We start from the raw sequence: 144179 nt of genomic DNA, 5'->3' as shown, positions 1-144179 counted from the left end.
GCATAGCTAACTCCAGCCCATTGCATCCACAGTTTCAGTTATATATGGAGGCAATAGGTTGCATTCGGGAAAGAAGCCCTTCTCGGTAAGGATGCCACTGAATTGGCGCTTCCACCCTTTGGTCTTTTTAAGTAACGTGGCAGTCACCTTGCGTTTGTCCGCCTCATGCGCTTTGGCTTCTCGAGCAAGTTCCTTTAATTCATTTTCCAATTTCTTTTGGAGAGCAGACTTCCTTCGCCCCTGTCGGGCAGGCTTGTACCTCTCCAATCCCTTTTCCAATACTATCGACCCCGAGCAGCTCTCAGCGTCGCACCCTCAGGACCAGATGCAAATTGCTCTTCTTCATCCTCCAAAATTAATTTTCTTTTTCTCATCACTCCCTTCCCTTTTACCGTCCCTTCATCCGCTCAGATTTGCGAGGTTGCGATGCGTCCGGGCCAACTTCCCTTTCCCTCTCTTCTTCTTCTCCAATTCAGCTTCAAGCATCATCGCATAATGCTCCGCTTCATCAATTTCAAGTGATGCGTCGGTTGGGTCGGGACGCATCTTTTGTTCCTCTTCGATTTGTCCTTGATTCAAGCTTACCAAAATTGCTCCAAAAATTTCTTGCTCTTCTCTTCGAGCTAACTCCACAAGCTCTGCGCTATTTTACTCTAACGCAGGACTATCAGATGGCGTATGCGGCGACCCAGAAGATGAGATGATCATAGGTGAGGGTGATTGAAGGGATTGGTTGGCTTCTTCTACTTCAATGGGGAATATTGTGGCTAAGGTTTGGATGGATAGAGGGGCAAGGGGACGCACGACGAGCGATGGTGTGGTGTGGAGATGGGTTGGAATAGGGTCATACGTCGCACCCACTAGTGTAATATTCGGAATAAATGGTGGTAGAGCAGGCTGTTTGTAGAGCTTTTTGGCAGCTGCGGAGCTAGAAGGGCGTTGTCGCCTTGGTTTGGTGGGGGTTTTGAGCTTAGGTTTGGCAGAAGTTTTGGGTGTTTGGGGGGTTTTAGAGGGTTTAGGTTTTGTGGTGGTTTCGTGGGATTTCGACCAAGATGGTCGCTGGGAGATAAAGGAAGATCCGTCGTGCGAAGGCTTGGTCGGAAAGGGTCTTTTTGAGGTTCAGCGAGGGGATGAGGGGGGCGACATTGAAGCGAAAGAAGAAAAAAAGCTGACCGACGAGCCGCCTCCATAGCTTTGTGATTGGTTTTGGCTGTTGGAAGCTGAAGACATTGCTGCTGAAGGGTTGACTGAAATATCGACTTTGTTCGAAGGGACGACGAGGGTTTGGGAGCTAGAACTTCGCGAGGTAGGTTGAAGGAGATGAAAGAACAGAGAAAGTCGAGAGGGAGCCTTTTATAGACCTGTTAGAGAGGGCGAGGTGACGTCAGGCGGCGCCTGACATCATTATTTATTATGCAGACGAAAGGACGTGCCTAGGGTTTCTAGGCAATCGAGTGCTTTGCATTTTTTAGGTGCGTCCTTCGGTTTGGGCCATGCGTTGGCTTAAGTCCAACGCATTAGTCTTATTACCATCCTAAGCTTCTTCTGGTTGTACACATACTTTTTTTTTAATTAATTAAATTTCTTAAATAAGAAAAGCAATAACAATCATCAATCACTTAAAACGTAACTCAAAGACAAGATAACAATCAGAGTAAACACAAACGCAGACATAAAATACATAATGCAAAAAAAAAAAAAAAAAGGTAGAAGAAGCGTCCCTAGAGTATGTGTCGATTTGAACGCAGGGAGGCTTCGACGCAAGCCTCAGTTGGCTTCACATAATACGAGGGATGACTTCTGTCGTTCTACACCATCTTCAAAGTAGGGCTTCACTCTTTGCCCATTTACCTTCAATGTATTTGTGTCATCTTCTCGCGTCAACTCTACTGCTCCAGGAGGAAAGTTTGTTTTGAAAATGAATGATCCTGACCATCTTGACTTTAATTTTCCTGGGAACAAATGCAATCGTGAATTAATAATAAAACTTTTTGCCCAAAAACAAACTCTTTCTTACTGATGCATTGGCCGTACCAACGTTTGGTCTTCTCTTTGTAGAGTTTGCTATTCTCGTATGCGTTCAACCGCCATTCCTCAAGCTCATTAAGTTGAAGCTTGTGTTGATATCCCGCAGCTTCCAAGTTTAAATTCAGCTTCTTCACTGCTTAGAAAGCTTTGTACTCCAACTTCAGGGGTAAGTGACAGGCTTTTCCGAATACCAAGGAGTATGGAGACATACCTATGGGAGCCTTGTAGGCAATTCTGAAGGCCTAAAATGCTTCATCCAACCTCTGCGCCCAATCTTTCCGTGATGCGTTGACGACTTTTTCCAATATTGATTTTATTTTCGATTAGATACCTTAGCTTGACCGTTGGTTTTGCGAGTGGTATGCGGTAGCGATTTTGTGCCTGACATTGTATTTGGCAAGCAATTTTAAAATGATGCGATTAATGAAATGCGTACCTTCGTCACTCACTAGTGCTCTTGGTGTTCCAAAGCGTGTGAAAATTTTCTTGGTGAGAAACTTAGAAATAGTCGCCGCATCATTTTTGGCACAAGCCACAACTTCCACCCACTTTGATACGTAATGTACTGCCAGCAGGATATATTGTCGATCGTAGGACAGGGGAAAAGGCCCATAAAATCGATGCCCCATACGTCAAATAATTCGACTTCAAGAATATTGTTCAGAGGCATTCCATCCCTTGATGATATATTTCCTGTGCGTTGGCAAGGGTCACACTTGAGAGCATAATCCTTTGCGTCCTTAAAGAGGGTAGGCTAGAAATATCCACTTTGAAGAACCTTTACAGCGGTTCTTTGCCCTCTAAAATACCCTCCATAAGGAGTCATGACACTCAACAATGATGCATTTTTTTTCCTGGAACGCACCGACGCATGATGGAGGCAAGACCTTGTTTGTAAAGAAACGGTTCATCCTAAAAATAGAATTTGCTATCATGAACTAGTCGTTTCTTTTGTTGAGAGTTGAATTGTTCAGGGAATTGTTTGGTAGTTAAGTAGTTAACAATGTCTGTGTACCAAGGTTCCCTGCCTTCAACTCTGAATAAGCCTTCATCAGGAAATACATCTCTCATTCCATCTTTTTTGTCTTATATTTCCTGATTCTCTAATCTGGACAGGTGATCAGCCACCTGATTTTCAGTCCCCTTTCTGTCCTTAATATCAATGTGGAATTCCTGCAATAGCAGCACCCATCTAATTAATCTTGGTTTCGCATCCTTCTTACTCATCAGGAATTTAATGGTTGTGTGGTTCATATAGATGGTTTCTGAAGCACCAATTAAATAAGATCTAAACTTTTGATGTCGAACACTACAATCAGCATTTCTTTCTCCGTAGTTGTGTGATGTTCCTGAGAGTCATTCAGAGTCTTCGATGCATAAGAGATGAGGTGTATCAAATTCCCCTTTTTCTGCCCCAACATCGTTCCTACTGTACATCACTTGCGTCGCACATTAAAATGAAACATTACGTCCAATCTGGTGCTATTACTACCGAAGTTGTAGTCAACGCATGCTTCAGTGTTTCAAATGCATCGCGGCAGTTGTCATTGAATTCGTAGGGCCGGTTCGCTTCTAATATTGCACTCAGAGGTCGTGCAATTTGAGAGAATCCTTTTACAAACCTTCGGTAGAAGCCTGTGTGTCCTAGAAAACTTCGTAGAGCTTTTACATTTGATGGCGGAAGAAGTTTAGCTATGACATCTACTTTGGCCTCATCAACTTCCAACCCGGCTTTAGATGCCTTGTGGCCCAAAACAATACCTTCAGTCACCATGAAGTGACATTTTTTCCAATTTAATACAAGATTTGATTCCTCGCATCGAGCGAGGACGACCTCCAGGTTATCTAAGCACAATTGAAATAAGTCTCCAAAAACTAAAAAATCATCCATAAAAACTTCAACGGTCTGTTCCAAGAAGTCAGATAAAATTGCCATCATGCATCTTTGGAATGTTCTAGGTGCGTTGCATAGTTCAAAAGGCATGCGTCTGAACACGAACATTACAAAAGGGCAATTGAGTGTCATCTTTTCGATTAAAATTTAGTTATAGCCAGAGTATCCATCTAGAAAACAATAAAATTCTTTTCCAGCCAATCAGTCAAGCATCTGGTCAATGAAGGGAAGTGGGAAGTGGTCCTTCTTGGTTGCGGCATTGAGTTTCCTATAGTCCATACAGATGTGCCAACCCGTGACAGTCCTTGAAGGAATGAGCTCATTATTACTATTGACTATCACTGTTATTCCTCCTTTTTTAGGGACGCATTGAACTGGGCTTACCCAGCTGCTATCGGATATAGGGTAAATTCCTCCTTCGTTGAGGCTCAATTGATCCGGTCTTCCCCTCTTCTAGCCTAATTTTGTGCATGCAGTAAGATGGGTTGATGCCACGGATGTCAGCCAGCGTCCATCCTATTGCCCACATGTGTTTTTGCAACATCTGCAAAAGAGAATATTTGTTAGGCTCGAAAAGCATATTTAAGGTGGTTAGGTAAAGGTAAGGTGTTGTTTGTTCCAAGAAAAGCATATTTAAGGTGGTTAGGTAAAGGTTTCAGTTCTAGTTCTGGTGGTTCTTCCAATGATGGACGCGTTGGATTCGTCTACCGCTCACTCAGACTTGGCGACTCGAGTTTCTTCATGCTTTCTTCCAACACAAGGACCTCACAAACTTGGATCCTTCTTCTTCAGGCAACTCTATTTTGTTAAGTTGACATTCTTCATTGTCCAGGAACTTTAATGCATTTAACACATTAAATTTCACTTCCTGATTGTCTACGCGCATGGTCAGTTCTCCCTTGTGCACGTCTATTAATACTTTCCCAATGGCGAGAAAGGGTCGTCCAAGAATGATTGGTACATCCTTGTCTGCTTCATAATCAAGGATGATGAACTCCGCTGGGAATATGAATTTGTCAACTTTCACCAAAACATCCTCAATCTTTCCTTCAGAGTATGTGATCATTCTATCAGCGAGTTGAAGCGTTACAGAAGTGGGTTGTGCTTCACCAATTCCCAATTTTTTGAAGATTGGGAGTGGCATGATGTAGATGCTTGCTCCCAGATCACACAATGCAAGCCCTACGTCCAGTCCTCTGATTGAGCACGGGATTGTGAAGCTTTATGGGTCCTTTTGTTTCTTTGGTAATCTGTTGTTGACTAACGCATTGCACTCCTGCGTTAGCGCAATTACTTCTGTCTCGCTGATTCTCCTCTTCTTTTTCAGAATATCCTTCAAGAATTTGACGTACTTCGGCATTTTTTCTAAGGCTTCTACAAGTGGAATATTAATGTGCAATTGCCTCGGGAGATCAAGAAAATGCTTAAATTGCTACTCATCATTCTTATTCATCAAGCGTCTTGGAAATGATGTGTTCAGCTGCACCACAGGTTCTCTGGCGTTAGACGTGCTTGGCTTCGAATGGTTTGTGGATTTAGGCGTCCGTTCTTCTTGATCTTCCAATGCCGTTGGGCGTGTGTTGAGCTCTTTTGAAGAATTGTTGGTTCTTGGGTTCATGGTTCTTTCTACAAGAGGTTTGCCACTTCACAATGTCACCACATGACATTGCTCTTTTCCGTTGTTATTTCCTGGGGCTTCTGTATTCCTGGGCAAGACTCCTTATTGTCGATTCTTCAACTCACTGGCAATCTGCCCCACTTGTATCTCCAGATTTCTGATGGATAACGCTTGGCTTTTTAACAATGTGTCATTTTGGGCAATATATTCCCTTAAGAGGTTTTCAAGCGGAGACGCTGAATTCGATGCATGAATTCCTCTATTAAAGGATTGTTGATGCGACTGCTGCGATAGCTGGAATCCAGGCGGCGGTCATTGTCTTTACTGCTGATTTGCCCATGGTTGGTGTTACTCCTATTGATGACCTGCCCAAGAGAAACTTGGATGGTTCCTCCATCTGGGATTATATGTGTTTGAAAATAGGTTATTCTTAATAAAGCATACCAGTTGCGAATTTTGTGGGCAATCAATGTAGGAATGAGGGTCTCCAAAGCCCACACAGCTGACCATGGGCTGTACGAATGTTTCCACCTGATTTACCTTTTGCGAATGTGATGCGTTCCCTAGTGACATATTTTGCAAAACATTTTTCATAGTAACCACTTGTGCAGAGAGCATGGCTATTGCGTTAGAGTCAATAGAAATCACATTTTGAGATCGCCTCTTCCTATCTGCTCTTGCGTTGTAAGTGTCATCTACCCATTCCATATTATGCTTAGCTATACGATCCAGTATTTCCTTAGCTTCATTATAAGATTTGTCCATGATACCGTCGGCTGCCATTTGAGATGCTCTGTTTAATCCACCATAAAAGGTCTCCATCTGGATGGTTAACAGTAATCCGTGATTGGGGCAATTCTTAACTAGTCCTTTAAAGCGCTCCCATGCGGCACTCAAGGTTTCGAATTCTTCTTGCTCGAAGTTCATTATCTCTCTCCGCCTCCTTGCGTTTGTGGTGGGTGGGAAATATTTCTGCATGAATTTGTCCACCAACTTTTCCCAGGTTGTGATCTCTCCAGACTCCAAAGTACTTACCTATTGCTTTGCGTCGTCGCGCAAAGAATATGGGAATAAAGATAGTCTGATAGCTTCTGAAGTGATCCCAAAAATCACAAACAAGTTGTACATCTCCAGGAAACGTTTCATATGGGCGTGAGGGTCTTCTCCCCGAGCACCCCAAAATTGTCTAGCTGTTTGAAGCATTTGTAACATCATAGATTTCATCTCAAATCTTGTTCTATCTGGCGTTGGATATATGATCCCTGGTGAGAAATCATACAACACAAGAGAAGCATACTCCTGCATGGGACGCGTACTACTGTTTGCCATTATGATAAGATTTTGTGCAGCGTGGGCTAGCTGTTAAGCTAAGTTATGATTTGCTTGCTCGTCCGCCATTTGTTGTTGCCTGGTTTGCTGCCTGAGTAGTTGTTGCCTTAACCTACGACGACGATTAGATCGATTTCTTCGTCAAAAGGTCTTTTTAACTTTGGGATCGTATACGAGTTCAGAAGTGCTTTCCTTACTCATAAACGTTTACAAGCTTCGGCTTAGCTCGTAATACTCCCTCAGCTGTAGTTTTCCTACAACAGATACAAGAAAAATTTCTAGTTATTTTGTTGCTGAATCCCCGGCAACGATACCAAAAACTTGTTCGTTGAATTCATGATGCGAGCTTAGAAGTGTATTGTGTAAAGTAATTGGAAAAATAAGTGCAAATGTGAATGATGCGTTGATGCGTTTGTGATGCGTTAGTGATGTGCAACGGGATGACAAAAATGATAAGTCAGATGAAATGAAAGGAGTCAAGCCGCAGAGTACAATTTCTTGTCCTCTTTGGCTTAATTCTAATTCGTGTACAACCACTTGTAGAAGAAATGGAAGAAAGTTCTCTCTTGAGCTCAGCTTTCTCCACTTCTTGATCGACGGTGGTGGTGGTTCTCTTCCCTCTCGTGTTCTTCTCGTTAACACAACACAACTCTAAAGTCTCAAAATTTTAGAATTATACAATGAGCTAAAGATCTCTTCATCTGGTGGGATTTCTTCTTTTTATAGGTGTCAGTCTTCTCCAACTTGATGATGGGACAGCATTAAATTCCATACCCTGGTTAGTTGTCTATCACTCAGATGCTTTTCAGACGCCGCTAGCTGCAGATGCCCATGCTTGCAAGTGGTGATTTGACACAAACAGCCTGAATCAATGAATCTTCCTTGCGTTGAATCCCTCCAACGCATGCCCATGCGTTTGATATTGCCTGCGACACTTAGAATCAGTTGAAATCCTGCAATATCATGCGTTAGCGCCGTAGTATTTTAGAATAAACATTCTTTTGCATGAGTTTGATAGTGTTTGAGTAATTCCATGCGTTTTCTCTAAAAATGATGAGATTTTATTATTAAAGACCCTAATTGTTCCAACTTTTGAGTCACAATAACTTGTATTTCTACAAGTTATCAATATGGAAACTAAATTATCATACGTTTAATGTTGTATTTAGATGTGATTGAGTTGAGAACAATAGTGGTATCAAAATTGATGAGCACGATTTTGTCTTAGTTGATTTAAATAGAATAGGTCACAAGTTTGATTCTTTTATACTAGCAACCCAAGCAAGACGAGTATTTTATGTTGGGGATCCAAGTGATGTTAGATGGTCAATTGTGCTTACCCCACCACAAAAGAACTTTGAAGATAGATATAATGACGACGAACTGGGAGATACAATATTACACTGTCAAGGAATACCCAATGATAGGTCGAATGTTGATGTACATAATGACTTGGATAAGAACATGTCAACATATGTACGATCAAATTGTGAAAGCACATTGATACCCACATAACATTTTATTGGTAGGTTATATATTGTGTAATATGATAATTGTTTTTTTTTTAATTTATAATTTTTATCGAAAATATTTGATTTTTTGTTTGCTTAATATGTATACAATGCTAATTGTTTCTTAAATTTGATTGCAGTTTTTTATTTATGTACCAGATGGATCATAGTACAGTGGGTGACGAAGATTTAGAGTTCGGTGACAAAGAAATAGTAATTGTTAGGTCAAATGAAACCACCAATCAAAAAAAGAGAGAACGGAGAGCTACTATTATGTTTGATGTAACACGTATTAGGAGTGCGGGAGAAAAGAAGTTTTTGGAATACAATGAAGATGACGTACCCATTGGTGAAAATGGAGCTAAATTAAAGTCTTTCATTGGGTCCTCTACACATTATCATGTACCTATTATATATACATCTTGGAAACATGTGCCTATTGAGTTGAAAGATAAGATATATAGTACAGTTGAAGTATATATATTCAACTTTTTATCTTGATAATATTGTAGATGTATATGTAATGTTTTCACTAACTTTTCAATGTTTAGGCCGCCTTTGTAATTGATACAAGATCTAGGAAGAACATATGAAAACTGCAGGCATAGCTTTTTGTCAATTTAAGAATTGGTTAACAACAAAATACATTATGTCATTTAAAGATGAACCTCAACTTCTAATAAATCCACCAGAAAAGTAATTATTTATCGATCAAAGTCATTGGGAAGAGTTTGTAAGATCGAGATTGTGTGTAAAGTTTCCGATAAATTATTAATTTAATTTTTAGATATTTGTTATGCCATTCCCTACTAATAATCATTACATTTGTATAGTAAAAAAGACGTTTGCAACTAAAACATCGATCTAAGAATAAGTACAATCATCAAATTTCAAGGAAAGGTTATGCTAACCTTGTTAAGGAGATGCTTTGAATTTAGTATATATTCTAACGATTTCTAAATTTATCACAATATCTAATTTTTTTTGTTCATTTGAATGTAGAAGAAAATATCTTCAAATGAAAGTGAATTCAATCAAGCTAACCTTTGGAAGAAGGCTCGAGTTAGTAAAAAAGGAGAATACGACTATTAAGATATTCAAGAAGTCGTCAATCGAATAGTAAGACAAGTATTAAATTTACCTGAAGTATATGATATATAGCTTAATTATATTAAATTTCATTTCTTTTTAGGATGTGATCTCAAAGAATAATATAGATCTATTGTGCCACAAACATCACTCTCCCAATGATATCTTAACACAAACTTTGGGTACTCAAGAAAAGCACAGACGTGTGCGTGGGGTTGGTGGTTTTGTTACTCCAACGACTTACTTTCATACAGTGAAACAAAAGTCAAAACATGGGAATGATGAAAACAAGGAAATTATAGGTGAGAATGAAGCACTTCGTCAACGTGTTAGAGAATTAGAAGCTCGTCTTCAAATGTCATATTCTATAGCATTTTCTGGACATAGAAGTTGCTCAAAGCAATTTTTAGCAGATGAGATCGAATCTCAAGATAAACAAAAAGACAAGATGAAGACTGCATATGAAAAGAAGCTGAAAGAGAAGATTAAGATGGAGACTAAGACCCCATGGAGACGAAGAGATAAGATAAAAGTAAATGTAAATTGCAACACAGAAGATTTGAAAATCTTTAAGGTATGTGACATTAATAAAATCAATTAAGTTCATCAAATGTCTAATTTTTCTGCTCTATATACTTTTGTTGCTATGATTTTGCTGCATTAGGAGAAATAATCTTCAATGGAAATGACTAGAAAAAAGAAATTAGTGACTCAACATCGGTTCTTCCGGTATCTTTGAAATTCATGCTTACATTAAGTAGACATCTAGTGATGGCCCAAGAGTCTAGTATTTCTTTAAACTTCAAGTTGGACTTTTTGGCATCAGTCAAAAGAGTTGTGTCTTGCTAGAGGACATAATTAATTTTTGTAACATGGATGAAGTCAAGACAATGACTTTGGTGGCTTACATGACGTAAATAATGTTATTACTTTTGTAGACTTCAGTTCTGATATTTCTTTTCAATTTTGGCTGTCTATATTTATGTTATAAATCTTTTGTAAGTACTTGCACTCATCCTTTATTGATTCAAAGGAAAGTTCAAAATACACTTTTGTAAATCCATCTCTCATTTCCTCTGGACATAACTCTCAGAAAGTTAAAACTTGAAATCGGTATAGTAGACTGATGGTCTCATAAGCAAACCAATTAGTTCTTGCTCCTTTTAATCCTGGGTGAGTTGAAACACGTTTTGTTTTTATCAATTTTCATTTGCAATAAAAATACTAATTATATTTTATTAACTAGTGGTCATTGGGCACTACTTGCTGTAAATGCATACGATGATACTGTGTACTACCTAGACTCAATAAGGACAACATCACGGGTAAATATATGATATAACTGACACGTAAGTTAACCTTTTTCATTTGTAGTGTTTGTTTTAAAGTGTACTTTATTTTAGAATAATTTTTGTTATTTCTTGACAAATAGGGCAATTGCAATGTTTCAATTTCAAAAAAATATTAAAAAAAGCCGAAAGCAAACCTTATGGAGAACAGTAAAGGCAAGTATAAACTAACAATGACTACCATTAATCATATTAAGTAGACATCTAGTGCGTAAGGATTACTTCATTCTTATTTACTGGTTTTTTCTTTGTAGTGTCCTCTACAAGTTGGGAGCACCGAATGTAGATACTACGTCACGAGGTATATGAGGGATATTATGACCAAAAGAAGCATTGTCATCTCTGATTTGGTATGTTATCGTTATTTTGACATTTCAAATAGCATAGAGAAAATTAGAATCTATTATAATATATGACTTTTATGTTTATAGATTGATACAAGAAAATCGTACTCACAAATCAAGTTAGATGAGGTGCAGATAGAGTTGGCTGAATTTTTAGGTTGCTATATGTGATCGTGGTTGGTCATTTTGGATGTGTTTGTTCTGGCTGATCAATTTATGAATTTACTTCATATCCATATAGGTGTAAATATCTTTTGGTATTGTTTAAAATGTACCGGGGGGAAGGGGGCATAGCTTTGGGTTGGTACATGTGTGGATAGATGGATGGTTTTGTTGATAGAAGTTTTGAAAATGTATTTTTTGAAACTATTCATTTTGGGTTGACTGTTAAAATTATGTTCCTTATATTGTTTTGGAAGTGTCCATATGAGTTGACTGTTAGAATTATGTTCCTTAGGTTGTATATATTGATAATGTTAAAGAAATTAAGTTTTTATAAAGAGATATATTGGTGATTTTTTTGTTGATATATAAGTTTGTCAATGCGTGTAGATTGTTTATATGATTGATGAATATATGTCATATATATACCAAATGTGGTAGTTGGATCAAAATACATGAGCAATTATAGGTAAAAATGTCAACATTGTAGATTTTTCTAAAAAAATCACAAGTAAATTTCTTGACGTTTTTTAAAAATCAAGTTCACAAAATTTCTTGACTTTTTTCCTTATCAAGAATGCCCATATTCTTGATATTTTAAAAATGTCAAGTGTATGTGTTTCTTGACGTTTTTTAAATGTTAAGTTCACAAAATTTCTTGACGTTTTTTTCCTTGTCAAGAATGTCCATATTCTTCACATTTCAAACATGTCAAGTGTCTGTGTTCCTTTACGTTTTTTAAATGTCAAGTGTCACTTTTCTTGACATTTTTAAAACGTTAAGAAAATCAACATTCTTGACAATGGCTTCCTTGATGTTTTTAAAAACGTCAAGAAAAGTCATTCTTGATATTTAAAAAAGTCAAGAAACATTGTTTTTGTAGTCGTGCCTAATTGAACTAGTATATAAAGAGATCTTAGGCTATGGTCCCTAATATACCAAAATAATAAGCACTCAGTCTTTCTTGAATCCCATCTAAAAAGAGATCCTACTAAAGACATTCGGAGTTTTGGTTGAGGAAGTCCATAGTTATCTATCATCATCTTGAAGTTATCATTAGTTTCTCAATGGAATCTGGTATGCTATTATTCTTGATAATTTGGCATGAATGATCTTAGGGTTTATCTATTCAATATAGTTTTAAAGTTTTATGCTAACAAGTGGTATCAGAACAAGATTTTCATGTTAGATTATTGGTTTATATTCGGTTACTATTGATTTTGATCCCATTTTTCGTAAAGAAGTTTAAAGAATTTAAGGTTTTTCAAAACAAAGAAGGGTGTAGTGCTTCTCAACCTTCGCCAATGATACTCATGTGAATATTGAATCCTATGGTGGTTTTATGGGTTTTTTTAGGGGTCTAATGTTCTTGTCGATTAAGAGATGAGCACTTTAGAATTCTTGTGTAAACATGTGGCTTATCTTAGTTTTAATACCATGTCTTCGAATAATTGTTTTTCGTTGACTAACAATTAAATTGTTCGTGGCTAGTACTAAACAAGGGATTTAAGGGAATAAATCAATCCGTTTGATATTGTCAGTGTTTCTCGATTGATCTTGTTGATTATTCTTGGTTATTTATTGATAAGATTGAGAATTTGAATCTAAAGTTTGATTGATAATTCAAGTTTTAATTAAATTTATTATATTGTGAATCCGATTTAATTTGATTAATCATGTTGTGGATTCAAAATTAATTGATCATGTTGTGGTAGATTCAAATTCAAATTTGATTGATTGTTTAGTGAATTTAAATTTAAATTTGATTAATGATATTTGGTGATAGTCACATATTTATGTTGCTTTAATTTTATTATGTGTATGCAATTATTAAGTGAAAATTAGTAAAGACTATTTGGTGTTCTTCCACCTTTATTTTTGTATAATAATATTGTTATATTATTTTGTCTTATATTTTAGATTGGATTGGTTAATATAATATGTTACCAAAGTAGCCTCTGTTATCAAGATTAATTTAATTCTAAAATATAAGATGTACATATTCATGAATTAATGTGGATAATTATCGGCACAAAAAATATAATTATTTGGCCAAATTGTAGGTATGCATGTGGTAATTAGTATGTAGCAATTATAAGGATTGCTCGTGTGAAAAATAGTCGGTCCAAAGAAATATTATTTTTTGACAGAGTTAATTGTCAATACTATGATTACTACATTGAGAGTACCATTTACAGTTGTGTTTTTGCTAAAGGTTGGACATCCATGTTGTGCTATGTATCTTGTTAAAGGGGCCCACCACATATGTGAAATTATTTTGTTATATTTTAATTGGGAGCATATGTTTTGTTGTTTATTGTTTCAGTTGGTCTTACTCAAATATCAGTTCAATTCCTAAATTGAATGGATCAAATTTCAAAATTTGGAAGGAAAGCCTAGAGATATTTCTCGGGTGGGATTTGGACCTTGCATTAAGGACCGATAAACATATTTCCCAAATACGACTAATAAAGAGAAGTGGGAACAGTCAAATCGCATGTGTTTGACGGAGTCTTTTCAGGGCTCTATCATGGAAAGTGAAAATGTCATTAAGTTCCTTGCTCAAATTGAGAAATATTTTGCTAAAAATGAAAAAAGGAAAGCAGGTAGTCTTTTTTATTTCTTTTAACTTCTAAGAGGTATAAGGGCAATGGAACTGTAAAGGAGTACATTATGGAAATGTCCAATCTCACAGGTAAATTAAAGGCACTTGATATCAAGATAGATGAAAATTTACTCGTGTATCTGGTACTTATCTCTCTTCCTGCAAAATTCACTCAATTTAAGATAAGTTATAATACTCATAAGGATAAATAGATTATTAATGAGCTTATCTCACAATGTGTGCAAAAAAAAATAAGATTAAGAGAGAAAGGACAGGAAGTGCTCATTTGGCAACAGGCTCTTGTGATAAGAAGAAAAGAAAATTTGTGGATTCTACAAAGGGGACATCTCAATAGAATAAAAACAAGAAAAAAACTACTAAAAATTCTTGTTTTTTTCTACAAAAAGAAAGGTCACTTCAAGAAATATTGTCCCAAGTACGCCAAGTGGCGTGTAAAAAAGGGTAAACTTCTTACTTCGGATTATTCTAAAGTTAATTTAGCTTCTATACCTACAGATAGATACTTTGTGGTTAGATTCTGGTGCTACTACTCACATAAGTATATCAATGCAGGGTTGCCTGTGGAGCCCGCCGCCAAGTGATGTTGAAAGATTTATTTATGTGGGTGATGGCAAAGCAGTTCCAGTTGAAGCTATTGGGAATTTTACATTACTTTTAAAAACTGGTTGTTATTTGGATCTAAATGAAACTTTTGTTGTACCTTCACTTAGATAAAATTTAGTTTCTATTTCTAGTTTGGACAAAATTGGTTTTTCTTGTTCTTTTGGAAATAATAAAGTTAGTCTTTTTCAAGATTATAAGCTTATTGGTACCAGTTCTTTAATTGATAGTCTATATATGCTTGATTCTTTTGTTTCATTTAACAAGATCCTTTTATCTAATTCATGTGGTACAAAGCGCAAATTAAATGAGAATTATGCTATGCTACGGCACGAGTGTTTAGGCCACATCCCTAAACAGAGAATTCAGAGACTTGTGTCAAATGGAATTCTTGAATCCCTTGATTTAAGTAACTTCAACGTTTGTGTGGAATATATTAAGGGAAAACAAACAAACATAAGAAAATTAGGTGCCAATAGATGCTCAGACGTCTTAGAACTAATACATATAGACATTTGTGGTCCATTCCCTACGGCCTTTTGGAATGGACAACAATATTTTATTACGTTCATAAACGACTATTCAAGATATGGGTACCTATATTTAATTCATGAGAAGTCTCAATCTTTGGACATTTTCAATTCTTTCAAAGTTGAAGTTGAACTTCAACTTTGAAACAAAATTAAGGTGGTCAAATCTGATCGTGGTAGTGAATACTATGGTAGATACCATGGATCAAGTGAACAACGTCCAGGGTCCTTAGCCAAATACCTAAAGGTATGTGGAATTGTCCCGCAATACCATATGTCGGAAAAACCCAGCATGAATGGTGTAGCAGAAAGGTGAAATAGAACATTTAAGGATATGGTAAGAAGTATGATTAGTCATTCTTCTCTACCAAAATCCCTCTGGGTGAGGCACTAAAGACTGCAGTATATATCCTAAATAGGGTACCTAGTAAAGCAGTAACTAAAACCCCTTATGAGCTGTGGACAGGAAAGAAGCCTAGTATTGGGCATCTTTACATCAAGGGTTGTCCAGCTGAGGATAAGCCTTACAGGCCTAATGAAAGAAAATTGGACTCAAGAACTATTAGCTGCTATTTTTTTGGGTATTATGAGCGCTCTCGAGATTTCAAGTTTTATGATCCCACTTCTAAATCATTGTTTGAGACAGGAAATACTAGATTCCTTAAGGATGTTGAGTTTGGTGAGGAAGATAACATAAGGAAAGTTATTTTTTAAGATGAATTAGTTTCTTTTCCTCACGTGGCTATAAATGATGTTCAGGCTCTAATTCCTGACTTCACTATTGAACCAATTATAGAACAAGATAACATTGAAGTCCCCGTTGTTGAACCTGAAGTTTAAACTCAACAACCTCAAAAAGTGCCACTAAGAAGATTTACTAGAGAGAGAATAAGTGCAATTCCAGATGATTATATTGTGTTTCTTCAAGATCAGGATGATGTGGGTATAATAGAAGATCCAATCAACTTCCAACAAGCTTTACAAAATTCTAACTCTCAAAAGTGGATAAGTGCTATAGAAGATGAAATAAAATCCATGAAAGATAATGACGCTTGGGAACTTGTCGAACTGTTAGGAGTGTAACCCATAGGTTGTAAATGAATATTTAAAACCAAAAGAAATTCCCATGGCAATATCAAAAGATATAAGACTTGTCTTGTTGCAATGAGTTTTACTCAAAAGGAAGGTATTGATTACAAAGACACTTTCTCTCCAATTTCATCAAAAGACTCTTTTATGGTAATCATGGCAGTGGTAGCTCACTTTGATTTAGAGCTACACTAGATGGATGTAAAAACTGTGCTTCTCAATGGGAACATTGATGAGACAATTTATATGGTATAACCAGAAAACTTTGTATCTGGTAATTTAAAGTCTATGGTGTGCAAATTGAAGAAATCCATCTACGATCTCAAGCAAGCTTCTCGTCAATGGTATCACAAATTCCATGAAGTGATAACCTCCTTTGGTTTTGAAGTGTATATAGTGGAAGATTGTGTATATCATAAGTTCAGTGGGAGTAGATCAATCTTTCTGGTATTATATGTCAATGACATACTCATAGCTAGTAATGATGTAGGTTTATTGCATGACACTAAGAGAGTTCTCAAAAGAAATTTTGAGATGAAGGATCTTGGTGATGCTTCTTTTGTATTAGGAATTGAAATACAACAAGATCGTTCTCCAGATATTTTGAGATTGTCACAAAAGAACTACATTGAAAAGATTTTGAGTAAATTTGGCATGAAAGATTGTGTAACAAGAGATATCTGATCGATAAAAGTGATAAATTTAATTTAGGTCAATGCCCCAAGACCACACTCGAGACTAAGGAGATGCAAAAGGTTCCCTATGCATCAGCTGTTGGAAGTCTAATGTACGCTTAAGTATGTACGTGTCCAGATATTACGTTCATAGTTGGAGTGTTAGGCAGATATTTGAGTAACTCGGGAATGGATCATTGGAAAGTAGCCAAATGGGTTATGAGATATTTACAGAGAACAAAAGATTATATGTTCACTTATCGGAGATCAAAAGTTTTAGAGATCATTGGGTATTTCATTCTGATTATACTAGATGTCAAGACACTTTGCAATCCACTTCAGGTTATATCTTCATGTTGGCTGAAGAAGCTATATCCTGGAAAAGTGTTAAACACTTATGACTTTTTCTACCATGGTTGCGGAGTTTTAAGCATGTTATGAGGCATCCAATCATGGAATACGGTTGTGAAATTCTATCACCGGGCTGCGGATAGCGGTTGACATAAAAAAACTACTAAAATTATTTTGTGACAATAAGTCAGCAATGATATATTCTAAAAACAACAGAAGCGATACGAAGTCAAAGCATGTACATGTGAAGTTTCTGGTTGTTAAAGAAAGAGTTTAGAATGGTCAAATTTCGTTAGAACATATAAGAACAAACTCTACGGTGGCAAATCTATTGACTAAAGGTTTACCACCTAAAGTTTTTCATGAGCATGTTGCTCACATAGGTGTTAGTCACTTTTTTGATTTCATGGTTTAGTGGAAGTTTGTTATTGAAGATGTTCTTTGACCTTATTTGGTTTATTTTCTATATAGAATAAAGTTGATGGTTTATGTTTTATTATTTGAATTTGTTTATCATGCATGCAGTTTAGCTTAAAATTTTAAGAATGATCTCATTAAGGAATTTAGATCGGTTGGAAACAGGCATGATCTAGATCACTTTGTATGTAGTTTCCATGCTATCCATCCATACTTGATCTATGTCATTGAATGTATTAGAGTTGGTGATCAAGGAAGGTATAGTTACAAGAGTGGTGACGAAAGCTGCCTTGATTCTGTGCTAATACAGAAAGATGGACCATATTGTGAACTAAAGGAAAATTCTATTGTTGAAATAATTTGTTTATGCGTATTTAAGGTTTATGTGATTTAATTATATCAAGTACACACAAACATAGCCCAAGTGGGAGATTGTTAGACATATTTAAATAATAATATGTTTAATTAAAGTATGAGTTATGTATGTGGATTAGTAATTTATCACATTGGGTTATTTTATTAGATTGGGCCCTATTATGTGATATAATTAATTAAGGCTCTAGATTTCTAATTAAGTATGGACTTAATGGATAGAAGCTCATTCCTAGTTAATTAGGGTTTAACGGGAACCTTAATTGAACTAATATATAAGTGACCTTAGGCTATGATCCTTAATATACCAAAACAATAAGCATTCAATCTTTTTTTAATCTCATCAAGAGAGAGATCCCACTAAAGGCATTCGGAGTTTTTGTTGAGGAATACCATAGTCATCTATCATCATCTTGAAGCTATCATTAGTTTCTCATGAAATCTGGTATGTTATTATTCTTGACAATTTGGCATGAATGATCCTAGGGTTTATCTATTCAATATAGATTTAAAGTATATATGTTAACAGGAGGGAGAGGCGACACACGATTTTAAGAATTTGGGGGAGGAATTTTGACAAAAAAATGTGGGAAGTGAGAAAGGAATTTTTTTATGTTTAAAATTTTAGAACTTTCAACGCTTTAATTCCACAATACGCCAACGATGGGTAATACGCCATCGGCCTTGGTCCACTTATGCCGACGACAATAATAAGCCGTTAGCAGAAGCTCTTCTATTTCGATGATAAAAAATAAGTTGTCTGCAAAGGCCCTTCTATACCAATGCTTGGATTTGTACCGTCGGCGGAGACATTTATTGCCGACAAGGTTACGACCCATCAAAAAATACCATTTTTACCGACAAATTTTAATAGTGTCGATGTGTTTGTCGTCGACCAAGGCAAAATTTATTGTAGTGTAAGGCTTCGTTTGGTAATTATTTAGTTTTTTGTTTTTGAAAATTAAGTCTATTTTCTCTCAATCTCTTATTATAGTTTTCATCTTGCTTGAGTAAAATAGTTGAATTTTTAACCAGATTTTAAAATAAAAACATTTTTTTATGAACTATGTTTCTTTTAGTTTTCAATTTTTTGTTTGATTTTTAAAATATTTGTAGAAAATATATAACAGAACAATAAATTTAGAGGCACAAGACATGTTTATAGACTTAATTTTCAGAAACTAAAAACAAAAATCAAATGGTTACCAAATAGTTATGGCTCACGTGATTGATATATTGTGATCTTTAAAAATATGCCTGATGTGTTTGCATATGTATGTATGAAAGTAATGCATGGTTGATAAAATGTCTAATGAGTAGATATTAGGTGGTAGAATAATTTCAATGACCAATATAGTTATTGTTTCTTAAAGTATTTTACCTTTTTTTTTTTTTTAGGTGGTACAATAATTCAAAGAGCCAATATAGTTATTGTTTTTTAAAGTATTTTACCTGGTTAATTCTAAAAAGTGTTGGGATATGTAGAGTTATCTTCGTAGGAGTTCAATACCAATATGGCATTTTCAATGTATTACCTTCATACAAAACTGTTGATAAAATTGTTTATACATATTTTAATACACAAATACAGTCATCTATGCCAAGATTGGTCCAAGTAAAATCTATGGTAAGATTGAAAACAATTATCGACAAAATTTTATTGTGAACATGAACAAATTACACATGGTAGAAAATAAATAAATAATATATTTATATTTGAAGACTTAATTTGGTGACAATTTATTTATATTTGGATCATATGTTTTGTTGCCTATATCTCATAAGTGTATTCAAAATAAAAGCTAAATTTTGAAAACAAATGTCTCATTTTGATAACCATTTAGTTTTTTAAAATTTAGCTTATTTCCTCTCAACTTTCTTACAATGATTTATATATATTTTTTTTAGTAAAATAGTTGAATTCTTAACCAAATTCCAAAAACAAAAACAGGTTTTTAACAGCTATTCTTTTTAATTTAAAAAAATTGGCTTAGTTTTTTAAAACAATGGTAATGGATGGATAACAAATTAAGAAATTTAGGGGTTTGAAGGAGCATTCATAGGCTTAATTTTTAAAAACATAAAACTTAAAACCAAATGATTATCAAATGAAACCCTAATTTTCAAAATTTAGCTTTGATTTTGAAAGCATTCCTAAAACGTAAACAACATAACGTAGAAAGCAATAGATGAAAATGATGTCTATAAATATAATTTTCAAAAACTAAAAACTAAAAATCAAGTAGTTAACGAAGATAATCTAAAAAATTAGTTTTCAAAAACTAGTTTTTGTTTTTAGAAATTGGTTATAGAGTCAAAATTGTATGTATGAAATTTGAAATTACTATGAGTATGAAATTGTAAGAAAACAAATCTAATTTTCAAAAAATAAAAATCAAATGGTCACCCAACCGAACTTAAATAAATCTAAGAAAAAATTTGAGCATATTTATCTTTTGTATAGTCTCACCCAATAACAATGTGGCACGTGGTAATTTTTTAAAAAGAAAATAAATTATTTTTATTTTATTTTTAGTATATAAAAAAGAACATGAGATCAAGTACAATCTCTGCTAAATCTAATTACAAATGTAGAAATTAAAGTATATGTAAATATTAAGTGACCTAAAAGATCAGTGGAAAGTTGAGAGTTTGAGAGAGAAAAAGTTGCCGACAAAGAGCAGGTAGGAAGCTTTTAATATATCATATCAAGAGTCGATCTAACATGCTCACCTAACCAATCAATCTAGCCTTTAATTTGTATATGCACTGACATTAACTCAGTCGTTTTTCAGTCTATATAACTTTTGTTTTATTATTCATATTTATAAGCTAGATATTATGGTTCAATAGCTGAATTAACTGTTTAAAAAATATATCCGACTATTTAAGAGTATAATATAATCGCGATTATTGGAAATTAGATGGATATTAAAATGAGAGAAAAATCGAGGATGCAATAGATGATGATGATGATGATGATGATATTATTATTATTATTATTATTATTATATCTAAGTTTACATTTTTAAATGCAACTTACATGGTATTTGAAATTGATTTTGAATGATTAAAACCATTTTTGAAAGATTTTTTAAAAGGATGAGAGTGATTTTAGTAGTTCCATAATCACTTTTGAACATGTCATAAAGAACTATAATAAGATTCTTCATTTTTTTTAAAATACAATAAAGTAGCAAATCATGTTGCTAAAAATATCAGATCATGTGGACTAAATGTTGATTGGGTTTCTACATCCCTTGAGTAGATTGTAAACAAAATAGGCTTGTCATAAAATTGCCCTCGTGGCATCAAAAAAAAAAATAAAAAAAATTCAAATTCGAAAGTTTTAGTCGAGGACATAGATCTTACCTAATTGAACTAGATCATGTTGACATATGATGTTCTATTATTCAACTTGTTATATTGAAAGTACGTGATAATATTTTCAAAATTCTCTAAACAAATATTTTTTAGAAGTTAGAAAAAAAAAATGAAACATTAGTAGATATCGTAAGAGGATGTTTGGGGGTCCGTAATATAATGAGCTTAGGTTGTAATGTAATAAAAAAACTAATGTTTGGATTGAACATTTTGACCCGATTTATAATATTAAACTCATTTTGTTCTTATAGTTTTTAACCCAACCATTTTTCTTCCCTTTTTACTTTTCGCACTCTTATTTTCATTTCGCTCTCTATTATTCGTGTATTTCAATACTTCTATTTCCAATAAATTCTGATCAAAAAAATATTTTAGGAAAAAAGAGAGGATTTTTTTTTGTCCGTTGTTTAAGTGGGCCTTATTAATTATAAAATATACTAAAAGAAGGCCATGGTTAACCAAAATTAATCAAGCCATAATCTACCTTAATTATCATTACATCTCGAACCCGGAGGAAGCAATAATGGCGGAGATGAGTTCCCAGGTTGGACCCAAATGGCGAAGGAATCTAAATACCAACCAAACATTCACTAATTTCTTCCCACTCTATACTGCCTTTAATTCTCTCTCTCTCTCTATATCTGTCATTTCTCTCTTTTTCCCTCTGCAGTGACATGCCCACTAATGGTAATTATTACCTCACAAACCACTAATCTACTTGCAGGCCTCCATTGTCGTTCCGCCTTCTTCCCGCCGTAGATCATTCGCTACAATTCACTTTCTGCAAAATTCTCACAGACGCTTGTACAGTTTTATCCTTCTTCTTCTGCATTGATTCGTTTTTGCTGGTTTCCTTGAGCTCTGTTAATGGAGTCAAGCAATAAGCTGCAGAAGAAGAAGAAATGGTTTATTCCTTTGGTGTTTTCTTTGCTTCTGACCACTTTGGTTGTTTTTATCTCAATTTTCACTTCACCCCATTTCTCCTCTTCCCAAATTAATCGCACCCATTTGAAAAATCGGATTCCCTATTTCGTCGAGTCGAAGCTTACGGTCTCGAAAACTTCATCTGACCCAGTTCCTCGTTTGGCCTACTTGATCTCGGGCTCCACCGGCGACGGAAAGAGCTTGAAGAGAGCTCTTAAGGCTCTGTACCATCCAAGGAATCAGTACGTGGTGCATTTGGACTTGGAAGCTCCGGCGGTTGAGCGGCTGGAATTGGCTGATTTTGTGAATAATGAGCCGATTTTTAATAGTGTGGGTAATGTGAGGATGATTTTGCGAGCGAATTTGGTTACTTACAGAGGGCCAACAATGGTCACTAATACACTTCACGCGGCGGCGATTCTGTTGAAGGACGGTGGAGACTGGGACTGGTTTATTAATCTCAGTGCTTCTGATTACCCTTTGGTCACTCAAGATGGTATTTGTCAACTATTTAGTCTAATTTCAAAATTCTAGGATTCATTTCTAGCAATTTGGTTCGTTTTATATGTTATTTCATACTGCCTCTTCTTTATTGTTGATATCACGATCTTCTCTTCATATTCTTATTTTGTTGGTTCTGGTGGCTGGAATTTTTTTTTTCCCTCTAAAGGAATTGGAATTTGGATATTTGACATGTACTGTTTTTGGTTTGGTTACTTTTCCACCTCTTTCTTTCTGGTTCTGTTGTTCATATTCTAAGTTTTCAGCTGATTTGACCATTTTGATCAATCTATAGTTATGGAATATACTAGTTTTGCTGAAGGTCCTTGGGAATGTTTTGGTTATGGTTTTAATAAGCATGAGATTGGGAGGTTTGGATTTGTGTCATCTGTGTTTGGTTATGAGATTGGGAAACTGGTACTGTATAACATTTTGATTTGTTTATAGGATTTGTAAGAGTTTATGTAATATTGAAGGTTTGTTTGAATTTATAAATATGGATCAATATAGGCTCAAGTTGACTTTGACTTGTACAACCCTAATCCATGAGCCATTGGTATTTGCTTTTTTAAGGTTGAAAATTATGCAATTGAATAAACTAGACTAAACACACTTTTATTTTCTTCAACGTATTAACTGTCTTTCTTTTTTTGATATCTGCCTTTCTCCTTGTTGTGTGGAAGTTTATAATAACAGTTGGTCTTGGTCATTTCTATTTGTGGAACTGTATTGATTTGTAGATGTGAAATCTTTTTAGATCCTTCATGGGGATTGTTAATTATACACATGAACACTTCGCAAAAGATTCCTCTGGAAACAAACTATAAGCAACTATAAGCTTGAAAATTTAAGAGCCTTTAAAAGATAGTTCAAGGACAGAAATGAAAATGATCCTTAAATATTAGATGATATAATATTAAATTTATCTTCTCCCATAGCTTTAGCTTTTGAGTCAATCAGTGGTTTAAGATGGTATCATAGTAGGTGGTCTAGGGAGGTCCCGTGTTTAAACTGTTGCATTATTATTTCCTCCCCAAGCAATATTGATTTACACTTGTTGAGAATTTCAAGCCCATAAGTGAGGGGAAGTGTTAGATGATATAATATTAAATTTAACTTCACTCATCAGCTTAAATTTTTGGATCAATTGGTGATTTAAGATTAAAAACAAAGATGGACATATTTGCTTCTTCCTGTCTTTTCTCCTTGTTTTCATCAGTTCAAACTTCGAAGGAGGGTGGAGGTGGACTAGGTTCTTGAATGACTTTTTTTCCATTTTTTTAGCAACTTGGACGGGCCCTACTTCTTGCATTATGTTCATGGCCCGCCCTAACTATTCTCGGGAGGCTTTGCCCACCCAGGATCCGAGAGACAACAAGGTTATAAGTTACTGAGCGTATCTCCAAATATCCCAAACTTTTGCCACTGTGACATTCCTTGGGGTCTTCGTTGGCTATTTAGAGCCCCAGTGAGCATAAAAGTTTGTAATAATCTACAATAATTGGTTGCCACATTATTTCCAAATTTGCTTGCAATCTAAGATATCTGTCCAATGTTTGTTGGGTCTGATTGAGACGTTTAATCTAAGATATTGGTATAGCTTGAAGAAAGGGAAGTTTATGATTAGTTTTCTGATGCAAATTTTTGTGTATTCTTCTTTTATACCACAGATCTGCTTCATACACTGATACCCATTCCAAGAAATCTCAACTTCATTGAGCATACCAGTGACATTGGATGGAAGGAGTATGCACTTTTTCTTTGACGTAGATTTTAAGGGTTTTTTCTTTCTTTCTTTCTTTCTTTCTTTCTTTCTTCCCAATTGAGTAGTTTGAGTTCTCATTTTATAAAAATTTGTTTTCCCTTAAATAATTTTCTATGTTTGAAAAGTCTGATTGTTGACAAATAGCTTGTTTATTTTGTTTTCTACTTTTTCAATTACACTTTTGAAATGTTAATCTGATTTTAAAACAGAAAACAAAATTTTCTCAAGTATCAAAATTTTAGGGTGATTTTCCAAAATAGAAAAATTAAGGAAAACTATTTATACAAAATAGCAAAATTTAATCTTCTTCGATAGAAGTTGATAGAAATCTATCAGTGTCTATTAGTGATAGAAACTGATAGAAGTCTATCATTGATTCCATGTGATAGGCAATTTCCTAAAATTTTATTTGTTGGTTGGAAAAACCATACATTTTAAAGATAAGAGATTGGAAACATAATTATTATCAAATGAACCTCAAGGTTTTGTAAGTTTTTATATTGATCTACACATAAATGTAAATGTCAAATCTTTTGATCTCAGGTACCAAAGAGCCAAACCAGTTATAATTGATCCGGGTTTGTACAGCCTCCATAAATCAGACGTTTATTGGGTTTCGGAAAAACGGAGCATCCCATCAGCATATAAATTGTTCACAGGTAAGTGACCCCCCCCCCCCCCCCCCAAAAAAAAAAAAAAATGTAACATCTCTTCTTTTTCTCTCAAACTTGTTTTTTTGTTCTGTTTGGAAACCTTTTCTGTTGAAACTCAATGATTATATACAACAATCAAATTAAAGGAGACTTCAATGAATGATGCTGGCGAAACAGGTACTTTGCAGCTCTAAACTACAAAAAGATTTAATGAAAGTATATTTAAGCCATTTTATTCTTTAAACTTCCATGATCATGCTCATTCCTTGTTTAGAATAAACCCCACGCGTTGTTCATTTACCTTGTAAACACACCTGTTATTCATTTACCTCGTCAACTAGTCTGTAATAGACAAATGTTTGAAGCTACCTGAAATAAGTAGGAATTGGATTTTTAACCTGGACAGTAAAATAATGAAGCTTTTAGGAGAAAGTAAAAAAAAAATAATAATAATAAGGGGTTGTGTTTATCAACTCTGAGCTGATATGGCATTTTTTCTTAAAAGGAAATATAACTTTTCATTGATAAAGTGAAAAGAGATTAATGCTCAAAGATACAATAAGCTTCAAAAGGATAGAGAGAGCTAATATGGTATTGATTTGAATTTTGTGGATAGTAATTTGTTTCTGGCACTGACTGACTGAGAGTCAAATTTCCTTTAGGTTCTGCATGGATGATGCTCTCTCGCCCTTTCGTAGAATACTGTTTGTGGGGATGGGACAATCTCCCTAGAGTAGTCCTCATGTATTATGCCAACTTCCTCTCGTCCCCTGAAGGCTATTTCCACACTGTCATTTGCAACGCCAACGAGTTTCGCAACACCACGGTCAACCACGACCTTCATTTCATCTCGTGGGACAATCCCCCAAAGCAACATCCTCATTTTCTCAACCTTTATGATTTCCAACGAATGGCAGATAGCAATGCACCTTTTGCTCGGAAGTTTGGCCGTGATGACCCAGTCCTCAACAAGATTGACTCCGATTTGCTGGGTTGCAATTCTGATGGATACTTTCCTGGCAACTGGTTTGACTTGTTTGGAAATAGCAGTACTTCAAGTATACACGACATAACAAACACCACCAGTCTAAGGCCAGGACCCGGTGCCAAAAGGCTTAAGCATCTAATTGATGGTTTGTTAACAGCACCTGATTTTCACACTTCACATTGTGTGTAGCACAGTAAGCTCTGAGATTGGTGCCCGGGCGGGAGAGTGTACAGTTAACGGCAGAGATCTGATAGCAAAGCTACTATAAGGAAGGGAAAGTCTCACAGCTTTTCTGGAAAACATGCTTTGGCTTAGATTCTTATATAGAGGTACAATAATTTTGTAGTTCAATAGCAGCAGCAGATCTGCTTTTCTTCTAATAAAAGTAGTTTTTATGATTAATCATATAGAGATGCCATTATATTAAGACTTGATGAATGCAATGTGCTTGGCAATTGGCTGAGTGATTAGATTTCCTTTACATGTATCATTCAGAGCAAAGTTAGAACTAGTTTGACAGACGGAACCTTAAATCTGAATTAGAGTATTCAACATTGTATTAACTATCAAGGATCTTATTCTTCCACTTTAAGGGAGGTATTGTAAAGGTCAGAGCTAGCTCCTGGAAAATAAACAATGGATAATCTTTTAAACAATTGCATTTTTTTTTACCTATATTCAAATATATAACCTTGGTGGGATTGGATACTGAAATTTCCAAATGTATTATATCCTTCTTAAAAAGTATGTGAACTATATTCTTGTGTTTACATGAATATTTTGAATTTCTTAATAGTATACACGGTGGTTACTTTATATTACATCAATTTGAAATAAATGTTTTAATTTCTCCCCTATGTTATACTTAAAAAAAAAAATCATTCTCACCTTTGTCTATAAAATTATACAACTAAAATGAGCATATCTCAACTTACTAAAGGTTATATTATCGATTTCAATGTCGAAAGTTCGATTTATCCATTCCATATATTGTCAAAGTATAGATATATAGTACACACATGACAATTATCTATCTACTACATAAACGGATGGAATTTACTACTTAGTTGAATACATATTGAAAATGAAATTGCGTTCTTATTAAATGTGACTCACAGGTTTGTGTACAATACCCTAAATTTTACATTGATTTTGTTATTTTTTCAATAAATTGATAAAGGAAATGCAGTGAAACACGATCCTAACATTGAAATTGTAACAATTATCTGAAGATAAAAATTATAACGCAAATTGATTTAATGTGACCATCATACCATATTGTAGCTATGCCTCTAGTATATTTGTTTTATGATTTTATTATGAGTAAAATTATACTGTTCTCTTGACTTATTTGACTTCAAATCTTGTTCGTGTTAATATGCTAACACACATATTTGAAGTTGGATCATTATTTTTTTAAACTCAAAATAAAAGCAAATATATATCGGTTTGCGAGCTAGATCGTCGTCAACTCTATTTTGTGAATGGTCAAATTCAAAGTAATTGAGCTTTTGCACATTCATCGCTTTGCTAAACACGATATTGCTGTGCAACCTATTTACCCCAATCAATTTTGTCCACCTCCTTATTATTGAAAAGTTCATCGACTACAATGGATATTTAAAAGTAGTAGATACCAAAATAGTTAATGTATTGAAGTTAAATTATTAGATATTGACACTCAAGAAGAATTCAACTAAAAGAAACATCTTCAAAGTTTATAGACAAACACGTGATTGACACATGTCACATCATATTTCACTTTAGTGATAATTAACTTAGACATCCTTCTTTGAGATCCACGGTTCAACCTTCCATTCCACGAATTCACAATTGTTGTACTAAAAAAAAAATTCCTATTTTGTTATTTTGGAAAGGATGGATGGATAATAGTTCTATGCATCATGATCAGCTCAAAACAGGCCAATGTTTCTCTACCACCCCAATTATAAGCAAAAACAACTATCTTTATTTCGATAAAATAACGTAAGTGAAAAACCCATAAAGAAAAGAAAACAAATTTTCTTATTCTCTTTATTAAAAATAATGTGATTTAAAAAAACAAAACCCCATTTTCCACCGTCGTTTGGTTCCCTATTGGTTTTTTCTTTCTTTCCTTTTTGTTTTTCTTTTACATTTTTATTTTGACGATTTAATTATGTACTTCTAAAACATCATTTTAAAAATAAGAGATTCAATAGAAAAGAAATATATACTTAGGCCACGTTTACTCTAATTTAAAGGTAATAAATCAATTGTAATGTGAAAAGGGGTCCATTTAGTTATTAGTGTTGTTTACTTGTGTTCTTATCACATGGGGTCCATTTCCAAATATGTAATAAAAAACGTAAACTGATTGACAGGCGTAGCGTGTTCAATTCAATTGTATATGGAAATTATGTCATATCGTTATTGTTACTATTGTAGAGAAAAAATCAAGAATCTTGACACATTTGCTGTTACTGATATCGTTACCGTTATGATTTTAATGCAATCAAATTTTGGGAAAATCTTGGAGCTAAAAAATCTGAAATCTTTATTGAATGAATAAGAGACAACCTTTAAATAGACCCAAAGATGAAGGGTGTGTTCACACCTAACTAACTTAACTTTAACCTAACTAAACCTAACTCTGAACTCTTTAAATAGAACTAAAGAGGAAGAGTTTGTTCACACCTAAACTAAAAATGTTTTACAAAAATATAAAGAGAATAAAAATACAAGAATTACTAAAGTACCCTTATATCAATTCCACCCCATACAAAAATAAAACTCGAAATTTACATAGACAGAGAAAATTCATTTTATGCACAGTAAGGAAAAATGTTAGCTACATTACATGTGGAGTTAATATTTATAGAGGATGGAAGTTCCACTTTGAAGCATTGTCTTCAAATTTTTCCAAAATAGGAAAGGGACCGAATTTCTTGTCAGATAATTTGCAATATGAACCAGTTGGTAGTCAAGTCTTTTTTATGTGAACCATGACCAAATCTCTAGGAGCAAATTCAACTATTCGACGGTGGGTTTCTGCCTGTGCTTTGTACTTTGAATTTGCAATTGTTAGTTGTTGGATCACTTCAATATGAACTTTTTGGACTCGGTCTATCATCTCCTCAACGTCTAAACTAAAATCATCAGTATAAGGTAGATTAATAAGGTCGAAAGCCAATCGTGGAGGATGACAATAAACGACTTCAAAGGAGCACTTCCCTGTTGACCTATTATGCATGTTGTTTAATGCAAACTCAGATTGTGAGAGAGCAAGATCCCATTTTTTTGGTTGATCTCATCTGAGGCATTGAAGAAGGTTTCCCAAAGAAAAATTTATAACGTATGTTTGGCCATCCGTTTGAGGATGACTGGCCGAACTAAATTTAAGCTTTGTACCTAGCTTTTTCCACAAATTTTTCCAAAAGAAATTCATAAATTTAACATCTCTATCGGATATTATGCTTTTAGGAATGCCATGTAGTCGAACTATTTATTTGAAAAGTAGATTATCAATGTTTAAGGTGTATGATGTTTTCCTACAAGCAATGAAATGGGTCATTTTTTTGAATCTATCAACAACAACAAAGATTGAGTCATGACCTCGTTGTGTACAAGGGAGGCCAAGGATAAAATCCATTGACAAATCCTCCCAAATATTGGATGGGATGAGAAGGGACGTATATAAGCCATTATTTTGCGAATGACCTTTTTTTTTACAAGTAAAGCATCTATTGACAAAATTATTTATGTCCTTACTTAATTGAGGCCAAAAGAATCTCTCTGACATAGCAAGGTAAGTTTTGTCTTGACCAAAATGGCTTGTTAGGCTATTGGAATGAGTTTTAGCTAATAGGGCCTCTCTAAGAGAGCCTTGTGGTATACACGAAAGGTTGCTTTTGAGTAGAAATTTATCCAATAAATGATAGTCTTTGATCGATGAATTCGTTTGACACTGTTGCCAAATATCTCCAAAATTCGATAAGATTCGTAGCAATTTGGGAGAAGATCAAATTTTGTGATCGTGGAGTATAGTAAAGTCAATAATGAGGATTTACAGCTTAAAGCATTTGCCACTTTGTTGGTTGTGTCAGATGTATGCTTTATTATAAAGTCAAATTTTTTAATAAATGAGATCCAACGAGCGTGTATTCGACTTTTATTTTTTTAGGAATGTAGGAACTTAAAGGAGCAGTGATCGGTGAATAAGATACTATTTTCCAATCAAATAATGTTCCTAGTAATGAAGGGCATGAGTCAAAGCGTACAATTCTTGCTCATAAGTCATCCATTTTTTACGAGAAACACTCAATTTTTCGCTGAAATATTCAATAGGATGAGACTCTTGGGATAAGACAGCTCCTATGCCGAATCCACGAGCATCCATGGCAAATTGAAAATGTTTGCTATAGTTTGGAAAAGCTAAGACAGGTGATGAGGCTAACTTTTCTTCGAAGGCCAAAAAACTATTCATAGCTTATGAGGACCAAGAAAATTTGCCTTTCTCTAGAAAAATCGTGAGTGGTGCAGCGATGGATCTAGAGTTTTTAATAAACTTTTGGTAAAAGATGTAAGGCCTAAAAAGGACTGAACTTCCTTCAAAGTATTCAGAGGGGGCCAATTTTGGATGGCTGCAACTTTGAGATGGTCAGCTTGGATGCTAGTTGAAGTAATCACAAAACTCAAAAATGATATTTTAAGGGTGAGGAATACACGCTTCTTATGATTGATATACAATTGATTTGTAGAAAGGATGGAAAAAACTTCCTCTAGATTATGTAAATATATCTTTATTGTCTTGCTATAGATGAGGATGTCATCATAATAGATGACCACAAATTCATTTATGAATGGGGAAAAAAGGTAGTTCACAAGCCTCATAAACATGTTGGGTGCATTGGATAAACCAAATGGCATGACCAGCCATTCGAATAAGCCTTCATTTGTCTTGAAGGTTGTTTTCCATATCCCTCTTTTGTATTCTTATTTAGTAGTACCCATTATGTAGGTCAAGCTTAGAAAGAAAAAAAAAACTTGAGCATCAGATAATTAGTCTAAAAGATCACTAATCCCAGGAATAGGAAATCTATATTTAATCGTAATTTTATCAGTGGCTCTATTGTCAATACATAAATGCCAACTCCCATCTTTTTAAGAGCTAATAGGGTCAGGACCGCGCAGAGCCAAGGCTTGGTTGGATATGTGGTTTGCGCAAAAGATCTTAGATAATATCATGAATAGCTTTATATTCTGAGGGGCTTGTTTTATAGCGAGGGAGGTGGGGTAAGGAAGTGCCCGGAATTAGGTCAATATTATGTTCTATTTCCCGACTTGAGGGTAGTCTATCATGAACTTTATAAAGGTTGGGAAATTTGGCCAATAGATCTGCAACCCTACTGTCTATAGTGGTTGTAAAGATTGTATTGTCCATTTGAAACAATGAGGTCAATGTAAATGTTGAAGCTTGTTAAAGGGCCCTTTTATGAGTAAGTATAGAAAACAAATGTCCTTTGGCCGTTGAGCTCCCATGGTCTAAATCCTTAAGTTTTATTTTGGAGTGGAAGGAGAACAACTTTCTTCCCCATCCAATTAAACTCACGTGTATTTGCAAAGTCTTTGTGGACTGTTTGGTTGTCAAACTGGCATGGACGACCAAGGAGGACATGACAAGCATCCATTTAGATAACATCACATATTATTTGATCCTTTTCGTGGCTCCCAATAGATAAGGGTACGGTGCAAGTTTCATTGATCAAGGTCTCTCCCTCATTTTTTGATACAGACCACTCTATAGGGGTGTGGATGAGGGTTTGTTTCCAGTTTTAAAACCTGAACCAACTTTTTTTAGACCATATTTTCACTACTTCCATTGTTGATAATGACCAAGCACACTTTCCCATTAATAGTACACTTGGTACGGAAAAAGAGAATGTCTCTGTGGTTGTGAATCGGATGATGGAGTTAATAAGATCCTTTGGATCACGCATGAGAGTTCATCCCCCACATCTGGTGTTACCTCAAGCTCATTAGTATCCTCTTGCTCAAATTCACTTTCATCCTCACGCTCATGAATTGTTCAATTCCTCCTTTGAGGGCAGTCATTTTAGAGATGTCTAGCTTGACCACATCTAAAACATTTGTCAATATTAGGTCTATCATACGGGTTAGAAGTTTTATTAGACAAAGTTTGGGTACTGCCCTTTTGTTCACCATCAATTCTTAGCCCGAAATCCTTTGGTTTAGATGAGGAGAAGTTTGCCATTGATTTTTGTCCTTCACCAGAGGACTTTTTGGATTGTAAAGGTTGCTGGTTGGTCTGTCTTTCCCAATTAGATCTCATTCCGACCCATCTTCGTTGCTTCTGATTATCATCTTCTTCAACTGTAGTGGCAATAGCTACAACTTTTGAAAGGCAAGACGTAGGATAAAGATGAAAATTTTCTTTAATATCTTGTCACAAATGATCCACAGCCGAGCTATTTGCTGGTTTCCATTTTCGGCCAAGTTGTTATGTGCACTTAACTTTTGAAATTCTTCAGTATGATCCTCAATATTTCTATTGCCTTGTTTATAGTGTTAAAACTGGTTGTAAAAAAGTATTTCATGATGAATTGATATAAACCTCTTCTTCATCAGACGTAGCATCTGATGGAACATTAAAAACATATGTACAGTGGAAGAAATGAAATCGACAACATTCTAATTGCAATAAAAACAAGAATAAGCATGCAAGATAGAAAATACAACATTTGAAGACTCCACTGCAAACTTCCTCTCTCGTGCACGAATGACACCACTAGCGGTAAATTCCATTATTCTCCGGTTGAAGAACACGGTTGTGGACCCGTTTTGTTAGTGAAAATAAGGAGATTTCACTATAGAAAAAAGAAGAGTAAAGATAAACGAGGTGGAAGGTTATAGGTCAAAAGTTGAGGAAACATTAGTCTTGCAATTTTAAAAAACAAAGCCTTTTGTAGAGAAAACACATGTAAAATCCCATTTTGCATGTCTTCCACCTCAAACTTCACTTACATGTAATCTTTAGGTGTCAAACTTGGGAAATGTCACTTCAAAGTCCACTTAGTTTGTGGGAAAATCAAACAATTGAATTTTTCTATTAACTAATTTTTTTATTAAAAAAATGAAATATAATTTTCAAATTTTGAAAATTATTCAATAAAAAAATCAATTAAATAAAATAAACAAATTTAATATCATATATTAAGTTGTTTAAGACATCTAGCTTTGATTAATCATATTAATCAAGTTTAAAAAATACTTTCATGCTAATGATAAAGTATACTCTAAAAATTAATTAATTTTTTAATTGTAAATTATATCTCATATAAAATACAATGTTTCATAAAACCCGAATTTAAACATTTCAAATTCTTACTTCACTTAGTTCTTCAAATTTGTCCGTATTGAGCTAGCAAGGAGACCCGATGGACCTACAAATCATGAGCTTCAACGATCTGAGACTAACTGGTCAAACTCTTTAACCTAGTTAATCAACATTCGCTAACTAACATGATTATCCACTATAACCTGTAGTTGCACTCCCTTCACCATAGGTATATCATGTGTCCATTTGATATAACCGTCATCAATAAGTTGATCATTCACAGGTTGTTCGTAACCTCAGCTAGGTCAAATACCAAAACACCCCTGAGTTAAATATTTTCTCCTTAAATACAACTATTCCTCTAATGAATAATTGATTTGGGATCATAATCACTAAATTATTCCCTCTCAGGCCAATGAGGGGATGAAGCCCCTTGTTAAAGTCCCGGGATCAACCCTTAAGGGAACGACCTTTCTACTATCTCTAAAATGGATAGGAGTGAATTTCGTATTGCAAATTCTATGTCCCTAGACATCTACCTGGTCTTATCCCTGAAATTGGAGGCATATTGAACAATTACGTTGGGCTTACCCTCACCTATGCAAATCAAGGGATAATCGTGAATAAACAGGAGTTCACAGGACAACTTAGGATTCAGATCAAGTGATCTAGGTCGTCAATAAGTGAAATTAATCAGTGTTTACAGTAAACGGTGTTAATATGTAACAATGATTATTTTGTGGTCTATCTTACACAATCTCATCGTGTAAAACACCCCCCGCTCACATGCCTCTACATGAACAAACTGATCACATCGTTCATGACACTTTACAACATTTGTAACAATCATAAAGTGGGCCATATTCGATAGTATCTCCAAAAATAGGTACCCAACCTAATATGAGTACTATAGACAATTTAGGCTATTTTACTTGAACTTGATCTAGTTTATGTCTCCACATAAAGTCAAAGTATTCATAATAATAGTCAAGAGTTCGTAGTTTATTGGATTTAGAGTTATTAAATAATCAACAATACTTGTCTGAATAAACTTCATATATGTTTACTGTTTACAGAACTACGAGTTTTAGGACATACAATCCAACAACATCTTGGGCCAACTTTGATTTTGTCATTTTATGAAGATTCTTCTGTTGTTTTGGACTTGATCCCACCATGCGGATGCTCTCTTTTTCAACTTTAAGGAAACTAGTTTAATTTTTTTGTCTTCCGAAGTTCCCATATATGCAAAGAAATGTTTAACATCTTTTACCCAATCAAGGAAAATTCGATATTCATTCTTCCATTTTGGGTTGTCAATCTTCATTTTACAGTCTGGTTCTTGTCTCTAATAGGGCCCTTTTCCTTGCTGGCTTCCTTCGTGCCAATTATGGACAGGGGGAAATTTATCCCCTTGAAATTCATGAAATCTTGGTTGCCTTTCTTGGAAGGGAATGTGGTATCGTAGGCGTTGTTCTCGATATGGTGGTTGGAATCATGTATCCCCCAAGTATTCTAATCAATCAACTTCATCAGATGAATCAGAATCATAATCTAAAAGGTTATAAGGAATCAGTCTGTCCAAATGATTTTAAGGAACCGGCCTTTGTTGCCACAAATTTTCACTTTGGGAATCCTCTCTTGGAGAGAATCTTGACCTTTCTTGATTTTTTGTCTTCATAAAAGTTTTTTTTTTTCTTGTTTTCCAACAGCCAGGAATGATGATCTTTTGACTTATTAGTTTTCTTGTTATTCATTCAAGCTTTCTTGCATGGGTTCTTTACATATATTCATCCTACTGAATTCTTGAGTCAATTGTTCAATGGCCAGCTTCGTGTCATTTACTGTAGATTGAACATTATGCAGTCCTTCATTGAGATTTCCCACACAATCTTCTACTTGCTGCAACTGAATATTAAGGGATCTTGGAGATGAAAAAGCTTCCGCTTCATTAGGGAAAGGATGGGGATTTTTGGGATTCTTCCCCGACATCAGGCCACCGTTCACGTGGGTGCTCTGATACCAAAACTAATGCAATCAAATCTTGGAGCCAAAAAAATATGAAATCTTTATTGAATGAATAAGAGATAACAAGGCCACATTTAAATAGACCCAAAGGTGAAGGGTGTGTTCACACTTAAAACTAACTTAACTTTAACCTAAATAAACCTAGCTCTAGCCTCTTTAAATAGATCCAGAGAGGAAGGGCTTGTTCATACCTAAACTACAAATACTTTACAAAAGTATAAGGAGAATAAAAATACAAGAATTATTAAAATACCCTTACATCGGATTTGACCCTAAGAGATAACGGTAACAGTAATGGTAAATGTGACAAAATCTATAATTTTAAATAAAATAATGAAAATAAATCAAATTACATTTACGATTCAGACTCATTACAATTGACCTATCAATAAAATTATTTTATGATTTGGTATACGTGATCTTAATATTTTCAAACGTGTGTTTGATAGAAAATTTCAGATATTAAATCTCAATTAAATAAATTATCAAAATATATTTGATATTATTTATACCCTAAAATTAAGGGTTGTTTTTAAATATAGAAAAATGAATAAAAGATGATAAACACAAATAATTGCCTATTACGATTTATCACATATTTTATTATTATTTGTAAATATTTTTAATAATTTTATCATTTAAAATAATTTTCCTAAAAGTAATGGCAAGCTAAAACTCTAGCTTACTCTAAACCATGAACTTGGAACTATAACATATTAATTCCAGTCAGTAGGCAAAATGCCCTCTAAATCTATCCATATTTCTCTCTCTCTTTTTTGTGCAATTTATTATTTTTAATATTATTTACAAAACTACTCCAAATTTAAAAATTTATTTATTTAATTTTTTTTTTGATAGATCGAACTTCTAATCCGTGCGAATTTCTAATCTCGAAATTGAAAGTATAAATGAGGGGAATTGAAATTTATTTTGAAAAGTGCATTATTCTGCTTTTGTTTCATACGCCTTCTTGCGCAAAACCCCACTGGGCATAACAACTAGGGCTTATGAGCAGGGTTTATCGAACAGTTTTGCGTCCGTAAATCGCCCTGCATTTTCCCGCCCTCCAGCTTCCAAACTCCTTCTCCTTCCCATTTCTGCGGCAGCTTCCGAGTTCTACTTACAGTGCGCCCCACATGATGTCCTCCAAGCAGAACCTCCACATTATTGAGTCGGCCCTTTTTGGTCCTTCCCCTCCGTCGCCGGCTCAGAGGGTCGAGCTCTTACACGCCATTCACAATTCTATACCTGCTTTCCGGTCGCTGCTTCAATTTCCTGTACGTATGGCTTTGTTTTTCGTCATTGGCTGAACTGGGTCTATGACATTTTTTGTGATTTATTAGCTTGTCTTTGTTTGTTGGTGTTCTGATTTTATTGAATTTTGGGTTGTAGCCTCCGAAAGCTTCAGACCGTGCACAAGTTCAATCTAAAGAAGTCAGGCGACCAGATTCTTCAACAATAACGCTCGATGACCAGGACGTCGAAATTGTAAATTCTTCCTCCATCTGTTTTTGTTTTTCCAGGTTGTCAATCAGATTACGAGTCTATGATGTGGGTTGTCATAGAATTTAGGTTCGGGTGCTTACTTTTTACTCGGCCACAGTAGAAAAATACTAGTTTAAGTAGTTAACCTTCTTCATCTCCTTCTTCTACTTCGGTTTGGTGGAAGGCATGTCAATGAAGTTTCATTATCTATAAACGAGGGATAACTTGGTTCAATTCCGGCAATTTTTGTTGAGGATGCCATGTTGAAAAGATGAAAAGATGTTACAATTTTTTAAAAATATATATATATTTAATGAGAATCAGCTTCATTAATTAAATGAAATTATCCAAAGATACAAAAGGAGACCCAATTGGCTTTGAGATCCAATAGACCTTACCATCTTTAAAAGATACAAACTACACCGATCACAACCAATTGACTTTGAGATGAATCCCATGTTTATCTAATATAGTATAAGAGCCCATGAAATCCAAACGGGTATTCAGTCAAAGAAAAAAAAAATGGGATCCGACTCAAGAATGGTGAACCCAAAAAAGATATGGTCTTGAGGGGTATGTTGAGGATTTCACATTCAAAAGATGAGGAGACCTTACAATCCTTAAAAGATACACGAACTACTCATTTTATTGCTAATTGATTTTAAGATGGAACCCCATGCTTATCTAATAATATTCCAAGTATAATTATGCCTACTCTCCAAACAAATCCTGGATGTAAAAGAAATGATTGCTTCAAAACTCTTTGGAACTAGAAAATGCATTTAATTAAACTGGTCCAAAACCTCGTCTAACTGCATTGTGATGTTAGGTCTCATTTGAGGTTAGTTAACTAGGCCAGAATCAAGAAGTCGTCAACCCCTTTTCCTTCTTACATATGTCTTGGCATTATGGTTATTATTGTTCTATTCTGATAAGAAATCATGCTTTTATTGAGAACTATGAAAGAATATACAAAGATATAGAAAAAAACAGCTAACAAAAGTAGTTCAAAGGACTATAAAAAAGGCTTCAAATCCATAAGCATAAGAGGTAGTTGGCAATTACAAAAGATATTAGCTGCCAAGGCCCAAATCGAGGTATTTAATGATTAATCTCATCACATCACATGACTCATCCACATACCTCTCGCTCCTAAAATTATGCAGTCTGCTCAAGCCAAACCCCCCAAATAATTGCAATAAAACAAGTCTACCACAAAAATCAGCTTTTCTCCTTATAGGCCAAGATTGAATCCTTCCATCATTGCTCAATAGTCCCTGCTCCTTGAAAAGAGTCTCCAACCAAAAGCGGGACAAAAACAAATGAGAAAATTGGCTACTTCAAGGGATATGGTCAATATATACTGCTGTTACTTCTCTACAAAGGGAATGCCATGGAGGCCCCAAAAATTAAGGGGAGTGTTTTTGGTCATGGCTCATAGTATTAACACACCGGTGTACAACTTGCTTGACATAGGAATTAACCTTTTTGAGAATCTTTACCCTCTAGAGCAAGAAAAAGAGGTGAACGCATGGGGGACGAGGGGTGGAGGGGCACAAAGAATATGGAAGAGAAAGCTAGAAGAGCACCTCTGAGAAGGACTTAGGGTTTAAATACAATAATCCTTCCTCTCAAAGGAAAAGCAAGGATTACACCTCCAATGACTTCCTATTCATAAAAGAATGACCAATTGAAAGTAGAAGACGCCTCCAAAAAAGTCAAAACAAAAGCCACTAAATGCAACCTTTTATCTAAAAGATGGTACAGGTGGGGGAAAGAATTGCAAAGAGTTTTTTTCACCCACCCACAAACCTTCAAAGAAAAAGGATATTTGAGCGATCCCCAATAGAACATTTCAAAAACTAGGAGAATGAAGGAAAAATTGACGAAATAGCTTTTTGGGGGGTTTTTAGAGGATTAAGCATAATTCTAGAAACCCACCCAAAAGTTTGATAACCATACGTCTGGAAACAAGGTGGAACCCAAATGAACATACCCATGCTCATGTTGAAATTTTTATTTGTGAAAGCATTTCACGCATTTTGTTCTTGGGCCCATTTTGCGTTAAAGGCCCAGTTGGGCTAGATCTTCTTTTATGGAAGTGAAGAAATATATGTTGAATATTTTTGGTTGGTTGTTCCAAGCTATCAAGTTGTGGTTCTTGGAAGTCGATAGCTTTTGTTAGGCTAGTTAAGGGTCCATTTTTAGTGCGAGTTCAGCAGTCTTTTGTGATCTCCATTGTAATAGAATCTGTTGTTGCAGAAGACTGGACATAATTCCAAGTTTAGGAGGAACCAAGATATTATTTTGGTGTCATTTTATTCTATTTAATTGTGACTTAATTATCTTGTCTGGCTTAACCAGTGAAGGAGAGATCCATTGTTATAGCATTTTAATATTCTGCAATTTTAATAGTGTTCAACCATGATCTTATGCCACATTAACAAGGTCTTCTTTTGCAATCTTAGGTTGCCAACACCCAATCCATTCACAGATTGGGAAAGCACTCTCAATTGATTAAGCGTGACCTACTCCTGCCCATAAAAAATCCTCATGATTGTAGTTTATTTTGTTCATTTATTATTTTTTTCAAAATTTAAATAGACTTTTCGTCATTGACGCAAGGATCCTAGAGAGTAGGGGTGTGCATCGTTACCGACAGATCAATGGTATTTGGTTTTGGAGGGTTGGTAGCGCCGATCAATCGACCATAGTGGTGGTTGGTCCGTTTTAGTCGGTTTATGAGAAAAAGAGAGAGAGAAGGAAGAAAAAAAAGAAAGATTTTGCGTTCTTCGTTTGGAGGTGTGAAGAAGAAAGAAGAAAGAAGAGGGAGTAAGAAAACACAAAGAGAGAGGAAGAGTGAGCAACGAAGAAGATTGGAATTAGTATTTTAGTTTTACTGGTCTTTTGGGGCTGGCGTTTTCCTAGAGGTTTTATTCAAAGAAGATTCTTTTGATGCCAATTGGCATTTAACATCTAAGAGATTGAATGAGTTATTCAAGCATTGGCCTCAGCTTGATCACTTTGAAATTGTCGGAGTTGAAGCTTCTTTTTAGAATTCTCTTTCCAATCAATGTGCAGAATATTCTAAGGCTTATGCTTAGACCTCGAATGTAATTATTTCTTCAATTTAATTATCTTGTATTGTCCTACGTGTTTCTCTAAGTATACTTGGCAAATTCTTGTTTTGTTTCGTTTCCTTGTATTTTGAGCATTTGCTTTTTCTCATTTATTCAATGAAAAATCTTGAAGAAGAAAATGAGGGAGGGAAAAATAATGGAAGAAAGAAGAAAAGAAACTCACCTAGGGTGGTGGTGACCTCTGGGAGGGAGGGAGAAAAGTGAGATTAGAGGAAAGGGGGAAGAAGAAGCGGAAGAGGAAAGAAAAGAGGGGAAAGGAGAGAGGAAAGAAAAGAGGGGAAAGGAGAGAGAGAAGGGAAAATGAGGAGTAGGGAGTCATAGGGAGAGGAGAGAGTAGGGAAAAAAAATAAAAAATATTAATTTAAAAGCCAGTGATAGAAAGTTTTAAAACTTCATACCTATAAGTTTAACCACCTCGGTTTATAAGATTATTACAAAAGTGCTTGCTGGGAGAATGAAGAAAGTCTTGCCAAGTTTAGTCTCTCCCTCAAAGTACTTTCATTGAAGGAAGACAAAATTTGGATCCCTTCCTTATTGCTGATGAAGTGTTTGAAGGTTATCGTGCAAAGAAGAAAATGGGATGGATTATAAAACTTGACTTGGAAAAACCTTTTGATAGAGTTGATTGGGATTTCATTGAAGATGTCTTGTTTCTGAAGGGCTTCAACAGTAAATGGATTACTTGGATCAAAGGTTGCATTAGTAGTCCCAAATTTGGGGATTTTGTGAATGGAAGACCTAGTGGAAGAATCCAAACTTCAAGGGAAATTAGACAAGGAGACCCAAATTCTCCCTTCTTATTTCTTTTGGTAAGTGAAGTACTTAGTGCCTTTGTTGATTTTTTTTTTTTTTTTGGGTGGAGAAAGGACTCTTTGAAGTCTTCAAAGTGGGGAAGGATAAGATCCATGTTCCCATTTTTCAGTCCGCTGATGATGCTTTAATATTTTGTAAATACAATGATGATATGCTTGCTGCCCTTTCAAAGATAATTGATCTTTCTGAATGGTGTTCTAGTCAGAAAGTTAATTGGTACAAGTCAGCTTTATGTGGGATTAATGTGGAGGAGGATTTAATTCTTTCAAAGGCAGACACCTTGAAATGCAAAGTGGAACATCTGCCCTTTCTTTATCTTGATCTCCCACTGGGGGGATACCCTAAACAACTTGCTCTTTGGTCGCCTGTGATTGAAAAATTTCAAAAGAAGCTTGATAGGTGGAAGAGATTCAACTTATCGCGAGGTGGAAAAATCACATTATGTAGATCGACATTGGAAATTTGCCAATTTACTATATGTCAATATTTTTAATATCGGCTAAATTTGTATCCATGTTAGAAAGAATCATGAAATCTTTCGTTTGGGAAGGTAACAAAGGCAACAAGATAAACCACTTGGTGAATGGGAATTGACTTCTAAATCCCAAAAAGCAGGTGGTCTCAGGCTTGGAGGTTTGAAACAGAAAAAATTGGCCCTTCTTGCTAAATGGGGATGGAGGCTAATGCATTAATCTGATTCATTATGGAGAAAAATTATTCATAGCTTACATGGCAAGGAGAAGTTCTCTTGACATATGGCTGGTGGGGAGAATCTAGTCTTAGAGCCCTTGGATAAGTATTTCAAGAATTTGGCTTCAAGTTGAATCATTTGCTACTTTTAAGATTAGATTTGGTAATCGAATCTCCTTTTGGAATGACAATTGGTTGGCTAATTCGGTCCTTAGCTTGAGATTTCCCAGACTATTTAGAATTGCACGCTTGCCAAACGGTTCAATTGCTGATCACTGGGATGGTAATACATTGGCATGGGCAGTCTTTTTTTAAAAGATTGCTTAAGAATGGTGAAACTCAGGAATTCCAGCAACTTCTTGTAGATATATCAAATAAATCTTTTGGGATTTTGCTTGGCTCAAGTTGCTAGTCTTTGGAGCCTTCTGGCAAATTCTCGGTTAAATCCCTTTTAGAAGCTTGGTTGCTGAAGACAATATGGATAAAGCTGATTATAAAATTCTTTGGAAGTCAAATTGTCCAAAAAGAATCAACGTTCTTATTTGGATCTTTTTTTTGAAGAACATAGTCATTGTAGGTGCACAACAAACCGTAAAAATTTGCTTCCCAAGTTATCATTTTGTTTGTACATAACATATATGTTGAAAAGACCAGAGAAAATAGGAAGAATTTGGAAAACCAATGGGATGAGAATTGAATGGATATTATTGAATATTGACTAGTAATTGTTTACAATCTCTCAGAGAAAATTTAGATGACACTGATCGCTACAAGTAATGGAGATCATTTTTGAAGCTTTGTACCAATGGATATATTATTCGAGGCAGATCAACTCTTATATACACCATAGGGCTTTGCATTTTGGACAATCCAAGGGTGTTCGAGAACTTTGTGTAGTGGCTACCATTGAGAACAATCCTTGACAAGCATTTGACTGATAAGATCCTTTGCAGTTGAAGAAATTATTGGTCTCTGAGGAAACATCAAATCTACTTGCACAATTCTCTTGTATGTGTCAGAGTGTTCTGTAGCCTCAAACGGAGGTACCCATAGACAAACTCATAGCATAATACACCAAGGTTCCAGATATCCACACTTGCATTGTGTTCCACTCTCTCCACCATTTCAGGAGGCAAATAATCCAGTGTTCCACACATAGCCCGCCTATGGTTGAACGTGTGCACTAATCATCCAAAGTCAGCTATCTTGAGTTCACCCTATGCACCGATTAGAAGATTTTCTGGTTTGATGTCTATGTGGATCACATGTTTTCCATGACGGTATATGAGTGCCCGAGCCAATGACGCGACGTTAGTAGCAGCACGTCTCTCACTGAAGTTTGCACTTCTATTGTCTTGTAAAGCTCTCCTTAGGGTGCATATTCCAATACCAAATAAATCCATTTTTCATCGTAGAAATATCCATAAAGGCGTAGAATGTTGGAATGCCTAAGATGACTCTATATTTCAACTTCACGATGAAGTTGGTGCTCAACCTGCGACTGTTGTAGCTGGCTCTTGAATAGAACTTTTAGTGCCACAATGTGATTACTACTCTTTTCTCTAGCCAGATAGACGTGACCAAACTTCCCTCTTCAAAGAGGCTTCCCAATGTCAAAGTCGTTAAGTGTCCATCTTCTTTTTTCGACAACAAAGGCCTCCGTAGTGGTAATCTTCTCCTAGGGCTGGTTCTTGGCAACGATCGCCTTGTCAAAGAGATGGAGGGAGAGAAGAGAGAAGAGAGAAGCAGACTGAATGGCGAGAAGAGATAGAAAGAAAGATTTGTCCTTATTTGGATCTCGCTGCATGGTTCCTTAAATTGTTCTTTAACTCTTCAAAGAAAACTGCCAGACCACTTATCTCCATCTATTTGCCCCTTGTGCAACGTTGAGTGCGAAGATCTGCAGCACCTACTCTTTGGTTGCAGCTACTCTTTGGCTTGCTAGAAAAAACTTGTCTATTTTTCATTTAAATTGGGTCTTCTGCGATTCTATCAAACTTAATGTCTAGCAGGTTCTTTTTGGAGTTTCTTTGAAGAAGATGTCCCAACAACTTTGGATTAATGCAGTCAAAGCTCTTCTTGCTGAATTATGGTTCGAAAGAAATCAGATAGTTTTTCATGAAAAGTATCTTCAATGCTTTGACCGTTTTGAAGTAGCAAGGCTTAAGGCTTCTGCTTGGTGTTCTTTATCCAAATCTTTTGCAAATTTTTCCATTCAAGACATTTGTTTGAACTGGGGATCTTTTATTTCTTTACAATGAACTATGTCTTAGCATCATTTTGTTCCATACTTTTGTGCTGCTGCTCTTGTTTATATTTTTATTTTTCACTTCTTATTTGCTTTGTTTCATTGTATTTTTGAGCATTAGACTATTTTCATTATATCAATGAAAAATTCTGTTTCCTTCCAAAAAAAGAGAGTTTTAAAATATGATTATTATTATTATTATTTCCAATAAAATTATGTTGGGAAAGGAAAACATCACGGATGGTCTTGGTGATCTTCCAAGGTTTGCAGCTCTTACTCCATTGCAACACAACAATAACATTAACCACTTGTTTTTATTTATTTATTAATTATTTTTTTAAAAAAATTCTTTGGTCTTTCTTGAGCTCGCCAACTGGCAAGTCGGTTTTGTATTTTATAAAACCAACTCCAACCGAAAAATCGAATAAAAGACTGGCTTACCGAAGTCAGTTTCAGTTGATCGGCCTAGTTTTTTGGTCTCTTTTGATCACTCCTACTAAAGAGGGAAAGGTTGTAGACAGATATTCTTATAAAGATTTCTTGGATCAGGGCAAAAGATTTATGTCACAACCCAACAAGAGAGTTTCAATGGATCACATTTAACACCCATAAATCAACTTTTACTAAAAACGTCCACCACTGAAATGAAACATGGCTCTATTTTTATGTATTGCATTATTTGTCCAAGTTATATGAACGTTGAGCAAGATAAGTTTTTCCTATTTTTCGTTATAACACCATGATTTTTATATTATTGGCATTATCTAATTTCAATTTAACGTTTGTTTCTAGACTTTAAAATTGAGCGATGACCTCCATCTCAATGAAATAGATTGTGTGCATCTACTTGTTGCTGCACATCAAGAGGTATACCTCTCTCTCTTATCCATTAACTTGTTATCATATTTCATGTGAGCTTTGCTTGTCTCCCTTTCTATTACTTATTTTTCTTGTTCTTCATAGTGGGATTTAACGGAGCGAGATCCTTTAGAGATTTTCCGTCTTGCAGCAGGGCTTTGGTATACAGAGAGAAGAGATCTAATAATGTCACTCCATACACTACTGAGGGTATCTATGTTATCAATTTTTTTACCCTAATTTTGGGTCATGCAATTGCGTTTTCCCTTGCTTACTGTAGACTGTATTCTTTCATTTTCAGGCTGTTGTACTGGATCCGGGATATGAAACTGGCCTTATATCTGACATCCAAAGACACCTGGAAGATCTTGTTAATAATGGGCTAAGACAGCGATTGATTACTTTGATAAAGGTTGGTTCTTCATAGCTCTTTTAGGCTATGTCACATGTGTAAACCTTCCGCTGAAGCTTGGAATCACGTTACTACTTACTATTACTATTATGCTATTAACATTGGAAGGCACCTAGAAGCTTGGAACCGTCTTTAGCCCTTGGTGGCCTCAATATTAATAATATGATTTTGAAACAACTTTACTTGAACAGGATCTGTTCTATAGGTTGTACATTTGTGTTGTTGAGTTCTAAGGAAACACCTGTTTTGTTTTTAACTTGCAGGAATATGCCAATATTTATCATCTGTTCCTTAATTGAAAAATTTCCAGAATATGATTTCAGTCGTTTACTGTACATGAAATGTACTATGTTCATTTGGTCCTTAGCCCTTGGTGGACTCAACACAAATGGTATGATAGAAAAATGGAATTCTAATTGGTGCTCCTTGTGTTGAAGTAACCAAGAGGACACTGTAATCTAGTCTGTTTCTTCCCAGCAGTGGGTTTTCTGGAATCCAAGCTTTTCGAGGCCTTCAATCTTAGTTGGACTTTTCTCAAGTTAGATGGTAATAGGGTGGTTCTGACAATGAAAGAGCAAAGACTCAATACTCATGGAAAGGTTTAATTTTTTAATTTCTAATTTTTGATTAGGAACAATTTTATTGATGTATGAAATTACCAAAAGAGGAGAGAGACCCAAATGCAATGTAGTTATAAGAAACTTCTCCAATTGCGCAAAACTGTAGATTAACTTTAAAGATTGAGTACATGGGGATTATGAGAAGGTTTCGTTAATCCATGCTTTTGATGCTCTTCTGTAAAATGTTGGTTGGAACACAGTTGAAGAATCTATTTGGAAAGTATTATTTTGTTTTCAAATCCAATAACTTTTGTGATCAGGTATTAATATTTTCCACGACCATTTTCAGTAAAAAGGTTCCATCTTTCTTATTTCAGGAACTTAATCGAGAAGAACCAGCTGGTTTGGGTGGACCTAGCTGTGAGCGCTACCTTCTTGATTCTAAAGGTGCTCTTGTTGAGCGTCGGGGTGTGGTTAGTCGGGAAAGACTAATACTTGGACATTGTCTTGTCCTTTCTATTCTTGTTGTTCGAATAGGTAAACTGTGGCCTTTTTTGAATTGTTTGACTCAGTTGGTCGCACGTTGAAGGTTAACTATGAATGTTGCTAAGACTCACCTCTTGCCCTCATGTGGTTCTTGCTAGTAACATTTGATTGTTCAAGATGCGTGTCTTCCTTCGTAGACACAGTCACTGTGATAGGGTACCTGCTTTATGTTAGATGAAGAGCTTTGGGTAAAATGATTCGATAGTGCAGTCTGTATTTTTTGTGATGAACTTAGTAAAAATTGTGTGAAATGATAATATCGCTTTTCGCTTTAATTTTTTTTTCCTCCTAATAGATAACGACACCAATTACCATCTTCAAGTCAATGGTATCCACATCTTGTAATTGTTGAACTCAAAAAAATTGTTTAATCGTAAGAAACACAAGTTAATTAATGCAAAATATGTGGATAAGTAATATGTCAAGAAACCCTACTTAATAAAGAAGATAGCTCAGTTAAAAATCTACAAGAAAGCATTTGGCCTTTTCAGACAATTAAGGATATGATTTCCCTTTTATCAGGTCCAAAGGATGCGAAGGATCTCTTTTCTGTTTTAAAAGACTGCGCTGGTGAGCTTAATGAGACCAAAGCTCCCATAAAGCTCCAGGCACGTTAATAATTTTTCTTTCATGTTTTAGGTACCCTTCAAATTTTTATTAATGTAGAAACTAAAAAAAAGACCCACTAGATACAGTTTCTTCTTCTGTTTTTCATTACTTTGCTTTCTTATAGGGCATGTATTTTCTTTTTGCAGATTGTATTTAGTCTCCTTTTCTCTATCATTATTGCCTTCGTGTCAGATGCTTTGAGTGCAGTTCCAAATAAAGCGTCCGTGTTGTCCAGTGATGCTTCTTTTAGAAATGAATTTCAGGATAATGTGAGTTTATCAAGATAGTACCGTCACTTCCCTGTTTGATACTTACATGCATCATGTTAACATTTCCTGTGAGCTTGTAATCTTGGTTTAGGTGATGGCTTCGGGAAATGATCCAACAGTGGAAGGATTTGTTGATGCCGTAAGGTTTGCTTGGACTGTTCATTTGCTGTTAATACATGACATGATTGATGCAAGAGAAGCCATTCCCAGTGCTTCGCCTAAAGATTTGGATCACTTACAATCGTGCTTGGACATAATTTTTTCCCATAATGCTTTCCAGTTTTTACTTCAAGAAGTGATACAGACTGCAGCTTACCAGGTTGGTATTTTTTATGTTAAGCGTATTTTGCAAGAATAGAGTTCTTATTGTTCTCATACAAATGTATAACCCTAGTCCCTAGATATAAAGGAAGAGAGGAGCTAAAAATGGTAATGGCCTAACAGTAACAGAGAGAAAGGGAATAAAAGTGAGAATTCAATTCTTATCAATGGTTGATAGAGAGGTAGAATTTGTGTATTAAGATGGCTTAGACACGAGACTCTCTCTCACTGCTCCTTTTCTTGATTGCCGTGGATGTTATAAGTAGGATAATTTTAAAAGGAGTGGGTCTAATGTTCTTGAAGGCTTTGTGGTTGGCAACGACAACATTCCTCTTTCTCAACTTCAATTTGACGATGATACCCTTTGTCAATATGAATATTTTGCATTTTTTGAAATGATATTTGGTTTGAGGATTAATAAGGGTAAGTATCATCTTTTGGGTCTGAATTATGGGCCAGATAACCAAATTGAACAATTTAGTTCCTAAAAAAAAAAATGCTCTCCCCTCTCTCCTCCTTTTCTCCCTTCCCCCGCCTCCCCCCTTCCGACCACCCCACCGGAGCTCACCATGCCCTCCCTAGCCTTCCTTCCCTCTGACTGCCTCTCCCACCCCTCTCCCTTTGCCCCCTTCCCTCTGCCCCCCTTCCGGCTCTTTCACTTCCCTCGATCTCTTTTCTTGCCCTGTTTCCAGCCTTGTCTTTTAACCCTTGCTGCTTCGAGTAAAAGGGAACATTTTGTGTAAAGACCTTTCGACTCCTTGATAAGAGTGCTTTCCGGTCATGGAGATTAAAAGTTGCAACATATTGGGTCATTTCTTTTGTATGTGGCAAGAGGGTCCAGGATTCATAGTGGAAGATTTGAAAAAAGGACCGTCCTTGTTCCTTTCTTTAGCAGCAACCAATTGGCTAAAAGAAAGCTTCAGAAGACTTTTGTTTGCTTCAACGGTCGAGTTCTTTTTGTTAAAAGAAAGAGTAGATGAGAGTTTCATACGTCTAGCCAAATTTAGAGTCAAAGACAATTAGTTTGTAGAATGTGCAGTGTGGCCTACCATAGGGGGAAGAAAGAATATTCATGTTCCTTATGGGGTTGGATGTTCAGGCTGGCAAGAGTTCAAGGAAATGATTGATGCCAACATCCATATCTTCAAAGATAATCCTGCTCAGCAAGCCCCTCAAGTGAAGAGTTTCTCAGAAGTGGTGAAAGGTAGGTTCTATCAACCATATCTAAAGCCTTCAAAGTTTAAGTCTATTGCAGTTCAAAAATCCTGTAGTCAAGGTCAATTAAATCAAGGAAAGGGTTCTTATTGGATTAAAAAAGATCACGAAGTTCTCAAAGAAGATTTCAGTAGTTTATGGCTCATCTCAAGGCTTTTAGTCTTCAATGATTGGAAGGATATCTCGAAGGTATTGAGTGAGGCCTTTAAAACCAGTGTCACTATCAATCCTCTGTTTGCAGATAAAGCTTTAATCAAAGTCAGTATTGGAAAAGAAGAGAAGAAAAAAAACATAGATTTACGTGGAAACCCTAGATCAGGGAGAAAAACCACGATAGGAGAATTTTTATTCTTTTAATTTTTCTGATACACAGTACTCAATACAGGACAGGTATAAATAACCAAACAGAGAGAAACCCTAGACAGTAGATACTGAGAAAAAGACTAAAACACCCTTAGGGCTAAAACACCATTTCAACACCCCCCTCAAGTTGGGGCATAAATATCAATGAGGCCCAACTTGCTGATACAAGTGTCAAACATCTGTCTAGGTAAACCCTTAGTCAGAACATCTGCAATTTGTTGATTGGATGGAACATAGGGAACACAAATACTCCCATTGTCAAGTTTCTCTTTTATGAAATGTCGGTCAATCTCAACATGTTTGGTTCTGTCATGCTGAACAGAGTTATTGGCAATATTAATAGCAGCCTTGTTGTCACAGTAGAGTCTCATCGGGTCATGACTCTCTTGATGAAGATCTACTAATACCTTCAACCAAATTTCCTCACAGATACCCAAGCACATAGCTCTGTTTTAGCTTCGGCACTACTTCTAGCCACGATACCCTGTTTCTTACTCTTCCATGTAACGAGGTTTCCCCATACTAAAGTACAATACCCCGAGGTTGACTTCCGGTCTGTAGCAGAACCGGCTCAGTCCGAGTCAGTGTAGGCTTCTATACATCTTCTATCATTTTTCCTAACATCAAGCCCTTCCTAGGTGTTGACTTTAGATATCTCAGAATCCGGTTAACAACTTCCATATGTCTCTCATACGGGACTTGCATAAACTGGCTTACCAAACTCACCACATATGAAATATCAGGTCTGGTATGCGAGAGATATATCTTCCCTACAAGACATTGATATCTCTCCTTGTTCACTGGTACGTCGTCTACTGAGTTTACCAGACTTTTGTTGACCTCAACTGGAGTATCTGCAGGTTTACATCCAGTCATCCCAGTCTCTTGTAGAAGGTCTAACGTATATTTTCTCTGAGACACTGAGATCCCTTCCTTTGACCTTGCCATGCCTAGGAAGTACCTCAAGGAACCAAGATCTTTAATTTCACTCCTTTGCCATTTTCTGTTTCAGCTTGTCAATTTCTACAGAATCATTCCCTGACAGAATAATATCATTAACGTATACGATTAACACTGCTACTTTTCCTAATGCCGACTTCTTAGTGAACAGGGTGTGATCTGAGTGACCTTGAATGTACCCCTGGGTTTTGACAAAGGTAGTAAACCTATCGAACCAGGCTCTAGGGGACTGTTTCAGACCATACAAAGACTTCTTTAGCTTGCACACCTGACTCCCAAACTGTGCTTCAAACCCTGGAGGAGGGGTCATATAAACCTCTTCTTCCAACTCACCATTTAGAAATGCATTCTTTACATCCAACTGATATAGAGGCCAGTCTAGGTTTACAGCAACAGAGAGAAGAACCCGAATAGTGTTGAGTTTTGCCACTGGCGAGAAAGTTTCTGAGTAGTCCACCCCATATGTTTGAGTGAACCCTTTCGTGACTAATCTGGCCTTATATCTGTCGAGAGTCCCATCAGATTTGTACTTAATTGTGAACACCCATTTGCACCCGACGGTTTTGTGACCTCTAGGAAGAACTAGATCCCATGTTTTGTTGGTTTTGAGTGCCCGCATTTCTTCCATGATTGCAGCTCGCTATTCAGGAATTTCCAGAGCCTTGTACACATTTCCCGGGATAGTCACAGTGTCCAGGCTAGTGGTAAAAGCCTTGAATCTTGTTGACAAGCTACTGTAAGATAAAAAGCTTTTCATAGAGTACTTGGTGCAGGACCTTGTTCCCTTTCGCAGGGCAATTGGTAAGTCTAGGGTGACATCAATTTCACTGGTCTTGTCACCTTTTTCCTCTGTATTCATCTGCTACACATTTTCAGTCTCCTGAACATCATCTGGAGGAAATTCATTGTTCTCATCCTCCCTAATTTTGTCAAGAGTCGCTGCATCGTCAGTGTTCACTGTACTACTTTCAACTGAGTTATTATTATCAAGAATATGGTTACCTTGAGTTGTCTCTGGTTCTGACTCTTGAACACTTTCCGGTGGAGCAGTAGGGGAAACTATTTCCTTTCGTAGATTCTTCCGATAGTAGATTATCCAAGAAACTTGTTTTGTAGGAAGAACGGGATTGTCCGGAATGGGAGGGCCAGGATTAGTGTCAGGAGGGCCAGGAGGATTAGTGTCAGGAATTGGTTCAAGAAACAAGTCTACAGGAATGGAATAGGTGGATGACGTGTTAGTCTCTTCACTCGAAGTCTCCCCCTGAAGAGGACTAACAGGAAAAAAAGGTTTGTTTTCTTGAAAGGTAGCATCCATGGTGACAAAGTACTTCCGAGAAGATGGCTGATAACATTTGTAGCCCCGTTGATGGAGCAGATACCCAACAAAGACACATTTTTTAGCCCTAGGAGTGAATTTACTGTGGGAACCATGATTATGAACAAACACCGTACATCCAAACACCCCAAGAGGAACATCTGAGAAAAGCCGGGTAGAAGAGAAGAATTTTTTGAAATAGGCTACGGGAGTCTGGAACTTGAGGACACGGGAAGGCATTCGATTAATGAGATGGGCTGCAATGAGTACAGCATCGCCCCATAGGTACGAAGGTATGGATGCAAGAATCATGAGAGCCCGAGCAACCTCAATAAGGTGACGGTTTTTCCGTTCGGCCACCCTATTTTGTTGCGGGGTATAGGCACAAGAGTTCTGGTGGATGATACCTTTAGAACTTGAAAACTCACGGAGGGACTGATTAACAAACTCACGGCCATTGTCACTCCGAAGGATAACAATTTTGGTATTGAACTGGGTTTCGACCGTGGTGTAGAATTGCTGAAAGACTGTAGTCACTTCAGATTTATCCGTAAGAAGGAACACCCATGTAAGACGAGTGTGATCATCTATGAAGGTGACAAACCACCGTTTACTCGACACAGTTGTGATATTTGATGGGCCCCACACATCGCTATGTATCAGGTGGAAAGGTTGGGATGGTTTATAAGGTTGGGAAGTAAAAGACACCTGAGGTTGTTTTGCACGAATACAAACATCGCAAGATAAAGATGAAATATTAACATTACGAAATAAATGGGAAAATAAATACTTCATATAATGAAAATTCGGATGTCCAAGACGAAAATGCCATAACAGGAAATCAGTTTCAGAAATAGTAAGGGAAGAGAGTAAACAAGTGCTAGATAAACTCCTAGATGAAGCATCCTCTGAGAGGAAGTAGAGCCCCTTACTGTGTCGGGCAGTGCCAATCGTCTTCCCCGAGCTCAGGTCCTGAAACAAAACATTATTCGGTGAGAAAACGACATTACAATTCAGGTCTCTGGTTATTTTACTGACAGATAGCAGATTATAAGATATCTTCGGCACATGCAGGACATTCTGTAAAATCAACCCTTGAATAGGAGATAAGTGACAAGCTAAGGACCCATCTGCAATTCGTATTCTCTCGTTTCCTGCACTTGGATCATACGAGAGGAATTGATCAGATGATCCAGTTAGGTGGTCTGATGCTCTTGAGTCAAGGATCCACCATTCATCCCCTTCGACCAAGAAGCTAAAGGACTGAGAAGTACCTGATTGAGCAACATTGCTGGTTCCAACCATGCTGGACTCTACCTGGTTGGTGGCTGATGATGCACCATCCCCTGTTTCACTGACAAGGGCCCGACCGGTTTTTGATTTATCATTCGCAGACTGTCGCTTGTCATTTGGTGGGCGACCGTGTAACTTCTAGCATTGATCTTTGGTGTGCCATGGTTTTTTACAGTGCTCACAGATGGGTGGGGATTTTCCATTTTGTTTGTCGCTCTCTAGTTCCGAAGATTTGGCTCCAAACGCAGCAAAATCTAAGTGGTTGTTGCTAGAGCCATTCATAGCTCTAGTTCTGTCCTCTTCTAATCTGACCTCTGAGCATACTTCCATTAGAGACGATATTGGTCTCTGTCCCAAAATCTGACTTCGGACACCATCAAATTTAGGGTTTAAGCCAGCTAGAAAATCATACACCCGGTCCGCCTCGCCAATCTTTGAGTACTGAACTCCGTCAATAGGACAATTTCACACGATCTCGCAGCACAAGTCCATTTCTTGCCATAACAGAGACAATCTATTGAAATAAGACGTTACGTCAAAAGTCCCTTGTTTGCACTCATGAATATGTTTCCTCAAGGTATAAAGACGTGAAGCATTTTGCCTCTATGAATAGAGCTTCTGGACAGCTTCCCAAATATCCCGAGCGGAGGCTGAGTACAGAAGTGGCTTTCCGATCTGGGGTTCCATGCTGTTTATCAGAATTGAGCGAAGGAGAGAGTCCTCTCCTTTCCATATACGTTTCTAGGGATCACCGGGGTTTAGATACCCAAACTTGTGACGTCCCTCAAGGACCATTCGTACCGATTGGGACCAAGAAAAGTAATTCTCACCGTTAAGTTTCTCCCCAATAAACATTCCTGCAGAGTTCCCCACAGAACTAGACATAATATTTGCAACAGGTAAGTTAGAGTAAGCATTTACCGGTGTTTCTGAGCATAAAGAGAAGTCTGAATGTGGATGAAAACCAGTTGTAGGATTTGTCGTGGATCTAAGGGCCGATATTTGCTGCTGTAAGTTGGCCAACTGCTGTTCAAAACCAACGGTTCCACTAGAATATGCCATAGGTTGGTTTTGCCCATAAATCCCTGGAAAAGTAGCTTCATTTTGGCTCGAGGACGGACCAAAAGAAGGGCTGGGAACTGACTGACGATACTGGTTCGGCTGGACCCGGTTCGGTTGAATCGGGTTTGGTTGAACCGGTTTGTTCGACTGGACCGGCTAGACCGACTGAGTAACGTGGGTCATCCACGGGTGATCTGGAACATACGCTAGGGCTGGCTGCTGACCTGAAAACAGAGGCTGGAGATCGCCTGTATACCGCCAGTCACGGATGGTGGTGTTGGCCTGAGCAAAATATCCCGAGGGTGAAGGGTTTTCGTGCATCAGGGGGTTCTGAGGTAGGATCTGGTGGGTGCCGATCGAGTCTGTGGAGTTTTGTTGGAGGTTGGATCAGGTCTGAGGCAGATGGGTGCCGATCGGGTCTGAGGTAGCAGGGTTTGAAGCAGAAAATCCACAAGGTTGTCGAATTCCAGATGGGTCACTCGGATCTGAGGCAGAAAATCCAGATGAGCTCGGATCTGTGTGCCGATCTGGTCTGAGAGTTCCAGTGGTCGGGTCTGCAATGGTAGTCCACTGGTTATAAATTGGAGGATTAGGTCGGGTCTGGCTAGAGGTTGGATCAGACATAGATTTTAGGAGTTGAGGCATAGCGGCGTGAAAATAATGCTCAATGGCTTTTCTTATGGCTGCAGCAACTTCAACGTTCATGGATCCCTTTGTTCCAATCGAGGTTTCTGTTGGAGTCTCTGGTTTCTTCTCATCAATGACGGCCAGGGCTTCGTCGCCATGCTCTGATACCATATTGGAAAAGAAGAGAAGAAAAAAAATACAGATTTAGTGGAAACCCTAGATCAGGGAGAAAAACCACGATAGGAGAATTTTTATTCTTTTAATTTTTCTGATACACAGTACTCAATACAGGACAGGTATAAATAACCAAACAGAGAGAAACCCTAGACAGTAGATACTGAGAAAAAGACTAAAACGCCCTTAGGGCTAAAACATCATTTCAACAGTTAGCAATGGTGATTTGGCCACTTTAATGTCAAATCCGGGCAAATGGCAGTCGTTTGGTCCTTTTCACTTGCTGTTCGAAAAGTGGAATCCCAAAATGCATGGAAGAGCCTCTGTGATGAAAGGTTTTGGTGGTTGGATTTCAATCAAGAATCTTCCACTGGATTTCTGGGGAAGAAAGATCTTTGAAGCCATAGGTGCTTACTTTGGGGGTTTGGAATCAATTGCCTCAGAAACTCTTAACCTAACTAATTGTTGAAGCCAAAATTCAAGTTAGAAGAAACTTATGTGGATTTATGCCAGCCACAATCGAAATAAAGGATGCAATTCGTGGGAATTTTTTTCTAAATTTTGGAGATGTCGAATGTTTAGAAGTTCCTTCTAATGTAGGGGGAAATTTATTATTTAAGGACTTCTCTAATCCTATTGACCTTGTTAGGTTAAATGATGTAATTAAAGATGAAGGAGTTAATTTCAAATTGGATATTTTGGAATGGAATTTCCTTGTCTCTTCACATTCCAAACCCATCTTTTCAAGGAACCCGAATCCGATCCAAGAACCCCTGCAAAGAGCTGAAATTTACACAGAGGAAGTCGAAAAGTCTCATTCTCCCCTTGTAAGGAGTTTATTTACAAAGAATCCAACCACCCCTGCCTCCTTTACTGCCGAGGAAGTTGTCCAGCCCCTGCAAGTGAAGAGTTTAGTGTGAAAGAAGTCAAAGAGTCACTGCATTCTAATGAAAAAGTTGAAAAGGTGCCTAAAGCCTTTAAGAAGAGAGAGAAGGGAGCCTTTAATGGGGTATCCAACCCCTTGGCTAAGGAATCTGAACAGTCACCTATTCAAAAAAATGAAAAGTCAATGGGAATTAAAGTTAATTTTATTTCGAAGCAATCAACAGTGATTTTCTCAAGCAACAAATTTGCCCCTTCGTCTTCCAAGGCTGCTGCTCTGCTCCCCTGTTCTAGTCCGGGTAAGTCTCCCTCCCCTGTTTTCACTAAAAATCCGGCTCCTCTGCTTCAGCCGGCCTCTAAGCTAGCCCCAAAAGTCTCTGCCCCCTCCTCGGCACTCCTCCTCCCTCCTTGCAGTAAACAAGCGCCAAAGGCAAGCAAAACATGGGCTAAACGTCAGCACAAATTCAAGCATCCCCCCGCCTTTTTAAATCATTCCCTAATCATTTCATCCCCCCGCCTTTTTAAATTATCCAAGAAACCAAGCTTTAAAGCCAAGTCAGTGGCAATTCACAACCTGGATTTATTAGAAGCCTAATGTACCCAAATTCAAGGACAGCCTCAATGCTCCAGGTCAGGCTCCCCTTCTCCTCTCCCTACTCTCTTTGAACACTCTGTTTTTTCATTACCTAATATAGAGCATACATTCTTGAGAGGTTCCACAACTCATCCGGGGGAATTCCCAACAAATAAAGGGGAGGTCCTCATTGATTCTCCTTTCAATGTGAGTAGTGAAGAAGAGGTTTGGGCAAGATCAGTTGGTTTTTCAGAAGAAAAAAGTAAAGAGGACCCTATAGTTCAAGATTTGAACCCCCTGTTTCAGATAGAGGATGACACTTTTTCAGAGGCTATTGGTTCAATTTTTCCAGCCATTCTTTGTGATCTTCCAACTCATTTAACCTTAATTGTCAAGGATTGTCATCTCATCCTTGATTAATGTTTAAAAGTTGAGACTACAATCCTTCCTTTAAGTTTGAATCATGAGAATTGTGTCGTGGAATACTAGAGGCCTGAAAGATGTTAATAAAAGGTTAGCTCTCATGTGTTTTCTAAAGAAAATTAATCCTACAGTACTTATAATTCAAGAGTAAAAAAAAGACAGCTTTTTCCACCGACTTTTTTCCTTTCCTCTTCTCGCCAACTTCTGCCGTTTTCAGTGTTCGATTTCTCTTCTTTCCCTCACCTTGGTGCTTCTCCGGCCCTGTCTTCATTGGTAATACTTTTTCCTTCTTTTCCTCTTGGCTTTTCGATTGATTCTTCCTCTCTTATTTGTTACTTCTGCCTCCTTTGTTCGGTGCTTCCACTTCCATTAAATCCTTCTATCCGACCATCTCACCCTTTGATGTCGTCGATGGATATGAACGATCAGGTTTCTCTTCTTCTCCGATTTCCTCCTCTCCATGTCCTCATTCTTTTTCTCTTTTTCTATCTCTGGTGTCGATTTCCTCTCAATGGAGCTTGCTAGAATAGACACCATCCCTTCAACCTCGATACCTTTCAACATTTGTAAAGATCCTTCCACAGGCTTACTGGAAGTTTCAGATTCTGCTCCTGTCATCGGCCCTTTTTGTTTTCCTTCCCTTGGAGCTACTAGGTCTCAAATTTCTTGCGATAATTTTCATATGTTTTGTCTTGCTTAATTTGTAAAAGTCGGGAGAGAAGAGTACCTTCTGTGTAGGACGGAATCATTCAAACATCCGTTGCTTCAACTCGCCCCACGCTTGAATCGGACTCCGGCTGTGTGACTAGCAAAATCAATCTACTGCATCAGGTGTGAATATTCTAACTGAAACCTTGCTCTTCTCTTCATCTGGTAGTTCATGAATTTCGAAAAAATGTTCCGCTTGATAGATCTAGGAATTTGGATGGTCGCCTGAAAAAACCGGCATCTCTAATTGTTTGTATTTACTTCGAGCAATTCCCCCTTCGTTTGTCCGATATCGAGAGTTCTCTCTTTCATCGCTCTCCTTATCCTTCGATGATCTTGCGGATCCGGTTACGATCGCCAATCCTTCCTTTTCCTTCTTGTTTGTAAGCATCTGCATTGTTTTGTCCATCCATTCGATGGTCTTTGCCATATCAAACAAGCATTCCCTCAGTTCCAGGATATTTATCAAATTGATCTCGATCTTATTCTCCATTTCTCTCTTGGTTTCACTGTGCATTCTTCCCAAGATGATTACGACTCTAATACCAATTTGTTAGGATACCCACTTAACAAGGACACTCAAGAACCCAAAGAACAAACAAAAAACACTAAAAGATAGAATTGCAATATCTATAAAGAAATTACAATACACCTTAGCGCATTCTAGAGGGTTGAGAATCCTCTCCCAAATTCCCCAAAGGAAATCCCACAAAATTCTTCATACCTTCATCTCAACCCATTCCCTCTATTTATAACTAAAAAGTCCTAACAAGCCTAATAGCTAATTACTAATATGCCCTCCGAATAACTATATTAATATTTTATTAATAATCCTAATATTACCATAACTAGGGTCCTTACATACTTATGTAATTTACTTCATCTTTGAATGCAAACAGTTTCAAACTTGGTGTGCTGGAACCATTTCAAATGTTTTTTTTTTGCTTATTCTTTTTGTTTACTTTATTACTTACATGTTGTGTAATGAAGTATGTGCAGCTTTCATGCATACCGTCTTAACAATTTGTGTTTGGCTGTTTGCCTATGGAAGAGAAAGTTATTAGGTGCTAATACTTCTTACGTATTTTTATTTCAAGGTGTACCAGTGGTAAGGGCTTGAGATATTTGGAGATATCCTATAAGTTTGAGGGGAGTTCTAGCTCCCCAAGTTGAAAACTTACGAATAATTTAAAGCTGTTGTCTCTTGGAATAAAAATGTCGTGTTAATATTTTTTGATAGCGCCATCTTTTGTTATATTGTGTTTTAGCTGCTAATGACATCTGTTTGTTATGTTGGCAGAACGATGATGAGGATATGATCTATATGTACAATGCTTATCTGCACAAGCTGGTTACTTGTTTTTTGTCTCATCCTTTGGCCAGGGATAAGGTCAGTTAGGAGATTTCCTCCATGAGTTTCATAGATTTCTAGTTTGATTTTGGTATTGCTGCATTCCTTTGTTAAATTAGCTTTTGATTATTTTCCATTAAAGCTATATAGGATAGAATTAAAATAATCTGTTATCTAACAAGTGAATGAGTCTGTGTCTAGTTTGTTTGCTTTACTTATTTGTAGTTGGACCTAATTGACCGTACAAATTAATATTTTTGAGCGTGTGAATTAGAGCCATAAAATCAAAATTTTGGAGACGTGTTGTATTTTTGTTTTTGAAAAGGAAACACACTTTTCATTGAATTAATGAAAAGAGATAAAGCCTCAAAGTACAAATCTAGCGGATCAGGAGGTGCACTTAGGCATCTCAACTAGGTTAACATCCGCTTAGCACCCTCATCATATCAAAAAATGAGAATACAAGCAATATATTACTTCCAAAATAGCCAATATCCGAAGTTCTCTAGCTATTACAAAAAGAGGATCAAGACCAAAACTAAAAAGAATAAGCCAAAATACAAAGTACAAAGTACAAAATACAAAAAATCAGCCAACAAGAGGGAGCAGCTTCTAAGATGGGAGAAAGATGAACGCCTGCCAATTCAGATTAAGCTCCTGGATAGAGTAATCTTCAAGGACTCTTGAGAGTGTGCACCAAGAAGAAGCGTTTAATCGAGCAAACTCAAAACGATCTAACCATGGGGAAGTTTATTATGGAAGACTCGTTGGTTTCTTTCAAACCATAACCACAAGTAAGATGTTTATCGCATTGCTCCAAAGCAATTTAGGTCTCTTCTTGAGGGCTGGCCCAACCAAAATTTGCAAGACATTGCTCCAAAAGTCACATCCAAATACCCAACAAAGGTTAAAAGATAGGAGCAAACAATTCCAACACTTTCTAGCATAAACACAGTAAAAAAGTAGATGCTGTAAATCTTCCTGGTTGTTCAAACACAATGGCCAAATGTGAGGTGAGAGGCAGTGAGAGGGAAGCTTCCTTCACAATTTAAGTTCCCAAATAGCATAATCCATACAGTGATATTCACTCTCCTTGGATGTTTAGATTTCCAACGACCCTTTTCCAACATATTGTCTATGGGGGAGGCCAAAGATAGATGATTGACAAGATATTTAATAGAGAAGACTCCACTTGCTTCCAATGACCAAATTCTTTTATCTGGAATACTCGAGGTTCTTTTTTATCTGTGAGCATGCAAAATAAGATCTGGAAATCACTAATTTCTTTCTCTTTCAGCACTCTTAAAAAACAGGAGGAATCCCAATGGTTAGAGATGGAACCTTTTGGTTTAAGTGCAATCTTAAACAGTCGTGGAAATATGTTTTTAAAGGAAATTTGTCCAGCCAGGGATCAGACTGAAAAGCTGTTCTACTCCCGTTCTCAATTTTTTTTTTTTTTTAATTTTATTGAAACTACTTTCATTGAGAAAAAATGAAAGAATACAGGGGCATTAAAAAAACAAGCCCACCAAAACACCCCATCTAAAGGAAGGGGTTTCCGTCCCCAACCTCAAACACTGCCAAATCTTCAATCTTTTGCCACTGTCCTGAAATACTAATCCATGGGCTTCTAAAGGAAGGGGTTCCCATTCCCAACCTCAAACACCGCCAAATCTTCAATCTTTTGCCACTGTCTTGAAATACTAATCCATGGGCTTCTAAGACCGGAGAACTCCTTACCATTAGTGTGCCAATTAACGGGGCTGTTCCCATGAATGCTTCTTATGACTTGGCACCATAAGGAATCTGCTTCATACATGGATCGCTAGCCCCATTTGGAGAGTAAAGCAAAGTTCTCGAGTTTCAAACTTTCCAAGCCGAGACCCCATCCTTTTGGACTCTGGTTAACATTCTCCCATTTCATAGCTTGCTTTATGCCCTTCCCCAAAAAATTTCCTCATGGATCTTTCTACGGTTGCAACTACCTTTTCCGACATTAAAAAGGTGGACATGTAATATGTGGGAAGATTGGACAACACTTTTTTACAAAGAGTGATTCTACCTCCCCAAGAAAGGTTATATCTCTTCCACTTATCTAATTTACCTTGAACTTTATCAATGATTGGTTGCCAAAATGATGATTTCTTTGGGTAACCACCCAAAGGTAAGACTAGATACATTATAGGGAGATGCTTTACAATTCAACAGGGAGGCAATTGAGCATACCTTGTTTTCGTCTATATTGATCCCACAAAAGGTTGATTTTTCCCAATTTACTTTTTACCCTGAGCACCACTTAAAGAGCTCTAATGTCCTTCGAAGATTCTCTAGCATCTCATCATCGAATTTGCAAAAGTTTATAGTACCGTCAGCAAATTGAAGAAGAGGGACACGTATTTTATCTTTCCCCACCATAAACTCTTCATACAACTTTTTCTTTTGGATTCTTAAAATAAGGCTACTTAAAACTTCACTTACGGGGAGGAAAAGGAAGGGTGATAGGGATCCCCTTGCCTTAAACCAGTGTTTTAAAAAGCCCTCTCAGGCGCGCGCCTAGGCCCAAGGTGTAGGTCTGGCGCCTCGCCTTGGAAAAGCGAAGCTCACAAAATAAGGCACGCCTTAGGCGCGCACTTTTTGTGAAGCCCCAAGGATCAAAGCCTTGTGCCTTGGGGCTTTTCATTTATTTTTAAAAAATAGTAATAATTAAGGATTTTTCTTCTTTATTAACTAAAAGGATCAACTTTACCAAACCTAAATGCAAAATTTCTTGTATTTTGGGTCCCTTTTTTCCATATTTCCACTTCAATTATACTCTCTTTTTAATGTAATATTTTTATATATAGTGCGCCTCACAAAAAAAAAGCCCGCGCTTTTTTGTGCACCTTACGCCTAGGCTCCAGAGAGCCATTGCGCCTTAAGGCACCTTGGGCATTTAAAAACACTGCCTTAAACCCCTCGAAGCAAAGATTCTTCCTCTTGGCGGCCATCGATGAAAATTGAAAATTTTGGATTTTTGACACAACCAATCCATGTAATCCAGCGTGGATTAAAATTTTTTTCCCCTTTTTTTAAACAATTCTTCAATGGACTATTTATAGGCGTAAAAAAGAAGGTTCTTCGCCTCTCTCTAATGATTTTGCTGACATCATGCATTTAATTTCATGTCTTGCTGCACCCATTGCTTCGTATCACAGATCCATTGGTTCTACGGCGAATGTCTCAAATCAGTTACCAACTTGCTCTATTGATTTGACTTCCATCACCCACGCATTTGTCATTTTTTATCTTCGTGTTTCTATCTCATCGCGTGGTGCTATGCGTTGCAAAGTTGGGCGCCGAGTTGATTTCTTCTATGCATTCAAGACTAGACTGCAACTTATTTCTTTGGCTTTTTTTCTCTTTATTTCATCCGAATCCTACACCCAAAAGTGAGATTTTATAATTTTCAAAGATTATTAGTTTTGTAAGCACATGATTGTAGAGTATGATTATTTGCATGGATTTTTTGTCAAGTTAATGCGATTTCCTCTAAATTTTCCCAAGTATCCTAAATAGAAAGGTAAAATAACTTGTATTTCTACGAGCCTTAATCGACTGCGAGCGACGATTGTGGTTGGAGGCTTCCGCTTCCATTATGATGTGATGAACTTAATCCAATTGAAACAATGTTCGAGGTAGGATCAATGCTCTGAAAATCAAGATATCTCCAAGAACTTCTTTTATGGAATACTGAATAATTAGTTTAACAATAAAGCTCAAGCCATATATATAGGCTGAGGGTATAAACTGAAGGGAGTTCTTGTGGGCCTCAGTAGTTAACAGCCCAATAAGGATGGGGCTTGTTAAAACTAAAGTAAAAGAGTATTTACATTGGATAAGTTTCTATTTATTTTAAACAAAAACTTAACCCTAAGAAATACAAGAAACAGACCAAGAAGTACAAGAAATTCCAAGATTAATGAGGTTCTGCATCATGTCATCTCAGATTCTCATTTGAAGTTAAGTGAAGAAAATGATTAATTCTTTCAGAAGAGAAATCTGACCACAATGAATTGCCTATAAAGAAACGAAAGAGAATGATATATGGATAACTGTGTATTATTACATTGTATAAAGAAGATAAATATCTTTATCTCATAAATGATCATAGAACTTCTCAGAAAATCTAATTTCTATAAACCTCATTGAGGGATGTTTTCTCCCTTGGATGTAGTTATTGGAATAAGGCTCTTGTTGTTTGAGGTGATGCCTCGCATTGCAACCCCATTTTTAGATAGCACCGCATATCAACATAGGAGGATTGATGAGGGATTTCATGTGCACCTATATAAGAGCATGAGAGAAATATTCCTTATCATTATCACTCCATAGGACTCTTAAGGGGACTATTAAATTGAGTTCAAATTTCAACATGGAAGTTACGAAAATGAGAAAAATAAGAAAGCAACTCAAAATGATTTTCATTAAATATAACCAAGTCACATGAAAATATTATGGACAAAGGTAAGAAAATACCGAAATGCGCTCTTGGTCTCAATAAGTTAAGGACTCCAAACATCAAAATGAACTAACTAAAATGGAGTACTACTTTGGTGATTAATTATTAGATTCAAACTTAGGCGATGAAATCTATTTGTTGATGTATCTCACCATCTAAAGAAGACAAATGGTGAAATTAAGGACGAGACTCTTCAACATTGAGATGGATGAATGACGTTTGACAATCTTCTGCAAAGGAAGATGACATGCTGGAGCATGCAATGGTTATAATAGGTGTTTTTGGTTAAAAAATGTAGAGACCTTTAGATTCACACCCTTTATCATTAATACTATTCATATGTAAGATCTTGAAATAAGTAATAACTAGGAAAGAATGTAACATAATAGTTACCATCTCGAAATTATCGCACCTGAGCAAGGTATTACCAAACCACATACCCAAAATAAAAAGGGTAGAGTGACGAACACACCTATGTAAGACAGAGGAGATTACAGTGACACATGTGCCCACATGTGTTAGCATGTGGGAATAACAGCAGAAATTTGTGGTGTCTCATGATCCTTGCACGTTGATTTGATGCTAGCCAGTTTTTAGGATTAGGTTGATTGGCGACTAAGCTCTTTTTTTGGGCTAGGTAGCGGCGAGAAAACGAAAATTTCTATAAAAATTGCAATAGTAGTGGCAGCAGATGTGGGCAGCAATGCACATTGATAGCTGCAATAGCAACGAGTTTAGGTTTAGGGAGGACAAGTTCACAAAACCCAAGGTGGAAACAAAAAGAGTCTTGACCCTGAACCTAATGGTTCACAAGACTAATGGTTGATAAACCTATTTCCCTAGAAAAAGGCCTACTAGGTTGATAGCACGTAAATACTAGGTCTGAGAGAATGATTCAACTATTCCATTAACGAGTTTATGTATAGATTGGAGGACAAGGTAGATGAGGGAGCCCAAGAGATAAAAGAAGGGAAATCTCCAATAATAAAATCAAAGTCTTTATTATGAATCGGAAGTTGTCAATACAAGAAGACAATCTGTCTATTTATAAAGAGTTGGAAAGCAAACTAATCCTAATCCTAATTAATCAAAGAAACTAATCCTAATCCTAATTAGTCAAAGAAACTAATCTTAATCCAAATAAACCACGTTTGCTTTGGATCAATATGGTCAAGGCCATTCTAGCAGACCTTTGGTTCGAAAGGAATCAGAGAATTTTCCATGAGGTTGAAACTTGTTGGGAGGCTCGCTTTGATTCAGCTCAAAGAAATGCTTCAGCTTGGTGCTCTTTGAACAGTGAATTTGAAGGCTTCTTTATACAAGAATTAAATTTGAATTGGCAGGCTTTTATTTTCCCTGCTTGTTAGGATTGTTTAGTTCTTTTTTTGGCTTATTGCACCTTCCTTTTCCCTGTTTTTATTTGGAAGTTGTACTATTGTATGGATATGATGAGGACGCTAAGAGGGTGTCAACCTAGTTGAGATGACTGAGTGCGCTTCCTAATCCTTTCTCTTAGTAGTCCCGTGTTGTTCTCTTTTGGTTTTTCTTCATGCTCTTTGTATAACTCTTTTGTACTTTGAGCATTAGTCTCCTTTTATCTTATTATAATAAAGAAGCTCGTTTCCGTTTAAAAAAAAATCCAAATAAACCAAGGAAACTAATCCTAATTCTAATCAACCATGGAAACTAATCCCAATCCTAATCAATTAAGGATTTGACCATAATACCCAAACTTATCCTAATCCTACTACATCATTCTATCCCAAAAAAAAAAAAAAAAAAAACTCATCCTCGAGTTTTAAAACGAAAATGAAGATAAAAGTAAAAAGTAAGCCATTCAAACGGACACATCTCTAAATATCGGGCACCAATAACAACTAATTTTCACGAGCCATGCCAATATATCAAATATTTGATTCTTGAAAGGGAAAATTATTTCCATCAATATGATCATCAATGAACCCAAGAATTAAGTTGTTCAAAAAATCCTTTATTGTTAAAATATATGCAGACTCCTTAAGGAATGATGGAAAAATGCTTTCAATTTTCTTCAAATTAAGTTGCCCATGAGTATCTTTTTCTTCCACACTTAAAGAATTCACATCCTCCTCGTATTTCCTCTGATATAACCTTGATCTTGGTTGTTTTTGAACGATTCTTGGTAAATCTTGGACATTTTTTGCATACCATAGGGTGTTGTTGATTCTCTTGTTGTCTTTCTTGGTGGTCAAGGCTAATTTCCGCTCCATTCTCTTGTTGTGGAGATAATTGTGGTTGGCTGAGTTAATTGATCTGACCAATTGGACACATTCTTTGCGGTGGTTTCATCTTCTTCAACACCTCCATCGTTTGATTTCATCAATTAATAGTTCCTCATTATCTGGTTCGAATTGAGCAACCTCCATGTTAGTCCCTTCGATTTTTTCTTCTTTCAACACAAACTCCTCTTCGATCTTTCTACCTTTCTTATTCAACTCGTCTTCAATTGATTTTTTTTTTCTTTTCTTCTACTCCGTTCATTTTTTGCGCAATTTCACAGCCCATTTGGATGAGTTCTTGATCTTCTTGAGTGACTAAATGTGATTCTTGATGGTTTCTTGAAAAATCTTGAAGATTATAATTATGTCTTTCTTGAACTTTTTCCAAAAGAACCCGAATTTCATTCATCCTTTTTCGAAGGTCCTTTTGATAGATGTTTTTATTTGAATATTTCTGTTTTCTTGAAAATGTTTCGACCTCCAAATTTGTGTTGGAATAATTCATGGGTGTTCTTTGATGTTGGTGATAATAATTTTTTTCGTACTCCGAATCATTTTCTGAATCATCTAACTCCCAATTCTTATGTCGCTTTTTTGAGAAACCGGCTTGATTGGATCGTTGGGCTCTTTGTTGATAATGTCGCCTTGTTATTCCATTCGAAACTACATTAGAATCTTCATCGGAATCGCTAGAATCACTATAATCAAATTTCAAATGTGGATAATGATAGATTCTTTGAGAAAATTGAGCACGGGCGAAATTATTATGTTGGAATTCGTCTTTTGAATCACTCGAATCAAAATTCTAACACTACTTTCTTGCCTATACCAACTTCTATTTTTTTCTTCGCCGTCTTTCTTGATCGGTAATAGTCCATTCTAGCAAAATCTTTTTTTTAAAAAATCACGGTATCTTCTTTCCTTTCTAAAATTGAAAGGGTTCCCCCTATATAGATGTGGACTGTTCAATAACGAGCACAACTCACGAAGTTCCCTCTTGCGATCGGCGTCGCCAAGAGTTTCCTGGTCTTCCATCAGTGGTGGTCAACTTTGGCCTAGATGACCGCTTTGATACCAAATTGATGTAGCCAAGGAAATAAAAGAAGAAAAATCTCCAATAATAAAATCAAAGTCTTTATTATGAATCAAAAGTTGCCAATACAAGAAGACGATCTCTCTATTTATAGAGAATTGGAAAACAAACTAATCCTAATCCTAATTAACCAAAGAAACTAATCCTAATCCTAATTAGTCATAGAAACTAATCCTAATCCAAATAAACCAAGGAAACTAGTCCTAATTCTAATTAATCATGGAAACTAATCCCAATCCTAATCAATTAAGGATTTGATCATAATACCCTAACTTATCCTAATCCTACTACACCAGTAAACCTAAGTAAATAAAAGTAAAAAGATAATAAAGGAAAATATGTCTACAATATTTATATACAATAATACAAGTTACAACTATTCTAATATAAATACTCTTAACATTATAAATAATGGGAATTCTTTGTAAAAATATATTGTGTTGACTACTCATGCCAAAGAATGTGGTTCTATTCATGCTTGTGTGTTTATGTATATGCATTTCAATAAATGCAGGTTAACCTCCTTAATAATTATCATCTTTCATTTCTTAGGACAGGTTTATTTTAAGGTAATTGGTTTTTTATGGTATGAAGGTGAAAGAGTCGAAGGACAGAGCCATGCACACACTTAGTCAGTTTCGTGCTACTGGGTCACAAGATTTCATGCATGATGGTGATTCAAGTTTCCATCAAGCTAGTGAAACTGTTCCTTCGCCTTTTGTCTCCCTTTTGGAGTTTGTTAGTGAAATTTATCGGGTAAGCTTTGATTGAAGTATTTAAAAGTTTTGAGATGTTGATAAGGTAGAAACTTTCAGGTCAAATAGGGATGTTTTGGTGGTTTGTTATTTTGATTGAAAAATATTTCATGCTATTATTGATCAAGGCAAAATAACTCACTAGAGTCTGAAATTTAGAATGCTCCTCAAAGGTTCTAGTAAAGGTAGGTAATAGTAATACATCACACGTGCTGATTTGAATTAGGTTTGATTATTGAGCTTAAATTTCTTGCAATTTGTTCAGAAAGAGCCAGAACTGTTGTCAAGCAACGATGTCTTGTGGACATTTGCAAATTTTGCTGGGGAGGATCATACAAATTTTCAGACGTTGGTGGCATTCTTGAATATGCTGAGTACCTTAGTATGTGACTATGCTCTTCTAGGTCTTAGTTATTACCCAGCTCATCATTTTTTTTCCACGAGAAATTACTTAACTATAATATTATCCTACATGCATTTCAGGCTTGCAACGAAGAAGGTGCTTCAAGGGTTTTTGAGTTACTTCAGGGAAAAGCATTCCGGTCTGTTGGATGGACCACCTTATTTGATTGCCTATCAATTTATGATGAAAAATTTAGACAGTCCCTCCAAACTGCTGGGGCCCTGCTACCAGAATTTCAGGAAGGTGATGCAAAAGCACTTGTCGCATATTTGAATGTTCTTCAAAAGGTAATAGTGTCATACTATATTGGTCCAAAAATTTTATTCCCTTTTCCTTTCACACTTTTCTGAAATTGTTTTGAGTTGAATTTCTTGATCCATGACTGTAGTTTGGGAGTTTCATTTGCATTCTACTTGCTAGACTAACTATATGTCATTACTCATTAGTATGGTTATCTAGCAAGTAAAATGCAAATGAATCACCACAACAATTGCAGTCACCAATTAAGAAGTCTGAAGGGGAAGGGATTAAGACCCTAATAGTAAAAACAAAATGATCAAGCAAATTGTTTAGGGTTGGAGTTAAGTCTTATTATGTTGAACTGGAGTTTCTTTTTGTAGAGTTGGGTGCATTTTCACTTCTTTTTGAGTTTGCGTCCCTGAACAATATTTGTCTTTTTTATTCTATCAACGAAAAGTTGGCATTTTGTTATAAGATCAAAGTGGACTGCATCTAGATTTATATCGTTTCTTTCCTCTTCAAATTCAATATTCCTACCATTAGAGCACGGTCTTGAGATGCTCTATCTCTTGAGGGAACTCTTCTTTTGCACTTTAATATGGTTTACGTGCATGTTTATTTTTGTTTAGAAAACCCAGCCTTTTTTGTTTGTTTGTTTGAGAAGAATGGATGGTTACAGTAGGGCCTATAAAAGAACAGCTTGGAAGAGAGACCACTGACAACCAGATTCTAAACTAACTATACGAGCAAAAGGCTCCAATCGAGAAGAAAGAATAATCCAAATAGAATATTGTATAGATTTCATTGTTTCTTTATGATTATCTTCATTGTTTGGTTTCTGATGAGCTTCAGGTTGTGGAGAATGGGAATCCTCTTGAAAGAAAAAACTGGTTTTCTGATATTGAACCATTGTTCAAACTTCTTAGCTATGAGAATGTCCCTCCTTATCTGAAGGTTAGTTGTGCTTTTCTTTGTTACATTTTGAGTAAGCATGTTGCACAAGATTGATCATATTTTGGTGTTAGATGCTGAAATAGAGTTTTTCTAGATTGTTTTGATCGAGTTTTTGATGATAATATAGGGTGCTTTGAGGAATGCAATTGCATCCTTCATTGAAGTCTCTTCTGAGTTGAAGGATATAATTTGGCGCTATCTTGAGCAGTATGATTTACCTGTTCTTGTTGCATCCCATATTCAGAGTAGTACGAAGCCTATTACTTCTCAGGTTAGTTATTCTCTGATGGTCCTTTAAAATATGTAAAATATTCTGGAAATTAGATTCTACATTTCTGGCTCCATCTTCTTGTTTTGTTAAGAGTTGTTATAAGTTATGAACTTGATTTCTTTGGGAGGTGCTACCAGGAATTTTTTGTTGCTAGTTTGGATATATAGCAGCCTCATAATCACTTAAAGTACATTCAAAATTTAGCACTGGCATCATAGTGATATTTTAATGTGCAAATGAGATGTCCTGTTTCGAATGACCCACAAACTAAAGATGTTCTTTTTTGTACTTGATAAAGAAAAGATGAAATCTTATAAACACACTGTTAGTTTGCTTTCTCAAATACGATAACTGCAGTGACTGAACTTTGCTGCAATGAGAATATATATGGCATATACTCGTTTTTGTGTTTTAAAGTAGCAAGGGGAGATTGATTTTTCAGGTTTATGATATGCAATTCGAGTTGAATGAAATTGAAGCGAGACAGGAGAGATATCCATCAACAATATCTTTCCTTAACCTGTTAAATGCTCTCATTGGTAAAGAAAGGGATCTAAGTGATAGAGGGCGCAGGTAATGTTTATTGTTTATAATTGAGATTTGACTCAGTTTTCTTTATTCTAAGTTTTGAAAGGTTTGTTGCAGATTTGTTGGAATATTTAGGTTTGTTTATGATCATGTTTTTGGGCCATTCCCTCAACGAGCCTATGCAGATCCTGTCGAGAAATGGCAGTTAGTTGTTGCTTGTCTTCAACATTTTCTCATGTGAGTGATAGGTTCAAACTTCAAAATGGAAGGTTCCGTCTTTTGATGTGTTTATGGGCCTCCCATTGTGGTCCATGATGCTTTTGTTCTTTTTGATTTGATAGTTCCCTCATTTTGTATTATCACTCTCATTTTATCTGGTTGTCATCAAGTCTAGGCTTTTATGCCGTTTCTAGTAGTTTATAGATTATTTAAATTCCTATTCCTAAAAAATTCGGGTAGGGAGGGTTAAAAAAGATTGGGTAGGGAGGGTTAAAAAATATGGGCATTTTCCAAAAAAATGATAGGCAATGATAGGCAAAACATATTGGTATATCATTAATGACAGGCAATACATAGAAAAAAGAGATCTGGTTGTCATCACTAATGATAGGCATTAGATACATATTGGTATCAGAGCTGTTTATCTCGGGGAAATTTGAAAATATTTTACAAAAACGCTTGGAGGACCGCTTAGATGTGACTGATAATCTTCATATGTTTTTGTAATTACTCTTTGGGTCTTAGTTCGTTAGATAGGAAACTCTTTTGTTTTAGCTTAGCTCCTTTGTTTAGATTTCATGTGATACAAAAACCTTAACAATTTGAAAAATTAGGAACATTTTTGTTGAACCCCTAATATCAAATTCTAAAACCCCCAAGTCAATTTGATGCCAATCCAAAGGGAAAGATTAGATTTGGATTACCTTTTGATTGAAGACTTAGAGATAAGGAAAACTAGTCCTCTACTCAAGGTTTAAACACTCTACAAACAAGTTGATTAATCTTACCTGAATGCTTTAAGTATGCAGCCCTAGATCAAGAATTGCAAAGGTTGGTGATGAATCTCTGTCATCAACTTAGAGAAAAATTATCATTCCCAAATTCAAAACCCAAGAATTGTTATAAAACAACCTAAAGGCAAGGCTTTAATAACCTCCCAAAGAAAATCCTAATGCCACATCATTGTTCATATTAAAATTACAAAAACACCCCTACTTAAGATGCCATAAAATGGATAAAAATGGAGAACACTAAAATTACATCAAAATTATTAAATAAAATAAATAATAATTTGATGTCCGAGAGGGTTCATATCATCCTCTCCTCCTTTTGAAGGATTCGTCCTCGAATCCAATTCAAAGCCTTGTAAAGCAACTTTAGAGTCATGAGAAAATGATATCATAGGGCCAAAATTGTCATTCCCAAATTCAAAATCCAAAAACTATTTTAAAACAACCTAAAGGCAAGAATTTAATAGCCTCCCAAAGAAAACCCTAATTCCACATCATAGTTCATAATAAAATTACAAAAACACTCCTACTTAAGATGCCATAAAATGGATGAAAATGGAAAATACTAAAATTACATCAAAATTATTAAATAAAACATAAATAACAATTTGCTGCCCAGGACGGTTCATATCATCATGTCTCTCTTTAGGCCAATGTTCGAATATTTTTGTAATTAGTCTTTAGGTCTTATTTCGTTAGATAGGAGCCCTCTTTTGTTTTACCTTGGCTCCTTTGTTTAGGTTGTCTTTTTGTATGTTGCTTTTAATTCTTCATTTTTCTCTATGGCGATAAAAACATGGATTTCTTCTAAAAGAACCTTATCATTATTGGGCCAGTTAAATTTAATATGCATATTTAATGGTCAATATGCAGGATTTTGAAAATGTATGATATTAAAGAAGAGGACATTGACATTGTTATTGACCGATCACAGTCATCAATGGAATCACAATCATCTTCACTTCAAACTCAATTACCAGTCCTTGAGTTGATAAAAGTACGTATCTGTTACTATTGCTTCATTCGATCCGTATGCAATGAGTTGCTTTGGATTTATAATTTGTGATTGTTTTCTATTGATGCAAGTGTGTTTTTGTTCATGAAACAACCCATTCATAATGTTGCTTATTTCATATTTCACCATTTTTTATTAAACAATTTCTGATGTGGAGTCAATTAACTTGGGAGCAACAAATTTCCACGGAAAAATTTAATCATATTTGACATGACTGGAACCATATTTTTTGTTTGTTTTCTTGTTTACCTTTTTTAAATGTCACGTCTTTGTTAAATATAAATCGTTCAACAAAGTAGACAAGAGAGTATGGGGTCTTTGAGGCAAAGGCAAAAGCCCAAGACTGGAACTCTATTTTTGGTGGATCAACTTCCTTCCTCTTATCTCGGGATTTCTTTGGGAGGCAATTAAAAAGTCAAGTGTTTTGGAATTCGATTTTAAGTAAGATCTTAAAATCCTGGGGAAAAATAAAGCACCTGGACCAGATGGCTTTACAGTGGAGTTCCTCTCAAGATTTTGGTTCCTGGTTAAAGACAATTTTATTAAGCTATTCGAAGACTTTCGCAAAGGTGGAAGATTGAATGCATGTGTGAGAGGAAACTTCATTTGCCTCATTCAAAAGAAAGAAGATGCAGCATCTGTTAAGGATTTTAGGCCAATCAGCCTTACTACTTTAACTTACAAGGTAGTTGCAAAAGTACTTGCTGAAAGATTGAAGAAAGTTATGCACTCTATCATCGGGCCATCCCAGAACGCCTTTATTGAAGGGAGGCAAATACTAGATGCAGTTTTGATAGCTAATGAAGTGGTGGAGGATTACTGTGTGAAAAAGAAAAAGGGATGGATCCTTAAACTTGATATGGAAAAAGCTTTCGACCGGGTGGATTGGACCTTTTTAGAAAAGGTTTTAATTGCAAAAAACTTTGACTTTCGCTGGATCTCTTAGATCTTGGGCTGCATTCAAGACCCAAAATTCTCTATCATTATTAATGAAAGACCTCGAGGCCGCATTCTTGCATCTAGAGGGATTAGGCAAGGTGATCCTTTATCCCTTTTCCTTTTCCTTTTAGTAAGTGAAGTGTTGGGCGCCATCATTGACAAGTTGTACGACAATGGCCTGTTTGAAGGATTTATGGTTGGGAAGGAGAAGATTCACGTTCCACTACTGCAATTTGCAGACGATACCCTCATTTTTTGCAACTATGATAGCAAAATTTTGTTAAAATTGAAAGAAGCAATTAGTCTCTTCGAATGGTGCTCAGGTCAGAAGGTGAATTGGGAAAAATCAGCTCTTAGTGGAGTCAACATAGAAGAAGGGGAATTGTTACAAATGGCTGGCCTTCTCACTTGTAAGGCCGAATCATTGCCTCTCATGTACCTTGGTTTGCCACTAGGGGTCTATCCTAAGCAAATCTCCTTTTGGCAGCCGGTGATAGAAAAGGTGCATAGAAAATTGGACAAATGGAAAAGATTTAATCTCTCAAGAGGAGGAAGGGCAACCCTATGCAACTCAGTTCTCTCCAATCTCCCAACGTACTATATGTCTCTATTTGCAATGCCAAAAAACGTGGTTTCAACTTTAGAAAGATTAATACGAAACTTCTTTTGGGAAGGTCATAAAGGAAGCAAAGTTAACCACTTGGTAAAGTGGAGTATTGTGTCTCGGTCTCCAAGTAATGGAGGTCTCGGCTTGGGGGGCTTAAAATAAAAAATTCGGCCATGCTTGCTAAGTGGGGCTGGCGTTATATGATGGAGGAAAACTCTCTTTGGAGACAAGTGATCACTAGCATCCATGGGAAAGGCACCTTCAATTGGCATTCATCGGGGAAATGTGGGAATAGTCTGAGAAGTTCTTGGATCAATATCTCAAGATACTGGTCAAAAGTGGAGTCTTTGGCTTCTTTCATCCTTGGCGATGGCTCTCGAATAGGTTTTTGGTCTGATCCTTGGATTGACTCAACCCCATTGTCCACACTCTATCCAAGCTTGTTTAGAATTACCTTATTGCCAAGGGGCTCAATAGCTTCCCATTGGGATGATTCTCTAAACTCTTGGTCTATCATTTTTCGCCGTTTGTTTAAAGATGAGGAGGTTATTCACTTTCAGGCCTTGCTACTTGTCCTCTCAGGAAGATCAGTCTCAGCTAGCCCCGACCTAAGATCATGGTCTTTGGAAGCATCGGGCTTCTTCACAATTAAATCCCTTACAACGCCTCTCTCCCCTTCGTCCCCAATGGCAAAAGCCTTTTCAAGGCTCTATGGAAGACTAAGAGCCCTTGGAGAGTCAACATCCAGGGGAGGACTTGCAACACCTTTTCTTCAACTGCCTATATTCAGAAAGCTGTTGGTGGACTTTTTTCCACTTCTTTAACTTTGTCGGGGTGTTTGGAGATAATTTTAGAGGTAATGTACTTCAACTTCTATGGAGACCCTCTCTTAAAAAGAGGCCAAGATTGCTATGGATCAATATGGTAAAGGCCATTTTAGTAGATCTATGGTTCAAAGAAACCAGAGAATCTTTCACGATAAAGAAACTTATTGGAGGGCTCGATTTGACTCAGCTAAAAGAAATGCTTCAGCTTGGTGCTCCTTAAACAGTGACTTCGAAGGCTTCTCTATACAAGATATAAATTTGAATTGGCAGGCTTTCATCTTCCCCACTTCTTAGGCTTGTTATCTAGATTTAGTTTTGGATTATCGCTTTATCAATTTGCTTCTATTTCCTTGGTCTTTGTACTGTTGTATGGATATTATGAGGGCGCTAAGGGGGTGTCAATCTAGTTGAGATGCCTGGGTGTGCTTCCTTATCCTTTCTTTCAGTTTTGCCTTGTTTGTCTCATTCTATTCTTAATTCATGCTCCTCGTATAACTCTCTTGTACCTTGAGCATTAGTCTTTTTTTATTTTATTCTAATAAAGAGGCTCGTTTCCGTTTAAAAAAAAAAAAAAAGTAAGATCTTAAAACAATTGTCTACTTGAAGAAAAGCCTTCTCCTTTAAAAGGTGAAGACACACTCTTATCTTGTCGGTGTTGAGTGAGATTTCCAGTTTTTTCTTTATCTCTATTCAAAATTTTGGTCTCCTGAGAGAATGATAAGGAATTAATGTTAGGCCTCCAATTATATTTTATTATCAAAGTCACTTCCTTGGTCGGTTCATTTGGATCCAACTCATTTTCTTGCATCCACTTGGTGTTCTTTATCTAAGGCTTTTTCAAATTATTTTATTCAGGATATTAGTTTGAATTGGAACACTTCTATTTTTTTAATTTAAGCTTATTTTATCTTATTTTTTATAATGTTTCTTGTATTTTGAGCAATAGATTTTTTTCATTATATCAATGAAAGTCATGTTTTTGTTAGGATCCTTCCTAACAAGAACAAACTCAATAACAAGGAATGGATTTAAGAACAATCAAGCATGAAAATATATTGAAATATTAAAAGAAATAGTAGCAAGATAATAGTCAACACATTCGAGAGGGTTGAGAAATCCTTTCCCAATTTCCCAATACGGAAATATCCCACTATATTCTTCCTCCTTTCTTAGCACTCCTACTCCTATTTATAGCATTATTCACTAACTTCCCATCTAATTACCCTTATACCCCTTACTAATACCAATACTAATATTCTCTTAATAGTCCTACTATTTCTATACCAGGGGTCTTACACTACTCCGCCCTTCGAAGGCACTTTGCCCTCAAGGTGTGCTTACAAAACACGATCACAAAATTGGGCAACTTTTTTTTTGTCCCTCTCTTTCTCTCTCTCTCTTTTATTTTTTTTGTTTTTTGTTTTAATTATGAGAACACAAACTCAAACCTGATAGCCTTCTCTTCAGCCTTGTTCAGCCTTGAAAGTAAATTGGGCTTTTTCTTTGCTTGGACTAAGCCCAATAAACATCTCATGACTCCACATTCTTCTTTCTTCATTTCTACTGGCGTTATTCTCCTTTAATGGGCTAGGCCCATTATCAATTTGCTGTCCAAAACAGCACAACAATCTTCTCTTAAGTAACCCCACTGCCCATGTAACAGATATTGAATCTAACAACACCTTTTAACTTGGATTGCCCCACACCAACAACTCTTCAAATGCCCATAAATCATTATCTTCCTTAAAAATAACAGTGGGCTTCCAGCAAAACCGGCCCATTATCATGCCCAAATTAATATTATCACTTTCTGCAACATATTTTCCAATGCATTGCTGTGATATATTTTGGCTACGTCACTAAAAAATGTCATTAAAAGTGAATTTTCTTGTAATAGTTGTCCAGTCTTTAAGATTATTCATATTCATGTTGAGTGCTAAGTACCTGTGTTTAGTTATAATTTATTTGCTGATTCTTCTTTTTCTGTTTTGATTTCAGTTAGTCTTCTCTCCTCTCTTTCTCTATTTCTTTCCGGAGATTCAATGAGCCTTTGTTGCAATGCTCTCACATTTCTCTATACCTTTAACAATGCTTTATTCAACTGATCACACTTCATTTCTAATTGATATTCTAGGATAAACAACTCTGATACCAATCTGTTAGGATCATTCCTAACAAGAACAAACTCAATAATAAGGAATGAATTTAAGAACAATCAAGCATGAAAATATATTGAAATATTAAAAGAAATAGTAACAAGATAATACTTAGCACATTTTAGAGGGCTGAGAAATCCTCTCCCAAATTCCCAATAAGGAAATATCCCACTAAATTCTTTCTCCCTCCCTACCATTCCTACTCCTATTTATAGCAATATTCACCAACTTCCCATCTGATTACCCTTATACCCCTTACTAATACCATACTAATATTCTCCTAATAGTCTTGCTATTTCTATACTAGGGGTCTTACAGTTACCTTTTCCCAAAAAAAAAGGAGGGGGTAAGAAGCAATGTTTTAAAAGGCTTAAGGTGGTCTCGAGGTGAGGCGTAAGCCTTGAGGCGGTATGAGGCTTACGCCTCATTTTAAATTAAATTAAATCATAAAACATAGAGCTTATATATTTTAACATTATAATATTGCTTAAAAGTACAAAACATACTCAAAATTAATCATGATAAAGAAAAAACTCTCAATAATTAATCACAACAAAGGAAAACAAATCGCAATATTCTATTTAAATCTATATTTAGGAAAACAAAAAACACATAAAAAATGTGTAAAATAAAAACTTTGTGGTAAAAAAAAAAGTAAGTATTAAAAATACTTAAAAGTTGGAAAAAGAACTTCCACAAATCAACTAGATAGTAACTATGAAGGAAAAAAAAATTAAAAACTCTTAAAAAAAAAGAGAATAAATAACAATAACTAATAAGGAAAAAAACTCTTTTAAAAAAATATCAAATAGGAAAAGCTCTATTAGGAAGATAAAAGAAGAGGAAAAAAATCTAATCTTGGTGTTGATTGAATTGTGTTCTAGTATATTTTGTTTGTAGAAGAGAATTGAAGAAAACTCTCCCACTTGGTTTGGCTACTAACTCCATCGATTATGTTTAACCCAAATCTTTGTCTTTTAATGGTTTTAAATTAATATGTGGTTGGATTACACTTTAAAACTTCTTGTCGGTTCCACTTCCTCCAAAAGAAAAAAAACTCAATAATAATTTTGTTGTTGTTAAGTGATAAGTTTGCTGTTTCTACGTTCCCAATTTGCAAGTTTGAAGACACATGCGAAGAACAATATTTATTGTTTTCGGTGGGTGGACCCAACCCATTTAATTTTCCTTTAAATATGTTGGAGATAAGGGACTTAGTTGATTGTTTATAGTTCCGGGGGTATTATAGTTATTTACTTTACCCTATTTTTCTTTCCTTTTTTGTATTTAGGCTTGTTGAAATCTATGAATAAGAATCCTCTTGTATCTCCCACATGATGTAAAAATTAATAAAACGGACTCTCTATTGTGGTTTTTTCTCCCTGTTCTAGGGTTTTCCACGTAAACCTTGTGTCTCCCCTTTCTCTCTTTTCTCTTTTTACATGGTATTAGAGCGTGGTGACGAAACCCTAGCCTTCATCAGCAAAAACCAAGTGGTGCAAGATAACCTTAGTGCTGCATCAACACCGCTTCTGCTACAGCCGCTGATGGAGCCTCCGATCGCCACCGCCACTACCGGCGCCACCGTTGTCGTCGCCGCTACCACCACTTTTGTTGATCGGTATCTTCGATCGCTGCAAATACATTCTCAACAGTAGCCGATCGGGAACCCTAGCGTCGCCAGTTTTACTCCCAGTGCTGCCGCCGCCGCCGTTGCCGGAATTTGAAGTCGATGCTATTGGATCTTCCACGCATCACTGAGGCAAGTTTGTAATTGGGAGTGATGTGCCGCTAGTCGCCTATAACAGCTTGCTGTCGCCTGGACTCCTCCATCCGCCGCCGTCGAGCTATGAACATCATGAGTCCATGGGTCTTTCTATGGCAATGGTTCAACAACAGTTAGCTAATCTTTAGACGAGTTTTCAACAACAAATCGCCGCACTTGGGCAGCCCTAGGTGCTTCCACAATCACAAACTTAAATTCAAGTGTATTGAGTTCAAACATTCCTTCTGATTTACCGATGTATCCAGAGAATTTGGTAGCCTCGTTCCCTACTTTAACTACTACAAATTATTTGTCTGGTTCTATGGAAATTCCACAAGCTTAATTGCAGGAGAAAAGTTAAACGACTAGAATTATTTCTCCCGGTCTCAGCTCAGTCTATTAAAATGGCCCTTGAAGGGCATCATAAGTTCGGTTATTTGACTGGCGAGATATCGAAACTTAGACCAAGGGATCCTTGAGAGCGCATTTGGAAAGAAGAAGACTCCTCGCTACGATCGCAATAGTATGGAACCTCAAATAGGGAAACCATTATTTTATGCTGCCACCGCTCGAGATATCTGGGATGCTGATCAGAAATTATATTAAAGAAGGCAGAATGCATCTCGTTTTTACATGTTGTGAAAACAAATTCATGAGTGCAAATAGGGGACGATGGATGTCACTTCGTACTTTAATAAATTGTCCCTAATCTGGCAGGAGATGGACTTGTGTTGTGAAATTATTTGGGACTGTCTGTGTGGAGGTATTTAGTATTCCAAAATTGAGGAAGTAGATAGGGTATATGATTTCCTAGCTGGTTTGAACTCCAAATTCGATGCAATGCGAGGCCGTATATTGGGACAAAGACCTATACCCTCTCTTATGGAAGTATGCTTTGAGGTTTGCCTTGAGGAAGACAGATCTAGTGCTATGAACATCACTACTGTGTCACCTATTGATTTTGCTGCTCTTAGTTCAGAATTATCTAGTAATGACGATGACAAGCACAATAGGAATAGACTCCAGTGTGTGAACATTGCAAAAAACCCTGGCACACAAGGGAATGGTGCTGGAAATTACATGGTAGACCACCAAATGGTAGAAAACGCCCTCTGAATGACAAGTCCAATCTCGGCTGTGCACTTGTAAGGGAATTTGTGAGTGCTTCTCAGTCACAACCTCAAGTGACTCGGCTATTCTTCTCTTGGGGCATTTGCTCAATCAGGTACATCACAACCCTTAAGTCTCTGATAATTGAATTCTGATATATTTGAAAAAAACTCATGGTAAAGGTCTAATGTTAAGAAAAACTGACAGGAAATGCATTGAGGCCTATATCGACTCTGATTGGACAGGATTGGTGATTGACAGAAAGTCTACCTCAGGGTATTGTACCTTTGTATGGGGTAATCTGGTTTCTTGGAGAAGTAAGAAACAAAGTGTAGTTGCTAGCAGTAGTGCAGAGACTGAATTCAGAGCTATGAGTTCCTTTTTCTTTTAAAATGGTTCCTAAAGACATATTAAAGTAATCCTTAGCATTGTCAGAGTGATGTATTTGAATATTAGTATTGAAGAGATTGAGTATCATGGCATACAAATTTTTAAATATGACAGTAACTTCAATTTTTTCTTTCATTAAAAATACCCAAGTGAGTCTAGTATGATCATTAATGATGGGCGCTAACTATTTAGCTCCTATTATGCTTTAACTCTACTTGCTTCCCAAACATCACCATGCATCATAGAAAAAGGATGAGAATGTGTGTAGTTGCTTATCGGATAAGAAGATCGGGTTTGCTTAGCCAATTCACATGATTCACATTGAAAAGCTTGAGAGTTTTTACTAAAAATATTTGGAAAAATATGTTTCAAATACATAAAATTGGGGTGGCCTAACGATTATGTTGCAACATTATTTTATTATCATAATTGTCTTTAGAAGTAACAAAAACGGACTTATTAGCACTTAACTCCTTCCTTTGATACTTGGGAATATTTAGGTTGTAGAGACCTGAGGATTCTTTAGCATTGCCAATCGTCGTTCCCGAATTCAAATCCTAAAAAATACAACTATATGAGTTGAAAGTTACAGTCAAGTTTTTCATGCGTGAGTTTGCTTATTGATAACATGTTATATTTAGGGTTTGAAACATGCAAGACATTTTCTAATACAAGATCTTTTGAGATAAAAACTTTTCCAGTTCCCACTATTTTAGAGTAAGTGTGATCCGCAATCCTCACATTAGGTTGGTCTCTACAGTGAGAGTAATTAGTTAAAAGGAATACATCACCTGTCATAAGATTGGAAGCTCTAGAATCAACAATCCATGTACTGAAATTCGTAGTTGTATTAAGAGCATTAAAAAGGCTTTTGTGTAGATTTGGATTGTTCAAAGAGTTTTTAGAGAAGATCCAATTGCTCTTTAGTAAAGATATTTTCAGGGGCAACATTACTGTCTGATGATGAACTTGCTTGATATGCTTTCCCTTGTCTATCACTAGATCCTTTGTTTGATTTCCAATCTGAAGGTTTGCCATGAATGTCACAAGTGTCTTTGGTATGCCTTGGCTTTTTACAATGCTCACACCATGACCTTTGTCTTTTCTGGTCAATTCATAGCTTTCATATCGATCATAGCAATTATTATGAGAATTTGTATTTTGAGTGCATACCTCATGGCTAGGATTTCGAACATGTAGAACGGATCCTTCAGGATCTGAGTTTCCCAACGTTAGCCTTTTTATGCTTTCTTCTCTTCTCACCTCTTTAGTAACTTCTCTAATATTAGGTAAGGGTTTGATAGCAAGTATTCGACCACGTACCTCATCCAGTTCTTTATTGAGACCAAGAAGGAATTTGAGCGCTTGTTTCTTTTCAACAATCTGTTTTTATGTAGTTGCATTTGTAGTGCACGCCCACTTGCGATTTTCAAACGTGTTGAGCCACTGTTGCCACAAATGGGAGAGCCGAGTGAAATAACGAGTTACTGGCATATCACCTTGTCTTAGTTCATGCAATTTTCCCTCAACTTCAAAGGATTTTGATGTATTTTCTTTATCTAAATAAGTTTCATGAGCTGCTTCCCAAATTTCACTTGCAGTTGAGAAGAGTAAGAAGTCTTCACCAATTTCTATAGTCATGGAATTGATTAACCATGACATAACCATATTGTTTTCAGCTTTCCATATCTTGTATTTTTGATCATCTTTGTATGGTACAGAGGTTTTGCTTGATAAGTAGTCTTCCGTTCCCTTTCCACATATGAACATCATGATGGATTGTGACCAAGCGAGATAATTCTTTCCATTCAGTTTGTGATTTGTGAGTGGAAGGAAGGATCCATCTTTATTGGAATTTGTGATTGAAGATGCCATTTGCTCTTTGTAACGTATGCTAGGGTAGTAATAGATGGCGAAGTCTTAAAAAAACAGATTAATATGCTGAGTCGGCCAAAAGCATAATGCAAACTAGGTCAAAAAACTAGATGTAAAACAGAATGCAAATTGGGCCAAAAAATTAGATGCAGAACCAAAGTCAAGATAAAATGGTTAAATATCCAGTGGGCCAAGTACTTAAAACTAATTTGAGCCAAAAGAAATAACCAGCCCGAAACCTTGAGTCTTGACCCAGTTGTATTTGAGTTGGAGTTTGACCCGAATGGATTTGATTGACCCACTTGGAAGAATACCCAGCCCGAATCCTTGAGTATGACCCACTTGGAAGAAACCAAATCGTGGGATTTCTTCACACGATCTCATCTGCAACAGAGGTGTTCCTGCTCAGAATTTCCTCGCACGATGTCGTCTACAAACGACTCAAAGATGACTGATTTTTATGGGTTTCGTCTTCAAGATCAACGACGGGCACTGTGGCTCTGGACTGTGTTAGGAACCAAGGTAGTATGGGATGCCTTTGTCCCACATTGGTTAGAATGAGATGACCAATGTGGTACTTAAGTGGCTTGGCTCTCCCACCCCAATAGCTAGCTTTTGGGGTGTGGTTCTCCAAGGTGCTTAAGTACCTAACAATGGTATCAGAGCCGGTTGTTGACATTCCGGAATGGAACCAGTGGAGGGTTCTAACCGGGTGTAGCCGAGTGAAGTACCACCGGAGTAGTCGCCGGGACGTCGGCTTTCCGGGGATGGGGTATTGTTAGGAACCAAGGTAGTTTGGGATGCCTTTGTCCCACATTGGTTAGAATGGGTTGACCAATGTGGTATTTAAGTGGCTTGGCTCTCCCACCCCAATAGCTAGCTTTTGGGGTGTGGTTCTCCGAGGTGCTTAAGTACCCAACAGACTGCTATCAAGAAGAAACCTAAATTACTCTGGAGCAACGCGGTTAAAGCCTTGCCAGCAGAATTATGGTTTGAAAGGAACCAATGAGTTTTCCATGATAAAGCTTCCCCTTAGTTAGACCGTTTTGAGTTTGCTTGGCTAAATGCTTCTTCTTGGTGCACACTTTCAAGAGCTTTTGAAGATTACTCTACTCGGGAGTTAAACTTGAATTGGCAGGCATTTATTTCTCCTCAGCGTTAGAACAACTCTTAAACTTTCAAAGTGTTAGCTGTCCTATGTTTTGTCCTGGCAGTGATTATAACATTTTGCTTTGGATTGTTTCTTCTCATTTTTGGTTTTGTTCCTTCTTTTGTATTTGATATTGTACTTCAGTTAGTAGGTGTTTCATTTGTATTTCTAATTATGGATATGATGAAGGTGCTAAGGGGGTGTCAACTTAGTTGAGATGTCCAGGTGTTCTTCCTTATCCTTTGGTTTTGTTCTTTGTAACCTCTTGTATATTGAGTCTGTCTCTTTTCATTAATTCAATGAAAAATGCGTTTCCTTTTCAAGAAAAAAAGACTGCAAATTTGTGAGCTTCGCTCGTGGAGAGATCGACTAGGATTTTGTCTTCAAGCTTGCGATTTTTCTGGTATTCCTTCTTCAATCTTTGAAACCTAGGTAATCTCCGGCTTGAAAGGTTGCAATTTCAACCCATTGAACACAGAGATTTTCCTTCTGACGTGAAAGAATAAGAGGTGCTTCTGACACGAAGTCAAACTTTGGGGAAGTAAACTTGTCGGACGAAAGGTTTTGGACGTGAAACCTAAGAAGACAAAGACTTCAAAAGCGATAACTCTGATACCGTGAAGAATTCTATATTTCTCATATATTTTTGTAAAAAGATACAACCTCAATTTAAAAAGATAGATATAACTATATAAGGAAATAACCTAATGGTAATAGGGAAGAAAAATTAGGAAAAACTGATATATATATAGAGAAGAAAATTTCCTTTTTTCCCCCTATATTCAACTGAGGTTTTGTTTATTTGAAATTACGTTAATATAGACAAGTATCTTTGGCTGAGAGAAGAAATGAAAACATGTCTGCAAAATACTTTGGTCCATATCGGATTAGTGCTCGAATTGGATTACTAGCTTATTGGTTGGAGTTGCCTGAAGGAATGTCAATCCATCAAGTGTTCATATTTCGCAGCTCAAACGAGCATTGGGGCAGCATCGTGAAGTTCAATCAGCTACACCATATTTTTTTGAAATGTTTGAATGGATAACTGACCCCTTAGAAGTTTTTGGATATTAGAAAAATCCAACTATGGGAGATTGGGAGGCGTTGATTAGTTGGAAGGGTTTGCTAGTGCATGCAACCACTTGGGAGTTCGTTGATGATTTCAAACAACAGTTCTCCGATTTTCATCTTGAGGACGAGGTGGTTTTAGAGGCGGAGGGGAATGTTAGGCCTCCAATTATATTTCATTTTCAAAGGAGGGGTAAGAAGGGAATAGAAAATGTGGGTGATGGTAGGAGTGGGGACCATGGTTAGTTAGAGGAGAGACAGTGTTTATGTGTGTAAGGGGGAAGTAGTTATACGTCAATTTTTTGCTAATCGCCTTTTCGAGAGTGAGAACAAGAGGGTACTCGATTATTAGACGATATTCCCTCGTTTGCACGATCTTTCGAGTAAGAAGTTGGATTTTGTGGCTTCTATTTCACTACCATCTGATTCTTCCTCTTTGTCGTTGGGTTTCAAGCACAATCTTTTTGATATCAAGATGCTTGACGTTGTCAGTCTACTTTTTATCCTTTATAATCACCAATTTTTCAAAGGAGAAAGGATTCTAGACTTTGGACTCCTGATTCTTATAGGGGCTTCTTTTAGTTCCTTCTTTCTGGTGTTGTTTATTCCTTCCTCATCCCAATCATCTTTGCTTTCTCCTCCATCGAGAAGATTAACATCCTTGGGAAGGTAAGGGTTTTATTTATTATTATTAATTATTAATTTATTATTTTTTAATATTTGTTTTTATGGCTGGTTTACATGGAAGATTAACACTCTTCCCTTTTTTTGTAGACGTCAATCTGAAGATGTTAGATGACATATAATTAAATTTACCTTCACCTATCAACTTAAGCTTTTGGATCAATCAGTGATTTAAGATAGTATCAGAGCAGGTTCAGGAGGTCCTATGTTCAAATTCCTGCAATGTTGTTTTCTCCCCAACTAATCTTGATTTCCACTTGTTGGCTGTTTTTCATATTTCAACCACAAGTGAGGGGGAGTGTTAGATGATTTGACATGGGGTTGCAAGTTTGTTCATTCTCTTTGAATCGTTTGTTGGAGATCTTTGGTTTGTGCTCTGCTTTTAATCAAGATGGGTATGCTATTATTGAGAAGGTGCTCACCTTTTTGAGAGTAGGGAAATTTTGTGAACCTATTTTATAGGGAGCTGGCTCGACAGAGACAATAGGACTTTTAGAGAGTTGGAAAAGTTAGGTGATAAGATTCGGGTGGTGGTGAAATTTAGTGCCTCCATTTGGGCTTCTGTATCTACGTTGTTTTACAATTATGATCTTGGTTTGATTTTGTTGGGTCGCAGTCTTAGCTTGGTTTCTTATTATTATTATTATTTTATTTTTTCTATATTTTGGTTTGTTATTTTTATGTAGTAAATCGAGTTTTAGTCTCATTTCATTTTATTATGAAGAGGCTTGTTTCTATTTTTTTTTAAAAAAGAAGTCAAGTTTTTTGCTCCATTTTTTTTTTCTCAAACTAATAGATAATGTCTTGTATCCTTGAGTTCTTGGATATTGTGTTTGCTACTATTTTAACTTTTTTGGAAATGCCTCAAGGTTTTGTTTTTGTCTTTGGTTAGGATTTCATGAGTGGAAAATCTGTTTTTAGAAACATCATGGGTATTCTTCTGCCTGGTGTCAGTTCTCTCATAAATGAAAGGACCAGTCAGATTTATGGCCAACTTTTGGAGAAGTCTGTGGAACTTTCTCTTGAAATAATGATACTTGTATTAGAGAAGGATTTACTTCTGGCTGATTATTGGCGCCCTCTATATCAGGTAATTATCTCATTTGTTGCAGTTGTTAGCTTCAGTTTTTTCTTTACCCGTATGAATGAGTGAATTGGTGATTTTGTACATATCCTTTTGAATAAGACTACCATTAGTTATTCATTGATTGAATACAAAAAATATTGGCCAGCACCGAAGTTTTTCCCGGAGATTTGCAGTTTTGGTTGCCGAGGTTTTAAGTATCATTAATTTTTTCTGTCATCTAGGGTTTAAATTTGAAAGCCTTTTTATAATCTCTCCATTATATTTGTTTTCTTATACTGTTTCTGTAATATCGTCTGGAGAATCCCTTGTTCTCCTCGCCCTTCTGTATTATTTATTTATTTTTATTTCTTTTCCATTTCTATTTCTATTATAGTCCTGAAACAGATGGAGAAGTGTGTTTAAGAAGGGTAACCTTGTAGGTTCCTTTAACCAAGTATTCTAAATGTCTCCGGAACTAAGTTTTCAACAAGTGACAATTAAAAAATTAATGTATGTATGCACAGCGAAACTTGAACTCGTAGTTAGATCATGTACGTATCTTCTGGATGTCTTCTGTACTTCTTGTCTTAAAAAAAAATTGCTCCTTGATTTGACCTAATTCTTGCAGCCTTTGGAAGTCATTCTCTCTCAAGATCACAGTCAAATTGTTGCACTGTTGGAGTATGTCAGATATGAATTTCATCCCAGAATTCAGCAGTTGTCTATCAAAATAATGAGTATTTTAAGGCATCTCCTTCTTCTTTTTCTCAATTGTCGTTTGGCATGTGGTAAAAAAAATCTTTGAAGAATATGTGAATTTTTTATGTTACTGAATATGTTGACTTCAGAGTTCTAAAGATGTTATTTGTTGGTTGTAGTTCTCGTATGGTTGGGCTTGTGCAGTTACTACTAAAATCTAATACTGCGAGCTCTTTAATTGAGGATTATGCATCCTGCCTTGAAATAAGATCTGAAGAGTGTCATATAATAGAAAATAGTGGAGATGATCCTGGTGTTCTTATAATGCAGGTTTGTATGGGCATTCTTTTACTGTCAAGTTTGATTTCTTATTTCTAGTACCTGAAAATCTTTGGAGTCTGTACTTTCTGAACTAACTGAATCACCACCATCATTTTTATGCCCATTTTTCTGCAGCTTCTTATTGACAACATTAGCCGACCAGCTCCAAATGTCACACATTTGCTACTTAAATTTAACCTTGAGACATCCATTGAGCGGACAGTTTTGCAGCCAAAATTTCATTATAGGTGATTTTATGGTTTTACGATATTTTGTTCACTTTGGTAATGTTAAGTCACATTATATTACAGTAGTCGTATCATTCTTCCTTTGTAGTTGCTTGAAGGTTATTCTCGAGATTTTGGAAAAGCTTTCAAATCCTGAAGTCAATGCCTTACTTTATGAGTTTGGTTTTCAGGTTAGATGTTGTAGATTACAATTACCTATTTCTAATTAGTGGATATACAATTTCTACGTACTGTCCTTTTTCTTCTTCTCTTTCCTTTCACCCTCCACCAAGTCTAAAGTGATGTACTTGTACAGCTTCTTTATGAGCTATGTTTAGATCCTCTAACTTCTGGACCAGTCGTGGATCTCTTGAGCAACAAGAAGTACTATTTCTTTATTAAGGTATGAACACCTGCATTCTGGATATGGAAAGATTTATGTGTGGCTCGAAAGGTTGTATTCATTTATTGGATTTTTATCCACCCTTCCCTTCTTTTCTTGGTACCTTCTTCATGCTTGTAATGGCAGCACTTGGATACAATTGGTGTTGTTCCCCTTCCCAAGAGAAACAATCACATTCTCCGTGTCAGTTCCCTTCATCAGGTTTGTCTTCCCTGGATGAATAATGGCACTTCCTAACCCTGCGCATGCTTGCATTTTCTATTTTCCCTGCATATTCTAGCTCTTGCCATTTATAACCAGGCAATTTGGCTATTTATTTTTATTTTTTTATTTTTTCAAGAGAGCATGGTTGCTTAAACTTTTAGCAATTGAGTTGCATGCTGCTGACTTGGGTAGCCCAATCCATCGAGAGGCATGTCAGAGTATTCTTGCGCACCTGTATGGGCAGGAGATAGTTGATACTGGATCAGGTCCAGTCTTCTCACTTCAAAATCATGGGGTAGATCCTGGAATTAGAACTACCAGTAAGAGCAAGGTACTTTATTCAACACTAACCATTTATCTTCTATGTACAGTAAGTGCATATTCGTTTTTGTTATGTTTAAACTATTCTTTTCAAATTATTGCCACATAGGCCTATATAACTACCACATCGTAGACTCCCAATTAGAACTATCTTTTAAAGCTAATGGGACTAGGAAATCGTGAAAAACTTGTATTACATAAGCCAAACTATACCAAGTTATGAAACCCTAGCCGTCATTGACGGAACTCCGAACGTTAACATGAAGGCAACCATTCAGGCGGTTGTGAAGGAGTATCTCCAAGCCGCCCTACCACAACTGATCTCAGCTGCCACCCACGTCCAGCCGCCGCCGGTAGAGGAGAGATTTAACCCTGCTGATATGTTCCAGCCGCTGCGCGAGGGAGGATCGACCGGTTTGTTCCAGATTGAAGCTGCCTTCAACGATCAGAAACGCTCGATTGCCTTCAACGATCAGAAACGCTCTTTTCAAATTATTGCCACATAGGCCTATATAACTACCACATCGTAGACTCCCAATTAGAGACGCTCGATCGGGCCGAGCCGCGCTGGTGGGTTGCTGCCGAGCCCTTCGTCTGCACTGGTCGCGCCACTCGTGCCGCTCGTTCAAGCTCCTACCCAGCAGATTCTGTGCGCCGAGCCGCTTTTGTCTGTGAGCTACTGAGCCGATTTCGTGCACCGGCCGGTCGTTCAAGCTATTTTCCTTGCGCCGAGCCGAGCAGCAGAGCAGCCTCCGCCTATGAGTTACCCAGTCGACGGATTGAGTCCAGCTTTCACGGCTGCTTCTGCCTCTGTCCAGCCGTCCGTAGGAGCTTCTTTTCCAGTCGCGCCCAATCATGGTGGCTCGGCACAATACCTAGATGAAAACCCGGTAAATTCTTTCTCTATTTTACCCACTACAAATATCCTGCATGGTTTTTCCTCAGTTGACAGTACGACCAGCCTGAGTACAGTTGGAATCAGTACTATCGTCCCGTCAAGAAATATATAGTCTTTTGGTCTTGTTAGTGTGAACGGTAAAAAACCTTGGATTGTTGACTCAGGGGCGACGGATCATCTTACTGGTACCTCTGATAAGTTTTTCTCATATTATCCAACTGGTAACGAATGAATTAGGATTGCAGATGGGTCATTCACACCTGTTGCAGGAAAAGAGGATTTATCTCCGTTTGAGGGTTTGGTTTTGCGGGACGTTTTGTATGTTCCTAAAATTTCATATAATTTGTTATCCATCAGTAAGATTACAAGAGATTTGAATTGTCAGGCAGTTTTTCCACCCGACTCTGTTTTATTTCAGGATCTAAGTTCGGGGACGACGATTGGCACTGCTCGACACGATGGGGGACTCTACTTCCTAACTGATGATGTTTCCTCTAGGAATGATTATAGGACTAGCCTTGTCTCCTTAAATTTTTCTACCTCTGAGAATGATTTTCTGTTATGGCATTACCGCTTAGGACATCCAAACTTTCAGTATATGAAACACTTATTTCCGCATTTATTTCGCAATATTAATGTGTCTTCTTTAAAGTGTGAAGTGTGTATTTGTGCCAAACAGAGTCGTGTCTCCTTCCACTCCCAGCCCTATAAACCATCCAAACCCTTCACCGTAGTCCACAGTGATGTTTGGGGCCCCTCACCAACCACAACCTCCACAGGGAAACGCTGGTTTGTCACTTTTATAAACGACGACACTCGGCTTACTTGGGTCTTTCTTCTCATTGATAAGTCCGAGGTGTTATCTGTATTCCAGCAATTTTATGCCATTGTGGAAACCCAGTTTAATGCCAGGATTGGTATTTTGAGAAGTGACAATGGGCGGGAATTCTTTAACGCTTCCTTCCAGAAGTTTCTTGTATCCAAAGGGATTATCCACCAAAGTTCGTGTGCCTACACTCCCCAACAAAATGGGGTAGCAGAGAGAAAAAATCGTCATTTGGTGGAAGTTGCTAGGTTCTTAATGCTATCCACATCACTCCTGTCTTACCTATAGGGTGATGCCATCCTTATTGCTGCTCACTTAATCAACCAAATGCCTCCCCGAGTCCTCAATTTTCAAAACCCCTTAGACTGTTTAAAAGATTCCTATCCTACGACTCGTTTAGTCTCCGATGTACCACTTCAAGTTTTTGACTGTGTTGCCTTTGTTCACTCCCATGGTCCAAACCGCACGAAATTTACCCCCCGTGCTAAAAAATACGTCTTTGTTGGGTATCCACTCCATCAGCACGGGTATAAATGTTACCACCCATCCTCTCGCAAATATTTTGTTTCCATGGATATCATCTTCCTTGAGGATCAGCCCTTCTTCCCTGTTAGCCATCTTCAGGGGGAGACCTCTCGTGAAGAGACTAACTGGTCCACGTATATAGTTCCCTTGGTGTCTGCACCTATTCTCGAACATGTTGGTCCTATCCTTCCTACTAATCAAGTCCCATGGACAACATACTATAGGAAGAATCTCAGGTTGGGAAGCAGCGTCACCTGTTGCATCTCCGGCTCCGATCCATGAGTCAAACTCGACATCAGGTACGTGTATTCCTGAAATTAATGAGATTGATACTTGTACTAACGAGTGCAGAAAGGAAAAAGGAGAGAAAGGTGCTGACAGCACCACTATAGCAGATGGGAAGACAACAGTGAATGACGATTCAGACACAGCTCTAGAAAATGTGAGTGATACTAAAGATAGTGGTGAAAAAGGTGTGATATCTGAAGATGAGAAATAGGAAGAGGAGACTAGTGATCAGAATGGAAATTCTGACAGTTTGAAGGAACATGATGCTTCTCTTGATCTTCCAATAACCCTGAGGAAAGGTATCCGGTCATGTACACGGTACCCTATGCATAGTTACATGACATATAGTAACCTGTCATCTGAATTTAGGGCCTTTACCACTAGTTTAGATGCAGGGGTGATACCGAGTAACATACAGGAAGTAATGGGAACTGAAGTTTGGAAGGCTGCTGTTTTGGAGGAGATGAGAGCTTTGGAGAAAAATGGAACTTGGGACTAAGTGATCCTACCTAAAGGGCACAAGACAGTTGGGTGCAAATGGGTTTTCACTATAAAGTAAAGTCAGATGGGACGGTTGATCGGTACAAAGCCAGGTTAATTGCCAAAGGATTTACTCAAACCTTTGGGGTAGATTACTCCGAGACATTCTCTCCCGTAGCTAAACTCAATACTATTCGAGTATTGCTATCAGTTGCAGTTAACAAAGATTGGCCTTTGCATCAACTGGATGTAAAGAATGCCTTTCTCAATGGAGAACTTGAGGAGGAAGTCTACATGAATCCTCCTCCCGGATTTGAAGATCAGTTCAAACAGCGAGTCTGTTGGCTGAGAAAGTCGCCATATGGGTTAAAACAGTCTCTGAGAGCCTGGTTTGACAGATTTGCCACCTTTGTCAAAGGACAAGGGTATACCCAAGGGCACTCAGATCATACACTTTTTACAAAGAAATCAATTTCAGGGAAGGTAGCAGTTCTCATTGTGTACGTTGACGATATTGTGCTCTCCGGTGATGATGATGTTGAAATTGTGAAACTCAAAGCAAAGATGGCCAAAGAGTTTGAAATTAAAGACCTTGGGAAGTTAAGATACTTTCTTCGAATGGAAGTAGCCCGGTCTAGGGACGGAATCTCAGTGTCCCAACGGAAATACACGATTGATCTTCTAACGGAAACAGGAATGACTGGGTGCAAACCTGCTAACACCCCAGTTGAATATAATTCAAAGCTCAGCAATTCTAGTAATAGTGTTCCGGTCAATAAAGAAAGGTATCAGCGGTTAGTTGGGAAATTGATATACTTATCTCATACGAGACCTGATATTTCATATGCAGTGAGTGTCGTCAGTCAGTTTATGCAGGCTCCTTGTGAAGAACACATGATAGCAGTTGAACGCATCCTTCGATATCTGAAAGATACACCAGATAAGGGGTTAATGTTCAAGAAGTTTGATAAACGCTGCATTGAAGCCTACACTGATTCTGATTGGGCAGGGTTTGTTGTTGATAGAAAATCAACATCAGGGTATTGCACATTTGTTTGGGGTAATCTTGCGACCTAGAGGAGCAAGAAACAGGGAGTTGTGGCCAGAAGTAGTGCAGAAGCTGAGTATCGGGCCATGAGTTTAGGGATATGTGAAGAAATCTGGTTGATGAAAGTGTTGTCAGATCTTCATCAAGACAATGAGCTCCCAATGAAACTGTTTTGTGACAATAAGGCAGCAATAAGTATTGCAAATAATCCTGTTCAGCATGACAGAACAAAACACGTTGAGATCGACCGACACTTCATCAAGGAAAGACTTGACAACGGAAGTATATGTATTCCTTATGTTCCCTTAAATCAGCAAATTGCAGATGTGCTCACAAAAGGATTACTGAGACAAAGCTTTGATTACTGTGTCAACAAGTTGGGTCTTATTGATATTTATGCCCTAACTTGAGGGGGAGTGTCGAAAAAGCGGCTTGTAACCCTAGGGGCATTTTAGTAATTGTGTACCCTAGGGTTTCCCACTAGTCTATTTATTTGGCCTATTCTCTTGTACTTTGTATATTAGAATCAATAATAAAAATCAGTGTCTATCGTGGTTTTTCTCCCTGTACTATGGTTTCCACGTAACTGTATTGTTATTCTCTTCCCTACTCTTTTATTTTTAACAATCCCTTATTGTATTCTCGATGTCTATTTATTCTGTAGTTCATTGTATTCTGATTATGCGAATTAATTCTGATTATTTCTCTTTGTACTCTGAGCGTTAGCCCTTTCTCATTATATCAATGAAAAGTTTGTTTTCGTTTCATTTTTTTTTTATTTATTCAATAATATACACAAATTAAAATGGTATCAAAGCCCTAGGTTTTGTCGCATTGAACTTTAGCCGCCACAACTGCCTTCATTGATCGACTGTTGATGGAGGCAGACCCGTCGACTGTTACCACAAGGGTTTTTAACTTGTTTTCCCTCTGCCTTACTAGGTGTTACTGTCACACCTTTGTATTGCCATCTCCTGCCATTTTCCATCTGATTCGATGCCCATCTGTTTGCAGATTCATCTTCGCCCAAATTCCCAGGCCCCTCGGCCTCTCATCGAGGCCTCTATTCTCAGATCCTCCTCCGCCTCTACACCCCCAGATCCGCTGCCACACTCCGGCTCTTGCATCCTCAGATTCGTTTGCGCCTCTCTGCTCCCTTTGCACCGTTGCACCATCTGTACAATTTACTCAGCTCTGCTTTGTTTTGCGTTTCGCTCTAGATTGCGCCACCTTAGGTCGCCCATGTTCCATTCAGATCCTTGTCTGTTGCTGTCCAGACCACTCGTGTGCACAAAGCCTCTTGCCTCCCTACACAACTTGCTCCGTCGACCAGATCTGCTCAATCCTTGCACAATTGTCGATGGAGACCGCCTAGATCTGAGTCTCCCTTCCCAACTGCTCCAAGATTCATGTCTCGCTGCCTTGCCTCGTGGAGGTCCAGCCACTCATGTCGCACTTCTCCCCATGTTAGATGCCCAGAGATCTACTCCATTTAGAACCTCGTTTTCACGTCAGTTCAGATTCGATGCAATTAGTTGTTTTGTCCAAATCAGTTTGATTTGGTCCAATTAAATCGGTTCGGTTCAGTTCGTTTAGACCGATGTTTGGGTTGGTTCACCTACTTAATTGATTCTATTGCTTAGTTTTTTTTTTTTGTTTATTGGTTTCAACCTTGTTTTCGGGTCTTTGTTCAGGGTCTCTATTCCGCTTTCAAATCGGCAGTTTATGGCTTCGGTTTTAGATCTTTGTTTCCAGCCCAAAAGTTCTCTTTGTTTTAGTTCTTTGTGGATTTCTATTTTTAGCCTAGATCTTTCGTGATTTGATTCGAAATTTTTCCTCAGTTCCCGTCATCTACCACCTTGAATTTCATTCAGTCGCTTCAGTCGGTCGTTTCACAAACTCAAGTTGGTCGTCACTCTACCACGTTAAGTTTGAGGAAGGGTGTTAACATTAATTATGACCTAATTATATTTTCCTTATTGCATTCTTGTTGTATATTTATTATGTAATTCATTGTATTATGATCATGCGAATTAATTCTGATTATTCAATAATATACACAAATTAACACCAAAGAGGAAGAGCTTGGTCACGTCTAAACTATAACTAACCTAACCTCTTTAAATAGACCCAATGAAGGGCTTGGTCACACCCGAACTACAACTAAGCATTCAACAAAACATACTTTGGTAAAACCGAAAACAGTAAAATATCAATAAAAAATAAAGTATAGAAGCAACCTAAACAATCGGAAATCTACCCAAAGAGCCCCTTCATTAAATCAGAAGTGTCCCTCACCTAATTTATTCCAAGCCATGTTATTTCTGTGACTTTTCATGAAATATCCATGATAGAGCTCAACATTTTCCTTGAGTTTGAGATTTAACTTAGATAGCGGTCATTGGCTTCCTGGAACCATATTGGGATGTTGGATCTATAGGGAAGCTAGAATTGGTTGAAGAAATCTTTTATAGCCCTTTGATAGAAAGGAACCAAAATTTTTAAATATAAACACCAGGGATATGTAAGTTTTTGGATTCTACAGCCTTAAGTGAGATGCTTTGCGATTGGTTTACAGCATTTAACCTTCATATTTAGTTAGAGAGGCATTTTTTTTTTCCAGGCTTCTAGTTCTATGACTTCTGGTTGAAGTCAATGATATGATTTTTTTTTCTCATCAAAAAGTGATAATTGATTATTGTCTTGAATAATTAATTATTTTGATTTTCAGGCGATGTTTCCTTTTTTTATTTTTTTAGGGGAACAGAACCTAGAATTTCATTGATGTAATGAAATATACAAAAGAGGAAATCTCCAAAGCTAATGGGCTACAAAAATCCCTTCCGATAAGCACATATATTGGAGAGCAAATAATTACAGAAGCATCTAGCTAGCTTACACCAACTAGAACTGTAAACAAATTAAGATTAAATGGATAAGTAAGGTTTCTTTCACGCCAAGTGCTCCATCAGAAGATTTATCAGGATATCAACTCTCATATTTAAAGTCTCAAGTGTTTCTGAAAAGTAGATGTTATAGATGCTAGTAGTTTTTTAGGTGGCATCCCAACCTCTTCCCCTACCTGTTCACCCCGTCCCCTCTCACAAAAAAATGTGTCTCATTGGAAAAAAAGGGGGAAATTGGAAGGACATCCATGGGCTTATATTCCAGCGATTATGGCACAAATGAAATTGACCTCTCTCTTGTAATAAATTTCAATTTTTGAAGCACTACCGAGCTGGCTCGGGTTAGTTTTATATCTTTTCTCCTGATGTTTTTTGTGCTCAGGCATTGGAGCTACTTGAGGTTGTTCAGTTCAGAACTCCTGATACCTCAATCAAACTTCCCCAAGTTGTTTCAAATTTGAAGTATGAATTGCTGGTAATATTCTAGTATGCTGGTTTCCTTTGTCTTTTTTTCCCCCATTATTTGCTTCCAATGCTGGCCTTATTTTTGTTTTGTAGACAAAAGACATACTTGGGAATCCTTCAACTTCTCAAAAGGGTGGGATCTATTATTATTCAGAGCGTGGTGATCGCCTGATTGATCTTACTTCCTTTTGTGATAAACTTTGGCAGGTCGGTGAAGAACAAAATCAGTTTCTTCTTTTGACAAAAAAAATGACGGAGTTCAGTAATTTGTTCTTTTTTTTTTTTATATATATATATTTTTGTTTCCTAGAAATTTAATTCAGATAATCCCCAACTGAATAACACTGGGAGTGAAGCTGAGCTGGAAGAAGTAAAAGAAACCATTCAACAGTTACTACGATGGGGATGGAAATACAACAAAAATCTTGAGGAACAGGCTGCACAACTTCATATGTTAACTAGCTGGTCACAAGCCATTGAGGTCTATTGTTCTTTCCTATTTGTGCTAGCTGCATGCCTCTTTTATCGGGAACCTGTATAATATTCCACAATTCTAGTTTCAATCTTTAACATTTTGTTTTTATCAGTTTCTAATAATAAGCAGTTTGTTATCATAGGTTACCGTGTCCAGAAGAATATCATCACTTGAAAACCGATCTGATATTCTATTCCAGTATGTTCATGTTTATACCTTGTCTTTCTTCCTGCTTTTCATATACTTAACTCTTTATTATTGTGGACAGACTTCTTGATGCCTCCTTGAGTGCGTCTGCTTCTCCTGATTGTTCTTTGAAGATGGCATATCTTTTGTGTCAGGTCTATTTATCGTTCCCTTTTGCTAATTTTTGACTTCTACATCTTTTATTCATTCTAGTAGCTAATGCGTTTAGATCTGTTATTTCACAGGTCGCACTGACATGCATGGCCAAGCTAAGGGATGAAAGATATTCATGTCCTGGTGGTTTAAATGCTGATAGTGTCTCATGTCTTGATATTATCATGGTGAAGCAAATATCTAATGGGGCCTGTCACTCTATTTTACTAAAGCTCATCATGGCCATTCTTAGGAATGAATCATCAGAAGCTCTAAGGAGACGGTATGGTTATTAGTTATTACTGCTTTGACCGGTGTTGGCTTTGTGGCTTACTGGTTGGAATCTAATGTTAAGCTTTTACATCTGTCTACAGCCAATATGCTTTGCTTCTTAGCTACCTTCAGTATTGTCAGAATATGCTGCATCCAGATGTTCCGACAACGGTTCTGCAAGTTCTACTTCTAAATGAACAAGATGGAGATGATGTTGATTTACAAAAGGTTGTCAGCTTTGGTACAGAAACGCTTCTCAAACTTCCACTAGTTTCTTTTAAAATAATTGTTTCTTTGCTTTACAGATTGACAAGGACCAGGCGGAACTTGCTCATGCTAATTTTTCAATTTTACGTAAAGAGGCTCAATCTATCTTGGATGTGGTGGGTTTCTTCTTGTCCTTGAGATATGCAAACAACTAGGTCCTTATTGATCTGTATCATTGTTTTTTTGTTTTTTTGTTTTTTTTTTGAGAAATATTTGTATCGTTGTTAATTGCTTACTGATTTAAAATAGTGCCCTTTGGTGTGTTGGTAGTCAGGCGTCTAAATTTGCTTACTGATTTTGGACTACGTAGCATTTTTCTAGTAGTGATCTTTGATGAATTAGAAACATCCGAAAATCGAGAACAACAAATGGGTCCACATACAATTGGGCCTCTATATATCTCTCTTCTCTCATATGTTTATAGTGTGAAACAGGTACAACAATTACAGTAGATCTAGAAAACTAAGAAGTCAGAAGTTTGTAGTTGAGTCTAAGGCAGCTTCAGAGAACGCTGCTCTAGAATACTAGATTGCAGGTTCTTATATATATATATATATATAACTAGATTCCAGGTTAAAAATGATAGAAAAATCCAAAATTTGATTGGCAAATTTCTGAGGCGTTTGAAATGAAACACAGAATATGTGCATTTGATATGAAGGAAAAAACGGAAAACTACGTAGTGGTAGTGCAACAATACCATATCCCTTGAACCATTCTTAACGGAAAACTATGTAGTGGTAGTGCAACAATACATATCCCTTGAACCATTCTTGATCTCTTGACTTAAGACGAAATACTACTGATATTGAGGTGTAACCTAGCTGAATACTCTGTTAGTTATTCCACTTATTGGAGTCATATATATATATATATAAGCCTTTGCGAGTGAATAACCAGGATCATAGTCAATAGCATTCTATCATAATTCTGCATCTGTAATAGTGTGTTCTTTGTAGACGGCAGGAGGAGGTTTGACGTTTTGTAGGGATATGCCAATTTGTCTATTCCCTTTGCCGTTGGTACTTTTATTTGTATCGGGTTGCCGCGGTGTGTGGCTTGATAGGAATAGTAGAATTTTTTAGAAGGGTGGAGAGGTTTTTGGAGGAGGTGTTGGTAGGTGTGAGGTTTAATGCGCCTTTATGGGTATTCGTTGATCAAACTCATTGTAATTATCAATTTGGTGTTATTCTTTTGAATTGGAGTCTGTTCTTGATGTTAGTTGATGACTCCTTTTGTGGTCTTATGTTTTGTATACCAGTTTACATTCTTTCATTTTTCTCATTAAAAGCTTGGTCTCTTACCTGTATTTGTATATCTGTCTCTCTCTCTCTCTATATATATAATGTATACATGTTTGTGAATAAGAGCCTTAAACTAATGGAATGTAAAGTTACAATAAATGAATACAAATGTGCTATTATAACTAAGATATTTACATCATTATACAATAGTATGTATGCTGTAACACATTAGCTTATATGGTAAACATGTTGATCTTGATGTGAAGATATCCTATTCATATTCCAGACGATGCTTTTCAAGCAACAAATGAGGAACATGATAGAAATGTTATAGAACTTGGCTTGTTATTATTTGATTTCCTTCAGTGTTCTATTCATGTAATTATGTTCAAGAGAATTCTTTAATGCTCTTTAATCTTTTGATATTAAATCTTCAGGTTCTCAAGGATGCAACTCAAGGCAGTGAACCAGGGAAGACTATATCACTCTACATTCTGGATGCATTAATCTGTATAGATCATGACAGATTTTTCCTGAACCAACTTCAGAGCAGGGGATTTTTGAAGTCTTGTTTGATCAGCATAAGCAATGTTTCACTTCAGGTGGTTGTTTCCACTCTGCGGTCATATATTGAGATATTTATAGCTGATAACGGTCTAAGGACTTGCCATAAAAGATTAGATGTAATAAATTATAAAATGGGCTATAAAATGTGATAACTCAAATGGGAATCTTTTTGGAAGTTCATTTAATCTCCCTTTACCGTTTGTTGGTTTAACATGGCAAGCCCATTGGTAGGAAGTAATATTTACTATTTCTTTAGTTCTATGCCTTAAATCTTTATGGTTGTCTTTTATGATTTTGTAAAGCTATCTGACAAAATGATTAGGTTTTTCCTTAAAGAAGCTTGTTTAACCGCTCGTGTCACGGTTTTCAGTCCTCTTAAGTTTTTTTTCTTGTGGGTATTCTGCAGATTTTGGATCTATTTAGAGTTGGTTTGTTTCTAAATGCATCTTTTGGGGGGATATATATAGATTCATCAGCATTGTTTATTTAAGAATAGCGGTTATTATTGATGCCTAATAAGGCTTGTTGAAATTTCACTTTAGGATGGTGCTCATTCTTTCGATTCTTTGCAACGAGCTTGCACTCTTGAGGCTGAACTTGGCTTACTGTCAAGAATTAGCCACAAGTATGGAAAATTTGGGGCCCAGCTTCTCTTTTCCACGGGCGCTTTGGAGCACCTTGCGTCATGCAGATTAGTCAATTTGCAGGTGATTAACTGTCCACTATGTTGTTGGTTTTTTAAGAAGATTTTAGTTTAATGAAGTGCTGTACCAGGGAGGATTGAGGTGGATTGATATGAAGCCTCATAGAGATGTAGCAGGGAATATTAACAAGCGACAAAGTATCATAACACCAATTTTGAGACTGCTGTTTTCTTTGACGTCATTAGTTGACACGTCGGATTTTTTCGAGGTCAGCATACATTTGCTAAATTTTTTCCTTTCATCATTTTCTTCCCTTCTTGGTATGCATCTTTTCTAACGTCATTTTTCTTGAGGAGTATGCATTTTGTCTTGTTCTTTTTTCTTTTTGTAAACGTTTACTCTTTTTTTTCTTTAATTTTTTTTTTGTTCAATGGTGTGGGTTATTTATTATCCTCTTCTTGCTTTTATCCAATAATTTTTTGGTTAAATATATAATTTATGGTCACCTTGACAATGCTAACAAAAAAACTTAGTTGTTATATTTGAATAGAAAGAAATAGAAGCGTGTTTGGAGATTCAATTGTTTATAGTTCAGTTTAGTTTAGTTTATTTCTCTTTTTTTTTCCCCTGCTTTTTCTTTTTCTTTCTTTCTTGTGTCCCTTGAACATTTATTCCTTTTCATTATATCAATGTGGAGTTGTTTTATGTTAATAAAGAATAAAAATGTAAAAAGAATGTTTGGAGATATGGAAAAGGGAAGCATGGGACTTCTATAAGTTGGTTTGGCACATTGGTTTTAATTGGACTTCCCTTCTATGAACGTTCTACTCTTGTTTTTGTCAATGTCAATTAGAAGACATTTTTAAAGGTCACTTGATTTTGGTGTGGATTATTCGTTATCCTCTTCTTGGTTTTATTCAATAATTTCTTTGACGAATATTCAAGTTTATTTTTATTTCAAAAAATGGGTTTAGCTTTAGACGTTGTCTTCTAACCTATTATTGTAGGTGAAAAATAAAATTGTTCGAGAAGTTGTAGATTTTATTAAAGGACACCAGCGACTGTTTGATCAAATACTTGGCGAGGATGTTTCTGAAGCTGATGATTTAACATTGGAGCAGATTAATCTTCTGGTTGGTTCGCTTGGCAAGGTAACAACATTAATTCTTTTGTGATATCTTTAATATTGGGCGTGATGTTGGGGCTAAGGATTGTATTCTTTTCTTTTTATTGTATTTTGTATTGGGCGTGACGTTTGCGTTAAGGATGTGTCAACCTAGTTGAGATATCTGAGTGCACTCCTGATCCTTTGTTCGCTTTTGGTTTGTTTCATATAGACTTTGTATATCTTGAGATTTATTTTCTTTTCATTATATCAATGAAAAGTTCAGTTTCCATTTTTTTTTAAAAAAATCTTTAGTAAGAAAACATTGCTACATTGTATCTCTGGGCTAATTGACATTTCAAATCTTTTGTGCATTTCTTGTTGAATTGGCTGGCTCTTGTGAGAGTATATGATGTTTTAAAAGGAAAAAGACCATGAATTCGAATCAGAGGGAAAAAAGGCATCAAAGTTGAAAGAAATTTTAGTGTTAAAAGATATTTTGGTTCTTGACATTTCAAATCTTTTGTGCATTTCTAGTTCTTGAATTTTAGTTTGTACTTGACTTTCAAATATGTAACAATTTTGTAAAGATAGTCCTATTAGGGATGATCATTGGTCGGGCGGAATCTTTTTTTTTTTTTTTTTTTTTTAATGAAAACTGGCACCCAAACCGACCATGTCAGTTTTATTGGGAAAAAACTGTGCTTGCTGAATAGTGTAAGAAAACCGATCGGCCGACTGGTGTGTCGGGTCGGCCAGGTTTGGTTTAAACCGACCGTGCTGCCTTTTTTAAAAAAAAAAAACTAAATGTGTGTTGAATTCTAATTGAGCCATGTTGCCACGGCGGGACATGTGCCATGTATTATTTGGATTTGGGATGGGATAAAAACAGTGGGTTGGGTTAACCACTAGGCCATGGAAATGCATTTCCCTTCTTTTCTCTCTCTCTCTCTCTCTTTCGGGTGGGCTCCACCACTTCAGCTGGGCTTACCAGTTACAATTGACATTGATGACTTGATGCAAATTAGAAAGAACAACTTATCAACCACATTAAAACACTATTTTTTCAAAATGTTATCTTTTTCCCCGTTTCAATGGTTTTTTAATTTTAAAATTAATAATTCATACAAAGTTCCAAATAAGTGATAAAATTAATAATTAACCATGTCCATTAATTGTCCGAATAAGTGATAAAATAATCCATACAAATTACAAAGTTCTAAGACAAGTTCCAACATAACTATACAAAATCTTTCATCTTGTCGATGTCTTTTTCTCCATCCATGACATGTCGGAATCCTATAAAATTAGAATTTAAAAAGAACAATTAAAAAAGTGAAGATTAAGAATGAAAAATTAATAAAATAAAATGACTATCTTCTTAAAGTTGAAACTTTAAATGTTCCCCAAAGTTCCAATACAAAAGCTAATCATAATTAACCAAAATTCATCCAAGTTCCAACATGATTATACAAAAATTTCCATCTAGTCGACGTATTTTTCTTCATCCATGACATGTCGGAATCTTATAAAATTAGAATTTGAAAAGAATAATTAAAAAAAACTAGAATTAAGAATGAATAATTAAAAGAATAAAACGAATACCTTCTTGAAATTGAAACTTTAAATGTTCTGCAAAGTTCCAATACAAAAGCTAATCAAAATTATCCAACATTCATCCAAGTTCGAACGTAATTATACAAAATCTTCCATCTTGTCAATGTCTTTTTCTCCATCCATGACAGCTTGGAATCTTATAAACTTAGAATTTAAAAAGAAAAATTAAAATATTAGAATTAAAAACAAAGAACTAAAAAAATAAAACTAATACCTTCTTCAAACTTTAAATATTCTTCAAGGTATTGATTCTGAAGATCAAGATTGATTGGGTCTGAATTTAACCAATTCTGAGTGCATATAAGGTCCTCTACCATTCTTGGAGCCAATGAACAACCAATTGGATTAGCCACTCATCCTCCAGTACTAAAAGCTAACTCATATCTATAGTAGACTATGGAATCGCCCAAAACATCTCTACTAATACGACTAAGAACCGGAAACCGATGCTCATTCTGCTTCTACCAACGAAGTATGTCAAAACTATCACCAAGTGAAACAATGTTTTCCAACAAGTACACATCAAGCTATGACTCTTGATCAAAAGTTGTAGTCTCAGCAGTTCGAAACTCATCTATATAATAATAATCTGAATCCACTTGCATTTGCACTTCTTTATCTTCCACATCCATAATGGTGTCTAAACGACTACGAACATGAGGATCATTAGTGGGTTCACACACACTCTGACTATAACTCGCACTTACACTTGCTCTAGCACTAGCATTCCTATGTCCGTTGTTGTATTCTTCGGAAAGACGTCTTAAAACATTCTCCACCATTCTCATCTTATTCTTAGTAATTTTTGGCCCAAAAAGGTTATTCCAACAATATGTTAGGCACCTCATCTTATAACGAGGATCCAACGCCACAACAATGCACAATAGTATATTGTTCTTCCTCTCATCATTCCCCCAATACTTATCAATTTAGCTTTCATATTATTAGCCATATTAGAAAGCATTTTGTTTCCACAATTAGCACTCGATTGCAATTCTAAATTCTTCATACTCATGGAAAGCCAAATTTGAAGTTGTATACAAAGATCCCGAAATTTTCAATGTCACAGTATAAATCACTTTAAAAAATCTAATCAACACTAGTAGTCAACCATTCATGTTTAGTGGGTGGTGAATCGTTCCAATAAGCAGCATCATCATCCTCTAGTCTATCAAAAGCTCTTGCAAACTTTGTAGCTGCCTCAAGCATCATATAAGTAGAGTTCCATCTAGTGGAAACGTCAAGATACACGACACAATTATAAGATATCTTTTCATTTTCAGCACACTTCTTAAATTTCATTATACATGCCGAGGAAGATCTCACATATCTAGCAACATTTCAAATTCTATCAATGCTTTCATTATGTTCCTTACAAGCATCACATACAATAAGATTTAATATGTGTGCAAAACATCTAACATGCAAGTATTCACCATTACACAATCAACTCCTTATTGAATCTTCTAATAAAAAAGGCAACAACAGTATCATTTTAACTAGCATTATCAACAGCTAATGTCATGACCTTTTCAATCCCCCAATCTTTCAAATTCTTTTCAATAGTCCTACCAATGGTGTCCCTTCTATGATTCTTGTTGAAATTAGGGTTTTTTACTCTAGGGGCATTTTTGTCTTTATACGTGTACCCTAGGGTTTCCCTTTTTCTATTTAAACTGGCAGCCACTGTGTATTCTGTGTATCAGTCTTCTAATAAGAATCCTTTTACCCGTAGTTTTTTCTCCCTGATTAGGGTTTTCCACATAAAATCTTGGTGTGCTATTTTTCTTTCTCTACTCTGTTTTTCATCAATTCTCAATAACATTGAAGCTAAGAATTCGTTTGTGTAACTTCCAATCACAATCAACAAAATGTGCAGTCAATATCATATAGTTCATGTTCTGTGCTGAAGTCCAACAATCAGTATTGAGGCAAACTGTATATTTCATCTTCACAAACGTGTCTTTTAATTTTAGTTTTTCATTTGCATACATCTTCAGAATATCCCTAGCCATGGTATATCGAGATGGAATGACAAACTTAGTCTCTTGGGAACATGTTAATTTACGGACAAACTTCTTAAAACACCTTTGCTCTCTACAAACTTAAAAGGCAATTCATCTACGATTAACATTTCAGCCAATGCTTCACGACAACTCTATAAACTAAATGATTCACTTACAATTTGTGAAGGCCCATCCCCAACAACATCTTCTTTAGGTTTGAAAGCTAAAGTTTTTTGAGATGAATCTCTCTTTCTTTGGTAAGGGTATTTCTTACAACTATTTAAGTGATTTTTCATTGTCCCAATACCATTACGCTTTGAATGACATGCATAAGTAGTTCCACAATATTCACAACTAGCGTAAGTGTCATTAGGATCACCTTTCAACTTCTCAAAATGTTCCCAAACTATGGATGTTTTCACATTCTTGCACTTTTTTGCTGGTTTCTCACTAACGTCCTCTTCAAGATTGATGGTTTTCTCACTAACGTCCTCTTCAAGATTGATGGTATCATCTATCTTCTTCGTCTTAGTCGTATCCTTTTCTTTTTCCATATTTATCCCACAATACAAAAAATTCATAACATTATTTTTTTCCAACTATCCAAACAACATTTGGCACCATAACCACAAAGTATAACTGCAAAAACCTATCAAAAAAAATATATAAAGTTTAAACTTGTTCACGATCCAAACAAAAATTGGAACCATGACCACAAAATATAACAGAAAAAACTGAAAAAAATATAATATATTATTTTAAATATTAAAAAAACGTAAGGAACCCTATTTTCAGCACAAAAAGAACTATAAACAATGGATGAAAAAACTGATCCGCAAAGATTAAAATACATCTAATATTCATTATTGAGCACAAAAAAGAACTATATACGTTATAGAATAGATGTAAAAAAAGATTTTACAAAAAAAAATGAACGACAATGGCGAACAATGTGAACTAAACGACCGGTAGGGACTGGGCGAATGTGAATTAAACGACTCAGTGGGTGTGGGTGTCCGAGTTTCGACGATCGAGCGGCAAGTAGAAGTCAGAAACGATGATCACTCCTAACTTCGAGGCTCGAGCGGCAAGAAGAAACGAAGAACGGAATTGGGATGTGAGAACGAGAGGAGAGGGAGAGGAGAGAGACGTAGGTTGCGGGAGAGGAGACCGGAGGCAGAGAATGAGAGTTTGGCACTATTCGGTGATGAGGCGTGTTGAAGAAGATGAAGAAATTTCAAAATGGACTGTTGAACTTCCTTCACTTTAACCTAGGGCAACGACAAATGATAAAGTGACATGGGTGGTGTTAGGTGTGGCTAGTGTGCTGAAGAAGCCAAAAATAGGGTTTCTTACCATTCTTTAATATTTAAAATAATATATTACATTTTAATTATAAATCTTACATTTGCTTAATAATAAAATATATAAATATATATGTTTTATTAATTGTATTAGGGGTCCGTCGGGTTCGGTCGAGCAATGGTATTTTTTGAACCGCCCGACCGGCTGGTCGGTTTTGAAAATAGAAAACCGACTGCTGACCGAATTGACTATTAAACCAGCTGCCTGATGTCAGTACTGCTGGTTTCGGTCGTTCGGATCGGTTTTTTCTGATTTCTCTGCCCACCCCTAAGTCCTATCAAATGAAATATTATTAAGATTAAATGAAATTTCTTACCTACTTTCAAATTTGTTTGTGGTTCTAGAAGAAAGCTTTGGTTGGCTATTGTGCAGAGATTCTTTTGGACTCTTTGGGATGCTCGTAATTATCGACACTTCAAAGATATCTCTTACTTTTAACAGATTTTTTTGAATCCGTGCTTTCTCATGCTTTCAACTGGTGTAATTTTGAGTCTCCTCTAAATTCTTATAGTTTATCTTTTTTTCTCTCCTATTCATTCGTCATTAAAATGTTTTAGTTTCCAAAGAATGAAATTTCTTACATGTACTTTATGCAGATAGATAAATTGTGAGGGGTGAAATTTGTTTTAAACTATACACACAAAGTCGTTACATAATAAAATTGACAATTAGTTTTGAGATTTTTCTTAGTTGGGATTAAATTGTTACTATTTGGAAGTATAGGAACTACTATGTTATATGCCAAAGTTCAAGAAGTTATTACACATTCAAAAGTATAAGAACGAAATTATTATTTTTATGCAAGTTCAAGGAGCGAAAATGTGTGTCTGTGTTTTATTTTTATTTATTTATTTTTTTTTAAACTCAAAATGGAACAAATATTAGAATATAGAGACAAAAATAAAATTTAAACCTAATTTTTATATAGAAGAAATATAGCTATATAATTGAACATATTAAAAAATTATTTCTTATCTTTTTCGATATTTTATGAAATTGTTTTTTATTAAAAAAAAACCTTATTATAATTTAATTTTTTAAAAAAACAAATAATTGGTTAATTATATAAACTTTTGAAAAGAAAGCATTTTAGAAGGTGAGAGACAGGAGGAAGTCTATGCCCTAGGGTAAATCCTTGGGTGATCGTTAACTCTGAAGTCCTAATCATTATTAACCCTAATGCTGGCGACAACCATTATCCTTGGCAAATTTCCTAAGGGTTTTTGGTTGAAGTGATTCCTATTTGAAGCCACATTTTAGTTTGCTGGATATTCTATGTTCGATGAGTTGATTTTTGCATCCGTTTCACCTATTAATTTGAGTTTGTCTGATCATCCTTGACCATGATTCTTTTTTGTTATGTGTGAATTCGTAGTTCGCCATACGTTCGGACTTTTGGATTATGATTTTGCACTGGAGCAACTAAGTGTTAATCACTACCACTCTTGCAAAGGAGAAATGGTAGTCCCCATGATTTATCACAGCCATATAAGGATTTCAGTAGTGGAGTTGAAGGATCAAAATGCTTATACAAGGCAATTACAACTTATCAGATAGAAGTCATACCGGGAGCAGTAGTACAATAAAATAAGATTCCACTGAAATAAACAAATAATAAAAATATGTTTAATACATGAATATGTGGACAGATTCATACATAGTAGGAATGTTTGTTTGTCGGTTGGTGTCAGTTTTGATGGGAAAACTAACCAAACAGAAACCGATGATTTTTGGGTAATCTTCTGCTGACTGACAGGTAAGTTCAGTTGGTTTTTTCTTTTTATTTTTAAATAGAAATACGCTTTTGGAGAGGAGAGAAGGCAGAGGCGTCATATGGAGAGGGAAGTTGAAACTTGCATAGGCGAGAGAGGAGAAATGGAGACACGTCCACATGGGGGCTTTAGGTCTCAAATTGAAGATGAAAACTAGAGAGGGTCCAAACATCTTTTTTTAAAAAAAAAAAATCAATTTTAAATTTGAACTTTTTACCATTGGTCAATCGGTTTTCTGTAGCCTTGGTGGACTGACTAACCTATGTTCAGTTTCTCCAAAAACCAAAACCAAAACCGACTCTGACCCACTGACGTTGGTTTTGGTCGGTCGAGTTGGTTTTCAGTTCAAATGTGTTTATCCCTAATACTAATACTTGGTGGTTGATGAGGTGGATGGTTGATGGTACTTTGTTGTCTTTTAAAAAGGATCATAACAACATTTGTAGATCAGTAAACTTTCACTGGCCAAAGTTGTCTAACTACTTGGGGGAATATAATGCCTTATAATGTCCAAAAATAACCGTGAAAATCAAGTTTTAGCCTGATTTTTATGATATTTTTATCGCATTATTATTATTTTTTTGAAACATGATATTTTATCTTAATTACATTTTCCCCTTCTTTCATTAGATTGAATTTTGATGTATCATTTGTTTGTTTTTCTTTTCTGGGTGAAGGTTTGGCCATATGAGGAGACTGATGAATATGGTTTTGTTCAAAGTCTCTTCCAATTGATGCATTCACTTTTCTCTCTTGAAATGAATTCTCTTTCTTCTGGCCCAGGAGTTAAATTGCTTAAGGTTGGTGCTTTTTTTTCCAGGAAAATTAAACTTAACAGGTGAAATCTCTTTAAACTAAGTTCCTCAGTAACCAGCCTTTTAATAGTTTTTTATTTATTTATTTTTTTTTCAGAACAGGAGAAGTTCAGAACTTTACTCCATTGAGCTGAACTACAGTTTGATCTCTTATTTATATTTTCTAGTTACAAGGAAATCTCTAAGATTGCAGGTACTTCGTTTTCAGTGTTCTCATGCAAAAATGACTGACAAATTTAAATATGACCACCGGGATTTAATCTTTGGAATTTGACTTTCTGATGTTATTCGTTCAGATCTCTAGTGCTTCCTCTGGCCACAACTCTCCTGTTAGGTCTCAGCGGCCTTCTTTGGATTTGCTCGGGACACTCCTTAATTCTATGACTTCTACTCTCGAAAGAGCAGCTGAAGAAAGATCATTGCTATTAAATAAGGTGCTTCCATGCAAGAGCAAACATCTTGCTACATTGTATTTTCCCCTTCCTAGTTATATATGGGTCAAGCATCTTTATCATGGTTTGAAATTTTGCAGATTCAAGACATAAATGAGCTGCCGAGACAGGATGTAGAGGAAATTATTGTACTGTGTATTGGCAAATATTTTGCTTCATTATCCGATAACATCCAGAGAAGGTGCCTTTCTTCAGATCATTTTTCTTAGTCAGTGTTTTAAAGTGTTTCATTTTTTCTATTGTGACGAGACAAGGGATTTCTCCTTTGTCCTTTGATGGCTAAGTATTGTTCCTGTTTGAAAGGTGTCCTACATAAGTGTTTTAGTGGGCACATGACTCTGTTATCCATTCATGTTATATGAGAGTCAAATTGTAGTCAGCTTTCCTCTTTTTGTTTCACTCCTCTTGGAGTTTGTGTTTTTGAGTATTAGTCTCTTTCATCATTTCAATAAAAAGATTTGTCTCTTGTTAAAGAAAAAAGGCTTGCTGTTGTATCATTCCTAAAGGCTTCATCTTGTTTTGCAGGAGATATGTAGCCATGATTGAAATGTGCAAGGTTGTTGGAAATAAAAATCAGATGATTACATTATTACTTCCTCTTGCTGAATATGTCTTAAATATCATGCTTATCCATTTCCAAGATAGGTGAGTTATAAGATATATTTATCTTCCAGGATAATGTGATATTGCACTTACTATTGCTGACATGTTATAAAATATTAACATAGCCGGTTTATGGCATTTCTACTTCCTCTAGGAGGCCACTACTTACATGTGATGTATTATTTTAAAAAAGATACCTATTATCAAGACATGATTGTATCATTTTCAGTTGGAATTATGCATACTAGAGTAAACAAGAAGCAGATCTTGTCACATTGTCAGTAACTTTTTCTTTTCTTTCTTTTGGCTTTGCAGTACCATTATTCCTGATGGGAATGCGAATATTAAAGCAATTTCATATCATGCTGAGTCTGACTCAGCGCAGGAAATAACTTCATTATGTGGCAAATTGATTCCTATCTTAGAAAGGCTTGAGCTGCTAAGTGAGGTATGCTTCTATTTATGACTGACTCCTTTGCTAATTGCAATTAGTTGCCGTGCTTAAACAACACAAACCACCCATATTGTTACTGGACACTATAAATTGTATATCCTTCGGTCTAAATGTGAAGGTTTAATATTCAAGTGGTAGTGATCAATTTTTTTTTCCAATAGTCAGAGGTATGGGGCTTGGGTCCATGCATTATATTACACTTCCGCTAGTCTGAATAGTTTTTCACCAAGAGACTTGAACTCACGGGCTTGGAGAGAATTTCTTAATGCGTGGTTATTCTTATCTTCCTTTGGGTTAATTGCCCCTCAGTTTAACTTATCTCTTAAACTCAGAATATTTAGAGTTCAGATGCTCAACCTGATCCAATGTTCATAAATTATGTAAATGATATCATTTAAAAAATATCTGAATTCATAACATGCATGCACCTTTGGTCAAATTGACAATTATATGGTTGTTTTCATCAAATTGGACTAGTAATTAAAGACAACTGTGAATCAAGATTTTTTTGAGGTATTCTATTCAGATTTATGGTGGCCATCTACTTAAAATCTTAAATATCTTAAAACAATTTATTGACACCACACTCTATAGGGTTAGATTATTACTATGTTAAATCACCAATGAACCCAAAAGCTTATGCTCATGGGTTATGGTGGATTTAATTATATCAATATTTCAACATTTCCCTTCACTTGTGGGATTGACAGTTTGTAGAATGCCCACCAAGTAGAACTCAATATTAATTAATTAAATTAGAGAGGAAATAACATTACTAGGATCTAACACGAAATTTAGTGAAGGAAAATATTGATGGGTTATGGTAAATTTAGTCTTTTATCAATACCTTTTAACATTCTCCCACACTTGTGTGCTTGAAAATTTGGAGAAGATACAGTAAGTGGAAATCAATTTTTAATTGGAGAGGAAATGACATTATGTCATTACGAAGTTGGAACAATAGGACCTCCTACTCATATACCTTGTTAAACCATTAAGCCAAAAAGCTTAAATTGATGGATTATTATGGAAAATTTGATCTTGTATCAATACTTTTAACATATGATTGTTAAAAATGCACATAAGTTAGTTGTGACATATCCATAGTTACCAAGAAGATATAATTGCAAGTCGACCATCCTTCCAATTTATTTAATACTTAGCGACAGTTTGTGGTGGTTGAAATTCGTCCTATAGCTTTATAATTGTTTTCAGTTCTAACCCCTTTGCATGTCTGAAATGGAATATAATGTTTTCTTTTCCTTCTCTTTGTTGGTTGTGTTCCAGAATAAAGTAGGACATAATCTGAAGGTGTTTCGCAGATTAGTGACTTCACTGAAGGAGCTGGCCATTCAAAAGTTAGCTCTATGAGGGGCTGTATGATATGCTACCATCCTGTACCAAGCACTGGTTAATGTTCATGTTAATGATCTGATTCGTTCTAAAATATGAAATTATTCTGTTCCTTCCTGTATAAGCTTACTCTTTTTGTCAATATTTAAGTTTATAGGCATAATCATACAAATGACTTTAGTGCAAATGATTATTTTCCATCAGAACAATTATGTTTCATTCTCTTGGATCCCACAAATTATACATATTTTGATTTTATTATTTTCATCGGAGGGTTTAAATAACATATAGTAAATGACAACACCACATTGCTCCCAATATCGTGGCGAAGAGACCGCAGTCAAGTTTCATCTACTGCTTGCTTAATATGGAGGGATAGGATCTTTGTACGACTTCATCAGATTTAGATCTGAAGACAGGGTTCAGGTTGAACCACTCCAAAGGCAAATCCATGGGCATTGGTGCAACTTGAGGTCACCTTATGTCCACTGTTTACAGATTGAAGCTGAATCGACTTCAACAATATACCAGTGCAGGCAACAGACCTACTGCAATTGAGATTGATAGCCACATTGCTCAGTGATGTTCCAAAAAGGTTTTTTATGGATACGTTGGCTATATGAACACCTGTTTGCTGTCAAAATGTCAAATTTTCTCAGCACTATATGCTGAAAAATTAAAATGACTATGGCAAAGAAGTTCAGTTTCTCTTACCTTTTCCTTGCAAAGTCCTTCTACCTTACCAAAGTTTTGGTCTATAATTAAGGGGTTATTGACTGATTCAAAATGGAGATTCTCAAATGTGACCCTTTGAATTTTACCCCTACCAACCTTTTGGAAGTGTCAGTAGAAGCTTTACAGTTTATTTTTATTGAGGTATAAATTATTTAGAATTTCCATTAACCTGCCAAGTCTTTATCCGAGCTCCATTGGTAGTCCCTTTGAAGTAGATATTACTCACGCTAATATCCTCCACTTGTACAAATTGCCACTTCTACCCAAGCTTCCAATGCTATTATTCGACAACATATGAAATGAGATATTGGGTTATAATTTCTCCATGTTTTTTTTGCTCTAAAGGTGATTTTATAGAGTTTATCTGAATAGGGAGCCTACCTTATTCCATGACCAGGTCCACATTTAATATGTGAGATATTCACATGGGAGGTGTAATCTCCTATAGATACACAATCATCACCTGTTCTTTCACAATTGTATATTAATCGTCTCAACTAAAAGTGATGGTACTTGTTATTCTTAGTAAAATTGATGTTTAAGAAAATGATTCCCATAGGATTACCTGTTCCTATGGTCGTGTTCCTTATAATAACATTGTGTGAGGAATGAATGTGAATCCCATCAGTGTTTGGACTTCTTTCAGGAGCTGTGATTACCAAGTTCTTAATCTCGGTTCTTATGCACCCCATTAATAGTATATGTGCTTGTGGACTGTTAATAAAGTGAATGTTGCTCAGGTTGGTGTCGTTGCAAGAAATGATCTTCATTGCCTGCAGTAATGGTTCAAGATTCTCTCAGGTAAGTTCATATATTTGATTGAGGTTTGTATGAAGAAATCATCTTTCTAGTATTATAAAATTTCTTTGTGCAGGATTCTTACAGTAGGTGCTATTGAAGTGCAACCCTCCTGACAAAAGTAGAAGAAACATCAGATACTGGTTTAATTTGCATTTGAAAATGTCTGATCTGATTCACTCTTACCAAGTTTGGGTGATCCCTGCATGATTGGTTCCACCAGTCTGTACCTCGTCCATTGATCTTGCCGATGCCAGAGCCAGTGATACTGAGTTTGCTTATCCCTTCAAAAGCTAGCCACCGACTCTTGTTGATTCCGGCCCATTCATCTGGCGATCTTGGTGCCAGAATCACTCCATTTATCTGTGACAATTTGCATCTACCTGAAGACAGGTAGTATTATAGAAAAGATTTTAAAGGGAAAACCCCTGCTTTTTCTTTACCATGAAAGTGATGCTCTTTGCTCTGCAAGGACCACTCAAAAGAATTGGTTTTACCATAATTGTTTGCCTCTTCGTAATTACCACTGTAGAACTTTCAGTTTTAGAATTACATGCTGCCTTCCATGCTTTTAAAATTGCCTGTCAAAACATGTGTTATATTTCAGGTTGGTTAGGGAAATATTAGGAATATTATTAGGATCTTAGGACACATTTTTCCTTGGCTAACGATTTTATTAGAAGGGTGAAGGGAATCAGGGCAGGCAGAATTTAATGGTAGTTTTACACCACAATACTGGTGTAAGAACTAATCACTTCACCCTTCACCCTCCCAGCTCTTTCAGTTGAAGGGACTGTTATTAACAAATCCCATACAAAACTACAAATCCAGAGGTCTAAGATTTTACTTGAGAACTATCTGTGTTGCTTCCTCCCACAGCTCCATATCTCATGACATTAAAGATGGCCTCTTCTGGAAATTCTTTCGTGAACATTATTGTGTAAACCAACCCAAAAATCGTCAGGGGAATGGCAAAGACACCCTGCAATGAAAAATCAGTAACATTGTTGTGGATACTCTTTTTCATGTCAAAGAGATTGAAAATTTTGCAGGGTGATACGATGGTGGTTGGTGGAGAAAAAAATTAGAGGAACCTCGAGTTAGATGTTAGGTTTTCTGAAAGGGTGATGAAGATCTAAATCTTATTTGTTTCTCTACTTTTGTTTGGAATTGCAGTTACAGAGAGAAGAAAACGTGAAATTAATCAGTTCTTGAAGCCTCTTCCATGCTGTTTGAGCTTGATAATAAAAAGACTATTTGTGAAGGATAGTAACAGTAAAAGTTACTTTGTGTTTAAGGTTACTTGCATTGAATAGGGCAGAAAAAATCTTTCAACTTCTAACATCATATCAGTATGTAAAATGCTGATGGAAACATTGAGGTTTTAATTTTACGGAAATTTTGATGTTGATGGATATTTCTACAAAATTTATAAAAAACAAAAAATTTAAAGAATAAATTTAAATTAGTAAATAAATATTTAATGACTTTTAAATAAGTTAACATGTCTATTGTTTGTTTGTATTAGTGACATTTTGTTTATTTTTTGTTTCGTGAAATTTTCAATGATGTGTTGCAAATGTCATTCACTTTTTAATGATGATATCGAACTCATAAAAACGAAGAAATATTGATGAAAATATAGACATGTTAGACGGAAATTTAATAATATGCATATAATTAACATGAGCATCTATTTGTAAAATTTGATTTTGATTGTAAGAAATGGTGTTTGTTAAGGACACTCTTAAATTTTAACTTTGACACTACAAATTTGGGGGAAAAGGAAATAGAAAAAGCCTTTTATGCATTTTCAAGAGTTTTTTTATAAAGAAAATTAGTGATATTATAAAATTTATTGACAAAAATAGGGTTGGATTAAAATGACAAAAATAGGATTGTAAAATCGTGGACGGGTCCATGAGTGTCGGCTATCATGTACCTAGTCCATGATTTAAGGTTAAATCGTGGATGGGGTCCACGATTTTCTAACCACATGTCAAGTAAAGATTTAAGATTAAATCATGAATGAGGTTTGATCATTTTGGAATGGATATTAATGTTTGACCATTTAAAAGAATAAAAAGAAATAAATCCAAGGGATATTAATGTTTGACCATTAAAGATTAGGAATTTTTTTGTTATAAAATTTGAAAATATTGATTTCCATATTATATTACTGATGACATTATATATGCCAATTAAATTTAAAATCTATTTATGAGATTTTTTTTTTTTTTTTTTTGTCAATATCTATTTGTGCATTGTTTTAGAAAATTCATGAATTATGAATTAAAAACAAATATTACATTTGACTCGAATTTAATTTTAAGATTTTTTTAAAAATAATATTATTTTAATATTTATTGATAAAAATATAGTTAGTTTTAATATTTATGGATTTTAAAACCATAAATATTTTCTTTTTCAAAAAATAAATTAGTTTTAAGTAGTTTTTTTCATTAACATGAAGTAGTTTTTTTCTTTCTTTTTTTAAGTGAGAACCTGAATATAATGTTACATTAACAAATTCGTTAGATAAAGTAAATTTTAATTTATCAACAAAAATTGAATATTTTGTATATTCCAAAATTCCACCTCAATATTTTTCATTAAAAAAAGATATATATATATATATATATATATCCTTTCGCTAAAATTTCATTTAATGCAGAAATTAATATAATGACGACATGTAATTAATTCAAAATTTTCTCAAATTTTTTTATATGGTAACTAATCAATATGGAAAATTGTGAAAACAATTAAAAAAATAAAAATATGGAAATCGTGGACCTCAGTTTGGTCTCAAATTTTTTTATATGAAAAATTATTAATATGGAAAATTGTGAAAAAAATTTTAAAAAATGAAAATCATGGACCCTGTCCACGAGTTTGGTCTTGAGGCGACAATAATAATTGTGTACTGGTACACGATTTTACTATCATATTTTTGTCAATACTTTCCTTTCCACCTTAGTTTTGTAATTATTTTTCTATATACAATATTTTTGTCATTATTTTAAAAAATTACATTGAACTTAATCCATTTTCAAAAACATGCAAAATATAAACCAATCGATTTATTTGTTTGATATTGATGAAAAAAATGTTAACGTCGAGTATAAAAGTATAATTTATAACCTTCCATTCTTCAATTATAAGAATTTAAATTTTCATTTAAAAAAAAAAAAACAAAACAAAAGGAATTTACAATTTCGTAGGGAAGAAACATTTTTAAAAATTTAGTATGACAAACAAGGGCAAGATTAAATCTAACTTTTGAACTGGTAATAATATATATGTTGAGCGTTTACTCTTTCAACTTTTAATTATGTGGTTAATATGGCATTCAATTTTATAAATATATAACGTTCAATTTTTTTTATTTTGGGTCTAATAAGTCTCTAACATATTAATTTCTTTTCTTAAAAAATCAATTGAGCTAATAGGTATAACATTGAATTTATGTTTAATACACTCCTTAATTATTCAATCTTTTGTCTATTATCTTCATGAATTTTAAAAAATATTAGATAGGTCAAGGATATATGACATATTTGGGAATGTTAGGCCTACTGGGTGGAGTTAATAAGCCTAAAGTTACTATGTTAGAGCTAGTAAATTTATGTTTGAGGTGTAGAATTGTAAGATAAAGTTTTTCGATGAACGTGATAGTAGAGAAAGAAGAAAATGTGCTCGATAAATGTGAAAAATATTGATAGAGGGGAAGATGAAATTTCTAGATAAATTTCAAAAGTAAAAATGATGGGAAGATAGAGTTACTTGATAAATGTGCAAACTTCAATAGTGTGTACGGTTAAAATTGAGCTGTTTACACCAACATAAAATTGAAGCTGAGTTGTTTATATCAACTTAAGAATTTTTTTTCTTTTTTCTTTTTAGAGAACAAGAACGTCATAGCATTAATTCAAAACTTCTATATCGGCCCCAACACACGGGAAGGCCAACTTGGATAATGGCCAATCCAACAAAAAGACTTGCGATAGGATAAAGCAAACTTGGCCAAACAATGGGCCACCCTATTACAACATCTTGGAGTATAATTTAACCACGCCACATTATAGTACTTTGATAAATGAAAAACCTCAGTATAGATAACCCCATAAAGGGAGAGAGAGAAGGTTAAAGAGTGGAGATTTTTTCACCACTCCTTCCGCATATGATTCCACACAAAATTACCATGCCTGAGCTCCACACCAAATTGAAGACCCATGAGCATAGCTATTATTTCACCGACTTCAGCATAAAGAGAACCCTACTAGTACACACTCGAGCTGCCAAAACCTTACTATTCACATCTCTCATTATCACCCCCGTCCAACTCCCTCTTTTGACGGATGACAAGCGGTGTTGTTGGAACCGACCACCCTCTGACGGTGAAGCTCGATAGCAGCGAAAAGTCAAGAACCGACGGTCATCAGAAATGTAGAATCTGCAAACAAAAACTCGTTAGGGGTTGAATCATGGATCTCACTCTCTTTAAGACGTTCTGTGGCTTTGCCTAGGTGTGTAAGTAGGTCAACAGTATTGTCACGTCGTCCCCAGGAAAAAACAGTCCCAAAAAAGTTCTTGATCGGAAATGCACCATCACCGATCAAAAAACTCACATCATTCAGACTGATCTGCTCGAAAAAAATGATCAAAAGAATATAAAACTAGAAAAAGAGGGTTGAGAAAGACGAGTAGAGAGTATTCTAAATGAATGAGATGGTTTGAGAGGCTGAAGACTTGCGCCTTTTATAGGTGTAGAAAACCAATAGTAAAAGGCGCAAACAACGCTCGGCCATAGAACGTGCAGAGCCGCAAATTACGTGGAGCCACTGAACGTGCGCGCTGAAGACTTCATTGCGACACGTGGAGTGTTGAAAAAATAATAATAAAATAAAAATAAAAATAATCATTAATAATATTTTTTCAAAAAATAATCACACACACATGCGCACCTCACCTTATCACATCATATCTGACCAGACGGATAGTGACGACGACACTCGCGTGTGGGATGTTCACCCTACCTGAAGGATTCCAATGAAGGGTCCTTGAGCAAAAGCAATGGATCATCCCAAACCTTATTTTTACATAATTCAATTTCACAGAGAAACATTCACAATTATGCATTTAATTTCAAAAAAATACATGTAAAATATAAAAATGCAGAAAAATTAATCTAGGTTTCAGAAACCCTTACCTTTGAAGACGTTCTTCAATTCTCTGTAAAAAAAAATAGTACAAATTGTAAGGCCAATTGGGCACCACCACAAGAATGACCTGGTATTCTCTGGTGAGAATATAGGAGGTTTGGACTCTGGTGATTTTAGATTGAGAGGGAAGAGGAAAGATTGAAAGGAAGGAGGAAGGAAAATTTCTTCTCTGGGGTTGGTTAGTGAGGGATTTTTGATCATAGCCCTCTTCTGGTTTCTATAGGGGAGAGGGAGAATAGGCCGCCTCCTACGTTTCGTTATTTTTCTCATTAGGCGGAGGCAGAGGGTTTTAATGTGGAGAAGGTCAGAAGATGTGTCTCCAATGGTTAGCTTTATGCGAAATTTGAAGGCAGTGAAGCGGGTTTTTCGAGCTTCGTTTGGTAGACGTATCTCTGTGTTAGCTGATGAGGTGCGGTCGGCTAGGCAAGTTATGGAGGTAGTTCAGGTTAAGGTAGAAAGGGATCCTGCTTTAGAGTCGGTGTATGCAGAGGTGGCTCGGTCCACTGAGGTGTTTTGGTTAGTGGCGAGATTGGAGGAGGCGTCGCTCCAGCAGAAGGCCAGGGTGAGGTGGCTGGAGTTAGGTGTTTTGAACACAGTTTTTTTTCATTGTTGTGTTCGTTCTCATCGCAGTTGCAGTGGTTTATTTACGGTCGTGGATTCTGGGGGGGACTTGTCAGACGGTGCATGACAGGATGGTAGGGGTGGTAGTAAAATTCTTTCGGGGTTGTTTAAGGGCTCAACCTGTGGGGTATAGGGATCTTACTGCCCTAATTGGGGATATTGTGCAATTCAGCTGGTCCGAGGAGGTGATGGAGGCGCTTGGTTGACCAGTGAGTCGGGAGGAGATTTAGAAGTCTTTATTCTAGATGAAGTCTGGGAAGGCTCTTGGGCCTGATGGGTTTTCGGTGAATTTTTACAGAGCAGATTGAAGTGTGGTTGTGGATGATTTCTGTGATGCTGTGCTGAATTTTTTTTAGACATGTTACCTGCCTAGTGGAGTTGATTCTACTACTATTACTCTTATTTCAAAGAGGTGGGGAGTTGAACGTATGGAGGAGTTTCGTCCTATTTCCTTTTACAATGTTGTGTATAAGTGTATCTCAAGGATCTTAGCGGAGAGATTGTGGTTGTAGTTGCCTGCTTTAATCAGTGGTAATCAGTCTGTGTTTGTTCCGAGTAGGTCGATTTTCGATAATATTTTATTGTGTCAAGAGCTTGTGGGGAGCTATAAGGAGGGTAGAGGGAAGTCACGTTGTGTGTTGAAGGTAGACCTTTAGAAGGCGTACGATTCGGTAAAATGAGATTTTCTATTTGGTGTGTTGTTGACCATAGGTACGTCCCTTCAGTGTGTTAGTTGGGTGAGGCCTTATGTTACTTTGCCTAAGTTCTCTGTGATGATTAATGGTTCCCTTGAAGGGTTTTTTCCTGGTAGGAAGGGGTTGAGGTAGAGGGATCCGTTGTCTCCTTTTTTGTTTGTGATGGTGATGGAGGTCTTGTCTAGGTTGTTGAATAAACCTCCTGTGTGGTTTAGGTTCCATGATCAGTGTGAGTGTCTGGGCCTGGATCATTTGGTTTTTGCAGACAATTTGATGATTTTTTGTGCAGTTGAGAGAGATTCTTTGGAGTTTGTGAGGCAGGTCCTAGCAGATTTTGCAGGGTTGTCTGGGTTAGTTGCAAATGTTAGAAAGAGTTCCATGTTTGTTGCGGGTGTGGAGTCTAGGGAGGCGAAGGAACTAGCTGCATCTATGGGTTTCTCTCTTAGTTTGCTGCCTGTTAGGTATCTGGGTTTACCTTTATTAGCGGGTTGGTTGAAGGCTGTGGATTGTGCGCCTTTGATACAGAGTATTACAGCTCGTATTAGAAGCTGGACATCGCAGTCCCTCTTCTTTGCTAGGAGATTGCAGCTTGTTAGGTCTATTTTACAGTTCTTTCAGGTGTTTTGGTGTAGCATCTTTGTGTTGCCTGCGTGTGTGACTCGTGAGGTTGATCGTCTGTTACGTAGTTATTTATGGAAGGGTAGTGCGTGAGTCGGGATGGTGCACAGGTGGCATGGGATGAGGTGTGCTTACCGTTGGGAGGGGGTTGGGTGTGAAGCGTGTGGCCTCTTAGAACCAGGCTGCTATTATGAAGCTGCTCTGGCTTCTCTTAATTAAATCGGGGTCATTATGGGTGGCGTGGGTGGAGGCGTATGTTTTGTGAGGGCAGTCGTTGTGGGCTGTTCGGAGTGAAGTTGGGAGGTCTTGGTGCTTGAGGGCTATCTTGCAAGGTAGAGATAGATTCAAGCATCTAGTTCGTTTGATGATTGGCGATGGACGGTCTTGTTTTGTTTAGTGGGATCCTTGGCTGTCGGGGGGCATGATTTTGGATTCATATGGGTCTACAGTAGTTTATGATGCAGGGAGTAGTTTGGAGGCGCGATTGTCGGAGTTCATGGATGGTGAGGGAGGCTGGAGGTGGCCTACAATGTCTTGGGAGCTGCTTGAGATCTGGGGTCTTATTTAGGCAGTGGGGCCTAGGGTGGGGGGGGGGAGGATTATTGGGTTTGGGTGCCGGATACTAGTGGTCGATTTTCTATCGCTAATGCGTGGGAAAGTTTGCGTCTTCTTCGTCCTAGGGTGTATTGGGCTGGTATTTTGTGGGCAGGGGGTGGTATTCCGCGTCACTCCTTCTGTGTGTGGTTAGCTGTGAGGGACAGGTTGGGTACACGGGATTGGTTGAGGAGTTGGGGTGTGTTGTCAGGGGGGTGTCTTCTGTGTAGGGAGGTGTAGAGTCGCGAGATCATTTATTTTTTTAGTGTGGGTTTGGAAGAGAGGTGTGGTCTTGTGTGTTGCGTCAGTTGGGTTCGTCGCATCAGGTAGCGGGTTGGGATGTAGAGTTGAGTTGGTTGTGCCGAGTGGAGTTGGATAAGGGGGTGCATAGTAAGTTGTTCCGTGTTTTTTGGTGTACTTCCATATACTACATCTGGCAGGAGCGTAATCGATAGTTGCATGGAGGTCGACTGAGGTCGGTGTCTGCTCTGGTTCACCTTATGGTCTCTACGATTCGTGCTCGTGCATCTTCCTGACGGGTTGACCTTCTTGGTCTTATCTAGTGTGTTTATTGATGTTTTTTCTTTTTGAACTTTCCGTTGTTCTTTGTTTTGCTGTTGTCCCTAGTTTGTGGGGTTTTAGGTTCTTTTCTCTGGCTTTCTCCCTGGTGGTTTGCAAGTTGCATTTATGTGTTGGTTTTGTTGTCCTGTTTTTGCCTGTGCTTTGTTGCTTTGATGCTTGATCCCGGGCTGTGGGATCCCCTTGTTGTTGTATAATAATATCACCTATTCTATAAAAAAAAAAACTTCTATGGGATCTTTTAATCACATAACTATTCTGGGTATTTTGTTATAAGAAGAAGAAGACATAAGGAGCATGATCCACTCCTGAACATTTTGAGAGAAAAATAGGGAAGGAGTTACGACTTCCTCTCTAAAATTTTAATTATTAAAATTAAAATAAAATAATAAAATAAATTTTAATTTTAATAACAAACTTTATCATATTATATATATTATGTTATATCGAATATAATATATAACTTATAGTTTAATATTGTATCCAATATAATATAACCTATAGTTTAATTTCTCTCATTAATGACTTTTATTATAAATCACACTTATATTATATTCAATTATAATTAATATTTAAATCATATTCAAACATTTATTTTCTCTCATAAATACTTAATATTATAATGTATAAAATACATTATAGTAATTATATCATATATAATTAAAATTAATTTATTATATCATATATAATTAATTTCTTCAATTAATTTGAATAATTCAAATTAATCCAGAAACTGATTCTCATTAAATCCCATTGAGCTACTGAGGGGACCTCATGGACCTGTAGCTTGAAGCTCCAACAGTACGTAAATAATTAATTAAACTCTAAAATTAAATTATTCACCATCCGTTAACTGTCGGATACTTCATTAAACACCGATAGTTGCACTCTTCGCACTACAGATATATTTTTGTGTCCATTGAATATAATCAATCAACAGTACGATGATCCTTCACAAATTTCTCGTAAATACATTTATGCCAAAATTACCATTTTGCCCCTATAGTTACATCTAACTCCTTAAGTGCCACTGATCCTTCTGATAAATAATAAATCATAGTCCAACTATGACTTAACCCCTCTTGGGCCAGGAGAGGGTGTAGCGTCACATTGTTCAAGCCCCAAAATCAACCCTTAAATGAACAATTTATCTACTTGCCCTGGCATTGGGGAAGGAATGGATTTCTTCTTGTGTAGTTGTGTTCCCAACTCCCCAATCAGACGAATCCCCAAAATGGTAGCCTTGTTGAGTCAACGATCTGGCCACTCTCACCCATACAAATCAAAGAACCGCTTTCATAGGCAGAAGTTCACAACTCACTCAAGATTCAGGTCATGTTACCTATAGTCATCTTGGTGAAATGAAAGTCTCTATTATGAACGGCGTTATATAATGAGACTAAACATTTCATGGTATGTTCATATACAAACTCCTTCTATAAAATATTCTCGCTCATACGTCTCTACATGAATGATCAGGATTAGATCATTTGTAGCACTTTACAACAATTGTAACATCTACAAAGTGGGTCATGCTCGTAGTGTCACTAGGATAAGGTACCCAGCCTTATCCATCTACTACAGACCATTTAGGTTATCACTTAAACATGATCCACCTGTATGTCTCTATATACATGTTTAAGCTACAAAGATAACCTTGGTTGTTAGTTTATTGGTTTGTGGCTAATTCAACTAATTTTGAAATAAAACATCACATATTTTATTACATAAATAAAATGTTTTTACATTACAATTACAAACTATAGAACCCTAAGAGATTTATGGCATCAACCCCAACAATCTCCCACTTGACCTAAAGCTAGTGGGGCGTACAATGTAAAAGTCATACTAAAAACAAAGTACACAAATAATAAATTAGGGCATAACACGCCCAGTACAAATCTTCCACTTGCCCTAGTCTAAACATGGCCTGTTTCAAAGACTCATACTCTATAGGTGACCCTCAAACATTTTAGTCGTGAGGGCCTTTGTAAATGGATCAACAACGTTATGCTCTGAAGCTATCTGCGTGACGATCACATCTTCTCGATGCACAATGTCCTGGATGAGATGATACTTTCGCTCTATATGCTTCCCACGCTTGTGTCTCCAAGACTCTTGGGATTAGCCACAACATCACTATTATCACAATAAAGTGTGATGGGCTTTGACATATTTAGAACAACTTTCAGATCAGTCAGAAACTTCCTGAGCCAAAAAATTTCCTTAGCAACTTCACAAGCTACTACGTACTCAGCCTCGATAGTGGAGTTAGTAATGCACCCTTGTTTGGTGCTCCTCCAGACTACTGCTCCTCCATTAAGAGTGAACACTGATCCTGACGTGGATTTTCTAGAATCCTTATCAGTCTGACAATCAGAGTTCGTGTATCCTGTAAGGATCAGATCTTTAGAACCATACATGAGCATGAGTCCCCCATTCTCCGTAGATACTTGAGGATATTCTTAACGCGGTCGATTGATCATATTCTGGATTAAACTGACATCTACTTGAAAAAACTCTAAAACTAGAGAACCAGTGAGCGGAAGTAGATCATTCCAAACTCCATTGTAAAAGAACATAAACATTTACAATCAAACAGGAACAATTATGCATCAAACACTAAATTACAGCATGCTTCTTAATCAAAATACGAAGGATCAAGTTTAATACCTTTGAAGAACCCTTTCTTCACGTATTTCCCTCGATTAGTCACCAATGCGTCTAATATCACGAATGCAGTGAGCCTTTGAAAGATCCTCGATCACCAGCAAGTACAACTCGATCCTCGACCCTTGAAAAGAACTAGACACTACCACTCGATTACCTTGGTATTCTTGGTGTGAGAATCTAGGAGTTGTGGGCTCTCTATGAATTTGGATAGAGGAATGGAGGAAGTAGACGATCGAGTATGCGATAGAAGGAAGAAGTCTATTGTATAGACTTGATACTCGATCGTGTAGAAACGAGTTCTATCATATAGAAAACTCGACGCGATCGTTTAGTCTCTCAACAAGCAATCTGATTACTTGATGCATGTAGCGTGGAATGAAAATGAAAAACTATTTTTCTTCTTTATCTACAATTGCCATAAACCGTCTAAAACCACCCACTAAGGTTTGTTATCGGAGAAAAAGAAAACTAATTATCTCATAATTAATATATTATAAATAAATATAATAATTAACTTATCATATTATATTTATAACCTATAGTTTTAATATTGCATCGTATGCAACATATGAACCATAGTTCTTTTTCTTTTTTTATGGCATTTAATATAAATCATATTTATATTAATTTCTCCAATCAAATAATGTATCAAATACATCTAATCAATCATATCATATATAATTGAACTAATTTGATTATATCATATATAATCAAATTTCCTCTTGTTAATTTGAACATTTCAAACTAACCCAAAAACTAGTTCTCAACTTGAATCCATTGAGCTACCAAGGGGACCTTATCGACCTGTAGTTTGAAGTTCCAATGGTACGTGAATAACTGACTAAACTCTTTAATGAAAATATCCACCATCCGTTAACTGTCGAGCATTCCACTAAAGACCGACAACTGCACTCTTCGCACTACATATATATTTCTGTGTCCATTGGATATAACTAATCAACAGTACGATGACTCTTCACAAATCGCTCGTAAGTACAACTAGGCCAATTTTCCATTTTGCCCTTGTAGTTACATCTAACTTCTTAAGTACTACTGATCCCTCTAATGAACAATACATCATAGTCCCACTATGACTAGATCCTTGTCGAGCCAAGAGAAGATGTAGCGTCACATTATTTAAGCCTCATCAGCCATTAAGGGAGCAATTTATCTACTTACCCATGCTTCGGGGAAGAAGTGAATTCCGTCTTGTGTAGCTGAGTTCCCAACTCCCCAATTAGAGGAATCCCCAAAGTGGTAATTTGAGTTGACGATTTGGCTACTCATACCCATGCAAATCAAAGACCGCCCTCATAGATAGGAGTTCACAACTCACTCAAGATTAACATCATTTTACCTATGGTCATCCTAGTGAAATGAAAGTCTCAATTATGAACGGTGTTATATAACGATACTTAAAAATTTCGTGGTTCGGTCTTATACAAACTCTTTTATATAGAGTATCCCGCTCGCATGTCTAATACACGAATGATCAGGATCATATCATTTGTAGCACTTTACAACATTTGTAACACCTACAAAGTGGGCTACACTTGTAGTGTCACAGGATAAGGTATCCTTCTTTTATTCATATACTACAGACCATTTAGGTTATCACTTAAAGCACGATCCACTTGTATGCCTCTATATATATGCTTAAGTTACAACGATGACCATGGATCTTAGTTTATTGGTTTGTGGTTAATGCAACTAAAATATCTCATATTTCATAGACTGAAGTGAATAAAATATCTCATATTATAAATCACAAAAACATTTGTTCATACAGACGTTTACAAACTATAGGACCCTATGAGATTTAGGGCATCAACCCCAACACTACTGACTATCCCAACCACATAGCAGATGTCAGATCTAGTATGTAGTATCACATACATCAGGCTGCCAATAGCCGATGCCTAAGGGATCTATCTCATTTTCTCAACCTCTTAAGGTGTCTTAGGACATTGTTCCTTAGACGAGATTACTCCATGTCCGAAAGGTTGCAAACCTCTCTTGGAGTTCTGCATCAAATACTTAACAAGCATTTTGTCAATGTACGATACTTGAGACAGAGCTAGCATTTTGTTCTTTCAATTTCTAATGATCTGAATTCCCAGAACAAATTGAGCCTCTCCAAAATCTTTCATTTGGAATTTGGTCGCTAGTTAGTTCTTAACTTCAGTCAGTAGACCTACATCATTCCCAATGAGTAGGATATCGTTTACATATAACACTATGAAAGATACTAAACTGTTGATGATCCTCTTGTATACACAAGGTTTATTAACATTCTAATTAAAGCCATCAGATTTAATCGCAGTATCAAATCTTATACTCCAAGCTCGAGAAGCTTGCTTCAGTCCATAAATGGACCGATTAAGCTTTCAAACCTTTTGCTCTTGACCTTGGGTTATGAACCCCTTGGGCCGCTCCATATAAATAGTTTCCTTAAGATTACCATTCAGAAAGGCAGTGTTGACGTCCATTTGCCAAATATCATAGTCATAATATGAGGTAATGGACAAGAGGATCTTGATAGACTTAAGCATGACAACAAGTGAAAAAGTCTCCTCATAGTCGACTCTCTCAATTTGGGTATAACCCTTTGCCACTAGTCTAGTCTTGAAGGTTTGCACATTCTCATCAGTATCCCGTTTCCTTTTGTAGATCCATTTGCAACCTATAGGTTAACCCATCGGGTAGATCTATAAGATCCCAAACTGAATTGAAGTACATTGACTCTATTTCGAGATCCATAGCTTTGATCCACTCATCTTTGTCAATATCCTCCATTTCCTTCTTGTAAGATAATGGATCCTCAACATCTCCGTCAGCTACCATGGCTAGGATTTCCATTAAACTCATATAACGGATAGGTGGGTTCGCAACCCTCCCACTGTGTCGAGTTTCCCTCACCAATTGAGGTGTATTTGAGCTACTAGATGATCCAACTTCAACAACTCTTGTTGAGATGTTGAGTTTTTTAACAACTCTTGTTGAAGGTTCAGTAGTTTCTTTGGAAAGTTCATTCAACACAACTTTAGTGCGAGACTTGTGCTTCTTTATGTGGTCTTCTTCCAGAAAAGTAATGTTTGTCGATACAAACAATTTTTTTTTCTTTAGGATCAAAGAAGAAACCACGTCGTTTTTCTTTGGGGTAGCCTACAAATAGACATAGTTTTGAATGGGGTTCCAATTTCTTAGTATTTGCCTCAAGCACATCTGCTGGTCAACCCCTAATTATGAAATGGCGTAAACTAGATTTATGACCATTCAATAACTTCAAAGGTGTTCTAGTAACACTTTTGGATGGAACGCAGTTCAAAATATACGTTGTAGTCTCTACTACATAACCCCAAAACTAAGGATGGCAAATTCACCCAACCGGGGTGGGGAATCCTCGGTTTGACCGGGTATGGGGGTTAAACCGGAGATTTGGGACAGGGACGAGGAGGGAGGTGTGGAGTCACAGGGCCTTAGTTACTAACGGTCTTAGCACATAAAGGTTGTTTTCCAGTTTTGCAGACACATATCAACACTATTTTTGGAAATAAACACTTTATTTACATTGAAGTTGATACAATAAGACTGTTCAAACAAACAATTTACAGAAATTAGGTTCCTTTTTTATGCCAGGAACTACATACACATTTTCTAGTAAAATGAATTTATTTTGTAAAGTCAACTGGAGATCTCCCACTGCCACAACCAAGATGACATGCCTAGATCCAACCCGTATAGTCATATCACCAGCATCTAGTTGTTGCCAGGATCTAATTCCCTGAAATGAAGAACAAACGTGGTTAGTGGTGTCATAATCTATAATTCTGGCAGAATCATCATTCTCCACTAAACATGTTTCCAAAACAATCAAATCACATTTACCTTGCTTGGGCTTCTTCTTTTCTGCCAAGTACTTGGGATAGTTCCTTTTCCAATGTCCCTATTAGTTGTAATGAAACAAATTCCCTTTACAACCTTGGCTTTCTTACACTTTTGAGAAATAGCTGGTGGGTTAGCTTTCTCCTTTCCACCTTTCTTTTTTTTTTTTTTTTTTTACCCTTTGGTGTTGGAGGAAGAAGATACAGACTTTGTCCCAGAAGTCGAACCTCTATGGAACTTTTTAAAGGATTAAATAGCATATGTCTCACCCTTCTGTTCCTTGTTTTTCATTAAGGACTGGAAGGTCTGTAGCTCATTAAGGAGGGTTGTTAGGTTGTAGCCAATTCTGTTCAAAACAGCATTGCTACGAAAGTGAAGGAAACTTTCAGGTAAAGATTCCAAAATGAAGCTAACCTAGTTGGCTTCATTGATGACGGACCCATTCATCTCCGCCACGTTGAAGTGGACCATTAAAGATGTGTTTGAGATCGTTATGCCTGAGCTATGCGGACGATTGTCTGAACACTCCCCTCAAGGACTCCATGATCTTACGGGCTGTGAGCATGGGCTCATGCTTCTTGGCCAAGACTTTGGAAAAACTCACCAATATATACGCTTGGGCCTTTTTGTTTGCCCGTGTCCAACGCTCGTATGCTTCTCGAACATTTCAAGTAGGATTTGGAGCTAGAATGGGAAGATAGTCCTCCATCAGGACAAAACGAAGGTCATCGATTATAAGTATTGTGTTGATGGTGTTTTTCCATGAAGTGTAGTTTTCGCCCGTTAATTTGTCAAGACGAGAAGATTTAAGGTAGCAGAAGTCATAATAAAATAAAAATGTTGAAACCATACAAATTATTCATTATTAGTTTATTTGCATTAAACCAACAAGACAACCAATCATTTTTAGCAATGATATTTCAGTGAGTCAGAACAAAAGTTACTGTAGGGTGATCAAGTGCCCCTTCACTGAAATGAGATATTCTCAACTAACAGACAGAACAACACCTTGTTACTATAACTATTAGTTACCATTGTTCGGTTCAGAATTTGTTAAACTCGCTTAACAATTCTTCTAAGTGTAACCCCTCATTTTAGATCCTAAATTTTCGCCCCAATAAGCCAACCGTAGGGAAAAATCGACTGGAACATGAAGCTAAAGCAACCCTATCCATTGCTTGAGTTTGAATAAAACGTCATGCAAAAATGTCATCCTTTAAGGGGACACCCACGGTGCCACAAGGCCATGCATGAAATTTTACTTCAAACTAATAAGAGAGACCGAGGGATATGTTGTCACATGTCTCGCTCCCACTTACTATGAACACTCTCTCCATCCACCTTGATATTGATCTATACAAATGCTACCTAAAGGGGGACATCTATGATGCCTCAAGGCCTTGTATAAATCTCACGCTGTGAATTTTAAGGAGAAACGTGAAGAGGATGAAATAAAGTATCATATACCCCATTTTTCTCTCACTGAGCGTTTTACCTAGGGTTAATTACTTAGGAAAATTCGGCTACTGATTTTATCTAAGTGATTGTTTAATTTGCCCAAAAACAACACTTGTTTAATTTTCCCAAAAACAACACTTACCTTTGGATAGTTAAACAATTTTGATTAAGGTTCATTAAACTCTTTAACAAACTTTAATCAAACTTGTATGCTTGTAATAAATTTATTTAATTCACCTTTCCAGGTAAGTTCCCAAGTAGGGATGTTGCGTTTTCGTCAACTTAAATACCTCAGCCTAGACAGAACTCGCCTTAGGCAAATGGTCCCTTATAGATACATTTGTTACAATATTTAATCTTTTAATTAAGATCAATTTAATCCTATTAAACCTATTAAAAGACCAAACTTAAATTTCTAATCTCATTAGAAACGTGACCTTAAGTCTATCTCAATCATGTTTTAAAAAATTAAGGTTTACATGCAATATGAATTATTGATTTTAATTCTAATTTCATTTAGTTATAACAATTATAAAGAAATGAAACAATTAAAACCATATATTGCATGTTTTGACATTCTTTAGTAAATTATAACATTTATAAATTAACCTAAAGTAGTGTCATGCTTCATGCAATTTTATTTCATTACGAACACATATAACATTTATATAATAAAGTAATAAAACATACAATAGCATACAACCATACATACATTAAACCATATATTATAACAACTATAATATAAATTATGCATAAATATGCTATTAATCCATGCATGCATATATTATAACATTTATACTATATGATTCATGGGCATGCTATATTAATTAAATCATGCATAAACATATATTATAACACTTATAATATAAATGATGCATGAAAATAAATGTATAACCTATGGTGGGTTTTGATTCTATATGACATACAATATGACATATATATATATATATTAGAATAAAACATACATCACATGTATATTAAAAAAGAAATTGATGGACCGGGATTGGACATCTAATTTGCAATTTAAAAGCTAACTATTACAAAAAAAAAAAAAAAATCCGGTTTGAAATAGGTGAACTGGGCTTTAAACCGTTCGAACCGCACAGAATCGGTCCAGATGAGCCCAAAACACTCGAATCGGAAAACCCACGAACTGAATCGGACCGACAGACCATGAATCACACGTGAACCGGAATTGAACCGTGTGAAACTTCCCTCTCGAAGCGTCCAACGTTGTGCCCAGCGTTGCGATGCTACGAAAATTTCCTTCTGTCTACCGCATCGTAGCATCGCGACGCTAGGGCACAACGTTACAATGCTACAACACAGTCGCCCACTGTACTGCTTCAATCTTCTTCGAAAACCACTGTTTTCTGCCTCGATTTCTCCAGATTTCGGACAGGAACCATCACAAACGACTCAACAAATAATTACAGACTCGATAGTAGAAAAAAATTCCCAAAACATGGGCCTTTACAGAACGAAATTCATAAAGAGAGCCATAAAACTAATGTCCAAACTCGAAAACATCCATCAATGCAATACCACATTCAACATTAATTCATCACATGAAATAATCATAGAATGCATATTCTAAAATCTACCAAAACTGTAAAATTAATTCATAAAAAAATGGAATTTGGGATCAAATCCTAAAAGTTCTTATATCAATTGAAGGATCCCAATGAAGGGTCATTGAGTGGAAGTAATGGATCATCTCAAACCCTATTTTTATAGAATTCGATTTACAGAGAAACATTCACAATTATGCATTTAATTTCAAAATAATACAACATGCAAAAAGTGAAAATGTAGAAAAATAAATTTGGGTTTCAAAAACCCTTACCTTTAAAGATGTACTTCAATTCTCTGTGAAAACCTCGTATAAATTGTATGACCAATTGGGCACCACCACAAGAATGGCCTCAGTATTCTTTGATGAGAATCCAGGAGGTATGGGCTCTGGTGATTTTGGAATGAGAGGGAGGAGGAAAGATTAAAAGGAAGGAGGAAAGAAAATTTCTTCTCTGGGATCTTTTAATCAAGAACTATTTTATGTATTTTATTATAGGAAGAAGCAGTCATAAGGAGCACACTCCACTTCTGCACGTGTTGGTGTAAAATTCTAAGAAATTTAAACATCGATCAAAATTATGTCTGTTTGTAGGTTACCCTAAAGGAATAATAGGTGGTCAATTTTATGATCCGATAAGGTAATTGTATCGATAAATGCTACATTCCTAGATGAAGACCACATTCGAGATCATAAACCCCGCAGTAAACTAGTATTGGAAGAGATTTCAAATAATAGTACAGATGAATCAACAAAACTTATTGGTCAGCCTTGCTTATCAATAAGAGTTGTAGATAGATTAAGGATGTCTGTTCCATCACAATCTATTCAAGAGTTGAGAGAGCCTCGACGTAGTTAGAGGGTTGTGAGATAGCCTGACCGCTAAATGTGTTTAACTGAAACTGAAGTCAACATACCTGATGATGGCTTAGAGGATCCATTAACATATAAATAGGCAATGGATGATGTTGATCGAGATCAGTGGATCAAAGCCATGGACCTTGAAATAGAGTCTATGTACTTTAATTCAATCTAAGAACTTGCAGATAAACCTGATGAGGTAAGACCTATAAGTTGTAAATGGATCTACAAGCGTAAAAGAGACCATACCGGGAAGGTACAGACTTATAAAGCCCGGTTAGTAGCAAAGGGTTATACCCAGGTTGAGGGGGTGGACTATGAAGAAATCTTCTCACCTGTTGCTATAATCAAATCAGCTAGGATACTCTTGTCCATTGCCACTTTTTATAATTCTGAAAATTGGCAAATGGATATCAAGACTACTTTTCTGAATGGAGATCTTGAAGAGAGTATTTATATGGTCTAACTAGAAGGGTTCATTGAACAGGGTCGGGAGCAAAAAGTTTGCAAACTGAAGAGATCTATTTATGGATTGAAATAGGCATCCAGATCCTGGAATATAAGATTTGATATTGCGGTCAAATCTTATAGCTTTGAACAGAACGTTGATAAACTGTGTGTATACAAAAAGATCATCAACTCCACTGTAGCATTTCTAGTTTTGTATGTAGATGATATCCTACTTATTGGGAATAATGTAGGATAACTAATTGACATTAAAATAGGCTAGCAACCCAATTTCAGATAAAAGATCTAGAAGAGACGCAATATGTTCTTGGGGTTCAAATAATTCGAAAAAAAAAAAAAACAGAACGCTAGCCATGTCTCAAACATTTTATACAGACAAGGTGTTGTCTAGGTTTAAGATGCAGGATTCCAAAAGAGGTCTTTTACCTTTTAGGAATGGAATACATTTATCAAAGGAACAATGTCCTAAGATATCTCAAGAAGTTAAGGATATGAGATGGGTTTTCCATGCATCAGCAGTTGGAAGTCTGATGTATGCAATGCTATGTACTCGTCCAAACAAATGCTTTACAGTAGGGATTGTCAGTAGATATCAGTCCAGTCCTGGTTATGAACATTGGACTGTTGTTAAGAATATCCTCAAGTATCTTAGGAGAACGAGGAACTAAGTACTCGTATATGGAAATAAGGATTTTTTCCTTACAAGATATACTAACTTCGATTTTAGACCGATATAAACTCCAGGAGATCTACTTCGGGATTGGTGTTCACTCAAAATGGAGGCACAGTAGTATGGAAAAGTATTAAGTAGAGCTGCATTGCAGACTCCACAATGGAAATAGAATATGTTGTTGAATGTGAAGCAGCCAAGGAAGCAGTATGGCTTAGGAAGTTCCTAAATGATCTGGAAGTTGTTCTAGACATACGTCTGCCAATCACTTTGCATTGCGATAGCGGTGGGGCAGTAGTGAACTCCAAAGAACCTAGTAGCCATAAGCACGAAAAACATATTGACCGCAAATATCATCTTATCAGAGAGATCGTGCTAAAAGGAGACGTTATTATGAGACAAATAGTGTCTAAGGACAATATTGCTGATCTGTTTACAAAGGCCCTCCCGGCTAAGATTTTCGAGAGTCACCTGAAGAGTTTAGAACCATGGGTAGAATAAGTAGGTCAAGTGGGAGAAATTGTGGGTATGGGATGCCCTAGTTTATTGTATTTAGTTTTCTCTCACAGCACTCAACTTTATTATAACCCACTAGGAGTTTTAGTCCAAGTGGGAGTTTGTTGGGTTGTATGTCTTAAAACTTGTAGTTTTGTAAATAGTAAACATATATGAAGTTTATTTTGACAAATGTTGTTGATTTTTTAATAACTCTAAATCCAATAAACTTCGAACCCTTGGCTATTGTAATGAATACTTGGACTTTATGTGAAGACATAAACTAGATTAAGTTTGAGTAAAATAGCCTAAACCGTCTATAGTAATTGGATTAGGTTGGGTACCTATTTCTGGAGATACTATTGAATACGGCCTGCTTTATGATTGTTACAAATGTTGTAAAGTGTCATAAATGGTATGATCAGTTTGTTTATGTAGAGACATGCAAGCGAGGGTGTTCTACCTGATGAGATTGTGTAAGACTAACCATGAAATAATCATTGTTACGTATTAACACTGTTTATGGTTAACACTGATTAATTTCACTTCTTGATGACCTAGATAACTTCATCCGAATCCTTAGCTGTCTATGAACTCCTGTTTATTCGGGATTGTCCCTTGATCTGTATAGGTGAGGGTAAGCTTAACAGCGTTGCTCAATATGCATTCTATTTTAAGGATAAGAACGGGTAGATAACTGGAGACATAGAATTTGCAAGATGGAATTCTCTCCTATCCTTTTTGGGGATAGTGGAAAGGTTGTTCCATTAAGGGTTGATCCCAGGTCTTGAACAAAGGTTCCCATCCTCTTGTTGATCTGAGAGAGAATGGATTTAGTGATTAAGATTCTAAGTTAATTGTTCATTAGAGGGATAGTGGAACTTAAGTAGAAAAGATGTAACTCAAGGGTAAAACGGTAATTGACCTAACTGAGCTTATGAACAACCTGTGAAGGATCAACTTATCGATAATAGTTATATCAAATGGACACATAATATATCTACAGTGAGGGGAGTGCAACTGCAGGTTATAGTGGACAGTCTTGTTAGTTAATGAATGTTGATTAACTAGGTTAAAGAGTTTGACCGGTTAGTCTCGGATCGTTGGAGATCATGATCTTTACGTCCTTCGGGTCTCCTTGATAGATCACTACAAACAAAATTGAAGAAGTAGGTGAAGTAAGAATTTGAAATGTTCAAATTTGGGCTTTAGGAAAAGTTGTATTTTATATGAGATATAATTTACAATTAAATAATTAATTATTTTTTAGAGTATTCTTGAACATTGGCATGGAGGTGTTTTTTAAACTAGATTAATATGATTAATCAAAGTTAGGTTTCAAAAACAATTTAATATCTGATATTAAATTTGTTTTTGAAATTATGAAAATGTTTTTTTCATAAAAATTGATTTATTTATTTTAAATTAGTTAGTAGAAAAATCCAACTGTTGGATTTTCCCACTGACTAAGTGGACTTTGAAGTGTCACTTCCGAAGCTTAACACCTAAAAATTACATGCTAGTGGAGTTTGAAATGGAAGACATGCAAGATAGGATTTTTCATGTAATTTTATCTCTAAATAGTTTGGTTTTTTATATTTGTAAGAACTAAGGCTTCTTTGACTTTGACTTTACTCTTCCACTAAAATCTCTTTACTCTCCACTTTACTAGAGTGAAATTCCCTTTAGTTCACTAACAAAACGGTCCCACAACTGAGGATTTATCATTGGTGGTGTCAATCGAGCTTGGGAGAGGAAGATTGTGGTGGATTCTACAAAGGTTATAATTTCTAACCCTTTATGCATGCTTATTCTTGTTTTTATGTAATTAGAATGTTATCGATCTTCGCTTCTGCTATTGCATGTGTTCTTTATATTTCAACAAGTTAAAAGAAAGGAACTGTATTGTTTCTCCCGATGGGGGGTTTCTACTTCTTCTGTTGGTTCTGGTTTCTGGAACCACAGTTCTGACCTTTCCTTTTTGGCTTTTTGGACTTTTGGTTAGACTTTATCACGGCAGAGGCGAATCTCCTAAGTACGATGTTTACCTCCTCCTTCTTATCCTACTTTCAGGCTTCCTCCTCGATCCTTATCCAGGTGATAAGACTCTCCAAGGAAAACTCATTTGTTTTATACCTCAAGGTGTTATTGAAATCTTTCCACAAATGGGGCAATTTGTCAATAATAACAACAACTTAGAATTGTTCGTCTAGAGGCATACCTTCAATTATTATTTCATAGGCTATGTTCTGTAGTTCATGTGACTGGGCCTCTATAGATTTGTCATCCGTCATCTGGAACTTTAGGTAACGACTGACAACATATTTTTTCGACCCAGCCTCCTCAGTGTTGTATTTCTTTTCCAGGGCATCCCAAACTTCCTTTGTCGTCTTCATCATGCTGTAGTAGTCATAAAGATCATCAGTCAAACCATTTAATATAAAATTTTATATAAAAAAAATCTCTTTTCTCAATCAGCAGCTTCTTTTATTTGTTTTTCAGTTGGATCCTCTATTGGGACAGTTGGCTTATCCGTGGTACAAGCGTCGGCAACTTTCTTGACAGTAAGGAAGAACAACATTTTCTACTTCCATCGTTTGAAGTTTGCTCCTTTGAACCGGAATGGACAGTTGAGATCGGATGTCACAATGTCGTTGTTACTTGTGAGGGCCATTACAGAATTGGCAGAACGGATCATCTTAAAAATGTTGGAACCGACCACCCTCCGATGGTTAAACTCGACAGTGAACAATCAGGAACCGATGGTTGTAAAAATGTAGAACCTACAAAACAAAAACTCGTTACGGACTGAGTCACAGATCTCACTCTCTTTAAGACGTTTCGTGGCTCTGGCCAGGTGTGCAAGCAGGCCAATGGTATTGCCACGTCGTCTCAAGGATAAAATAGCCCCAAAAAAGGTCACGATCAAAAATTCACCGTCATCGACCGGAAAACTCACACCGTTCAGACTGATCTGCTAAAAAAATTGATTGAAAAAATTCAAACTGGAAAAAGAGGGTTGAGAGAGAGAGTAGAGAGTAATTTGAATGAATGAAATGGTTGGAGAGGCTGAAGGCTTGCACCTTTTACTTGTAGAGTCGCAAATTATGTGGAACAACTAAACGTGTGCGTTGAAAACTTGGCATTCATTGTGACATGTGGAGCGTTGAAAAAATAATAATAAAATCAAATGAAAATAATTATTAATAATAATTTTTCAAAAAATAATTACACCCTTGCCTCTCTTCGCCCGATTGGACAATGACGCGTGTGGGATTTTCATTGTACCCACATTGGTGGGTCTCCTCACTCCCTCTAAAATATGGGTACCCTTTCAGGCCGAAACCTAAGGTCAAAAATGGGAGTATATGAAGGAAACTTCACTTTTCAACTTAACCGATGTAGGATTCTCAAAAACCATTTTTCTTTTTAAAACCCAATTTTCACCAACAGGCGTTGACATATTAATCTTCACCACCCCATCATAGGCGGTTTCCATCTACTCAGATGACAAATCCCATCCTCCATCACTACTCCCCGGTTAGGTTCATCCCCCCCTCCCCAGAGTCCAATTTTCAGAAATCCTAAAAATGCCCCCATCATCCTTTTTAATTACACTGTGATTAATCCGACATCTTTATTAATTGGACTGTAATTAGTTATTCGAATATGTTTTTCATTACTTTTGATTTATTTGAAATTTATGTTGCTTCAAACACACCTTTTAACCATTTTGTCAATTTGATCCAATCTAAGGTTTTTCTAACTTCTGAACATATTATTTCTTGGTTAACAATGTATTGTGATGGTTGTAGCAATCCTAATGTTATTAGGATCGTGGAGGATAAAAATGTATCATGGTTGTTATCCTTTGTTTCAGAATCCTCTTATAATAATGTTTATTCTATAGTCGACAATATTCCATCCTGTCAACCAGATCCTTCAATTACACTACATATTGGGTTCCTCATCTAAAACCTCTAACAACATGCATGATATTGTTCTGCAAACTTTTACCATAAAGGAAGGCTTTATTTTTAATAGCAAGGATGCATTAAAGAAGCTACTTGCTTGCTTTTAGAAATTTCCTTAACAACTTCTTTAATTTCACTTTAATTAATCCAACAATTTCGTTAATTATACTGTAATTAATTCATCAAATACATAATTCTGGTTATTTTAGTTTGCTTTCAGATAGCGTGGATGAATTTTCTCTCTGCATGCGGATATTTTGGCATGAATTTTGGTTTTTAGTTTGAAAATCCTCCAAATTCATATCTAAAGAATTTTCTATCTTCAAATTTTGATATGAATTTTGAAATCTCATATTATATTACTTTTCATAAATCTCCTTTCTATTAATTCTAACTAAATAATATGATTGTAAGATTGTTTTTTATCAATATCTTTATTATAATTTTCTTGTAAACAATTTATAAATTGTTTTTATCATTATTTTCAATAAAATTTCGTTTTAAACAAGAAGAAGGATATATTTATTGTGTTTCTCACCTATTCTTCTTATTTTTAAATTTAGCTTTATCAATATATTTATTATTATTTTGTTTGAAACCTGAAGTTTTGTATTTAGTTATTATTTTGAAAACTCTTCAAATTTGTATTTAAAGAGATTTTCAACATTCAAATGTTGATTTGAGTTTCTAAATCTCATATTATACTACTTTCTTAATTTAACTTTGTAATTTCATTTTATTTGATCTGGTTCGAGAAATTGATTGAAAGATTTGAATTAAAAAATGGTAAGAAGTCGAAGTCAAAGTAAAAGTCAAATTTAAATAAGAATTGATGTGTATGTATGTATTTATGTGAGTTGAAAAAAGGGAAAGAAAGTTATTTTTAGCTTAAAAGCGTTGCATGCTCCCCTCCCATTACTTTCTCCTTTGCGAGAACTACCTTGAATGCAAACTCCATCTTTTCCTTCTTCCTGTAAGATCCATAAACTCTAACCAACAACCAACTACCACTAGCTGCTACCCGCCAACGACCGCCGCTTGTTGTCAACCATCGCATACCGCCAACCGCCAGCCATTGTGGATAAGTTGTGCACCATTTCCCCACACTCTCCTCCCATATTTTTATTGATTGATGTTGCTCGTTGTAACCAGCCTCAGGAGGCTTGCCCCCTTTCGTCAACATCCGTTGATTGTCTTTAGAATGCCAACGTTGTCGATCGTGATTGTTGTCACCCAGTACAGCTATTGTTCATGCCGTTCAAGGTTAAAAGTGGCTGATACAAAAATGGTTTTTACTTTTGGAGAATATGAATAAGGAGTTTCATGTTTCTCAACCCATTCAAAAGGTAGGTTGTTAATTTTGATTGGTTTTAATTAATGTATCATTAATAATTTTTCTTAACGAGGGTTTGTAATATCTCATTTGCATGCTTGAGGTACTTTCGACATTTATAATTTTAATTCATTTTGCCATTTTTACAAAAGAAAAGTTAGTTTGTTATTTTTCCAAATTAAAAGTTAAATGTGTCATTCTTCTTGTTAGCCTTAGAAATTTCAGATACATACATATAGATCTACTCCACTTTGAAAATTATTTAACTTTATTTCTTGAACTTTTATTTGTTCAATTTTAGTCACTGTACTTTGAACAAATCTTAATTCTAGTCCCAATGCTATTTTATTGTTGATTTTTAATTTTTTTTTATTGAAAGTACAGATATTAAAATTAGATAATTGAAAGTACAAGGACTAAAATTAATCAAATTTCAAGTATTGGGACCAAAATTGTATTTTGACCAATAAAAATTTTAAGATTCTATTAAATAGAAAATTGTAAGATAATCTATATGACAAAGTTTAAAGATCTACTGGACACATGATCAAAAGTTAAATGCATTCACTTTAGCTGGATTGCATCCTCTTGAGATATCTTATTGGAAACTAAATACCGACGCTGCTTTGTGCCTTAGGATAAATCTGGCAGCTTAGAGACCATCTGGGTTGTGTTCGCCTTATTGGTCTCTTATGTATATTCTTAGATGTTGTGAGGTGAAGGTTCTAGAAGCAGTTGCTATTTGCATTGATATGGAGAGTACTTCCTCGATTCATATTACAAATCTTATGATTGAATCTAATTGTTTGTAAGTTGTAAAGCTTTTGAATGACAAGGCGATAAATCTCTTTGAAGTCTCTTAATTAATGAGGCTAAATGTCCTGACACACTCTCTAGCATGAAATACTTTGGAGAAGTAGTTTTCTTCCCTTCTCCCATCACCTTATCACCTTTTTTTTCTCTTCTTTTTTATGATATGTGGAGTATAAGAATCAAATATTTGATATTAAGATCAATAGAACAATTTTTATGCCATTTGAGCTATGCTCATTTTGGCATAAAATACAGATTTTTTTTAGAAAATTATTTTAAATGACAAAACTGCTAAAAATATTTACAACTAATAACAAAATATCACAGTCTACCTATGATATTCTATAATAGACAGTGATAGACTATTATCTATATCTATTTGTGTCATGATAGACGCATATAATAGTCTATCGCGGTCTATCATATATAGATTATGATATTTTGCTATTATTTGTAAATATTTTAGTTCATTTTTCTATATTTGAAAACAGTTTTATTTTTATTTTTTATTTTTTTGACAATGTCAAACAGACACAAGTTGAACATTCTGATATTACATTTATAATTTAACCAATTAATACAAACTAAAACCAAGCTCAAATTAGCAAGTTATAATTAATTGCTTGAAACTTCAATTCAAGATAACATAAATAAATTAGAAAACTCAACAAAGCAGGTACATCAACCACCATCCATAATTACAAAACCTTTTTCTCAAAAATAATAATGATAATAATAATAATAATAATAATAACAATAATAATAATTACAAAACTTTTTTTTTCTTTTTTTTGAGATAACATAATTACAAAGCTTTACTTAGCAAAAACCAAAGGTAGTAGTAATAAAAAGGTATACTTGACAATATCTATTTAGTTTCTCTTTTTAGATGAATCTTCAACTTTAATAGAACTTCTCTCTTTCTCCTCAAACTCTGTTTCGTCACAGATCTATACCTTAGCTATCTGGGAATTCTTGGTTTCACTTTACTTCAAATCTTCAATCTCCTTCGAAATTTTAGTTTGATCTTACATTTACATGGCAAATGCCTGGAAAAGAGACAAAACCCACAAATTACTTTCCCCCATTTCTCTCTTCTTTCTCTTGTCTTTCTCCATCCTCATCATCTTCTTTTTCCTCTTCAATAACTCGACCTCTTCAGAACAATCCACTCCCAGTTTCAAAATCAAACCACATTTTCCATTTCGAACAATATCCCCCTTCGATTGCTTCAAATGCCCTCAATCATATCCTGTGATTGCCAACGTTGTGGAAGGAGTTCGGTACCCGTTTCTGTTTTCGATTGCAGATTTGGGAAATTTGCCTGATAAACCCCACAAAAACATTGTTCGGATGCTGAAGGGGAAACCCTTTCGGAAGCCAGACATTTCAGTGACGATTCAGGAGGTTTTGGAGAAGATGAAGGGCGATTCCAGTGATGGGTATGTTGTTGATGTGGGTGCTAATGTGGGAATGGCGAGTTTCGCTGCTGCTGCGATGGGTTTCCGTGTTTTGGCATTTGAGCCGGTTTTTGAAAATTTGCAGAGAATTTGTGATGGAATTTACTTGAATAGGGTTGGGGAATTGGTGAATGTGTTTGAGGCTGCTGCATCTGATAGGCTTGGGAACATCACTGTTCATAAGGTATTATCTGCTTCATAAAATCAAACTTTACAAGTTGTATGGTTCTTGTTGCTGAACTTGCAGTCTCATTTGTGATTAGATTTGATTAGATCTCGCAACTTGGAAATGATCAGAAGTAACCACCATGAGTTCCCATCTTTCACGGCTAGCACCCCACAATGCGTTATAATAGTTTTTATCGGCCCTTCCTGGAAGATTCGTATAAAATTTGATTTCTTCTCAGCCAGAAAGGACCTAGAATAACTATTTCAACAAGTTGTCCAAGATGGTGCTGGTTGTCAAAGATTGAAAATATTTGAGGATTATTTTTGACAATTTTCCATGAAACATTACCTTCGTGTGTTCTCCAAATATCGCAATTAAACTATTTCCTTTTCGGGAGCTACATATATAGAAAATAAACTTCTGAAGTATATGCAAGTTAAATTACACTAAGAATACTCCATTCAGTATTCTTAGTGTAATAAAACTTGTTTATATTGTGGATAAGAAAACTGGTTAGTCTATCAAATTATGTAGATGATGTAAGAATCTAACAACTTTCATTAAAAAAAAATGTAAGAATATAAGGGAGTACAAAAAAAAAAACAAACAAACAAAAAAAATTACTAGTTAAGGTTTCCAACTAAATAGATGTTACTTTGATACCAAAGCTCAAAAGAAAGATGGAACCTCATCAAGGGCCAAGTCATTTCCATATGATTGTGTTACGAAGCTGAAATTGAAATGGAAAGTAACAGGAAATAGTGTTGTTTATATAAGAATATCTCAACAGATTCGAAATCTCCTAAAATTAATGTCCAAATTTTTCATCCCCAAAATCCGTTAAACACACTATTTATTTCCTCCTTTCACCAGCCAACCTTCTTGCTGACGACAATTTTCCCTTCCAGTATTCTTATAATATCTCTAATGGATTCATATTATGAACTGATTGCATGTCATGGTGCCTTAAAAATCCTTTTAGATGTTCTTGAACAAAGATTTCTTCTTAACTACTTTGGAATGATGGGAAAGTTTATAGTGTAAAAGAAATTCAGGGGTGTGATTCTATCTTCAAGATGATTATCCAATATGGATCTTAGATCTCACAAGTTTTATGAATTTACTACAGATATCTTTACGTGTTTCATGATACCAAATGCAGTGATGTATACAGTGATGTATTCTTAGTTGACTTGTGGGTTAGCTGTTCTTATACTTGTAGGGGTCATTAGCTAGGGTGCATTAGTTGTAAATATAGTGTGTTAGGGTCCATTGTTAGAATTTTGGAGAGTGTAGACCTCTCGAAAGGCTATGAAATTGTAGTTTCTTTATTGATATTGCAATATATATTTCTATCATTTAGTGTTCTTTATTGTTTTTGGAGGAGGTAACCTAACAAGATAACAGAAAAACATCATCTAAACTTGGTTTTACCAGTAGCATAGTGAAAGTTGATTGGTTTCTTACAGTTCAATGTCATGTCGTTGGTCATATGTGTAATCTTCAAAATTTCTTTAAGTAACTCTTCATTTCTTTGCTTTTCTAATGAAAGGGGGACACTTAGCCTTCCTGATCTGGTTCTTTTCTTGGTAAGCTTCTTTCCAACACTTGAGATGCATGATATGGTCACTGACTTTTGCTCGTTACCCAGTTGGTCGGTCGGCTTGACAATAGTGCAGTTTCAGCAACTGGTGCAAAGTTGGCGTTCAAATCCAATGAAGAAATAGCAGTTCAAGTGAAGTCAATTCCGCTAGATGAAGTAATCCCGGATTCGGAACGAGTGCTTCTAATAAAAATTGACGTTCAGGGATGGGAATATCATGTGCTAAAAGGGGCAAAGAAAATCTTGTCTAGGAAGGGCACTGAAGCCCCATATCTCATCTATGAGGAAGATGAAAAGCTGCTAAAAGCCAGTAATAGTAGTTCAAGGGAGATAAGAGAATTCCTTCATTCTGTAGGATATCATCGTTGCACTCAACATGGTACAGATGCACATTGCACAAAGACTGGTTGAAATTCTTTTACAAAGCATACTCAGAGAACAATGAACCTACACTCAAGATCGTTTCTCGAAGAAAATTTGAGACATCTTTTGCCTTCTCGTCTTATAATCAAACACAGTATGACAATCGTCTTGCAAAAGAGCCATTTTCATCTCGACTGCTAAGATAAAGCATGTAGCAGGTATTTCAACATATATGAATCGAGTTTTTGTATGCAGAAGAAGCTGCCGTTTGGGCCTTGCATTTTCAAGTGATGGTCGGGTTTGATGAATCAAAACGTATCAATTTTTCTTTCACCATTCACGTTGGAGGGTTCTGGTGCCTGACATTTTAATTGTGGCATTCTTCAGTTTGTTGCTAGTTAATCTTGTTGTAGATGATAACATCCATTTTCTCACTAGATTCAAAACTTATCTTACAACATTTGATAATTGGAAACCACTTGAAAAGGCAACCTGCGGTTGTATTTTGTTCAGCAGAGCAATTCCTTCTGTGGTTCTGAACTCACTGTCAGATTCCTATGGTAACCATTCATTCAAGTAGTAACTTGTTGGATTTTTTTTTTTTTTTTTTTTTATGGGTGGCCTCATTTGAGAGATCCAAATAAAAAATGGCCACATGTAGAGAAAGTAATGGAAAGTGACCTTCTGTTTACGCCATAAGCATGTGATTTTACCGATTCGCCTCTGAGATGCATCCTTCGTGCTTGCCAATTTATTAACTCGATATTCGATGGCTCGTCACACGTTCCTCGATACACGGTCACTCGATACCCAGCTTCATGGTCATTTGATACGGTTGCAATTGATATGTGTATACTCGATCATATCCCTGTCATATTCGATGTTCGATTGCTTTATACTCGATTATTTTGAATTATTATGTCGTCGGAACCTGCTTTGTAGTTAATGCTCATGTATGAACATACACAAATTGGAGAATTTTCTGACAATATACATGATTCTTGAAAATCAATTTCTTGAAATGTGAAGTACTTTTTTTTATTAACTAAGAACAAACAGAATTGAAACACAAAAGAAAAAATTGGGATCATTTTCCCTTCAAAAAACCCACTTCACAAAACCTGTTTGTCTTAATGGAGATTAAGTTATAAAGGCATTGAGATCATTTCACTATATTGTCTCACACCTCAAATAAGTAAATGAGTATTTTCCTGCTCATTTTTTTTAAAACTTTTTTGATGATGTGCGAGACATACAAATGTAGCAAAGGAAACGAGTGAGTGTGAGTTTGTGAGTGTGCATTAATACATGCAAGTAACTCTCAGTGGAGCGAGGATGAGGGGAGATAGCTATGAAAAAGTAAGCATCGAGTTGAGAATACCGAGTATCGAGTGACGACAATCGAGTAGCGAGTATTTAACAGTTACCTATTTTCCTAAATGCTCGCTTTATGTATTGTTTTTCTTGAAGGATGGATAAGTATATATGCTTACGTTATGGTGGTATATGGGACGACACAGAAAAATGCTATATTGGAGGCCGTTTGAAGGGTTTGCTAGTTCCAAGTACATTGGCGTACAATAAGCTGGTAAATCTTGTATATGATATCATGCAAGTTAGTTCGACAGAGTTCAAGATTATAATGAGAGTGAAATATAAGATGGATATTGATTCTCCTCCAGTATGCTTAATGGACGATGTTGATGTTAAATTTCTCCTCTCAGAGTACGACCGTACTAAACCGCAGGTATTTGTAAGTCTTGAGAAAATCGAAGAAATTCATCGCAGGGCAACATTTGATTACTTAGAGAGATCAGACCAATCCATGTGTAGAGGTAATATAAATGAGCATGATGTTTGTCCATTGGGTGTCTCACTAGAAAACGACAACATTGATGTTAATATAGCGAACATGTTACATCTGAATGTGACAATAGAAGATGTTGGGACATGTGTAAATGAGAATGTGATGATAGAAGAGGAAGATGTTAGGAATGAAAACAGACAACCTCGATTGTTTTAAGGAGTAATCCTTCTGTTGTGAATAAAGAACAACCAACCCAGGTTTTTTTAGGGAGTGGTACTTCTGTCGTGAATGAAGAACAACCAACTCCGATTCTGTCAAATGATTTTGGCTATTTTTTTGGGAGTGTGCCTCGCCAAAATCTGACCAATGTACCATCTAGTAGTAATGCCAGAGCGGGGGACTTGATTATGTAACCACAGTCATCTATAGGGTTGGTGAATACAGTTGAAGAAGGTCAAATTTTCTTCAGCAAGAGTGTTGTGAAGATGAGGTTAGCAATGTTGGCCACTAAGAATAACTTTGAGCTGTAGGTTAAAAAATTGTATAGTGTTCGGTGTTTACACCAGACTTAAGTAGGTTGTTTGAGCAATTAAAATGGACGGATGTGATATTTTCAAGATCACAA

At 36.1% G+C, this 144179-nt stretch overlaps 4 protein-coding genes and 4 pseudogenes across 4 annotated transcripts; 5 read left to right on the top strand and 3 right to left on the bottom strand.

Moving 5' to 3' along the window:
• Positions 1-4661: 4661 nt before the first annotated feature.
• LOC150035790 (uncharacterized) lies at positions 4662-5066 on the bottom strand. The gene has a single exon (XM_090314427.1). The coding sequence runs from the start codon at positions 5064-5066 to the stop codon at positions 4662-4664; it is 405 nt and encodes a 134-aa protein (XP_090170553.1).
• A 3473-nt stretch (positions 5067-8539) lies between these two features.
• LOC150035789 (uncharacterized) lies at positions 8540-10142 on the top strand (annotated as a pseudogene).
• A 199-nt stretch (positions 10143-10341) lies between these two features.
• LOC150035788 (uncharacterized) lies at positions 10342-11333 on the top strand (annotated as a pseudogene).
• A 10538-nt stretch (positions 11334-21871) lies between these two features.
• On the top strand, positions 21872-26768 carry LOC120079808 (beta-glucuronosyltransferase GlcAT14B-like). The gene is made up of 4 exons (XM_039034217.2): positions 21872-22787; positions 24463-24538; positions 25101-25216; positions 25873-26768. Exons 1-4 carry the CDS (start codon positions 22235-22237, stop codon positions 26385-26387), a joined length of 1260 nt encoding a protein of 419 aa, XP_038890145.1. The 5' UTR covers positions 21872-22234; the 3' UTR covers positions 26388-26768.
• Positions 26769-36494: 9726 nt separating this feature from the next.
• EMB3142 (nuclear pore complex protein (DUF3414)) lies at positions 36495-110306 on the top strand. The gene is made up of 45 exons (XM_039033913.2): positions 36495-36839; positions 36955-37050; positions 44731-44805; positions 44902-45006; positions 45098-45208; positions 46146-46305; positions 46837-46922; positions 47070-47192; positions 47284-47511; positions 58410-58499; positions 66904-67065; positions 67330-67446; positions 67548-67754; positions 68560-68661; positions 68789-68932; positions 69375-69505; positions 69578-69697; positions 71344-71467; positions 84949-85146; positions 85751-85869; positions 86001-86151; positions 86278-86390; positions 86479-86560; positions 86686-86772; positions 86899-86973; positions 87113-87307; positions 94651-94743; positions 94827-94940; positions 95044-95214; positions 95351-95406; positions 95477-95549; positions 95640-95830; positions 95922-96048; positions 96126-96203; positions 97769-97933; positions 98441-98605; positions 98673-98810; positions 99550-99693; positions 107085-107207; positions 107320-107415; positions 107519-107656; positions 107755-107855; positions 108200-108319; positions 108593-108725; positions 110019-110306. The coding sequence occupies exons 1-45, from the start codon at positions 36699-36701 to the stop codon at positions 110100-110102; spliced, it is 5652 nt and encodes a 1883-aa protein (XP_038889841.2). The 5' UTR covers positions 36495-36698; the 3' UTR covers positions 110103-110306.
• On the bottom strand, positions 42459-43497 carry LOC120079845 (serine/threonine-protein kinase Aurora-1 pseudogene; annotated as a pseudogene).
• Positions 110307-110823: 517 nt separating the features above from the next.
• On the bottom strand, positions 110824-116745 carry LOC120079645 (putative polygalacturonase At1g80170; annotated as a pseudogene).
• A 22188-nt stretch (positions 116746-138933) lies between these two features.
• LOC120080292 (FkbM family methyltransferase) lies at positions 138934-142330 on the top strand. The gene is made up of 2 exons (XM_039034924.2): positions 138934-139796; positions 141433-142330. The coding sequence occupies exons 1-2, from the start codon at positions 139191-139193 to the stop codon at positions 141793-141795; spliced, it is 969 nt and encodes a 322-aa protein (XP_038890852.2). The 5' UTR covers positions 138934-139190; the 3' UTR covers positions 141796-142330.
• The last annotated feature ends 1849 nt before the right edge of the window (positions 142331-144179 follow it).

Source organism: Benincasa hispida, chromosome 6 (genome assembly GCF_027475165.1).
Source record: "Benincasa hispida cultivar pf3 chromosome 6, pf3_genome.v1.1, whole genome shotgun sequence".
Classification (NCBI taxonomy): domain Eukaryota; kingdom Viridiplantae; phylum Streptophyta; class Magnoliopsida; order Cucurbitales; family Cucurbitaceae; genus Benincasa; species Benincasa hispida.
Note: the sequence above shows the minus strand (reverse complement) of the source record. Positions and strands in the feature narration are given on the sequence as shown.

What these genes read in the sequence shown, in the direction of transcription:
- LOC150035790 (XM_090314427.1), bottom strand. Translation starts at nt 5,066, where the DNA reads ATGCCACTCCCAATCTTCAAAAAATTGGGAATTGGTGAAGCACAACCC.
- LOC120079808 (XM_039034217.2), top strand. Translation starts at nt 22,235, where the DNA reads ATGGAGTCAAGCAATAAGCTGCAGAAGAAGAAGAAATGGTTTATTCCT. An exon ending in AGTGACATTGGATGGAAGGA is followed by an intron (nt 24,539 to 25,100) that starts GTATGCACTTTT and finishes TTTTGATCTCAG; the next exon opens with GTACCAAAGAGCCAAACCAG. An exon ending in AGCATATAAATTGTTCACAG is followed by an intron (nt 25,217 to 25,872) that starts GTAAGTGACCCC and finishes AATTTCCTTTAG; the next exon opens with GTTCTGCATGGATGATGCTC.
- LOC120080292 (XM_039034924.2), top strand. Translation starts at nt 139,191, where the DNA reads ATGGCAAATGCCTGGAAAAGAGACAAAACCCACAAATTACTTTCCCCC. An exon ending in GGAACATCACTGTTCATAAG is followed by an intron (nt 139,797 to 141,432) that starts GTATTATCTGCT and finishes CTCGTTACCCAG; the next exon opens with TTGGTCGGTCGGCTTGACAA.
- EMB3142 (XM_039033913.2), top strand. Translation starts at nt 36,699, where the DNA reads ATGATGTCCTCCAAGCAGAACCTCCACATTATTGAGTCGGCCCTTTTT. An exon ending in ATGACCAGGACGTCGAAATT is followed by an intron (nt 37,051 to 44,730) that starts GTAAATTCTTCC and finishes GTTTGTTTCTAG; the next exon opens with ACTTTAAAATTGAGCGATGA. An exon ending in GAACTACCAGTAAGAGCAAG is followed by an intron (nt 87,308 to 94,650) that starts GTACTTTATTCA and finishes TTTTGTGCTCAG; the next exon opens with GCATTGGAGCTACTTGAGGT.